The following is a 144,179-nucleotide window of genomic DNA, read 5'->3' as shown; positions in this document are numbered from 1 at the left end:
TTTGAAAGATGAAAATATTTTCTCTTCTGCTTTTCCCTCCACCTTTCCACCTCCCAACAGCTGTCCCCTGTACTTTTACATGTATTTGGTCAAAGTGGATAATAATTGCAATCTATATTATAACCATAATTAAGCCTTTATAGCTTTTCCTAAAAGTTGATTCTAAAGGCAGGAAATCTCGGTGTCATCTTCCTGCTTGGATGCATGTATTGCTTGGAATATATTTCATCCCCCTCCTTGAAGGCCATTGAATTCCTTTTCCAATTTGAATAGTTTCTTTATATCTGGATTAAGAGTATCTTGTGTTGCTTGTCACTTTCCTGGAGTCTTATCTGGTTGCTCCCTAGACCTGCTGAACACTTGATGCTGGGACTTCCCTTGGTTGCTCTCCTTGGTTAGATCCTTTGTTTCTTCTTTTATAAAAGTTTACATCCTCATTTTTTTTTCTAGACTAAAATCCTTAAATAAATTACTCAGAGAAGATATGTGGGAGATAAATATTCTAATGCTTTGCATGTCTGATCATGTGTTTATTTTACCAGCAGATTTTTTTTTTTCTGAGGAAAATTTGCCCTGAGCTAACATCAGTCTTCCTCTTTTCTTGCTTGAGGAAGATTAGCCCCACACTAACATGCATGCCAATCCTCCTCTATTTTGAATGTGGGTCGCAGCTACAGTGTGGCTGATGAATAGTGTAGGTCTGTGCCCAGGATCTGAATCTGTGAATCCAGGCCACCAAAACGGAGCACACTGATCTTTTAACCACTTGGCCATGGGGCCGGCCCCTACCTGCAGATTTGATAATGATGTGGATGGATATAGAATTCTGGACGAATGTAACTTTTCTACATTTTTGAATGCATTGCTCCATTGTGTTCTACCTGTAGTATGTCAGATGGACAGTGAGATGCCAATGCGATCTCATTGCTTTGAACAAAATGTGTGCTTTCTCTCTTTCTGGATGATTTTATTCTTGAGGTATTTAAGTTTCCTATTGCTCTGTCCGGTTATGGGTCTTGGTCCTGCTGTTGGGTGTCGTCCCTTTCAATCTGAAGGCTTGTTTCTTCCTCAGCTGGGGAAATTTTGCTTTTTAAAATTAATTTTAAAGTGACTTCTTCTCAATTTTCTATTTTTTCTTCTGTTTGTTGCATCTCCTAGCTTTATCTTCTGGATCCCTGATTTTTTTTTTTTCACATTTTTCATTTCTTAATTTTGTTTCCATTTTCTTGGAGATTTCCTAAACTTTATATTCCAACTCTTCTATTTATTTTTAATTTTGACCATCATATATTTAATATGTAGTACTATACTTAATAGCCACAAACTAAAAACTACGCAAAAGCCCATCACCAATAGGATTAGTGCCACACAGTGGAATACAGTAGACTTCAATGGAATGAATGCAACTCTATGGATAAATTTCAGAAATATCACGTTGAGTAAAAGCCAGGCACAAAAGAGCACATACAGTATAATTCCAGTTATACGAGGCTAAAAAAAATGAATAAAATTAACCTATGCTGATAGAAGTCAGAATATTAATGACCTTTGCAGGGAGAATAAGGACTAGAGGAGCAGAAAGGTCTCTGGGGGGCATGGTGCTGTTTCCATATGGGGCTGCTAATTACACAAGTGTGTTCAGTTTGTGAAACTCATCAAGCTGTGCACTTTTTTTGTATCCATACTATACATGAATAAAGAGTTTAAAATGTTAGTAGTGAAATGGTAGAGCTAATATTGGCAATATATTTTACACAAAATATTAATTCTTTAATAGTTAAAGAGAGCTCTTCAACATGAAGAAGAAAAAGATAAACATCCTATTTAAAATGTATAATGGACAAGAATTTTAAAAAATTATAAATGAATATATGCAAGTGACTAATAAACATTTTAAAAAGGTTAAAACTCACTGATAAGTAAATAAATGCAAAGTAAGATGGATATGATACATACCTTAAACTGATGAGAGTAAAATGAGGGCACTGCTCCGTGTTGGTCAAGTTTTGGGAACATGAGCACTCTGAAATATTGCAGAGGGAATTAGTCCTCGTAGAGACTCTCTTGTGGATGAATTGGCCATGACTACAAAGAGCCAATAAAAGTGGATACTCCGTGGCCTGCTCTTAAACTCTAGGAGTTTATCTTATGACTTAATTGTGAATGCTCATAAATATTCCATTACATCCATTATTTATCAAAGCTTGATTTATCAGAGTTGAAACTTTTTTAACAACTAAGTCTAACAATGAGAGATGGGCTAATCAATTTGTGTGAAAGTTTTACAACAAAATCTTGTGCAGCCTTTAAAAAGGACACTGTGGATAAATATTTCATTACATTCAAAAATATTCAGAATACATTATTAAGAAAAAGATTCCAAAACTATATATCTGTTTTTTTAAAAATATACTATTTTTGTGTACTTTTTTCCTCCTGAAAAGGAATGGCATGCAACTCATCAAGATATCGGGTTGTATGCCTCAGAAATGGATTATCAGTAATTTTAATTTTCTTAGTTTATCTTATTTTCTGGATTTTCAAATGTTTCTATAATCAATAAAAAGTATTTTTCATTTTTAAAAGATAAAATATCTTGTAGAAATATTGATATTTTGCATTATAACATGAATTATTCAGATTCACAGAACTTTCATTTTTGCCTTTCTGTGACAAAATGTCTTGATCATTTTCATTCATATGGTTTGTAATGCTACTGAGCATATCATTTTAATTTCCATATGCTAGAGAATTGTTTTATTCCATTAAAATTTAAGTAATTATGTTTTTAAAAAGACTGAAAAACAAGTAAAAAAGAAAGTTTTGTTTCATATACAAGGAGAAAGTCAAATTACATAATTCTGGCACAGAATCGATAAGCAGACAGATTAATCTTGTGTGTCTCTGCCATTTAAGCAGGAGCCATAAATACTCCATTCAGTTCCGGAGCTGGGCACAGAGGCCAGATACAACACGGCTAATCATATGCAGGCTCCAGAAGAGCAGGACTGAGCCTGACAGGCTTTGGGGCTCTGCATCTTTCTTTGGATGATTTAGAATTTAATCAATGGCATACGTCAGGTCCTAAAGGGAATGACATTCCTAACTAAAAGCTGAAGATTTAGTTGTATAATCTTGGTAACAGTAGAAAGTGTGATACTGAAAGTTAAGTTTATAATTGCAAGTCTAATTATCTTGAGACTTTTTGAAGCATCTACATTTTGCTTAATTTTCCATTTACATGCAATAAAACTAGTGATGTAAGAGAGCTGAGCTCTTACATGGATGCTTTTAAAAGTGTATTCTACAGGGCATAAAAATCAAGCTGGTCTCTGGGGAGAGGCAAGCGAGTAAGTACAAGACGTAATATTGATAAGGGCACTTTGTGGAAATGTCTACATAATCCAAAATAGCAGTTGATAATGCTAAACTAAATCAACCAACTATATGATGTTTCCCTGAACTGTCTTTTTATTTTTCCCTTCTAATTCTGGTAAGTACAATAATTATGTAAATGTAGTCTAATTCACCCCAACTTTCAAATAGTTAACCTAATATTTAAGTTCAATCTACATTTGTATAGCAGGTATGAATCTCAGTCCATGTAACGTTTTACTTTTTAGATTACTTAAGTTAATTTTTATTTTCATCTCCTATTTTGCCAGCTGACAGAAATTTAATCTTCATCAGCTCAGGGTTTACCCACTCCTTGGCCTGGACTCCCATTAAATTCCAGGGGGCTTACAGAGTGCCAGATCACAGGAGGGGAGGGCATCTGTTAGTGTCTCCTCTATCCAGGTGGCAGCTGCTGGGGCATCCTCATTCCCATCTGGTCTTTAGTCATTGGTCTCTGTAGGTAGCTGCTGAGTCATCCTGTCTCCCAAGTACTACGTCTGGCCAGTTTGCCAGCTACTTCCTTGCCCTTCCTATACTCTACTGGGCTTTAGGAAACCATGGCTCTGGCTAAGGTTGCTACCACTCTGGGATTTACAGATTCATACTGCTCCTGGGGTATGAGAATCTGTCCCCCATATCTCTATATTTTTGCTTGTAGGGACCACCTTGAGTCTAATCTATAAGGCTCCCTCGCAAATTTTTTGAGCATATTAAAAAATATGCTCTGGGCAGATAAACTCTGAGATCAGAAATGCCCTTCTGTGGATGTGCCTTCTGCAGGTGGGTGTAGCACCACCTTAGGCACATGGCTTTGTGAGTAGAATGTGAACTGGATTTCAATCTCCTTATCTCCCAGGTGCCATGATTCAAAATACATTTCTTTTTTTAAATGCCCGATGGCTGGCTCTTCATGCAATACATAGTTCTTTAGAACACGGTTGTTCAGGCAGCTATCAATACACTCAGCAGTACAATCATGAGACCTATATTTCTCAATTACATCCAAAGGCAATTGATATATTTTTGTTAAATGCCTTGCTAAAACCACAATGCATAATGTCTTTGCCATTACCCTAATCTAAAAGCCCAATACTCTATTTTTTAAAGTGAGAGTAGTCTTCCACAAACTTTTGTTAGTTACTCATTATTATTTCTAGTAATCACTGATAGGTTTCATAAGTACAAATAATCTTTTAATAATCTGCTAAAATTTGCCTTAATTACAATATCATGCATACTAATACAATCTTTCTAGAAACAAATTTTCTCTCTTCATTGCTTTCTCTGAAAGTAAACATTTCCCATCCCCTGTGATGTGTAAGTTATTGTGGTAGATATCATCTCATATATAATCAATATGGCATTTCTGAGTGTGTGGGTAGTTGGGAATGGAGTTAGGGAAAGAAAATTATGTATTATCGAATTCTATGATATTTTAAGCATATTTTATTGTATTTATTTTTTCCAACCAGACTCATATGGTTGGTATTACTATTTTTGTTCTCATTTCATGGATAAGAAAATTCATGTCCTGAGAGGTCACACAACCAAAAGACATTGAGCCATCATTTCACAGAAATGTATCTGATTTCAATGTCAATGCTATTTCAATTCATCAATAGTGTTCACATTTTAGTGTATATGATACCAATTTATTAAAAAGCAGATTGTCTATCTGTAGAGATATAGAGGCAGTCAGTCAACTGGGAGCACTAGGATCTGATTTTCTACAAGCAATTCAAGTGATTTTGATGCAGCCAGTCTGTAGATCATAGTCTGAGAATTTGTACTGAAACATGTGACCTCAGAAAGTGACAATTTTGTATGGGACTACCAATGCATATACATTGCCATAAAGGTAAACTGGGCTGATTCTGAAATGCATTTACAAAGTATTCTTGTTGTAGAGCAACAAAGGAAAAGTTTAGTTGAACTTTGGATTTGGAAGACATTTAATCTAGGTATTAAAAATTGGCTTTGATGTAACAGGGGGTGTGATTATGAAACGATCATGAGCATATATGTACAGAGACAGCAGCAGAAAAGTGAGTCTCCACATGACTAGAGATTGTGGTGCAGGGCAGAGGTGTAGGAGATGATGACCTCCGCAGTCAGGCTGTGCTGAGGTCACTCACCCAAAATCCATCTATGAAAAAGATTATACTATTTTAGGTAATGTGAACCATCTATTTTTAAAGGATGTGAGTGATGTAGGTCAGATCTATGTTTTAAAATGATAAAAATGGAGGTGTTAGGAAGAATGAATGAGGCAGGGGTTATACTCTGCTTTAGAAAAAGCTCTGGTTTTAGACCAATAAATGTATAATAAGTGTCTGAGAGAATGGAAAGTGAGTGGAATGAAGGGGACAAATCTCAGAATGTTTTATGTTAAAATTAGCTGGACATGTTGATTAAATGTGGTAGCTAAAGAAAGACTTAAATATTTCTTTCACACTAAATCAAGGTGACTGGGAATGTGGCAGTGCCATGAATTCTGAAGGGAAACATAGAAGAAGGCACAGTTTTGAGTGGGGCCAGTGAGTTCCAGTTTTGATTTACTGCGTTTGAGGTTTTAACACGGTGTCACTGTGGAGCCAGCATTACATGCAGTTGGAAATATAGACTTGGAACAGAGCAGAGAGGCCAAAGCTGACATATGCACTTGGGTGTATTCTGCACGAAGAATTTGTAAAACCATGAGTGTGGTTGATATTAAATTTGGTATATCAACCAAAAAGATTTTTGGGTCCCAAGTTTGGGGAAATATACTTTTAAGAGGTAAGTAAAGAAAAATGAGCCAGTAAAGAATATAGAATAGAGATCTTCAGAAAGTCATGAGAAAAAGCCAAAAGAATACAGTGTCACAAAATTCTAAGAGAAAGAGAGGCAATAGGGAGCAGATAATAAATAGTTCTGAATGTTGCAGGATGGTCAGGATGCATGGAGAAGAGAACCAGTTATCTGATTTGGCAATTAAGAAATCATTCAGCAGCTTTGATAAGGAAAAATTTTAGCAGACAGTGGGCAAGAAATCCTGGTGTCAATGGATTGGTGAGTTGAGGTTAAGTAAGTATAGCCTGCAAACCTAGATGACGTCTTCAAGAATAACAGGCACAAGGATTCCCTTTTCTCCACATCTTCTCCAACACTTGTTAGTTCTTGTCCTTTTAATAATAGCAATTTTGATGGACATGAAGTGATATCTCATTGTGGTTTTGATTTGCATTTCCCTAATGATTAGTGATGCTAAACATCTTTTCATGTGCCTGTATGTATTCTTTGGAAAAATGTTCAGATCCTCTGCCCATTTTTTAATCAAGTTGTTTGTTTTTTTGTTCTTGAGTTGTATGAGTTCTTTATATATTTTGGATATTAACTCCTTATGGGATGTATGATTTGCAAATATCTTCTCCCAATAGATGGGTTGTCTTTTCATCTTGTTGATGGTTTCTTTTGCCATGCAGAAGCTTTTTAGTTTGATGTAGTCCCATTTGTTTATTTTTCCTTTTGTTTATCTTGCCTGAGGAGACATATTCAAAAAGATACTGCTAAGACCGATGTCAAAGAACATACTACCTGTGTTTTCTTCTAGGAGTTTTATGGTTTCAGATCTTACATAAATCACAAGTGTTGCAGAGGACGTAGAGAAAAGGGAACCCTTATACGCTGTTGGTGGGAATGTAAATTGGTGCATCCACTGTGGAAAACAGTATGGAGATTCCTGAAAAAATTAAGAATATAACTACCATAGGATCAAGCTATTCCACTTCTTGGTATTTATCCAAAGAATATGAAAACACTAATCCAAAAAGATATATGCACCCCTATTATTAACAATAGCAAGACATGGAGACAACCTAAGTGCCCAATGGCAGATGAATGGATAAAGATGTGGTATTTTTATATACCATGTATATACCTATATCTATATCTATATCTATATCTATATCTATATCTATATCTATATCTATATCTATATCTATATCTATATCTAATGGAATACTACTCAACCATAAAAAAAGATGAAATCTTGCCATTGGCAGTAACATGGATGGACGTTGAGGGTGTTATGCTAATTGAAATAAGTCAGGTGGAGAAAGATAAATACTGTATGATTTCACTCATGTGGAAGATAAACAAATAAAAAACAAAACAACAAACAAACACATAGGTACAGAGAATAGATTGGTATTTACCAGAGGGGAAGGGGGTGGGGCGAGGGTGAAATGGGTAACAGGGGACATTTGTATGGTGACAGACTTTTGGTGTATACAGAAGTCAAATTATAATGATGGACCCCTGAAATCTATATAATGCTATAAACCAATGTTACCACAATTAAAAAAAAAAAAAAAAAACAGTAGCATGGCTGTGAGGTAAATAGAGATAAGGGATAATAGTTTGAGGAAAACACAAGATAGGGAGAGAAGGTGATTTTTTTTAATGAACTGGGGAAATTTAGTATGTTTATAAACTGAGATGAAAATAATCAGTCAAGAAACAGGGTGAATTAAAGGGGTAGAAGAGGAAGCAGATGATTGGACAAAAAGAAGAAAGAATGAAATTAAGAGCTTAAGTGAAGGGGGAAAAATGGACCTATTTCAATATAAATAATCAGCTGTGGAGTACCTGGTGTCAGGTCTTAGAATATCTCTTTTAATTTTCACAACTTTAAGGTGTGTATTTTTACACCTATTTTACAGATGAAGAAACTGAGCTGATAAAAAATTGGCTTAACTTTACCCAGTAAGAAAATGGCAAGTCATTTTTTTTTTTTGCTTTTACATGTTATCTCCTTCCCTTGTGTCAGAAGGAAAATAATAAATAATTAGGAATTAAAGAACATTTGAGAAAGAGGAAAAGGAATTTGAAGTAACTTCTAGAAATATCGATATTTTGCTTTATGAGATAAATTATTCAGATTCACAGAACTTTCATTTTTGCCTTTCTGTGACAAAGTGTCTTAATCATTTTCATTCATATGGTTTGTAATGCTACTAAGCACATCATTTTAATTTCCATATGCTAGTGAGTTATTTTATTCCATTCAAATTTAAATAATTATGTTTTTAAAAATAGTAGAAAACAAGTAAAAAAGAAAATTTTGCTTCATGTACAGGGAGAGAGTCAAATTATATAATTCTTGCACCGAAGAAATGAGCAGACATTAATTCTGGGTGTCTCTGCCATTTAAGCAGAGACCATAAATACTCCATTCAGTTCCCGAGCTGGGCACAGAGGCCAGACACAACACGACCAATCATATGCAGACTCCAGAAGAGCAGGACTGAGCCTGACAGGCTTCGGGGCTCTGCATCTTTCTTTGGAGTTTTGGCGTAATTACCGCAGGAGTGATGTTATTTCCTTCTCAGTGCATCACTGAGGAGGTTAATCTGGTGGTGCATGTCAGGTTTCTTCACTATAAAGTGACTGCTTTTCCTTTTGTAGTTAATACACATCTTGTAAAGAGAAAATTTGAAGCTATATAAATATCTTGTTTCTCATTAAAATTTCAGTCATTAGTTTTAGCATGTATTGTTAATTTTTGAATGAAACAATATTACTAAGATGTTTGCCAAATGGTGCTTTTCTAATCTTTTATCCTTTCTACTGAAAGAACATTCTCTTCTCCCCATTGATTTATTCATTCCTTTATTTACTTGTGTGAGTATGGATTCATGGTCCTTATTTTATTCTATGGGTTACAATCTGTTACTATCACTATTTATTTTGGTGCTCTGTGTATTTTTGGACTGTGTATTCTGGATTAGAATGCTATCTGTTGCTCAGTAGACTGTACATGTCTGATTAGAATGCTAGCTGTTCCAGGGTCATAGCTTAATCTAACACCCCCCCACATAACATCACACTGTCTGTGCTGAAGTATTTTAAAGTGAATTAGTGACATTGTAACTAACATCAAGGCCCACTCTAGTAGGGAATAAATTAAAGTTGAAATATAGGCCGCCAAGTGAGAACCATAAACTTTGAAAGCCTCAAGCATTTTGAAAATGCTTTGCAGCAGAGGTATCAGTAGGTTTGAAATGACTTCAGGTAAGGCTTATCATTTCAGGTATTACTTACTGAGGCACACAATGTCTTTGACATTTAAAAAAATAAGCACTGAAATTTATATGTTTATTTCTTTTTTTGGTTTGGAAAAAAAAAATTTAGGTTGAATCAGCCTCGGATTAGACACACCGAAATACTCTTTGAAGTTAATCTTTTGCTGATTTCACTTCTGGTGATTTACGGAAAGTACTGGAACTTTCCTGTTATCGTTCCTAAGTCAGTTATTTAAATAATGAAAGAACTGCATGTGTTAATTCAAAGTGATCTTGGGAAAATGAAAAACTTCAATCAGGTCCGTATATAATATGGATGAAAAGTAGATGTTTACTCATTCATTTTTTCTAGTACTTTGCTCATTGTGTGTCTAACTTTTGTAGTTATAAAAATGTTTGCAGTCATCATTATTTCAAAAAATCTTGTTCTAATAAACTGATTTTATAGGAGAACATAAACTCAACATATGGACAAAAATAAAAGCCAATAATAATCTTATATTTTTAGACTTCAGAGGTAATCCACATAAGAATAAGGTCAATTAGGATTTAAATTCAAGGAAGGTATAGCTTTTCTAAGGCAGTCAAAATGCTTTAGAGTACCCTCAAACATGGTAATCTTGATTCTATCTTAATTCTAATTTTTTTCAGTGGTCTAATAATTGCTTTTCAGAGAAAAAGTAAAAACGGAGAAGGGGAAATAATGGCAGTGTGTAACTTCTCAGCGCTTTACAGCTCCTGTCTGTTTATTTTCATAGTTTCATTTTATTCTAGCAACTGTCCCATGAATGAGTGTCATTATCCCTGTGTTTCAAGTGAGGAAATTTAATTTCCAAGATAATTTGCTCATGGGTATTTAAATGAGTTCACTGTATTGGAAATGGGACTGAAGCCTAGGTAATTCTACTTCATATCCTGAGTTTTCCACTTAACCATGCTTTGCTTTGTGAAAATATGAAATGTGATGGAAAGAACACTCAGAAAATGAATTATCATCCTGGCTCTACCATGTTTTGTGAGTGACTTTGAGGAAGTTTTTTCTGAGGTCTCTTCTGGCTCTGAGTCAGTCATCCGGACATTCATTCAGCAGGTCTTCACTGACTGCCAACTCCTGGCTGGGCGCTTTCCTAGCCCTGGTGATCCAGGGTGAACAGCATCACTGTTCTCATGGAGCTTATGTTAATGTGGGGGAAATACAGGCAATAAACAAGTCAACTTGTATACAGACATAAATTCCATTAACATGTATTTAAAAGGAGAAAATTCCAAGATTTGTACTTGGTTAAGATAACCTGAAGAAACTATTGATATGTATAATATTGACCAAAATCTGGATCTTTCAGTCAATCTTACTAGCTAATTTGTTTTAATGTGATTGAGTTAACTTTTTTGATCAGGTTCTGAGTTTTATTTCAATGATAATATAGGCATGCATAATCTGATTTCCACTATATTTTATTTTTCAAAAATGTATTTGTTTAAAGATGCTAAACTATTTCTTTTGCTTTGGGTGTTAATTAATTTGAGCTTATGTAATGTATAGCTGCATTTTAATTTTTTTTAATTTTTTGTTTATTGCAGTAACATTGGTTTATAACATTGTATAAATTTCAGGTGTACATCATTATACTTCTATTTCTGCATAGATTACATCATGTTCACTACCAAAATACTAACTACAACCCATCACCACACACTTGTGCCGAATTATCCCTTTCGCCCTCCTCCCTTCCCCTCTGGTAACCACCAATCCGATCTCTGTCTCTATGTGTTTGTTTGTTGTTGTTATTATCTACTACTTAATGAGGGAAATCATATGGTATTTGATCTTCTCCCTCTGACATATTTCACTTTGCATGATACCCTCAATGTCCATCCATGTTGTCACAAATGGCTGGATTTCATCGTTTCTTATGGCTGAGTAGTATTCTATCGTGTATATATACCACACCTTCTTTATCCATTCATCCCTTGATGGGCACTTAGGTTGCTTCCAAGTCTTGGCTACTGTGAATAACGCTGCAATGAACACAGGGGTGCATGTATCTTTACGCATTGGTGTTTTCAAGTTCTTTGGATAAATACCTAGCAGTGGCATAGCTGGATCATATGGTAGTTCTATCCTTGATTTTTTGAGGAATCTCCATACTGTTTTCCATAGTGGCTGCACCAGTTTGCACTCCCACCAGCAGTGTATGAGAGTTCCCTTCTCTCCACATCTTCTCCAACACATGTTGTTTCCTGTCTTGTTAATTATAGCCATTCTGACAGGCGTGAGGTGATATCTCATTGTAGTTTTGATTTGCATTTCCCTGATACTTAATGATTTTGAACATCTTTTCATGTGTCTGTTGGCCATCTGTATATCTTCTTTGGAGAAATGTCTGTTCAGGTCTTTTGCCCAGTTTTTAATTGGGTTGTTAGTTTTTTTGTTGTTGAGATGCATGAGTTCTTTATATATTTTAGAGATAAAGCCCTTATCCGATGTATGGTTTGCAAATATCTTCTCTCAATTGTTAGGTTGTCTTTTCATTTTGTTGATGGTTTCCTTTGCTGTGCAGAAGCTTTTTAGTTTGATGTAGTCCCATTTGTTTATTTTTTCTGTTGTTTCTCTTGCCTGGTCAGACATGGTGGACAGCTGCATTTTTTAAAAAACAGTTTTACTGAGACATATTTCTAATTGATCCATTTAAAGTGCAAATTCAGTGGGTTTTAGTACGTTCATAGAGTTAGTTGTGCAATCATCATCACAGTCAATTTTAGAACACTTTCAACACTCTGAAAATAAATTCATACCCATTAGTGGTCACTCCCCTTTTCCTTCAACCTCCTCTCCCTAGTGTTTCTGACCATAATGGAATTAAATTAGAAAAAAATATAATCTAAACATCACTGAAATATCTCCAAATATTTGGAAACTAAATTATATACTTATAAATGACTCAGATCAAAAGAGAAATCAAATGAAAAATTAAAATATATGAAAATGCAAACATAACAAATCAAAGAATGTTCTAAAGCAATGCTTATGGGGAAATTAATAGCACTAAACACCTATATTAGAAAAGGAAAAGTTCTCAAATCAATAATCTCAGATTCCATTCTAAGAAATTGGAAAAAAGAGCAAATAAAATCCAAAGTAAGTAGAAGAAAAGATATAATAAGAATCAGAACAGAAATTCACTAAATAGGAAACAAGAAAACAATAAAGGAAAACAATGAAATTAAAAGTTGGTTCTTGGAGGGGCCAGCCCTGTGGTGTAGTGGTTAAATTCACACGCTTTGCTTGGGCGGCCCGGGATTCGAAGGTTGGGATCGCGGGCATGCAGTGATGCACCGCTTATCAAGCAATGCTGTGGCTGTGTCCCATATAAAGTAGAGGAAAGTGGGCACGGATGTTAGCCCAGGGCCAATCTTTTCCAGCAAAAAAGAGGAAGATTCTCAACAGATGTTAACTCAGGGCTAATCTTCCTCACAAAAAAAAAAAAAAGAAAGAAAAAAAAAGTTGGTTCTTTGAGAAAATCAATCAAATTGATAAATTCCCTCTATACAGATCAGGAGTAAAAGAGAGACAACACAAATTACCAATATCAGGAATGATAGAGGTGACAACATCACTACAGATTCTATAGCTTTAAAAGGATGATAAGGAAATATTTTGAACAACTTTTGTCAATAAGTTTGGCAACTCAGATGAAATGAACAAGTTTCTTGAAAAACACAAACTTCCAAAGCTTACCTAAAAAGAAATGCATAGTGTGAATAGCTCTGTATCAATTAAAGAAATTGAATTTGTAATTTAAAAGCTCTTCAGAAAGAAAATATCAGGCCCGGATGCCTTTACTACTGAATTTTGCTAAACATTTAAGGAAAAAATAATAGCAATTCTACTCAAATTCTTCCAGAAAATTGTAAAGAATGGATTGTTTCCCAACTTATTCTATAAAATCGGAATTACTGTGAAACCACAATAAGAAGAAGACATTACAAGGACAGAAAACTACAGATGAATATCCCTCTTAATGTAGATGAAAAAATTCTAAACCAAATTTTAACAAATTGACTCCCGCAATATAGAAAATACATGTTGGTTTAAGATGATCATAGATAATACTATGATCATCTAATGCTAATATGATGAATTTCATTGATTATTTTTGAATGTTAACCAATTTTGCATTATAGAGACAAAACTCATCATATTAGCAAACTGGAAAAAAACCCCACATGTTTATCTTAATCCAACACACGTTTTTGATACAAACTCTCAGCAATCTAGGAATAGAAAGAAACTTGTCTAACCTGATAAGGGACATGTATGAAAAACCTACAATTAACATCATATTTATTGGGGAACAACTAAATACTTTTTCCTTAAGATCAGGAGCAAATTGAATATATATTCTCACTACTTCTGTTTAACATTGAACTAGAATATTCTTGCAAATGCAATAAGGGAAGAAAAATAAATAAATGGCACCCAGATTGGAAAGAAAAAAGTAAAATGTATTTGTAAATGATGTGATTGTCTATGTAGAAAAATCTGATGGAATCTATTAAAAAGCTACTAGAACTGAAAGTTGAATTTAACAAGGTTGCAGAATACAAGATCAATATTAAAAAAGCAATTGTATTTCTATATACTAGCAATGAACAATTTAAAATTAAAATAATATCCTTTACAATAACATCATATTATGATACACTTAGAGATAAATCTGACAAAAGATGTCAATTAAAATTGAAAGCACTGCTGAGAGAAATTAGAGATCTAAATAAATAGATATACCACATCCAAGGATGTAAGACTCAATGGTATTATGATGTCAATTCTCTCCAAATTTATTATAAATTCAACTCAATCCCAATAGATTTTTTTTTGTAGAAATTAACAAATTGATTCTAAAATAATGTGGAAATGCAAAGGACCTAGAATAGCCAAAACAAGTTTGAAAAAGAAAAATAAAGTTGGAAAACTGACACTATCCATTTTCAAAATTTAAAAAGCTACAGTAATCAAGACAGTGTGGCATTGGTGTAAATATAGACAAATAGGTAAATGAACAGAAATGGACCTTTATATTTGGCAGCTGATTCACATCAAAGCTGCAAATCAATTCAGAGGAAAATGATCTTTTCAAAAAATGGTGCTGGAAAAATTTTGATATCTATATGAAAAAAATAACTTCAATTCATTCCACTCATCATATACAATATTTAACTCAAAATGGATGATAGGCCTAAATGTAAGTCTTAAAACTATAAAACTTCTGGAAGAAAAAAATGGGAGGAAAATTTTGTGACCTTGGGTGAGGCATAGATTTTTTTAGATACAATGCTAAAAGTCTGACCTATAAAAAAACAAATTGATAAATTGTACTTTATCAAAATTAAAATTTTCTGCTCTTTGAAAGAAACTGTCAGGGAGTGAAAAAACAAACTAGAGACTGGGAGAATATTTCCAAATCATACATCTGGTAAACGATATATTGTATTCAGAACATGTAAAGAACTCTCAAAACTCAATAAAAAGATAAAAATAAATTTTAAAAATGATCAGAGGATTTAAATGGAAACTTCACCAAAGAAGATATACAAATGCAAATAAGGACGTGAAAAAATGCCCAATATCTTTAGTCATTAGGGAAAAACAAAACAAAACTACAATGAGATGAACCACTATAATAGGTCAACTACTGTTCACCTATTATAACGGCTAAAACTAAAAAGCGTCACTATACTAGGTGTTGGTGAGAATGTGGAGGAACTGGGACCCTCTTATACTGGTACAACTTTGGAAAACCAGTTTAGCAGTTACTTAAAAAGTCAAACATACACTTACCATATGACCTGAGCATTCTATTCCTAAGCATTTACCCAAGAGAAGTGAAAATCTATGATCCTATAAAGACTTGTAATAGAATGTTTATAGTAGCTTTATTAATAATAGCCCCAAACTGGAAACAACCTCCATGTCCATCAACAGGTGAATGGATATATAATTGAGTTATAGCCATATAATGGGATACTACTCAACAGTAAAAAAGCAATAACCTATTGAAACATGTTACAACGTGAATGAAATCAAAATAAATAAGTTGAAAGAAGCTAGATGGAGTACATGCTATATGATTCCATTTATATAAAATCCTAGAGAATATTACCAACTCCAATGACATAAAACAGATCATTGGTTGCTTGTGGAGGAATGGGAGGGCGCGTGGCGGGTATGGAGAATGGGGGATTATAAAAGGCATGAGGAAACTTTGGGATTGATGGATATATTGATTATCTTGATTGTGGGAGTCATCTCACAGGTGTATATACATATGCAAATTTGTCAAATTGAACAAGTTAAATATGTGGAGTTTATTCTACATCAATAATATATCAAGAAAACTGTTAAATTAAAAAAAGAAAAAAGGGAGGAAAATTGAGTGTATTTCATTCTTTACATCTCTAGTTTGAAATACCTAACATTTCAAGTATTCAATTTTATTTCACATGAATTTAGGTTGTTTAATGCCTCGTTACCTGAACATTTAAAGCTACTTAATATTATTTCAGGGTGGATTTCAAAAGCTGAAGGAATAATTTAGTCAAGCCCTTTTACTACAAGTCTTGGCTTACTTTCTGGAAATCTAGCTAAATGATTACTAAAAACTAAAATGACTTAGAATGGCTATCTAAAAAAAATTAAATATATGTTTGATTAAATCCCTTACTTACGTGCCCATTTGCTTTATAAGTACAACAATCACGTATAAAGTATCTGGTAATATTACTGTTCAAGATGGTCTCTTCAAAACAGACTTTCAAAAATAATTTAAAAATAATAATATTAATAAAACCTAAAGATGATTTTTTTTGTTTTCCACATTAACTTCTAACATTAGCTAATTTTAATTCACCAGCAGCAATACACATTAGAAACGAGGTCATTCTTGAGGCATGAAAATAAATATTCCTTAATTCCATGCCAATACCTCCACATAATGCTGCCTAGCTTGAGATTCAAAAAGTTTTAAAGTGAATAGTTAAACATTGCCTGAGCAGGGAGCTGTGTCATTCCAGGTAGTACTACATCTCCTTTCCTGACAATACTAACTTCAAATTCTATTTTCTTCTAAGTTCTATGTAAAAAATTTAGCAAGAGCCCAGCACTTTGTTAACTGTAAAACACATACATCTTTAAACTTATCTTAAAAGATAGACAGATCCTTATGTTCTGGTTATGTTTTCTAACATGGAGGCAACTCAGTCTGTATTACTACATCTTCTATTTATTTTATTTTATTTTGGATGAAAGTATCAAATATTAGCAAACACATATACATTTGTCCCTATTCACATTCATTTTCACTCCTTTGATGCCCTCTGTAACTACTACAGAGTACAAAAGAGGCCACAAAGTAGATGAACATTTGTTAGCAAGAGATATCCCAGCAATCTGCCAGATATAATTAATGATGTCATTTTAATAATCAAATGCAATCTATTCAAAGATATCAAAATGGATATGTGCGGTTGCTGAGCAACAAGGCAGAAGAACCTAGAGCAAATATTCTTAATTGAGGATATGAGTGGTTTGGTCTATAATCTTAGACTAGTCACCTCATCAGCCTCTGGCAAGGTTATGCTTTGGATGGCAATTCCAACTTGTCCAGATGTGTATTTTGTATAATTAAAATATTGGCTTCCATTTCCAGAACAAGATGTCATACAGTCATGTCCACCTGTTTCTCTCCTGTAAATACAACTAAATACCTGGAGATCATTCAATAGATAATGATAAAAGGATTCTGAAGCCTTGAAAGAAGAGCCTGGACTGCTTAGGACCTTGGGACTTGAAGAATGACCACGTGGTGACCTCTCTGCATTTTCCTTTTATCTTCCATTTACCACTGGACTGGATGCTGGAGAGGGCTGCAACCTGGAACCACCAAAAAGCATAGATAAAATAACCAACCAAACAAAACCCAAAACAAACAAGCAAACAAGAAGAGCCTACTCTTCCTGGCCAAAGGACTGAGAGAGGGGAAGTCCAACAGAGATCTAGTGGGAGAGTCTCACCCACAGCTCCACAAAGTAGGCTGCTAGACAGTCTGATCCTATGGAAGCAAAGCAGTACAGACCCAGGCCGTCCTAGTCCCTGTTCTACAACTGGAGCATCAGTGGGTGTTCCAATCTGGTGGTAGTGGTGATAACAGCAGTGAAGCTCTGTGTCTCCTTGCTTTCACCCACTAGCATAAGGAGATCTAAACCCAGAGGCTTCTGCACTCTTCCCCAGAAGGTTGCCCAGCAATAATAGGTGGTCCAGGGATGTGCCTTCTCCACCTGCAAGTGGTACCAGTAAGGACTTAGTGGGAACACTAACAGTGCCAGAAGAAAAAAGCAGACCAGAATAATATGATAAGGGCTCAGAAAACTAAACTGCCATTGGAACAAAAGCCCACAAAAATAGACCAGAATCTACACATTAACCTAAAATGGAAGATCTAAATAGAATCAAAAGTCTCCTAAGAAAATAGCCAAAATGTCTAGGATACAATAAAAAAATCACTTGTCATACCAATGACCAAGAAAACAATCATTTGAATGAGAAAAAAAATTAACTGATAATTATGCTGAGCTGAATCAGATGTTGGCATTATCTGACAAGGATTTTAAAGAGCAGCTGTCATAAAACTGCTTCAATTGTCAATTACATACGCTCTGGACACAAATGAATAAACAAAAAATCTCAGCAAAGAAGTCAAAGTTATAGAAAAGAACAAAAAAGAAATTATAGAATTAAAAATATAATAAAATAAAAATCTTACTAGATGGATTCAGTAGTGGAATGGGAATGACAGAAGATAGAATTAGTAAACTTGAACACAGATCAATAGAATTTACTTAATCTGAACAATGAAGATAAAAGACAGAAAAAAAATGAAGAGAGCCTCAGGAATCTGTGGGATAATAACAAAAGCTAAGATGATATATCACTAGGATCTCAGAAGGAGAGGGGAAAGGATGTGGAACTGAAAAGATATTCAAAGAAACAATGGTTGAAAACTGCCAAATTTGGTGAAAGACATAAACCTATAGAATCAAGAACCTGAAAAAACTTCAATTAGAAGAAGAAGAAATCCACACCAAGAAACAGCATAATTAAACTTCTGAAAACTAAAGACAATGAAAAAAATCTTGAAAATAGCCAGAGAGAAATGACATATTACCTATGTGATAGTAGATTTCTCATCTGAAACTATGGAGGCTATAAGGAAAGAGAAGATTTTTCAAATACTGAAAGAAAAGAACTGTCAACCTTGAATCCTATATCTGGTAAAACAGTCCTTCAAGTAAGAAGAGGAGATAAAGACATTCTCCAATGAAGGCAAACTAAGATAATTTGTTGCTAGCCAATCTACCCTTCAGGAATGGCTAAAAGAATCTCTCCAAATACACAGACAATGATAACAGAAGAAGGCTGGGACCTTCAGAAAGGAAAGAACAATGGAATGGGTAAAAATGGAAGTAAAAAAAATAGAGTTTTGCCTCGTGAGTTTCTTTACTCATATTTTAGGCTTGAAGCAAAAGTAATACCACCCTCCAATGTGGTGCTTACTGTATGTAGTGGAAATGCTTAAGACAATTATATTTAAAATTGGGGAGAGTAAAGGGACTTAAATGGAAGTAAGGTTTCTGTTCTTCTCTCAAAGTGGTAATCATCAACACCAGTAGGCTGTGATAAGTTATGTACGCATATGTTAATACCGAAAGCAATAATTGAGAAAACCGTACAAAGCAATATACTTAAAATATAAATAAATCATAATGCAACTCTGAAAAATGTTCAAGTAATCCACAAGAATACAAGAAAAAAGAAAGAGAAGCATGAAAAACAGAGACAGAGTGAATAAATAAAAAGGACTCAGCCGTATGCTATGTATAAGAAACTCACTTTAAACCTAACATCACTGGTAGGTTGAAAGTAAAACAATGAAAAAAGATACATCATGCAAACATTAATTTAAAAAATTTAATTTTAAAAAAGTAAGAATAATTATATTAATATCAGATAAAGTAGACTTCAGAGCCAAAAAATTACTGTGGACAAAAATTCTATTACTGTGAAGTGGCAATAAGAGGTGAGGGAAACAATAAGCTAACCAAAAAGCTTAAAAGGAAAAGCTGGGAAGTGAGATTTCCATAGGGGAAATTTGAAAAGTTCTGACATATTTTTTTGGATTCTAAAAGGCCACACACATGTATAGGGCTCCGTACATGCTCAGGAAAGACCTGGGGAGTCCCTAAGCTCTCTCACCTGTGGTTGATCTTGATAACTTGTAGGAAGTGAAGGTTAAGTCAGAGGGGTAAACTGCCTAGCTGAGGTGTTGAAAGCATGGCCCATTACATACAGAGGCCCTCAACAAAGACTGGGAGTCTTATCGGTTCTGTACATTTAAGGAAATCTCTGTCTAATAAATAGCCAATTACTAACCTAACCAAAGAGAGACTTTCAGTGGTCACACACAACAAAGAATACAGACTTCACAAAATTAGTTCAGGAAAATGACTAAACAAACAAACAACAACAAATCCTGAGGAGATGAAAGAAGCTGATTTCCAGAATTGTCACATTGTATTTAAAATGATGTTTTCAAAAAAAAAAATTACAAGACATGCAAAGAAAAAAAAAAGTATGACTCATATACAGGGAAAAATAGGTAGTCAAATAAAATTGTCCCTGAGGAAGCCCAGATGTTCAACTTACTAGAAAAGACTTTAAATCAACTGTCAAAGAACTAAAGGAAAGTATGAGAACAATGTCTCCCCAAATAGAGAATTTGAATAGAGAGATAGATGTATATATATCTCTATATAAAAATATACAAAATTAATATATAAATATATATAAAAATATATGTATTTAAAAAGCAAATAGATACTGTAAAGTTGAAAATTATAATAACTGAAATAAAAAATTCATTGGAGAGGCTCAATGGCAGATTTGAGCAGGCAGGTGAAAGACCTGGCAAACTGGAAAATAAAGCAATTGCGATTATCCAGTCTGGGGAACAGAATGATAAATGAATGGAGAAAAATGAACAGAGACCCAAGGACCTGTGGAACACCATCAAGCATACCAAATAAATATAGTGGAAGTCCCAAAAGGACAAGAAAGAGAAAAAGAGGCAGAAAGAATATTAGAATATTATGGTTAACAATTTCCCAAATTTAATGAACAAAATTAATCTGCAAATACAAGAAGCTCCACACACTTCAAGTGGAATAAACTCAAGATGACCCTCACCTCGACACATCATAAATAACCTGTTGAAATCCAAAAACAAAGGCAGAGTCTTGAGAGCAGCAAGAGGAGGAACTCACCACATACAGCAGCTTTATAATCAGAAATCACGGAGGCCAGAAGGCGGTGGAATGACACACTGCAAGTGCTGAAAGTTGTGGTGGTTATATGAAGCTGTAGCTGTGATAAAATTCCAGACAGCTACAGACACTCACACACACGCGCACACACACGTGCATATACAACCAGGGAAATATGAATTAGTTTTATGTTTTATACAAATGTCAATTTCCTGGTTTTGATAGAAGATGTTAAAATTGGGGGAAGGTGGGTGAAGGGTGTATGGGACCTCCCTGTAAATTTCTTTACAATTTTATATTAATCTACACTAATTCTAAAATGAATTTTTAAAAACTATAACCCTTAATCTTATGAGTACCAAGTAAAATATTACTGTTAAACAGATAATTCTCCAATTCCTTAAACAATAGTCATCAAAGCTAATGCCAGCTGGTGTAATTTTACATTTCTCTATACTCTCTGAAAACTTGAGAATGAGAGAGAGAGTGTGTATACCATCAACCTGGTGCCAAGCTACAACTGTCACACTCCTGAAGCTGTCCCAGTGTGACCTTAAGCCAGCCATTGACTTTATATAATCTTGGGAATCTTGAACTACCACATTAACAAAGTGATTTTACACATGACATTAGGCAGCACGTGTTTCAGTTCTTTGAAAATTAAGTGGCATTTTATAAAAAAAGCAAGATAGTAAAAATTTTTCTAATTCAAATTGTTTATACTTACTTTAGAAAATAGCCCAACAATGTATGCAGAAAAAAAGGCTTTCATGAACAAATGCTGTATCTCGATACTGGCTTATTTCATTTTATAAACTGTGTGACATTCAAATCTGTGGCTCCCAGTAATCTTAATTATTTATCTTTTGTTAAAACTTTCCACATGCTCAGTGAGTCCACAGGCTTCCCTTCATCCCTAAAAATTCTTCTCTGCCCTCTGTTAAGTTCTATGTCATTTTCAGCATATGATGTCTAGTTTGGGAATATTCTGGAGCACCGTTTTCACTTTAGTAATATTTAAGTATCATGTTATATTGTGCTTTTGATCTCATTGCCCAGTCTCTCACCCATCAACAACAAGGCAAGTCACAAGAAAAACAGCAGTTTTTGCCTAGTGTCTTGGACAGCATTTAATTTGCACTATCTTGAGAAAAGTTTGATTTACATTGTGACTTGAAAAAATATTTGATTGCATTTGGACATTTCGAGAATAGCTTCATTGATCAGCATGGTCAAACTCTAAGAATGCCATGGACTGTTCTTCTTACATGATTTTCTCCAAAGAACACAAACCCAATACAATAAAATATTCTTTAAATCCTAGGCTAAAAATGTACCCTCAATACTACTCAAATCATATCGAATGTAGAACGAAACAGATTACAGTCAACGATGTTCAATCAGTAAAAAATTAAAATGTTTAGAGAAATCTTTCTAGTGTCTTCTCTCTTGTAGATCAGAAATTCTTTCCCTTCCTTATGTAAACCTGAGCTTTAGACTGTCGGTTGCTCAGAAATCTTGATGAAATGGCTGCTGTGTAAGTAAAATTTAAGAGTTTCAGGATCAGAAACAGGATAAAAAGCCAGAAGTGTTCACTGTTAGAATTTTAATCTAGAAAATCCAATGTAGTCTTGTATTTTCGTGAGGAAAGTCTTTAGAGCAAATGTTTTATTTCATATTTTTTAGAATTTTCCTCTGCTTCTGATTTAATTTGTTCTCCTGATGACTTTAGGATAATCAGCACAATGAGATAGTCATTTTTGGTGAATATACAACCCAGACGTAGGGTAAGATCCAGGAGAGTTAAGAGGTGGTCCTTACAGGAAGTCAATTACAGAGAGGTTTGTGGTTGGAGTCCAGTTTCAGCGAGCACAAGGGTTTGTTTCAGGCTTAAAACAAAGATGGGTTTTTATGCACAGAAACGTCTTGAGAGGAGACTGAATTTTCAGTTGGATGTTCGTAAAATGTGACCCCTTAAGAAAGAAAAGAAAAAGACTTGTGATGGGTTTTTCTCCACCAGGATGACATTTTGTTACAATTTGAGAATGTGATTAGAGTTCCATTCACTGAAGGCATAAACACCAAAGCATCTTTTTAAATGCCGCTGTGAGGGCTTAGTGCCAGGTTCTTTACAAAGTGTATTAAACAATACAGGATTTGCTTTTCATTAGGAGACGTCCCATCATATCTAGTAGTATAATCGAAACATTTTTTCTTTGTGGTTGAATTCAGTAGAGGCCTGACCTATCAGAAAAAATTTAGATATACCACTAGTTATGTTACATCTATAAAGCACATCTTAGTATATTAAATGCCAAATATAAATAGATTTCGAGGGGGCCAGCCCAGTGGCAGTGGTGTAGTGGTTTGTAGTTAAGTTCTCAAGCTCCACTTCAGTGACCCTGGGTTCCCAGGCACCGGTCCCAGGAGCCGACCTATGTGCACCACTTATCAAGCCATGCTGTGGCAGGCGTCCCACATATAAAGTAGAGGAAGATGGGCACGGATGTTAGCCCAGGGCCAATCTTCCTCAGCAAAAAGAGGAGGATTGGCATCAGATGTTAGCTCAGGGCTAATCTTCCTCACAGAAAAGAAAAAAGAGGAGTGGAAAGTACATTGGATACACACTCTTATTTAAAAAATGTGTGCATCAGGTAGGCAGAATTAGTTTAACAATAAGCAGTGATTCGTGGCACACTGTCATCAGTGAGCCATGCATGGCCACATTTAAAATTATATTTATTTATTTTTTGTGAGGAAGATCAGCCCTGAGCTAACATTTGCCAATACTCCTCTTTTTGGCTGAGGAAGACTGGCCCTGGGCTAACATCCATGCCCATCTTCCTCCACTTTTATATGGGACGCAGCCATAGCATGGCTTGACAAGTGGTGCTGTGGTGCGTGCCCGAGATCCGAACCCCAGGCCGCCGCAGTGGAGCGCACGCACTTAACCGCTACGCCACTGGGCTGGCCCCTAAAATTTTATTTTTAATAATATAGTTAACATTCATGAATCTACTACCAAACTGGAGATCTATAAGACTGACAGTAACTTACATTTATTGTGGTGTTCCTCCTCTTGAGTCAACTCAAGTTTACTAAGAGGTTTTATCATAAATTCATGTAAATTTTATCAAATTCCCTGCATCAAATTTCTGTTAGTTTTTCCTTCTATTGAGAAAATCAATGATGACATTTATATATTAAATGCTATACATTATTATGTATTATTATTTATACATTAAATGTTATATATTAAATATTAACCCTTTCTTACATTCTTGGAATAAATCCTACTAGTCATGTGTGATCTGATATATGTATATCTGCTATTTGATATATGTGTTTATATTTATATTAATAAACATATACATATGACCATAGATGAAAAAATCCTAGGGTTTTTTCATCTATGGTCCCACATGAGAAAAACCTATAATTTTCTTTGTTAAGCATTGCATTAAGATTTTACAGGTTTGAGATATATTCACTCTTTTTCCATTGTCTCGAAGAGTTTGTACTAGATTGCAATGATCTGTTTTATGAAAATTTGGTAGAACCCATCTGTCAATCATTTGAGACTATTATTTATTGTGGGATGATTTTAGCAATGGTTTCAATTATGAGTCTTCATTTTTCTATTTTTTTGGACTCAGTTTTGGTAAATTACATTTTTCAGGAATTTGTCCAAGGTAACTAAATTTTAAAATTAATCATTATAAATTTATTGATATTCTTTTATTACATCTTTAATATGTTTTATCTCTAGTAATATCTCCTCCATCCTGTTCAAAATGTTATTTATATATGTTCTTTTTTATCCTTTATCAAACTTATTAGTGGTTTGTGTTTCGTTTATCTTTTTGAGCAACCAACATTTGGCTTTTCGAGCCTTGTTTTGTTTTCTATTTCATTGGTAACTATTCTTATCTTTATTGCTTTTTCTATCTACTCTTTGGTTTCATTTTTTTCTCTTAAACCTTAATATTTATGCTTCGTTTATTAATTATTGGCATTTGTTATTTTACAGTGTAATTATTTGAAGCATTTAATTTTCCTTGAAATACTGTTTTTGCTGTAGCCTCAAATTTTGACATGTATTCCTGTCATGATTATGTAGTTTTCGTTGTGATATCTTCTTTGAAGCAAGAGTTACTTAGAAAGTATGCTCTTTCCTTTTCCAAATATGTGGACTTTTTATATGTATTTTTATTAACTTCTAACTTAGTTATGTTTAGGTCAAATAATGTTGTTATATGGTACCTTTTCCATGATCCTGGCATACCTATTTTTCACTTAGAGAACTGTGTTTTAGTCTTGCACTCTGATTGGCAGATTTGACAATTTCTCCTCATAAGTCTATTAATTTTGGTTTTATAAATTCTGAAAACTGTTTTAGGTATAGTATGCTTATAGTTATTATAATTCCTTAATAAATTGGACCATTCATGTTCACGAAGCAATCTCATGTATAAGATGAATTTTTGCCTTAAAGTTGAATTTGTCTAAAAATTAAACAACGGTACCAGCTTTGTTTTGTATAGTATTTGATTGCTATCTCTTTTCTTCCCATTACTTTTAACTTTTCTGTGTCCTTATGTGTCACTTGATTCTCTTGTAATTGAACTATAGCTGGAATTTTAAAAGCCATCTAACAATCTCTATTTTGTAACTGATAAGTTTAGTCCACTTATATTGATTGTGATTTCAGATACTTTTGGACTTATTTCTACCTTGTTTACTTTTTATTTCAGTTTGTCTCTCTTCTACAAAATTTCTTTTGCCTGTCTTTCTTTGTTTCTGTTACATTTATATCTATATCTGCGTCTAGGAAAACAAGAACATTAGAATCTTCTTGGTATGTTCTTAGATCCCTTAAGCTCCCCTCCACTTCAATAATATTGATATCATCTAGAATTTTTTTGTGTGTGTGTGAGGAAGATTAGCCCTGAGCTAACATCCAATTCCAATCCTTCTCTTTTTGCTGAGGAAGATTGGCCCTGGGCTAATATCTGTGCCCATCTTCCTCTACTTTATATGGGACGCCACCACAGCATGGCTTGACAAGCAGTGCATCAGTGCGTGCCCGGGATCCAAAGCTGCAAACCCTGGGCAGCCAAAGCGGAGCGCGTGCACTTAATTGCTATGCCACCAGGCTGGCCCCAGATATCATCTGGAATTTTACCTCTGGGTATTTGAAATTCTTTCCCTCTCTTCCTTCTTTCCTTCCTTCCTTCCTTCCTCTTCTTCATAGTTATTTCCTTTGTTTGTCTCAGATAGCAACAGATTTTCCAAGCTATTTTTATCACTACTACTACTTTTCCCGAAGTATTGCAACATTTCTTGGATTTTTCTCTCTTCTTATTGGTCCACTTCCTCAGAAACTATTTTCAATGTGATTTTCAAGTGGCATATTTTCAGAGGATTTAAATGTTTGAAAATCTTGTTATTGTACCTTCACATTTGACTGACAATTTGTAGGATGCAAAATTCTGATTTCAAAGATCTCTTAATTTAATAGTCAAAATATTTCTGCATTGTAGTCTTCCACCCCATGTGGCTTTTGAGGGGTCTGATGTTAATCTAGTCCTTGTTCTTTGGTAGTTGTTTTGCTCTTTCACTCTTGGAGTTTTTAGAATTTCCTTTTTGTTTGATATTTGTCTTAGTCTACCCGGGTTGCTATAACAAAATACCACAGACTTGGTGGCTTATAAACAACAGAAATTTATTCCTCACAGTTCTGGAGGCTGGGAAGTCCAAGAGATCAAGGTGCCAATGTGGTCACTTTCTCATGAAGCCCCTCTCCTTGTTCATAGCCAAGACCTTCTCGCGGTGTCCTCACACAGTGGAAGGGGCTAGGGAGCTCACTGGAGCCTCTTTTATAAGGCACTAATCCTATTCCTGAGGGCTCTACCCTCATGACTTTAGTACCTCCCAAAGGCTCCACTTATTAATAGTGTTACCTTTAGGTGTTAGGATTTCAACATATGAATTTTGAGGAGACACAAACTTTCAGACCATAGCAATATTTTAAAATTTTCCTGAAATATTTCTATGTTTTTTTATGCCATCTGTTTGATAATCTATTCATTTATTCAGAAAATATATATTAAACACTTACTCTATCTAATCATTGTTCTAGGCATTTAGACTATAGCTATAAACAAAACAGCCCCATATATTTTGCACTTGTTGAGCTTATATCTTAATTGAGGGGGAAGGGGATGAGAAGCAATGATCTAAACTAAATGTAATAAATAAGTATAGTAATCAATTTTTTACACAGTACTAAGGTTAGAGTGGTTTGAGGTTGATGGAGAGACCAGTTTACAATAAATACAGTGATCAGGGTGGGCTCATTGAATAGGTTACGTTTGAACAAGATTTGGAGGAGGTGAGAGAGTGATCCTTGGGAAAACTGGGCAAGACAGTTCCAGGTAGGGGAACAACCAGTGAAAATCCGTGAGGTCAGGGCATTCTGGATCTAAGAACAGTGGGAACAGTGCCTGGAGCTGAGCAAGGAAGGGGAAAAATAGGGGATATGGCCATAAAATACTAGCAAGGCCAGGACATATAGGGGATTGTAGGTCATTATAAGAATTTGTTTTTCATTTTTTTTGTTTATTTATTTTTTGGTGGGGAACATTCGCCCTGAGCTAACATCTGTTGCCAGTCTTCCTCTTTTTGCTTGAGGAATATTTACCCTGAGCTAATATCTGTGCCAACTTCCTCTATTTTGTATGTGGGTCACTGCTACAGCATGGCTGACGAGTGGTGTAGGTACACACTGGGGGTTCTGAATCCATGAACCTGGGCAACTGAAGTGGAGCATGCCGAACTTAACTGCTAGGCCACAGGGCTGGCCCTAAGAATTTATTTATTTATTTATTTATTTATTTATTTGGTGATGAGACCAGCCCTGTGCTAACATCTGCCAATCCTCCTCTTTTTTTGCTGAGGAAGACTGGCCCTGGGCTAACATCCGTGACCATCTTCCTCCACTTTATATGGGATGCTGCCACAGCATGGCTTGCCAAGTGGTGTGTCGGTGCACACCTGGGATCTGAACCGGCGATCCCTGGGCCGCCGCAGCGGAGCGGGCACACTTAACCGCTTGCGCCACCGGGCCGGCCCAAGAATTTATTTTTTAAATGAAGTCAATCCATACTTTATTCAGGTTTTCTTACCTTTTACCTAATGTCTTTTTTGTGTTCTGGGATCCCACCCAGGATACCACATTACATTTGCTCATCATTTCTGCTTAGGCTCCTCTTGGCTGTGACAGTTTTTCATACTTTCCTTGTTTTTGATAACTTTGACCACTTGGAGGAGTCCAGGTCAGGTATTTTAAAGAATTTTTCTGATGTTTCTCTCATGATTAGATTAGGGTTATATGTTTTTGGGAGGAAGACCGCAGAGGTAAAATGCCATTTTTGTCGTATCACATTAAGGGTACATCCTACCCACGTGCCTTATACTGATGAGGTTAATCTTGATCACCTGGCTAAAGTACTGCTTATCAGTTTTTTCTGTTGTAAAGTTACTCTTTTTCCCTCCCCTTTCCATACTGTACCCCTTGCTAAGAAGTGGCTATGTAGAGCTCACATTTAAGCACTGGAGATTTATGTTCCACCTGATATTGTTATGTCCTACCTGTTCCACCTTCCCCAAGGGCAAGTATCTGCATAAATTGCTTGGAATTCTTCTGCATAGGAAATTTATTTCTTCTTCCATATTTTTTTACTCAAATATTTACATATATTAGTATGGACTCATGGATTTTTTTAATACTTTAGGCTATGATCCCAGACTACTTTACATTTTGTGGTCATGTTGTTCTAACTTTGGCCATTGAGAGCTCTTTCAGATGGCTCCTATGTCCCTTTGACATACCCCCATTATTGTGTTTATTTTAAACCTTTCCTTACTTTCTGGCACTACAAGATGCTCCAAACTTATCGTGTGTGTTTCCTGTCCCAGTTCTAGAATCAGCCACTTCTCCAAAGATCTCTAGTTCCTTTTGTTGGGGAATGGTTTAGAAACCAACATCTGGATGGTAGGTGTGTTGTAAGAATTTTGACTTTTAATTAGAGTAGTCATTACAGGGTTTTGAGAGAAGAGTGATGTGTTGTGATTTACAATCTATCAAGTTTCCTCTGGCTGCTGTGTTAGACCAGACTATAGGAGGGCAAGAGTGGAAGCTACTATGGGGCTCCTACAGTTATCCAGAAACTGTTACAGGGCTAGTTATCCAGGCCAGAGGGCATGGCCTGGGGGAAGGAGATAGCAGTGGAGCTAGTGAGAACTTGTTGGATTGTGACCCCTTCAGTTTAAAGAAAGTTTATCTCCCTCATTTTTTCAAATATTTCTTGCTTTTCTTTGTAAGTTTTTCTCCTTCTAGGACTTTTATTATGTAGATATAAGCATATCTATATCTGTCCTATCATTTTTAACTATTACATTTTCTTTTTTTCTGCCATTTTCTACCATTTTATGGGAAAACTTCTTAGTCCGATCTTCTAATTCACTAGCTCATTTTTTAGCCATGTCCATTCTTTTACTTATCCTATTTTATTTTTTGTGTTTTTTATTTCACCAATTATATTTTACATCCCAAATATTACTACTTATTCAATTTCTACTGCCACCTCATTCCCTAGCCCCATCCTTTTATATTTTTCTTCAGCAATCATCACTATTTAATGTACTATATATTTTTTCTTATTTTTCTCATTTATTGCCTATCTATCACTAGAATATAAGTTCCATGAAGGCTGGGATTTTTGTCTTTTTTTTTTTTTTCACTGTTCTATCTCTTGAACTTATCATAGTGCCTGAAATACAGTAAGAGTTCAATACATAGTTTTTGAATAAGTGAATCAATAGAATAGATGGCTTGGATAATCGTGCATTTGAGAGAGGGGCAACATGACAATTTCACTAGGGGAATCTTATGCTACCTCTAGCTTTTAGAGAAAAAATTTATTTCTTGGGCTAGTCCAGTGACTGTTATTAAACCAGGTGCTGGGCCTTAGGCAAGCCCACCTTTGGAATCTGCCTTTTATATAAAATGCTGATAAAGGAAATATAAAGAGGGTAAGCAGGAAATGTGGTGAGAAGTATAGAGAAAGACTTGATATTCTCAAGTGGTCTGTGTTTGAAGGGCCTAGGGTTATGTAATTGTATCTGTGGCTTGATCATTTTCCAAAATAGAGAGGAACAGAGAGTTATTTAGCCTCTAAACTAGGTGCCATTGAGTGGAGCTGGATGGGAGAGCGCCTCTTTTATTGAGTCTGCCCTCTGTCACTGATTGGTTTTTTTGCCTTTAATAGCTTCCATGTTATTTTTTAAAACAACAACAATTTCGTTTTTCTCTTTGCTTTGGCTGTAACAAGACTTCATTAGCTAAGGGGAAAAAAAACTACTAATGAGGATGAAATGTTTTCTTTTGGAAGACTTCTTGCACGGTACAGTCTCTGTCCTGATTCTCCATCAGAAATCTGTTACAGAGAAGAGAGATTTCTTTAGAATATCTTCACAAAATGTGAGGGCCGCAGAACATCACTTTATTTTTAAGATAGTTTATATTATGTTAACATATCTGTTTCTCTTGCCTACACACACATGAAGGAGCACATAAAGATGAATAAATCTACATCGGTATACATTTAACTTAACAGCAGACTTTTGTAATGCAGTTTACCCAAAAGTTAAAGCAAGGTGTGCGTCTCCTTATGTGTGTGCTTGTGGTTGTTTTTTGCATTATGACTATTTCTTATTGATTGCCAATATGTTTTCCTCTGCCTTTGCAGTCCTAAACATTGATGCCATTTTGGGGTCTAATTACCCAAGTGGTTCCCAATTATATTTTCAATGTGTTTTTTCTAAAATGCCTGCAGCGTATGGCAATGCCCCAATTTTGCTTGTTCAGCTGAGCTACTCGCTCAGCATATCTTCCTTCCACAAGCATGTCACCTTCAATGAAGTCTCGCTTTCTCGACAGAATATTTTTTATTTGCATTTGCATATGTCAGCCAAATCCTGTCCTTCTTTTGCACTTGGCATTTTAATCAAGGTCTCTTTACCATGAGTAACCATAATTTAGGGAATTGGTCAGAAAATGCAAAGAAGAAATTACTAGGAAGACATATTTTAATGTATCATCTAATTAGTTTTCCTTTTTCAACTCTTTCTTATTAAAGCACATAAATAATGTTTTTCAATCTAAAAGTGTTATGTTTTTCGTAGTAATTGAGTCTTCCCAGAAAGTATTTCTTAATTAAGTGATACATTTAAAAATTCTTTTGTTAAGAAATGGTGGTAGTCAGAGAACAGCTGAATTCCCATCTCCCCAAAGGGAGTTACATAGACCCTTAGGTATATATCATAATCACTATTTAAGAATATTGCGGAAAACATTACAGGAACAAGAAAAACATAGCTTTGAGTATAAGTTTAACTTCTAGATTCTGGAAGGTGCTGTTTGTCCCCGTTTTAGGGGTGGGGGAATATGTTATGAATAAGAGTTGGAAATTTTTAGAGGACTCACTCAGAAATTGATATTTTGAGCAAATAAAGTATACGTAAAGGTAGAGAAAAAATCAATAGCAAGATCAATAAACTTGTTTTTATGTATATATGTACATAAAAATGTATCTTTATATCCAACAAATACAGAAGTCATGTTTACTTCAAAAACACATAGACTATTTACAAACATTGACAATAGGCTAGTCCCCTAGAAAGCCCCAATAATTTTCAAAAGATTAATATCATACAGGCTAGATTCTCTAACCAAAATGCAGTCAGACTAAAAGTCAGTAATAAATGGCTAGCTCTAAAAAATCAGATGTGACTAGAAACACATTTTTAAAAAACCACTAAATAACTGTCTGTTAAAGAGGAACACAGTAGGTAAATTACTAAATTTTTAGAACTTAATGACAAGGAAAACATTGTATGTCAAAGTGTGTGAAATATATTTAATGCAGCACTTAGGAAAAAAACAATACATTTCATACATTTTTCAGGTACCAAAAGTGATTGAAAAAAATGAGATAAATGTTCAAGAAGACAGAAAAAGAACAGCAGAGTAAACTCAAGGAAACGAGAATAAGATGAATATAAAACAGCTGTGGATATCAATTTCTATCAACCAGATTGATAAAAAATTCATAAAGTTGGATCACATCAAGTATCAGCGAGGATTTTGGCAAGAGGGACCTTCCTTCCCTGCTGGTGTGATGAAAACTGGTGGAGAGGTTCTGAAGAGCAATTGGGCAGTATCTTAGTGAAGTGAAGTGTGTAGATATCTCGCAATTGCGTTTTTAGTATAAACTGAAAAACTCAAAACTCTGGCAAAGGTGCACACTGTGCAAGAATGTGCAAGAATATTCACTGCAGTGTTGTTTAGGGTAAACAGATGGAACTAGAATGACGTCTATGGCACAATAATCTTCATGTATTTTAAAAATCATATATAAGACAATATTTTCTTTGAGAATAAACATATTTAAATAAATATATAGACAGTGGATTTGCAGTTGTATTAGTTAAGAGATAGGCTAAGCCGCTATAACATAGGGATTCAAATAAGCAGAGACTCAAATTAGGTCAAAGTTTATTTCTGTCTTAAGTAAAAACCCAGAGGTAAGTAATCCCGTGCTGGTGGGATGGCTCTGCCACAGATACCCTGCCCCCCAGTTTCCTCCACGTCCTCCTGGAGGTTAAGTGCATGCACCTTTGCAGAGGTAAGACAGCTAGCAGGGTTTCTCTCTCCTCCAGCAAGACCCTTAAGCGTGTTTATTCTTTTTAAGCCGCTATAAATCTGACTGCCTGGAATGTGTTGTAACAATTGAATGACTGTCAGTAATGACTAACCAAGTGTAACTCCATTCCTCTAGATTTTCTTTCCCATGGAAACCAACATCAAAAAGACACAAACATTTTCAGTCTGCAAAGCTTTGGAGTTTATGAGGCAATTTTATGTACTTAATTCATTTCATTGAAATTGAGAACATGAATGTGGAAGGTTCATAATGCAAACACTAGAAAAAAATCTGCTTAGAGTTTCTAAAATTTAGTATATTTCTTATTTAAAAAGTATCTTGGAATACTACTCATGCTTGGCCAATCAATATACTTCATCCTCCGGCTAAAATGGGTCCTCTTGCCGGTGTTGATGTTTGTCTTCATAGGACAGAACACAACTTGGATAGAATTAAAAATCCACCTCGCTACCATAGACAAACAGAAGAGAGCACAAAACAGAAGAAAGCACAGAAATCCTCCTTCTAATAGAGGCAAAATTCTGTCTAGCTGGTAGCACAATTGCTATTGTGTCACAGTGTAAGTAGTACGATGCTTGGCATCGGGACCGCACTGACTCTGTCAACTCATTAATCAATCAGTCAGTTGACTGATGACTATGTCTCATCAGTGAAGGACACAGCAGTCTGGTGTCATTTCACGTTCTGCCTCTGGCTGGTGTTTAAGCATCTTACCACCGTGTCATAGGACATAAGGAAGCAGGTAAAAAAGAACATATAGAAAATTAATACACTTGAGAAGCAGCTCAAAGAGAAGTGTTTACAAATGTGTGAAACATTTATAAGCCATGGATAATATTTGCCTGTATCACTGCATTTAATGGAATCAGTTTAGGTTATTTAATTCACTTGGTTTTTCCCTCTGAAGGCAATATAAGAATAACTGGCATTGACCCTGATTTTATTTATATTTGTGCCATGATTAATAGCGTAAAACAGTTCACTTTATTTTCTCTGTCAGTATATCTGTGATAAATGGGTTGCCTTGATTGTATGATACGGACCTTGCTCCTCAATTTTCTCAGTCTAATCCTGCCTCTGAACAAAATAGAGATTTATTGGTGACCCTCCAATCAGGCAAATAGAGCAATAAAATAAAGATGGCTGATATAGACAAAAGAAAAACAAAAAACAAACCCACAAACTTTTCTTTGATGCACCTCCTTCCACATATGGAGGAAATTTCCTGATATTTCTTCCTATTGGTGGCTTTGCAGTGAATTTTCCTCTCAATATGACTTCATCATAAAACATGTTTGAATTATTTGTCTTCGCTGAGGACTGAAGTGGGCTGTTTTGCACATCAGAATGGAGAGCAACGCAAAAAGGAGCAGGACTTCTGGCTTTTGTCTTCTGCGGCTTTCTTGACAAGGCAAATTGCTCTAATAATATAAAGGCGCTGGCAACCTGAAGTAGGCTGCTGCACGGGGGCACAGGCCGTGTGGACAGCCACTGGGGCGCAGTTCCCAGGGAGGTGTTGCCAAATCCTTTGAGCCTGCGCACGGGCCAAGAGTGTAGCCCTGAGTGGCAGGATGACCTGAATGGCCAGGCTTCTCTTGTGAAGACTGTCCTTCCACCCAGGCTGAAAAGAGGAAGTGCTCAATTGGGAAAGAATCTAGACACTGTGATTTAGAGAGGTAACCTATGTCTTTCACATAAATGTTGGGTCCGATGCAAGACAGAACGTGGACACCGAGACTTGTTGCTTCTGGTAACATTCTTTGCATTTCCATAAGCAGAAACACCTCCTCCTCCCAACTCCACACAGGCCCGGAGCCCCAGAGGAGAGAAGGGCTTTAACGGCCCTGCACCCAGCCCTGTGCTTATCTTAAAGTGGCACTCTAAGTGCTTATCTAAATGTATCTGTGCCAAATGGAATAATGAGCAAATAAGTACATTTACCTGTTCTTACTGCTGTTGAGAAATGAAGTTTTCTACATGAATGTTTTTTCTAGACATCTGGAAATGTACTCACTGAAGATCCTCAGGTTTTCTTTAATATTTGTTAATGACAGCTTATGACAATGCTTTCTATAATTGCCTTCTAAAACTGAGGAAATGAACAGATCTGGAGCTCTTCCCAGTGTCTCAGTGTGTTATAACCCAGGCTTGGGTGGGGGCGGGCTGGGACAGCTAGAGACCTGAGGTCAGACAGATCCCTGGCAGTAGAAGGAGTGCTGCTGTCAGCAAGCAGTGGGAGAAGGTTGGGCAAGGGGACAGTGGGAGTCAGTGATGAGCCACTGTGAGCAGCCTGCCGGTGACAGATAGAGAAGCCACATCAAGCCGACTTGGCAGGAAGCAGTAGTTTGAAATCCAGGTAGATGAGACAGTGGCAGCAGGGAGTTCTGGCCAGAAAGGATAGCGATTCAACCACAATGAGGGATCAAGTATCCAGGAAAACTGGAGAATGAGGCAGTCTCAGAGGATCTGGAGCCCTGAACACAGCCAGGCCATTCACTAACGTGGAGCATAAGACTAAATCCGCAGGGAAAGGCGAGGATGGAACTGGAAAGTTAGGTGGCTTCTCAAATCCCCATTATGCAAATGTAGCATTAATGAAACCAAACCATCCAGTTTAGAATTTGGAAGGTACTGAAGCTAGAGGTAGTAGTTTAGGAGTTGAAGCAGCAAAGGGTTAGAGTTGATAAGCCAACCACTCCATCCAATCACTCCATGGATGAGCTGTATGAACAGGAACGTCCTTAACTACCGCGGAACAGAGCTATTTCCAGAGGTCCTCCCTCCCTCCCTCCTTCCCTCTTTACCTCTCTCCCTCCCTCCTTCCTCCCTCCATCCCTCCCTCCCTCCTTCCTCTCTCCCTCCCTCCTTCCTTCTTTCCTTTTTCCTTCCTTCTTTCTTTCATCATCTATCTAGCCTCTCTATCAGCTCTATAATCTATAAACTATTAACTATGTTTCACTGCACCCAGAGTTCTATACTTATATTTTTTGAAATTTTGAGCCCATCTTCAGGTTCTGGGGGAGCCTTCCCTTACTTCTCTTATGGTCAGCTGTCACTTATCCCTGAGCAGGTGTGTCTGTTCTGAGCTATTATCCCCTGCTTTCTAATTTGTGTCTCCTAATCTGTCATAGGCAGGAAAACCAGACACCAAGCTCTGCTGACCTGCCACAGGAGACAGTTTGGGAATAGTTCAGTGGCTCTTCACGTATGCCGATACCTCTTCATCTGGAAGACACCGTGATGACATTGTTATTCTTACAACCTTGCAGGAAAATTCTCTTAGGTGCAAAAAGAAATCTCAGAAAGATCATGCCCCAAATCTCCTGTATTATATTTACAGGTGAGTATCTCAGGCTTCTATCCAGATTTCACTAATATTTATAATCTACCTTCCAAAGATGTTCCTTTGATTCAATAGCAAGTCTGTGCCTTGACATAATTCAGAATTGGTGCAGGGAGAAAGCCACAATTACTTTAACCTGAATATTTTTTCAAGAAAATTCCTTCCAATGTGTTTAACATTTAGGCTAATACTGAATTCATTGCATCATTTATTTAACTACAAAAATTTTGCTTGATTAATAGTGAATCTGCAATGAATGTTATTTTGAAGTATGGAATGATAACAGAAAGTTATCTAAAAGGCATAATTTGTTGCTCACATCCTGCAAGTCTTTATGTTCCAGCCAAAAAGAAACAGACAAAAATAACACTGACAATAATGATTAGCAGGAATAGAAATATTGGCATAGGGAAGTATGAAATTAAGCAGTTAAAACTATATAATTAACAGGTTTAAATCTTTCCCATCATGTTGTTTACTTTTCCGTCCTTTCCAGGTTTTCTCACTCCTGTTGCCTACTTTGCTCTTGCTCATTTTCTCCTTCCTTACATTTTTACCTTTATTTTCAGTTTTCTCTGTCTTCTTTCAAATAATGCATTTCCTTTAAAAGTACTTGGTCACTATTTTATCTTGTCCCATTCTACCTCTTTTATATTACATTTTAGTCACTTTTTGATTATATCTTTTCAAAAGCTGCATCAAGGATCAAATAAAACAAAACTCAGCAGCAATTCAAAACTGAAAAATAACGTATTAAAACTGCCAGCCTCGAGGAGATATTTTTATATAAATATGTCTTGCAATCTGACCTCAATGTCAGCCATCTGGGCATTTTGCCTGGCTGAGGGAGGCAGAGATTTGGAGGGTGGCTTTTTTCCTCTGCAGGCATATACTTGTGTTCTTTTAGCCCAGGGGTAGCAATGAGAGAGTGTAGATATGAGACCATTAAGAGTGGGCTGATGAAATTGTTGGAAATTTGGTGATTCTTAAAAATACAGATTTATCTGCAGCCAGCAATTTAACTTCTATATGTGACACTAGTACCTTTAACAATTAACATTCAGTTATAGGTACATTTAAATCCCCAGCATACCAATGCTGGTTTTACTTTTATAACTACCCTTACACTATCAGTCAAACCTAAGATTTCTTTTGCGGATCGTAAAAGATTTTCAGTACAAAACATGTTGAAACCACTAAGTTAATTTGGTTTGGAGAAAAAGTGGTGGGAGGTATTTCAGATGACTAAAATTTGTGTCTGAGATCATTTCCTTCACGTCCTTAACAGAAAGAGCTTACCACCTTGTCTGTCCAAAATAACCATTCAAAAACTATGAGAAATGCTGCCGATGCAGACACCAGCAACAATAGCCCAAACCCTCTCCTACCCATTCTCATTCTCATCCTGGACACTGTGTTGCTTTCCTGTCTTTGTAGCACGTAAAACTCCATGAAAGAAAACACATGATGAAGGTACGATACACGTGCGAAGAAGGCAATGATAATGCTGTTCCCTCCTGCCTAGGCTTAGAGGACTGGATCTGTACAGACTTCTTTCCCAAGCTGACGTTAAAAATACAAATCAAGGGGCAGCAGACCCTGTACTGACTCCGGCACTGAGCAGCTATGTGAACCTTAGCAAAATCTTTCATCTATTAAAGGAGCAGTTTCCTTATTAGTAACATGAGATGACTGTAACAGATAATTGCAAAAGTTCGTTCTAAATGTAACATTCTGTGACTCAGATGCAACAGAGAGAATGGCCAAATTAAAGATAAAGGATTGTTACCTTATTTTTTAAATTTCTAAAATCCTTTTTAAAAGTAAATTAGTACAGTTCCACTTCCTAAATGTTGGCATTAGGAACCCTGTGGCTCTGTCCCCAAGGAAACAACTATAATTAGTAAAAATGATAATAAAACAACCAATTAAAATCTCCAGAAATTGTCCTAAGCACATACAGCAAAAAAAGAAAATTTATCTGAACAAAAATCTACCAAATCTTGATAAGGAGAGTGAGTATCTGTGCACTTGAGCCATGACCCACTCCCTCCTCACTGCCCTGGGTGGATGTGACTGAAAAGATGATGCTCCAGGTATCCCTAGCTCCCAGTCAAGATATACACTATCAACCTGGAGGGGCAGGCCCATGGCATTTCTCAGTCCCTCCATCTCCAAGTTGAAGAGGCAAAATTATGAAAAAAAATGTGGCCAAGAGGTTGGGGCTCCTTTCCTTCATTCCCTCCCCATGCATAGAGTGGAGGCTCTACTCCAGGTGTGGGAGGCTGAGAACACTGCGAGTCTCACTGTCCTCAGCTCAGGTCATTAACAGAGTGGAGGTTCCATGCTGGAAAAGGGAAGTCTAGAAGGCCAGATTCAAAGGACACTATCAAGAAAGGGAAAAGACAACCCAGAATGTGAGAAAATACTTGCCAATAATATTCTGTTAAGGGACTAGTGTCTAAAATATATAAAGAACTCTTACAACTCAATACAAAAAGACAATACAATTTAAAAATGGGCAAAAATTCTGAATAGATATGTCTCCAAAGAAGATACACAAATGGCCAATAAGCACACGAAAAGATTCTCAACATCATCAGCCATTAGAGAAATGCAAATCAAAACCACATAACACAACACACAGATGGTAGCAATTGTTTGTAAGTATGTGGAGAGATTGGAACCCTCCTACGCCTCTGGTGGGAATGTAAGATGGTGCAGCCACTTTGGAAAACAGTCTGACTTCTTCAAAAGTTTAAAAATAGAATTACCATATGACCTAGAAATTCCATTTTTAGATATATATCCAAGATAAATGAAAACATAAAACTTGTATAGAAATGTTCTTAGTAGCATTATTTATAATAGCCAAAAAGTGGAAACAACTCAAGTGTTTATCAACTGATAAATGGATAAACAGACTGTGGTATATTGATACAATGAAATATTATCATCGATGAAAAGAAGTTCATCAATAAAAAGAAATGAAGTTTTGATACGTGCTATGCTACAACATGGCTGAACCTCGAAAACATTATGCTAAGTGAAAGAAGCCCATCACAAAAGACCAAATATAATATATCATTTTTATGGAATGCCCAGAATGGGGAAATCTAGAGACAGAAAGAAGTTTGTGTCTGGCTGAGAGGGCTGGGTTGGGATGAAATGGGGAGTGACTGCTAATTGATACAGGGTTTCTTTTGGGGTGATGAAAATATTCTAAAATTGATTGTTGTGATGGTTCCACGACTCTGTGAATATGCTAAAAACCATTGAATTGTACACGTTAAGTGGTGAATAGATGGTATGTGAATTATAACTTAATAAAACTTTTATAAAAAATGTAAATTAGGGGGCCAGCCCGGCGGAGCAAGTGGTTAAGTGCGTGAGCTCCTCTGCAGTGGCCCGGGGTTCGCCGGTTCAGATCCCGGGCGCGCACTGACGCACTGCTTGCCGGGCCATGCTGCTGCGGCGTCCCATATAAAGTGGAGGAAGATAGACACAGATGTTAGCCCAGGGCCAGTCTTCCTCAGCAAAAAGAGGAGGATTGGCAGATGTTAACTCAGGGCTGATCTTCCTCACACACAAACACAAAAAATGTAAATTAGTACTTTGACTAATGTGCTGTAATTTTATATTTTTCCATTTTGCTATTTTACTTTGTACTTAGTTTATAATATTGTTACCATATTAAATTTTTATTTAGTTGAAATTATCAACAATTTTCTCTTTGGCTTTTGTGTATTTGCATCTTACTTTAAAAAGGAGTTCCTTAAAGCAAGATTGGATTAAAGTTCTCCCATTTTTTGTTCTAGTACTTGCACAAGTTTTTTTGTTGTTAGAAACAACAAAATTAAAATTAAACAACTAAATTAAAATTTTAATTTAGTTTTAATCTATCTGAAATTATTATTATTTTTTAAATCTTTTCTCCCTGATTGATTATCTACTGACTAGTGACACTCATTTAGGACTATTTCTGAAAACTCTCCATCTAATCATGAAACTATAGCATATTCTTCTAATAACTGTAGCTACCAAATGTGTTTTAATAGTTAGTAACTATTGTCATAAATTACCTCATTTGTAACATTTCAAAATTTTTATGGCTTTTCTTGAATGCTTATTTTCAAGAATATTTTCATTGTAAACTTTTTAATCAGTTAATCTAGTTTCAAAAAATGGATATTGAGTATTCTCTTGTTATTTTTATGGGAATCATAAAAAGTGCATAGATTCACAGCTTAGATGTCTTTGAAATATTGACTGTTCATATGCATTCACTATTTATTTAAATTTTCTATGTCTCTTGGAGCTTTCAAGTTATCTTCTTATGGGATTGGCATATTCCTTGTTAAATTTATTCTCAGGTTCTGTGTGTTTTCTTTTGTTTTTGGTGGCTTATAAATGGGATTTCTCCTCATCTTTTCTGTGCAGTTATTTGTAACCAGAAAACCTTGACTTCTGTATATTAATTTAATAACTAGATAATCTGTCTTTTCTATTATTTTAGTTGATCCTCTTGGATTTTCTAGTTTTAAAAATAATAAAAATTTTCTTTCTTCTGTTCAATTTTTATGCTTCTTTTTCTTTTCAGTTCTCTAATTGTATTGGCTGATACTTCCAGAAAAATATTTTTAAAAATACTAATGAAGATGGGAATCTTGTGCTGTACTTTAATGGGAATGCTTTCAGTGTTCATCCAGTGAACATAATATCAACGTGTTTTAAAGACATACATTTTATTTCATTGAGGGACTATCCACCTATATCACAATTTCATTAAGAAATTCAAACAAGAATCATGATAATTGCATTTTATCAAAGTGTTTTTGATATCTAGGGGGCCTGCCATATGTTCTTTTTCTGGCCCTATTTTTATCAGTTGTAGGCGACAGATATCAGTATAGCTAGTTTAAGCAGAAAAGGATTTCACTCTGATATTTCATGGCTTTCAAAATCTTTAAAAGAGCTGGAGTAGCTGGCTTTAGGTTGGGCTTCCAAGTACAGCCCCCAGACTTCAGTATCATACTCGCTGCTCTCGGCTGGAAAGCAGGCACGGCTGCCATTCAAGTGAAGTTGACTCAGGAAGCTCATGCCCACGGTCCACAAAGCTCTACCTTGCTCCGTATCACAAAGCGGATCCTCAACGCCCACCTCTCTTGCCGCTTAACTCAGTTCTGAACTCAACCCTCAAAGTCTGTTTGCGTGTCTGATGGCAGAACCTAAATCACACCCATCTTCCTAGATTCAAGAGAAGGTTTGAGACTTCCAGCCTCTGAAGTACAAGGAAAGCACACACCAAGGGGGCTTGCTTACATGGCTATTGAGAGAGAATCTACAAAACCTGCCGCACTGTTAATTTGGTGAACTATATGAAGAGAGTTTGTAATATTGGAACAGCTTTTCATTTCTAGAATGAATTCAAATTCACATTATCTTCTAATATCCTAGTTAAAACATATAGGCCAGTGTTTTGCATCAACATTATTAAATGTGATTGGTTTGACTTTTTCTTTCTTTGCTACTATTGTCTAGTTTTGTGATCAATGTTATATTGAATTCATAGCATTTAGATGCTTCCCTTTCTCACATGCTCTGGAACATTTTAGATAGTTGGAATTCTTTATTCCTTGAAACTGTGATAGACTCACTTGAGAACTATCTGGTCTCTATCATTTCTACCCAGCAGCTCTGCAATTTCTCTCGTTCAAAAAATGTTAGACAATATGTTGTAGCTTTATTCCTTTTGTGGTCAATTTTAGAAATTATTATTTTCCTAGAAAAGCATCTATTTTTTTCCACATTGTAAAATTTAATTGCATATATTTGAGAAAACTGTTATTATTTTAATTTCCTCTCCATCTGTAATAATTCACCCATATTTATGTCTTTTTTTGTTTTTGCATCTATCCTTTTTTCTCTCAGGTTAGATATGGGCTTAATTATTTTACTGCTTGCTTGTTTTTTCAAAGACATATCTCTGGAATTGATTTATTAGTTTTTCTTTTTTCCCTGAAATTTGTCGTTTTCTGTTTTTATTTTTATTTATTCTTCTGTTTCTTTAGTTTAACTTTTTCTTATTTTTTGTGTTGAATAATTAACTCATTAAGCGACTTTCCTTTCTACTAAAATCAGCATTTAAATCCATAGATTTCTCTTCTATACATTATTTTTTTTCATATTTCTATTTTCCAGATGGTTGGCTATTTCAGTTATTTTATTTCTGAACCAAAATAATAATAATAATAGTAATGTCCAGGTAATAGATATTTTTGGTGTTTTCCTTTTATGATTTCCTATTTGTATTAACTTGTGGTCAGATGATTTTATCTCAGGATTTCATCTTTTTATAATTTGATATTTCTTTTATAGAGTAATATAAAGTCAGATTTTAAAATATTACATAAGCCTGTGAAAGAAAGATGTATTCTTTGTTTTCAGAATATAAAAATTAATATGTCTTTTTGATCCACTTTGTTATATTATCCAGATTTCCTGTTTGCTCTTTTTAAAAAAGCTATTTGATTCTTTAGAGGCTGAGAAAGGTGAGTTAAAAATATCCTGTTATTATTAATCCTTTGTCTATTTCACATTGCATTTCCTGAAGTGTTTGGTTTATACATTGAGATTCTATTTAATCAGATGTACAATAATTCACAATCTTCTTTGTGAATTTTACCATTTATCATTAACGAAGTTGACATTTGTCTCATACAGGGCTTCTGCTTCCATTTCTACCTTCTACAATTTCTACCTTGACCAATATTAGTATTTCAACTCTTTCTTTTCATTGCATTTACTTTTTACATCATTGAAAGTAAAATGGCATTTCATTTTTCAACTCTTTTGAGTTACTTGTTTTAATTTTCTCCCTTTATACACAGGTTACTATTGAGTTTTACTTTTAGATCCAATCCATTTATGTTAATAGACTAATTTATCTCTTTTATACTAATGGATAGGACAGATATGTTAGGTTGGTCTTAATTTTATTGTACTTCCATTCTTCTTGATAAAAGTAAGAGAATAGATGAGACCAGTATATTTCAGTCACATCTTTATTGAACTGCATGAGCTGGGACACTCATTTCATTTCATCTTTTCTCTTCTGTTTTCTTCACTCTGATGCTCTTGATTTCTTTAACTCTCTTTTTTTTTTTTTAATTTTTTGTTTATTGCAGTAACATTGGTTTATAACATTGTAAAAATTTCAGGTGTACATCATTGTACTTCTATTTCTGCATAGATTACATCATGTTCACCACCAAAATACTAATTAAAATCCATCACCACACACATGTACCGAATTATCCCTTTCACCCTCTTCCCTCCCCCCTTCCCCTCTGGTAACCACCAATCCAATCTCTGTCCCTATGTGTTTGTTTATTGTTGTTATTATCTACTACTTAATGAAGGAAATCATGCGGTATTTGACCTTCTCCCTCTGACTTATTTCACTTTGCATTATACCCTCAATGTCCATCCATGTTGTCACAAATGGCTGGATTTCATCATTTCTTATGGCTGAGTAGTATTCCATTGTGTATATATACCACAGCTTCTTTATCCATTCATCCCTTGATGGGCACTTAGGTTGCTTCCAAGTCTTGGCTATTGTGAATAACGCTGCAATGAACACATGGGTGCATGTACCTGTACAAATTGGTGTTTTCAAGTTCTTTGGATAAATACCCAGCAGTGGGATGGCTGGATCATATGGTAGTTCTATCCTTGATTTTTTGAGGAATCTCCATACTGTTTTCCATAGTGGCTGCACCAGTTTGCATTCCCACCAGCAGTGTATGAGAGTTCCCTTCTCTCCACATCCTCTCCAACACATGTTGTTTCCTGTCTTGTTAATTATAGCCATTCTGGTGGGCATGAGGTGATATCTCATTGTAGTTTTGATTTGCATTTCCCTGATAGTTAATGATTTTGAACATCTTTTCATGTGTCTGTTAGCCATCTGTATATCTTCTTTGGAGAAATGTCTGTTCAGGTCCTTTGCCCATTTTTTAATTGGGTTGGTAGTTTTTTTGTTGGTAAGATGCATGAGTTCTTTATATATTTTGGAGATTAAGCCCTTATCAGAAGTATGGTTTGCAAATATCTTCTCCCAATTGTTAGGTTGTCTTTTCGTTTTATTGATGGTTTCCTTTGCTGTGCAGAAGCTTTTTAGTTTGATGTAGTCCCATTTGTTTATTTTTTCTATTGTTTCTCTTGCCCAGTCAGACGTGGTGTTTGAGAAGATGTTGCTAAGACTGATGTTGAAGAGCGTACTGCCTATGTTTTCTTCTAGAAATTTCACAGTTTCAGGTCTTACATTCAAGTCTTTAATCCATTTGGAGTTAATTTTTGTGTATCTGTGAAACTGTGAATGTAAGATCTTTAACTCTCTTAGTATTTGCTTAATACAGGATAAAACTAGCTTTGAATGTTTGTAAATGTTTTCTTTCTTTTTTTCTTTGTTGTTCCTATTTATGCACATTTCATTAAAATTAAAAGACAGAAGTCTGATTTTATTCCTCCATTCTAACTCAGAAATCTGAATCTTATAATTTTTTTATTTAGTTATTTTTGGTGAGGAAGATTAGCCCTGAGCTAACATCAGTTGCCAATCCTCCTCTTTTTGCTGAGGAAGACTGGCCCTGGGCTAACACCTGTGCCCGTCTTCCTCTACCTTATGTGGGACACCACCACAGCATGGACTGATAAGCAGTACGTAGGTCTACACCCGGGATCCCAACCTGTGAACCCCAGGCCGCCGAAGCATACCGCATGAACTTAGCCACTATGCCACTGGACCTTATAGTTTTTAATGATGCATAGCATATCATATTATAGATGTTCTGAATTTAGTTAAAATATGCCTAGTATATAGGTTATTTCTAATTTGTCAATATTATAGGTAAAACTGAGTAGAATATCACTGTATTTTGATGCAATTGTACAAATACTTCTATAGAATGGAAACCTAGAAGTATAATTTTGGGACCAGAGAATATTTACACCAGTATACACTCTACCAACAGTATCTGAGGAAAGTTGTTTCCCCATAGTCTAATCAACACTGAATATTTTCAATATTTTAAGTCATACTTTACCACTCTGGAAGTATAAAAATGATGTTTCGTTTATATCTCTGTTTCCCTTATTGCTAGTGTGTGTGTATGTGTGTGTATTAGTTTTATTGTCTGTTTTTATTTTATTTTTTATCTGAATATTTCTTTTCCTTATTAACTTGTAGAAACAGTTTATATATTCTGGCTATCCCTTCTCTGTCACACATGCTGCGAATAGTTTCTCCTTGTCTGTCACTTGTATTTTAACTTTTTATAGGAGTTCTTGACATACAATTTTAATTGGCATGTAATGGAGCCTGTCAGGTTTTTTTGTTTTGCTTTTTGTGTTTTTTTTTTTTTTGCTTATGATTTTCTTGATAACGTGATTATTGTCAAGAGGCACCAGATGTCCAGGTGGTCAATTAGGACAATGAGGCAAACTGAAAGTAGCAATTCAGCCTTTATTCACTGACTAAGAGAAAAGTGCTGGCTCCCTCAGTGTTCCGTTTTTCCCCACGGAATGGCACCAGGTGAGGGCAGACAGATGGCTGCCAGTGGGTGGAGGAAATGTATTCTTGCTGAGGGAGCCCTGAACTAAGACTTCTGCCATTTTATGCACCTGAGTCCTGGGGGAGGCGGGGGGAGAAGGGCTAGGAGTGCAAAGTGCTGAGTCATAGTGGAGAAAATTGTCTTCAAGGACACTACGCCCCCAATAGGAAGTCTCAGTGTGGGCACCTGAAAAATATCTGATCAGAGACACCTTCCCCCATAACAACCCCCACTAAGGAGGCCTCTGAAAGGAGGCACTTAGGCTAGGAGTGCAGATCTGTGTGTGAGCATGGCCAAGAGGGTGATCGAGGGGCTGAGGAGGTGAGTCCTTGACCTCACTCCCTCCAGAGACAGCAATGCACTGGCTGTGCACCATGTTTGAACTAGGGATTAGTCCATCCGTGAGGACTGCCAGGTAAAGCCTTTGTGATTACCTGTGGTTGGGCCTGAAAGATTGCACAGAGGATTTTGGCTTGGAGCCAGACTCCTCAATTACAAATAAAAATTACTTGTGTTTTTATCTTTGTTTATATCTGGTGTGTATGTGTGTATAAGTGTGTGTAAACAGTTAGCTCTTTACACTTTCTGGAATTAATATTCTTGTGTTAAGTAGAGATCTACCATATATTGTTAAATCAAAGACTTTATCCATTTTAAGATTATTATTTTAACTTACATATCTCTAAGAAAGAAAAAATGCTTCCAATTAAACTATGACCCTCCACTAACTGTAAGATACAGACTGAATTCAGAAATGATAAAATATGAAAAGAAGTGAGTCTTATAATCAATGAAATGTAGTAACTTTACTTATTTTGTTACAAATTTGCTTGTTACTTATTTTGTTACAATTGTCTTTCTAACAATAACTGAATATCTCATGCTTTTCTCACTGGTATGAAATATTTTTTTAAAAATTATATCTCCCCATAAACGTAGGTTGTTCTGGACCCTCAATTCTGTTCTGCTTATCTTTCTATCTATTATTACACTAACAACATAGAATTTTAATTCCATATTTATTTTATTTTTTTTGTACTGGATAATGTTCCTTCGTGTTATTCTTTTTTCAAGATTCTATTGGGCTTTTTTCCATATTTTCCTTTACATATGAAGTTTAAAAGTATTTTGTCAAGGTTTATGAAAAGAGGTATTAGTTATGATTATTATTTCACTGAATTTATAAATAATTTGGGGTAAAATTGACATCATTATAATACCAAGTTTTCCAAAAGATATTTAAATTGTTCCAGTTTTTCACACTTACAGATGATGTGTATTTAAATTTGTGTAAACTAAAATTTTGTATTTAGGTTAAATTTCTGAAAGTGAAATTGTTGAGTCAAAGAATATGTAATTTATATACATACTGCCAAATTTTACTCCAAAAATTGAATTCATTTAATATCCCATCAACAGTGTATGGATGATTTTTTTTCCACACCCTCATTAACACTGAATATAATAAAATTTTAAAATATTTTATACTAACCTGACAGTTATAAAATAATATTTTTATTGTAGTTTTATTTGCATTTCCCTAATTATGTGTGAAACTGAACAGCTTTTATATTCCTATTCTTATAGTAAAATATCCATTTTACCAATTTTGGTATTCGTTACTAATTCTTTTTATTTCCCCAGCTGATCAACATTTTATTAATATGCAGCTTTATTTTCACTTATGTAGGAAAACTCTTATGGTCTCCTGCGTTATTCCACATATCAAATTTGTCATTCTACCCTCGTTTTCATATCCTGGTTGCTATTGTCTTTTTCCTCGTGCAAATTTTAACCTCATTGACCCAGATGGAAAAATTGACTTTTAAAAGTAAATTATGAATACCTTTTCTTTTGGCCAAGTTCGTCTCAACCATGACTACTCAATATTCCTGAGCAGATTGCTGAACTCCCACTTTATAAATACACACAGCTGAAGGCTTGGCCGGGTCACCCAACAATACAGCATGTTCACCTGGAAATAATTTTCTCTTTTCTCATACTCCACAGAACTTTTCCAAAGCACCACTTGTTAGCGTGAACACCAATCCGTTACCCTTCCCATCACAGCATTTGACCTTGAAATCATATAGCTGGGATTTTGTTTCTTCATGCTGTTGGAATCCATTCTAGTCACTTTTCAACTTATCAGTCTTTTCCCCACTATAACAAGGTTTGTTCAGGGCCCTTTTAAGAGTAGTCACTAAAGCTAATGTAGCCTCCAGACTATTTAGACCCTAAAGGCTGAACTGGAAGCCCCTGAGAAGAGGAGGTGTTGATCCATACCACAGCCATCTCAGATTGCTCTGCAACAATTGATGTGTCACTGACCTAGGCCTCACCTACAGTCAACTGGCGGTCCCTGCTGATGGAGTGGAGAAGGATGAGAGAAGGGAGGAGAAAATGGCTTAGTGAGTGCCGTGGAGAGAGCAGCAACATCACAAAGGTGGAACCCTGGCATGCAACAGGGTCATGTGGGAGTCGTGCTTGTATAACCAATGGGTGGCCCCCAGGACACTGCTGTAAATTTTGAGGTAGCCAATTATCTTGGGCCTTACCCCAAAGCAGTCATTGACAGCCAAGACAAAATTGCTCTAGTAGAATAAGTGCGCTAAAATGCATCTCCAGTTTCAGAGAATATCAGCTTCTTAATATCCCTCAACACCAACAGGACTTCAATCTAGAGAAGCTGAGCAGTCCTCTAATCTGTGATGGCTTCATGGATTATGGCCACGACCCGCATTCTCTATTGCTTCTTACCTGAGGGTGCCTTACCCAATTGCAGGCTGTTGTCTTTTCGGTTGAGTTTTACTTCATTCTGTGGAAATATTCAAACAGATTAAGACTTTTATGTAATATTTTCCTTTAATTTGGGATATCTGCCCACCATAGAGTCTAAGGTGAAGCCTATACTTGATGCTATATTAAACTGATTCCTAGTGGACATTCATTCTCTGCAATCCGTATAGACAGCAGAACCCTTGAGATTGTTTTAACATATGTTAAAAATGAATAGAAATGGGAAATAAGAACACATTGATGGGTACTCCAAGAAGGAGATATCTCAGGGCAAGGCATACAATGATGCCAACAAGGAATACCATCTTCCTTACTACATCGCTCCAGCAGCCTACCAAAGTGCCAGAAGAGTTGTGACCCACTATAGAAGGAGTCTACTATTTCAGCAACTGTCAGGGGTGTTCCAAGACACTTGACATGAAGTCTTCATAAAAAACAAACAAAACAACCATGCTTACACTAAAGGAAAAAAACAAATTCAAGAAGCTCACCAACTAGAGGCAAAGCAAGAAGGGGTGGAGGGGGTCCTCAGAAGAAGTGAGGACAGTCTCAAGGGATTTATCACCGTTTCTTACTTTGTCTGTTTGAAGCTCTGCTGGGCAGGGGTCCTGCCCTTTGAAACTGAGGTGGAGGTAGCCTCGCTCCCGGGGGCCTGTGGTGGGAGTGGTAGGCCTGATAATCTCTGAATCACCTTTGGGTCTTTCTTCCTCTTTCTTGAAGGATAGCACACACTTGCAGCCGAATAGCTCTATGGTCCTGTCCTGTGAAATTCAAGAATGGAAGCTTTTTTCATTCTGTCCCGCCTTCTCCATACGCTTTAGTTCAAAGTGGCAATGTCTCCACTGGTATAAGCCCATCTCTATTCCTGACCTCTGCCGAAATGGCTGATTAAGTTCATAAGTTGCACTGATGACCTTTTTTTTTTTTTTTTTTATTGTGATTGCATTAAATTAAAAAAAAAATTTTGTTTATTGCAGTAACATTGGTTTAAAGCATAGTATAAATTTCAGGTGTAAATCATTATACTTCTATTTCTGCATGGATTATATCATGTTCTCATGTTCACCACCCAAATACTAATTACAATCCAACACTACACACACGTGCCTAATTATCCCCTTAGACCTCCTCCCTCCCCCCTTCCCCTCTGGTAACCACCAATCCAATCTCTGTTTGTATGTGTTTGTTTGTTGTTATTATCTACTACTTAATGAGTGAGATCATATGGTATTTGAACTTCTCCCTCTGACTTATTTCACTTTGCATGATACCCTCAATGTCCATCCATGTTGTCACAAATGGCTGGATTTCATTGTTTCTTATGGCTGAGTAGTATTCCATTGTGTATATATACCACATCTTCTTTATCCATTCATCCCTTGATGGGCACTTAGGTTGCTTCCAAGTCTTGGCTATTGTGAATAACGCTGCAATGAACACAGGGGTGCATGTACCTTTACAAATTGGTGTTTTCAAGTTCTTTGGATAAATACCCAGCAGTGGAATAGCTGGATCATATGGTAGTTCTATCCTTGATTTTTTGAGGAATCTCCATACTGTTTTCCATAGTGGCTGCACCAGTTTGCACTCCCACCAGCAGTGTATGAGAGTTCCCTTCTCTCCACATCCTCTCCAACACTTGTTGTTTCCTGTCTTGTTAATTATAGCCATTCTGACGGGCATGAGGTGATATCTCATTGTAGTTTTGATTTGCATTTCCCTGATAGTTAATGATTTTGAACATCTTTTCATGTGCCTGTTGGCCATCTGTATATCTTCTTTGGAGAAATGTCTGTTCAGGTCTTTTGCCCATTTTTTAATTGGGTTGTTAGGTTTTTTGTTGTTGAGATGCATGAGTTCTTTATATATTTTGGAGATTAAGCCCTTATCAGATATATGGTTTGCAAATATCTTCTCCCAATTGTTAGGTTGTCTTTTCGTTTTATTGATGGTTTCCTTTGCTGTGCAGAAGTTTTTAGTTTGATGTGGTCCCATTTGTTTATTTTTTCTGTTGTTTCTCTTGCCCAGTCATCAATGGTGCTTGAAACTATGTTGTTAAGACCGATGTCAAAGAGCGTACTGCATATGTTTTCTTCTAGAAGTTTCATAGTTTCAAGTCTCACATTCAATTCTTTAATCCATTTTGAGTTAATTTTTGTTTATGATGTAAGGTAAGGGTCTACTTTCATTTTTTTGCATGTGGCTGTCCAGTTTTCCCAACACTATTTGTTGAAGAGACTTTCTTTTCTCCACTCTATGTTCTTGGTTCCTTTGTCGAAGATTAGCTGTCCATAGATGTGTGTGTTTATTTCTGGGCTTTTGATTCTAGTCCATTGATCTGTGTGTCGGTTTTTGTGCCAGTACCTTGTTGTTTTGGTCACTATAGCTTTGTAGTAAATTTTGAAATCAGGGAGTGTGATACCTCCAGCTTTGTTCTTTTTTATCAGGATTCCTTTAGCTATTCAGGGTCTTTTGTTGTTCCATATCAATTTTAGGATTCTTAGTTCTATTTCTGTGAAAAATGTTGTTGGAACTTTGATAGGGATTGCATTGAATCTATAGATTGCTTTAGGAAGTATGGACATCTTAACTATGTTAATTCTTCCAATCCAAGAGCACGGAATATCTTTCCATTTCTTTGTGTCTTCTTCAATTTCTTTCAGCAATGTTTTATAGTTTTCGGTGTACAGATCTTTCACCTCTTTGGTTAAGTTTATTCCTAGGTATTTTATTCTTCTTGTTGCAATTGTAAATGGGATTGTATTCTTAATTTCTCTTTCTGCTACTTCCTTGTTAGTGTATAGAAATGCAACTGATTTTTGTATGTTGATTTTGTATCCTGCAACTTTACCGTATTCATTTATTACTTCTAAATGTTTTTGGTGGATTCTTTAGGGTTTTCTATATATAAAATCATGTCATCTGCAAATAGTGACAGTTTCACTTCTTCCTTTCCAATTTAATTGGATCCCTTTTATTTCTTTTTCTTGCCTGATTGCTCTGGCTAGGACTTCCAATACTATGTCAAATAGGAGTGGTGAGAGTGGGCATCCTTGTCTAGTTCCTGTTCTTAGAGGCATAGCTTTCAGTTTTTCACCATTGAGGATGATATTAGCTGTGGGTTTGTCATATATGGCCCCTATCATGTTGAGGTACTTTCCTTCTATACCCATTTTATTCAGAGTTTTTTTTAATCATAAATGCATGCTATATCTTGTCAAGTGCTTTCTCTGCATCTATTGAGATGATCATGTAATTTTTATTCTTCATTTTATTAATGTGGTGTATCACGTTGATTGATTTGAGAATGTTGAACCATTCCTGCATCTCTGGAATAAATCCCACTTGATCATGGTGTATAATCTTTTAAATGTATTGTTGTATATGATTTGCTAATATTTTGTTGTGGATTTTTGCATCGATGTTCATCAGTGATATTGGCCTGTAATTTTCTTTTATTGTGTTGTCCTTGTCTGGTTTTGGTATCAGGGTAATGTTAGCTTCGTACAATGATTTAGGGAGCTTCCCCCCCCTCAATTTTTTGGAAGAGTTTGAGAAGGATAGGTATTAAGTCTTCTTTGAATGTTTGGTAGAATTCACCAGGGAAGCCGTCTGGTCCTGGACTTTTATTTTTGGGGAGGTTTTTGATTACTGTTTCGATCTCCTTCCTGGTGAGTGGTCTATTCAAATTCTCTACTTCTTCTTGATCCAGTTTTGGAAGGTTGTATGATTCTAAGAATTTATCCATTTCTTCCAGGTTGTTGAATTGGTTGGCATATAGCTTTTCATAGTATTCTCTTGTAATCTTTTGTATTTCTGAGGTGTCCGTTGTAATTTCTCTTATTTCATTTCTGATTTTACTTATTTGTGCCTTCTCTCTTTTGATCTTGGTGAGTCTAGCTAAAGGTTTGTCAATTTTGTTGATCTTTTCAAAGAACCAGCTCTTGGTTTTATTAATTTTTTCTATTGTTTTTTAAGTCTCTATTTCATTTATTTCTCTGCTGATTTTTATTATTTCCCTTCTTCTACTGATTTAATGTTTTGTTTGTTCTTCTTTTTCCAGGTCCTTTAGGTGCATTGTTAGATTGTTTATTTGAGATTTTCCTTGTTTGTTGAGATAGACCTGTATTGCTATAAACTTCTCTCTTAGAACCTCTTTTGCTGTATGCCATAAATTCTGGCATGTCGTATTTTCATTTTCATTTGTTTCCAGGTATTTTTTGATTTCTTCTTTGATTTCTTCTTTGACCTAATCGTTGTTCAGTAGCATTTTGTTTAATCTCCATGTATTTGTGGCTTTTCTCATTTACTTCCTATAGTTGATTTCTAGTTTCATACCATTGTGGTCAGAAAAGATTCTTGGTATTATTTCACTCTTCTTAAATTTATGGAGACTCATTTTGTGGCCTAATATGTGATCAGTCCTGGAGAATGTTCCATGTGCATTTGAAAAGAATGTGTATTCTTCCGTTTTTGGATGGAATGTTCTGTATATATCTACGAGGTCCATCTGTTCCAGTGTGTTATTTAAGGCCAATATTTCCTTATTGATCTTCTGTTTGGATGATCTATCCGTTGGTGTAAGTGGAGTGTTAAAGTCCCCTACAATTATTGTGTTACTGTCTATTTCTCTTTTCTTTTTTTTGTGAAGAAGATCAGCCCTGAGATAACATCCATGGTAATCCTCCTCTTTTTGCTGAGGAAGACCGGCTCTGAGCTAACATCTATTGCCAAACCTCCTCCTTTTTCCTTTTTTTTTCCCCAAAGCCCCAGTAGATAGTTGTATGTCATAGTTGCACATCCTTCTAGTTGGTGTATGTGGGATGAACCCTCAGCATGGTCAGAGAAGCAGTGCGTCGGTGTACGCCCGGGATCCAAACCCAGGCCGCCAGTAGCGGAGCGTGTGCTCTTAACCGCTAAGCCATGGGGCCAGCCCATCTAGTTCTCTTTTTATGTCTGTTAATAATTGCTTTGTATATTTAGGTGCTCCTACGTTGGGTGCATAGATATTTACAAGTGTTATATCCTCTTGTTGGATTGTTCCCTTGATCATTATGTAATGCCCTTCTTTGTCTCTTTTTACAGTTTTTGTTTTAAAGTCTATTTTGTCTGATATGAGTACTGCTACCCCAGCTTTCTTTTCATTGACATTTGCATGGAGCATGTTTTTCCATCCCTTCACTTTCAGTTTGTGAGTGTCTTTAGGTCTGAAGTGTGTCTCTTGTATGCAGCATATATATGGGTCTTTTTTTTTTTATCCAGTCAGCCACCCTATGCCTTTTAATTGGAGCATTTAGTCCATTGATGTTTAAAGTAGCTATTGATAACTATGTACTTACTGCCATTTTTTAACTTTTTTTATCTCAGTGTTTTAGTAATCCTTCTCTGTTCCTTTCTTCTTCCCTTGCTTTCTTCCCTTGTAGTTTGATGGCTTTCTTTAGTCTTATGTTTGGGCTACTTTCTCTTTGTTTTTGTGTATTTATTATAGGTTTCTGGTTTGGGATTACCATGGGGTCCATATACAGAATTGATGATCTCTTTAGTTTGACCTCTGTCTGAAAGCTCTACTCTTTAACTCTCCTCCTCCCACATTTTATGTTTTTGATATCATATCTAACCCCTTTTTTTGTGCATTTGTATCACTTACCCTCTTATCTTGGAAATAGATAATTTTTTCTTATTTCTAGTCTTCTCTTTTCCCTTTAGCATTTCTTGTAGTACTGGTTTCTTGGTGACAAACTCCTTTAATTTTTGCTTGTCTGGGAAACTTTCGATCTCTCCTTCCATTTTAAATGATAAGCTTGCCAAGTAGAGTATTCTTGTCTGTAAGTTTTTTCATTTTAGCACTTTAAATATATCATGCAACTCTCTTCTAGCCTGTAAGCTTTCTGCTGAGAAGTCAGCTGACAGCCTTATGGGGTTTCCTTTGTATGTAACTTGTCTTTCTCTTGCAGCTTTTACGATTCTCTCTTTATCTTTAATTCTGGACATTTTAAATAAGATGTATCTTTGTGTGGGCCTCTTGGGTTTATCTTGTTTGGTGCTCTCTGTGCTTCCTGTACCTGGATGTCTGTTTCCTTCCTTAGGTTAGGGAAGTTTTCATCTATTATTTCTTGAAATATATTCTCTGCCCCTTTGTCTCGCTCTTCTCCTTCTGGGACACCTATAACATGGATGTTAGTGTGCTTGATGTTGTCCCAGAGGTCCCTTAGACTGTCCTCATTCTTTTTAATTCTTTTTTCTTTTACCTGTTCAGCTTGGGTAATTTCTTCTAGTCTTTCGTCCAGCTCACAGATCCGTTCTTCCATATCCTCTACTCTGCTTTTCAGTCCCTCTAGTGAATTTTTCATTTCCTGTATTATATTCTTCATTTCTGATTGGTTCTTTTTCATATCTTCCATTTCTTTGTTGACATTCTCACTGAAATCATCCATTCTTCTCCCAAGGTCAGTAAGCATCCTTAACACTGTTTGTTTGAACTCTCTGTTGGGTAGGTTGCTCATTTCTGTTTCACTTAGTTCCTTTTCTGGGGTTTTGTCCTGTTCCCTTACTTGGAATGTATTCCTTTGCCTCCTCATTTTGCCTCTTTCCCTGTGCTTGTGTCTATCTATTAGGTAGGTCAGCTACGTCTCCTGCTCTTGTATAGGTGACCTTATATAAGTGATGCCTTATGAGGCCTGCAGTGTGTTTCCCTCACTTCTGAATGTTCCAGGAGTGACCCCTATGTGGGCTACGTGTGTCCTTCTGTTGTGGTGTGTTTGCTCTCCTTGTTGGTGCCCAGGGAAGCTGAGCTATGCTCCTGACCAGCTGTTGTAGTTCTCAGCTGCTTGTAGTTCTTGTGGGTCCTTCAGTCTCTTTATCGGGTGTGGGGAGCCCCAGCACAGTTGGCTGCAAGGTCTAATAGCATGTTTCTATTGCCGTATTTCTATTAAGTGAGTAGGCCCCCAGTGTGGCAGGTTGTTAGGCTCAGGTGCTTACAATTGCTATAAGCCTCCAGCCTTTAGGTGTCTTATCAGCTCTCTGAGGATTGCAGTTGGGTGGGGCTGGCCTCAGGCATGGGAGCACCCAATTGTTTCAGGCTTTGGAAGGTTGGGGCAAACCCCCTATGTGGGTCTTTGAAAAGCACAAGTCTTCTACAGCTGACAAGCCCCACCGCCCACAGGTCCACACACACAGTCAACACAGTCCTGTCCCATGTGTGCACCCTGACCTGCTAAAGTGTACCTAGTCTCTCCACGGCAGAAGCCCCACACACTCCACCACTGCCCCACACTCTCCACCTGCTCCTTGTGCACGCCCTGCCCCACTGAAGTGGGCCCAATGGCCAGGCTGCAGAGAATCCAGTCACCAATCTATGCAGGCCCACAAGTTGCCTGAGGGCTTGTTGTTGGGTGGGGCCAGTCCCTAGGATGGGCTGCCTGCCTTGGCTGAGCTGGATTAAATTGGTGCACTAGTGGGTGGGGCAGCCCTGGGCTAGCAGGCTCCAGGGAGCACTCCAATGGCCTCTGCCCATGTCTGTGTCAGCACGCCCACACAGGCCAAAGCAATGGCTGCCGCCAATGTCCCAGTCCCAGGAGAGGTCTCACCACTCACTGCGATGCACTCAGAGCCTATCAGGTGAGTCTCTTTTCACCAAAGCACTGTGCATCTTTCTTTCTGGTGATTTTAGGTTGCTTTCTGAAATGGGTGAATTTGTGCGTGGGCCCTTTAAGAGTTGGTTTTAGTTTCTTTGTGACCCAGCTTTTCTGGGGGTACTCCCCAATGTTTTAGTAGCAGGCAAAGTCAGATATAATGCCACTTGTCTCAATTGTTCTGGGTCCACAAAATGCCCACAGTGGGAACAATCCTGGCTCAGGGCCCTGCTCCCCCAGGGAGGCTGCGGACCTTTGGGCTGTTCCCGGGTGGCCGTGAGGCTGTGCAGCTTGTGAAGGTGGCATTTTTTCTCTCCAGAAGGGAGTTTCTGCCTCTTCCACCTCAATTAGGATTGTCATTTGTTGCAAGAGTTCCTCATATCCAGTTTTCAGTTCTCTCTCAGGGGTAATTTTTCCACGAGTAGTTGTAAATTGGCTGTGTCCGCGGGAGGAAGTGAGTTCAGAGTCTGCTTACACTGCCACCTTGACTTCTCTCCTGATGATCTTTTGTATCAAATGGTTGTTCAGCCACACCCTTAGTGTTCTTTTTAGAATAAGCTTTCTTGTTTTTTTTTGCTATATGCATAGGCTGAGAATTTACCACATCTTCAAGTCCTGGTTTCTTTTTGTGTAACAATTCCTTCTTCAATTCATCTCCTTTCCCATTTTACTATAAGCAGAAGAAACCAAGTCACTCCTTCAATACTTTATTTAGAAATCTCCTCAGCTATATACCCAATTTCATCACTTGCAGGTTCTACCTTCCACAAAACACTAGAACACCATGCAGCAAAGTTTTTTGCCACTTTATAACAAGGATCACCTTTCCTCCAGTTTCCAATAACATATTCCTCATTTCCATCTGAGACCTCATCAGAATCACCCTTTCTGTCCATATTTCTAGTACGCACCTCAGAACTCTGCCAGCCTCTACCCATTACCTATACTCCAGTTCCAAAAGCACCTCCACATTTTAATGTATTTGTTACAGCAACACTCTACTCCCAGTACCAAAATTTATCTTAATCAGCTTGGGCTACTATAACAAAATACCATAGACTAGATGGTTTAAACAGTGGAGATTTTTTTTTCACAGTCCTGGAGGAAGTAAGTCTGAGATCAGGGTACCAGCATGATCAGTTTCTGCCGAAAGGCTCTCTTCCTGGCTTGTAGATGGCTGCCCTTTCACTCTCTCCCCATCATGTGAAGCTACAGCAAGAAGGCAGTGTCTGCAAACCAGGAAAAGAGCTATCACCAGAAACCAACCACACTGGCACCCTGACTTGGACTTCCAGCCTCCAGAACTCTGATAAAATAAATTTCCATTGTTTAAGCCACAAAATCTATGGTATTCTGTTATGGCAGCACAAGCAAACAAAAAAGTCTGATAGAAATCTTTGTCCTGATTTAATTTTCACTTGCTGAACTTTCTCAATTACTTAGAATTATTATAAAGGTGGTGATGGTGAAATCTTAGCTTCCTTGCGTGTCCCCAAATGTTTGTCTTATGTCTTGTATAAGAATGAAAAATTGCTAGGGATATAATCCTTGGATCATGGTTCTTTTCTCTGAATATCTGTTTTCCTAGCTTACAAAGAAACTTGATGCTGTTTTGATTTTTTTCTTCTGTATGTAATCTGTTCTCTCTAGTTGTGGGCTTATAAAATTTTCTCTTTATTTCTGTCATTCAGAAAATTCCTTAACTACCTCTTTCTAAATTAATCCTATTTTAAGCTCAGTAAGCCTTTCTATTTGAAAATTTAAGTCTTTCTATTATTCAAGGAAGTATTCTTTCACTATCTATTTGATTATTTCTTCTTGCCTAGCTATGCCTCTTTCTTTCTAGGAAGCCCTGGATCAGTTCCCTGTCTCTTATCTTTCCATTTGTGCCTTCTATTATTTTTGCTCTATATCTTCTTTTGATCTTCCAAAGACATAATTTGGTTTACAGCAGTTTTGAGTTTCATTATTGAAATCCAAACTTTTGAAGCCATATTTTCTATTTCCTAAAACTCTGTTTATTTTGTAGTTCTCTGATTGTTCCATTGCGCTGTGTTGTAAAACCTTAAGAATTTACAGTACAGTTCATTCAAGATTGTCTTCAATTTCTTCAACTAAGTGTGTCCTCAGTGGGAACCACTGCTCTGAACACTTGGCTTGGTCTAACCCTTAAAATTCGTGTGTTCTTATGACCTGTAATCTTTATCTGGCTACTTGTGTCTTTGGGTGAGAGTTCCCTCAAACCTACTCTAGTCATCGTTTCAAGTTCTCCAGGGAACCTGATTTGAAATGGTTAGAGTGACAGTATGTGTTTCTTTGCTGTTTGGCAAGCAACTATGTTGGCTCAACTAAGGCTAGATATTTAGGCTTTCACGTCACGTTCCTTTCTAGCATAAGTGGGAGAGAGACTGCCTTCTCCCAGCTGCACTGAGAAAAGCGGTTGATTCCAACAGTCAATTTCTACTAAAATGTGATTAACTACATCCTATTATTGGAATTCCATCACAACTACCTGTATAGGGAAGGACAAAGTGCTTTGGAGGCCCTACTCACTGATGAGAAATGTTGTGTCCCCTAAACTATATGTAATCCACAATAAAAATTAATAAGCATAAGAGAATCCAACTACGTTGTGATCTTCACATATTTTAAAATATATCATCAAATATGTTCATGTTTTAATTTTCTTATAATCTCTGCTTTACTATTGCCATACGCACTTGCTTTCTGATTAAGAAATAGTCCAACAAAGTACATATTGGGAGCAGGCTGGAGTGGTTCATCTATATGTGTTGAAGGAATCTGCCCAGCATTCCGAGCTGGAACACTCTAGGAGTTGTGAAATCAGAAGTCTTTGCTCAGATGCTATCAGGAAGGAAGACCTCCTCTCAGGCCTCTGGACCTGAGCCCTCCTGTGGGGCAGTAAGCAGAGGCATTCTGATGTTGACATTGCTCTCATTGACTGCCCAGTTTTCTCTGGAATAGAAGCTTCAGGTGTATCTGGAAGGAACAAACTATTATTATTAACAAACTAATATTATTCCTATTATTTTCCAGGAATAGGTTTCACTCAAAATACATATTGAGTTTTCTCTGGATGGAATAGGGAGAGAAAGGGAGTTATAGATGTATGCTTAGGCAGCTGTTTTCCAAAGACTTCTGAAAAAATACTTTCAATATAATTTTTAGAAGATAACATCATTCAATTTCCATAAAATAAGATGAACAAGGTTCATTTCTAATTTGACAATTTGCTGTCCACAGAATGTTTCAACATTACTTGAATTCTTTTCTTTATTGAAAAAAATTTCATCTTAAGAACTAGAGCTGAAATGGCACATAAAATGATGTAGCCTCGAGTGCTTTTTATGAGTGAATGTTCTTCCAGGACTAGATTCAATTAACTACATTAGTTTAATGAGAAGTTCAATTTCCTATCTACCATCTTTGATGTTCAGAATTATATTGAGGTTAAATGTATGAAAACTGGTGATTAGTACAGGAAATTGACTTTACAATGGTTCAAACATTTTGAAATGCTAAATTGTGAGTTTCGTTGGAGACGTGTTGATTGCACAGTTGGTATTTTGGAATGCTAATTACTCTTTCATCAAAATTATCAAAATGGACATATACATGATCTTTTATTCATCCCATCTATGTCTGTTTCTCTCTGACTTACTCAGATTCCTAACGGAGAAGGAAGTATAATCAGCAACACAGGCTCCTTCCCAGCTTGGTTTAAGGACGTAACTTATCCACATCTGTCTCTCTCCACAGTCAGCGAGTTCTGAGTCGGTGCTCTGCACCTCTTTCCCTTACTTTTCTGTTGAACTCAAGGAAGTGACAAATAACATCTCATAAGAAGGATGGGGGTAACTGTTGATGTTAGAACAGGACTCTCATAGATTTTTACCAAGTTTTCTTTCTCTATCTGGAAAATTATTCACATGTTTACGCAGTACAGTCGAGTAACCCAAATATTGAATAATAGTCACAGAGACTATAATAGGTGTAATTTCTTTTACTGCAGAGAAAATTTTACCCATGCTGACTTCGAATAAAGATGTCAATTCCTTTAAGAAATCTGAAGAAGATATATAATATAAATAATATTAAAATAGAAGGAAGACACATTAAATTCATTTCCCACGCACAGAAAGAGGTAAAGGAAATCACATTGAAAACATAAGTTTGGGGAGCACTTTTGATGCCTATCTCTTCTCCCATTTTTGTCTCCTTCCCACGGGAGGAGAGATGTCGTTCTGTACTGGATGAGGTTGGAGAAAAGGACATTCTTCCAGCACAGCCTCAGATCCGGATTCGGCTTTTCTCTGTTATACAGATCACAGGTAAAACCTCCCCCTTTTCTGCTCCTGTCCCTCCGAGGGGTACTCTGGGATGAAACATGGTTGAGTGCCTGAGGTAAGGGGCAGGAACTGTGTCGCTGCTCCGCGCCCCACTGGAGTAGGCTCTGCTTCTCCAACTGTAGGTAAAGCAAGCCAGTTCAGGAAGACGGAAGTCGAAAGCCTGACGTGCTGTTGGCTTAGGGCTTTTGCGTTCAATGCTCCTCCTCCCTGGAATGCTCTTCCCTCAAATATGCTGGAGCCCTTCTGGTCTTTGCTTGGACATCCCCTTCTTAGTGAGGCCTTTCCAGACCACCGTATTCAAAACAGCAATCCCCCTCCTAGCGCTCCTTATACGCATTCCTGGATATGCCATTACCTCGTTACTTCTTCATTGTCTGCCTTTTCCCAACTGGCATTTAAGCTCCAGAAGAATGTAGTTAACTGCTCTATTCCAGTGCTTAGAATAGTTCCTGTATACCTCTATAAGTATTTTTTGAATAAACGAATTAAAGTTCCATTTTGGTCTTTAGATCAAGCTGTATTCTCAAAGTTAGTTTTACCAAAAAATCCTGTACTTTGGAAAATAAAGCTAGTATTCTAGATCATATACAGCTCCTCTCTATATTTCTCAAATTTGTTAGCCCCCTTGATGAGAAGGATTGTGATTCATGAGTGTCCTCGGACCCAGAGAATAATATGTGAAAATCACATGCTGTACCAGCAAAGACTGGTAAGTTTTGTTGGGGAGGAGGTGGGTGGGAAGACTGCATACAGGGATTAGGTAGATTTGCTGTCATTCCGGGCTTTGATAATCATATATACACACACACACACACACACACACATATATACAAATATATATGTGTGTGTATATATATATATATATATATATATATATATATATATGTAAAATCACTTAACTCTGAGGTAACCAACACATATATGGAGATACATATATATCATCTCCATCCATTCATGCATGGTGTATATAACAATTATATGTAACTTAACTCTGAGAGATATAGATATATCTCTGTAGGTAAAGCAAGATATGGATATATCTCAGAGTTAAGGGATTATGAGTTTCCATTTCCATTATATTTTCGAGGAATTTGGTTCAAATCTTTTAAAATGAACATACATGATTTATATACTACACAGGGAATAATAAACTCTATTGAGGAATAATTTTAAAGCAAAGGGAAATTGCTTCCTTTGGTAATAATATGTTCCACTTAGCATGTTGAAGAGAACTTTCTTCCCTCAGTTTGTTTGGTAGCAACCCTGTCTGAACGTTGATACACACAGAACACCTGCCCTTCTAGATATGAAACTGATCCCAATAGTTCCCACATGCACACAGTGAATTTTCTCAGAATAATGCTTTTATCATAATTTACTATTTTCAAGCACAGGATAGCTACTAATGGTAGTATTGACTTCTGAGTAAGGTGACTGGCAGGTTGCAAATATTTGGTCCATTTTAAAAAAGATTTGATTCGAATTAGAATCTAACCGTACTCCGCAAAAGGTTTTATTAGCTCAATAGTCTACAGTGTCAAGCCTTTTGCCCTCGTTTCCAAATAAATTTATTAATTTATTCAAAAGACATTACTGATCACCTACTATGTTTCAGGTACCAGCTTAGGCACCAGCAACATGGTGTTGAGTTCAAACAGACATGGTTCCTGAGGGGTTTTATTGTCTCTGGGGAGCCTGCTCAAATCTCAGGTCACCCTTGTCTCCCACTCATGCTATATTTTCAATCTCCTTTCTTTAGTCTCAAAAGCCGTTATGAAATCTCTGTAACTTTTCATATTTCTCCTGTAGTTTTGTATTCCATAAATCCTGTTTCAGAGCAGGCATGGTAATTTCAGCTGACTGCTAATGACTTTTTCAAAACAGGATGCTTTATAACATAAAGAATATACCTCTTCCCTCCTGAGGGAACCCAGGAGTGGTAAGTGTTATGCTTTATTCCCTATCTGAAATTTCCTCCTCCTCATTCCATTTAATTTCTCTAAATCCTATTTATCCATTAAATTCCCTCTTCTCTCAGATCTCCCCTGTTCAGTCCATCTCAAGCAGACGTGTCTCCCCTCTGGGCCCCTAAAGCACTTACGTTGTGTACCATACCGTCATTTGACACTCACAGTTGGGAAGAAACCATTGTCTACCACTGTTACTTACAGTTGCCTCTGGGTAATGTGCAGTTATGCATGCTATTTTTAAAATGTTCATGAGGAAAACATATCTGGTACTTTTAAAAGTAGAAATAAACTTAGATGGATCTATGTAATTGGGTAAAGAAGTCAAATATATTTAGTTTTAAATCTTTGGAACATGAGCAAAGTCTTTTACTGATTAGAAAAAGACAGTTGTGAAGAAATATGCCAAGCGCAGCCATCATTTTTCACTATTTCTTTTTGTCCCTGATTATATGAGGGGAATGTTGTGAACGGCCACTTTCTTCCTCTTGCAGGACTGGAGCTCGAGAATCGGCAAGAGCAGAGCCTGGTATAAATGGGCAAGACGGTGCTGTAAGAACCCTACGTTCTGGTGGAATTGTAGGCTTACGTGGCCCTGGACGGTGGGGCTGTTCCAAAGGAGGCTTCACGCACCCGGAAGCTGAGTGTCATGTTTTCTCTAAATAAAGTCTGACTGCTGACACCTTTAAGCCCACCCCGTCTCTTCCTCTCTGCCCCGGCTCTGGACAAGCTGGTAAGAAAGCCCACGTGCTCCCTCCTTGGGCACTGGTGATTCAAACCAGGGAAGCTCCTGCCCATGCGCAGGAGCCTTCACCCTGGCGCCACCCCCTCACCACAATACAAGTCCCAGGCCTTTTCCCTTCCCGTGTTCTCTCAAGACTTTTCAGACCTGGGAGGCTGCCCTGCTCTCCCCAGAAAGCCTCATTTGTGTAAGTAATAAACCTTTTCACCCTCTTGGTGTGTGTGATGTCATTGGTCTCAGCGCGAATCAAATTTTGGGTGGGAGGCCATCTGCTTTCAAAGCAGGGTAGCTACAACAGCCTGTGCTTGAATTATAAAATCTTGCCATAGATTGTGTTTGTTTAAAATGATTGACCTTAATTCTTTGTTATTTTTTTATATAGTAAAAATGTGGGTTATTAGCTTACAATGGCTCTTATCTAAATATATGAGGAAACTGAGACACACTGGTCACAGCGTAAAGCCATAACAGTGCTCACCTGGTGACTGATTCTTGAATTGCAATTATAAGCCTTAAAGAAGAAATAAACAGGTTATTCATATATGCTCACCTTAGAGGCTCAAACCGATATAGGGGCTTTAAATGCCCAAACTTAGGGCCCTGTAAATATTAGGACTCGAGCACCTGTCAAAGTGCTTGTTAGTGGCTTGCATCGTTCAGAGTTTACATATAATCTGAACAACCCGGTAACCCTTGAAGGCAGGGGATCCTGTCAATTTAGCTTCTGTATAACCTAGTAATAGTAACATTTCTACTGCTATTACTACTAGTTAACTTATTATTTATTTACTACTGTGTTCCAAGCACATTGATAAGCTCTTTTCGTGTATTATCATGTGTAATTCTCCAAAAGCCCTGTAAGGTAGGTTTGAGAGAGATTACTCATGAGCAGAGGGCGCTGTGTCAGGTCATCTCCAGTCCAGGGTCACACAGCTGGAATGTGAGGCCTGCTCAGCTCCAGAAGCTGCTCTTCGTTAACCTCCTTGTGTGTCTACCCCTGTCTCCTGTGTGTACCCTGCTCTCGGTACAGCTGCAACATACTGGGTACTGGATTACTGTTGTATGGAACCTGCTCACGGAAAATCAAGGCGACGTCAGAAGAAGGGTATTGACTAGGTTATTTGCACACATAGCTTTGAATTCCCACTGTGTTGTGTATCACTTGGTTGTCTGAAAAAAATACCCTTCTAGTGATGCTATATATTTATGTATAAAATTACAGGGTTGGGAGCTGGCCCCGTGGTGTAGTGGTTAAGTGTGCGCGCTCTGCTGCTAGTGGCCCAGGTTCAGGTCCCAGGCGCACACCAAGGCACCAGTTGTCAGGCCATGCTGTGGCAGCGTCCCATATAAAGTGGAGGAAGATAGGCACGGATGTTAGCCCAGGGCCAGTCTTCCTCAGCAAAAAGAGGAGGATTGGCATGGATGTTAGCTCAGGGCTGATCTTCCTCAAAAAAAAAAAAAAAATTACAGTGTTGGATTAGGTCAAGAGTTCTTAGTCTGGGATTCAGAGAACCCTGAAGTTATATGCTAATGTTATTTTCATGTGTGCATATGCACTTTTTTAAGGAAAAGTATTCATAGCATATCTATTTCTCAAAGGATTTCATAAAAAATTGTAAGAATGCTCAACTGGATGGTTAAATTCTCTTGTAGCTCTAAAAATATTATGACTCTATCCAGCTTAAGAATGACATAGAGAGAGTAGAAAGGATCAGGAAATGACAAAGAAAAGGTTAGATTCCGTACTTTTTATTTAAATAATAATATTCCGCTAAAAATTTATTTCTAAAGCTGGTATTTAAAATAAATAAAAACCTGTTGAGCTTTTTTTTTTTTTAACAAAGTCCAAATCTACATCTTTATATGTAAATGGGAAAAATAATAAATCTGTTCTGACCAAGATCCAAACAGAGAGACCTGAGTGGTTTTTGTTATGAATTATAATCCATTTTAAGAGAGAAAAATGGAATCCCACAACCATTCCCTGCTTGAATGAATCAGTAAGTGCCTTTAGTTTGGGAAAAAGATAGTGGAAAATTATCTATGACTTTGCATTAGCTGACCTTGAATATTGTATCCAATTGAGTTTAGCTCAGATATCCAATTGTTAAAAAGTCATTTTCTTTTTTCTTTCAAATAAATAACTGAAAACTCTGAAGCTTCTGATGATTTGAAGCTGTGGAATTTCGAGGGAAATAAAGACCTTATTATCTTTCAATTCCTCATATTTAAAAATAGTGATATTCTGGGGGGTAATAACAGAGTACATGTATCCTGATCGTATAACGAGGTAACCACCATAGTAGGGAAGACGCTATTTAAACTAATCTCCTTGATTGCTTTTCAAAGGTACAGAAAGTTTCAGTGAAAAAGCATCTGCTTCTTTTAAGAATTTTTCCACAGTCAAAATTTTATGGAAGAAAATCTTAGGGATCATAGGTAACAACACAAAATGTCATTGTCTGAATTTATTAATTGTGCATGGCATCATCCATGAAATATACATGTAGTCATGTTTGAAAGAAAAAGAGTTTGTCAAAAGGATTATGATCAGTATTACAGTTTAAAGAAATTAAACCAAATTTTCAAAAAAAGGAAAGGGTGTTCATGTCTGCAATCATCACCTGTTCACTTTAAAACCTCTTGCATTTCAGCTCCCCCATGTCAGCACCCAGTCCTCACTCCTTCTTTCTCTCTCCAAACCAGTTTTTTCTCATTAGTCATCAAATAACCTTGTCACCAATTTTTTTTTTTTGAGGAAGATTGGCCCTGAGCTAACATCTGTTGCCAATCTTCCCCTTTTTTTCTTCTTTTTTCTTCCCAAAGCCCCCAGTATATAGTTGTATATCCTAGTTGTAAGTCCTTCTAGTTCTTCTACGTAGGATGTCACCTAAGTATGGCTTGATGAGCGGTGAGGTCTGCGCCCAGGATCCCAACTGGCAAACTCCAGGCCGCGAAGTAGAGCACTCGAACTCAACTGCTGTGCGACCGGGCCAGCCACTTGTCACCAATTTTAATGGTTATTTCTGAGTGATTGACCTTCATATCTATTCAGAAGACGCTACTGATCTCCAGGTCTTTTTCGTAACTGTATCTTCTATTACCTTGTGTGATTATTTATTTATTTATTTATTTGTGAGGAAGACTGGCTCTGAGCTAACATCCACTGTCAATCCTCCTCTTTTTGCTGAGGAAGACCAGCTCTGAGCTAACATCCATGCCCATCTTCCTCCACTTTGTGTATGCGATGCCACCACAGCATGGCTTGATGAGGGGTGCGTAGGTTTGCGCTCGGGATCCGAACCTGCGACCCTGGGCCGCCGAAGCAGAGTGCTCAAACTTAACCACTACACCACCGGGCCAGCCCCCACTTCTGTGATTATTTTTGACTCTTCTAGTTCTTCTCCACCCTCCTAATCTCTCTTTCCTCTACCCTCTAAACATAGATATTCACTGAGATATTTTCAGTCCCCCTTTCATTCTCTCTAAACTTGCTTCTTGAGTGATCTTATTTGTAAGGGTTAATTCCAAGCAGAACACAATCAATCAGCTCCTATACATTTACTAAAAATCATAAAATATTATAATTGAAAGGAGATGTGGTGGTTATTGAATAAACTGGTCTAAGAGACAGTGAAGCAACTTGCCTAAGATGCACTAGTGAGAAGGGGACATGAGACTCAGATCCAGGTATTCTGATTCTCAATGCAATCCTTGTTCCATTATACCACGAGCCAGGAGGCCACAGCTCAGAGAAGTGTAAGGAAGCCAGACACAGCCATATCAATACACTCTAGGTGAAAGCAATTAGATAGAAAAGAGGTTGCTTTAGGTGTCAAATTGGTCTAAATGATGATTTGCCTTCAGTAATGAATATTCCGTGTCACTCTTTGGTTTGTTTTTCCTTCCGTATTGGCATTTGTCATGGCCCCATTTCTCTTGGTTTCTTGAAATACTCTAGTGGCCTTCCAAAATATTTTTTTTCTTTTTTTCTTTAATTTAAGCTTGTTTGAAAATTTAAGCTACCTTCAACAAAGGAAACTTGCCTAAGATATTTGTGTTTGGAGTTTAGTGAAATACACAACTTACTATCTTCTCACTACTATAACTTCAGTTCCTTTGAGTGGGACTACTAATAAATGTAACCTATCACCCTTCTACTAGGCTGCTGCACAAGTTTCCACTTGCACTTGCTATTACATGACCTGAATTCCCTTTCCCTCAAACTCACATTCCCACTTTCTTTACTAAACAGTCACTTTTTCAGTTAAGCCTTCCCTGACCATCTTTTCTAAAATTTCAGCCCCCAACCCTTCATAATTCCTTCTTTTTAACTTTGCATAGTCCTTACTGCTATCTAACATACTATATATTTTACTTATGTATTTTGCTTATCACCTGTCTCGGCTTTAGGCTGTAAGCTCCCTGTGGGCAGGGTTACTGTCTGTTTTGTTACTCTTCAGTCTGTAGCACTAGGAGAAGTCCTGGATTCTGGCAGTTGCTCGTAACAGATATTACTGTGTTCCACTCAGAAACCTTGTTTACCTCAGTGAGATCAAATGAAGAAAACATGCTTCTAGAGCACGATGAAAGAAACTGAATTTCTTCATCAGAAACATAAATAAGAAGTCAACTTTGGAAGAAAGAACACCTACATAATGTGAAATAAAGTCAACTCCTGTCTTCCACATCAAAAATCCCTCTCCCCCCTGACAGTCTTTGCTCTCAGAATCCTGATTAGCGATTCTGTCCTGAGCTTTCAGTTGTCATTTCCAAACACTGAACACCTGAGATTGCAAGTGTCTGTTTTTCTTAGGAAACAAATGCTTCTGTCAGTGCTGCCAAATTTCAGAAAAATATCAAGGAAACACTGTTTTTCTATTCCTTTTTACGTTTCCTTTTGAAAGAAAATACAAGTAACAAAGAAAGTGTGTGTTGTTTTCAGGATTCATTATCCAGGCATGAAGAAATTCCGATGTCAGGAAGGCGGCACGAATCCTCCCCATTCTTGCTCTCGGAACAGGGCTGGACGACAAGGTCAGCAGGCAGCTTTTCCTCCTATTTCTCATGCATTTTCTGAAGCCTCTTCGGAGAAAATCCAAAAAACGACTCTCCTCATTACAATGTAAAACGTAAAAATTGTCAAAAGATAAGAAGAACCGTTGAGATCGACTCATTCACCTAAATCCAAACCAGAATTTGTAAAGGTAGGTTTTGACCTCAGAAAAGGCAGCAAGTTTCGTGGTGTTCATATGTTTCTGAATCATGTACCTTCTTCTCCTTGTTGTCGTGGAAAAGAGCACAAACTTTGAAGGCAGACAGACTGAGATTTCATCTCAACTTCAGAGTTAAATAGCTGTGTCACCCAGGGCAAAGAATTTTACCTGTTTAATTCTTGCTTTCCTACCCTCTAAAACATGTGCTTAATATATCTCATAGGGCTGTTGTATTAAATGAGATAATTTATATGAAGTATATGATATAAAATAGGCAAATAGATACTTAAAATTACGAATCCCTCTCCTAACATATACACACATCTATTCTTCTTATAACACGTTAATTTATTTCATTTAATTACTAATTTAAAAAATAGGGTGTCAAGGAATTTAAATTTTGGCTATGTTCTAGTCCTGTCCTGTTTGTTTAATGTAGGTATTTTGGCAATTTGCTGACAATAGCAAAAAGCAACTCTGACATTTTTCAAAGGAGTAAGTAAAGCTGCAGAAACTGTGGTTAGAAAACTTGGTTAGAATTCCTGGATTTATTTTCTGTGGCTGAATATTGAGGTTGCACCATGAATTTCTATAACATTGGTGCTTTTCCAAGACATTATTCTCAGCGAGTCAAATTTAATATGCTTGAAAATGTTATTCCTAAGATTACTGCTGGACTTTTTAGGGTAAATTACTTAGTTACCATTTTTCATTTTGGGTGAAAATGTTGTACTTCATTTATTACAGTTTTCCATAGCAAAAGGATTTAAGCTATCTTAAAAGCTGTTCTTAATCTCTGTTCTCTTAATTCTCTGCAAGTGAGAAAATGTAATTTCTGTAAGGCTAAATAACCTGAACATAAGTCTTACATAGCCCTTTTTGGGATTTCTGATTAAAACTGATGACAGGCTAAATTGTAAATAGATGCCTCTTACTTAATGCATTCATTATTTTTATGTACTCTTATATAATCATTTAGATAAATATTTGGCAAATATAAAAATATAATATCTCTTCTACATATTTGCTCATCTGTATAAATCTTTGGTCATGTTACATGACTCCAACTTTGATTACAAATACATAGTATTCTGACTGGCAAAACTGAACAAGTGCTGTGGTGAAGAATGTTTTCTTTCATTTATTAAAGCTCTAAGATGTTTCCTTAACCCTCCTTGAAAGAATTAAGTTTTAGGTGTTAATTAGCATCCTTGTCAAACTGTCAAGCAGTTACCAAAATGGGAATCCAAAGATTATTGAGGCAGAGAGAAAGTAGAATCTTTAAATATTTATTAGTTAGAAGATAAAGATCCAAAGGGCTTGTTTCAGATAGCATTTTATAGCTTTACTTTTTTTTAAGCCAGAAAAGGTCTTAGAGATCTGCTAGTCCCACGCCTCCTGCCCCCCACCGCCATCCCGCACTTTCCCTTCTGTGGGAGCGCATGGGTGGAGCGCAGTGGACACTGCTGCGTGGCGTCCCACGGAGGGGCGCCTGGGATCCCTTGTCTAGCTCTGTGCGCTCGTCCCCCAGCGTCTGCGTGCTTTCCTGCTGATGCCTCTCACCTGTGACCTTTGGAGGATTGCAGTTGAGCCTTCTCACCTGTAGAGGTTCCTGGACGCGCTGGGAGTTCTCAGGACACGCCCCAGCCAAACCCCTACAGTCAATTACAGGTGCAGGAGTACCGAAGCCCGGCTTCTTTGCCTCATGTGTGATCAACTTTGAGGTGTCAGTTACACCCTAGAGCTTCTCATGGTCTCAGGCTGTCTGGAAATTTTCTTGAAAACTGACCTGTGCTTGGTTTGTCGCCCTTCTCTGTTGTGCTCTCCTCGAAGCCTTTCTGATTTCTCCTGGAAGCACATTATATATTCTTTCAATGGAATCCTTGCCTTAGGTTGGCTTCTGGAAGAACTCACCCTGTGACACTTCCTATAGCATTTTATAAAGAAATATATTAGTCCGAAGCAGGTTAAGTGACTAGATCCACTCATGAAATTTGCAAAGTGAGAGAGGGCAGAGGGTGCACATATTTCAGTATTTAACCGGCAGCAAAATCCTTAGAACAGTGATTCTAACCATGGATGCCCGTTAGAATCATATAGGAAGCTTTGTAAAAACACTGATGCAAAATCCACATTCTATACCTGTTAGATAAGAACCTCTAGAGGTGGAGGCAAGGCATTGTATTTTTAAAGTTCCCCAGGTGATTCTAGTATGCGGCCAGGGTTGAAAACCTCTGCCATGGAGGTCGACACTTGGTAATATTTTTAACCTAAGTGGTGAAATAGAAGGATTGGGTAAGGAATAGCGAACAAGCGGAATTTGAATTTGGCAGTGCTAGGATGTTCTGTGTTTATTCTTTCTGATTTGATAGGGAAATAGGAATAGATAAGTTTTTAAAACAAAGTTTACAATTTTAAATGGCATGAATAAATGAGTAAAGCAGACAAGACCACTCTTTTTACAAAACCTTCTTTTATTGTTTGCTGTTAAACACGTAGAAGCAGTCCACGCTTCCGCATATGCTCTTCCTCTCCCTCGCTCCCACTTTATTTTGAAATACATAGCCCTGTCTGCTGGTCTTTCATTTTCCTATTTTTGACAGAATATGGATACCAGAAACATTTCATTTTTTTAAAAAATTCTCATCTATGGAAACATTAGGCCACCAACACTTGCTCAGTCCAGCAGGAGCAACAGGAAGACGGAAATGCCTAAACCATTGAGGACAAGCTGCAATATTGCTCCAGTGGATCATTGCCTTTAGGGAACTCCAGGCCAGCGTCACCGGAAATTTGATTTCTCAAGCTGCCAGAGATCTAGATTGTATGAGAACTCACATATATTTAAATGTTAACACATAATTTGTTAAAATTTAAGAAGCTATGATGACCGACATAGTTTTAGGACAACTGAAATAAATTTGTGCAATGGATTTTTCCTGCGGGTCACAAGTTTTTCACTTCTAGTTTATGGTATATTTGTAAATCTATAAATTTTTTTGAAAAATACTAATTTAATTCAAAATTTTATTTTACATTACATTACCACCTAACGTTCAATGGTCTGTAAATTTTGCTAGCTTTATGTGATTCAATCTTACTCCCCTTCACACTATACATTTATTTATGTATGCTTGTGGACACTTTCTATAATCTATACCCATGGAAGTGAGCATGTGCATATATTATTAGTTTACATAAATTTAAAGATTAAAATTTCCATCACAGTCTTCTAGATGGAAATATACTAATAACGCTTAAGTAGTCAACGTAAGTCCAAACTGAAAGAGCTTTCGATGGGATTTTTTTAACTGCCTCCACATTTCTTAGCTCCTTTTCCCTTCCTATTTCACAAAGCTTCTTTCTAATCAGTAATTTGATCAGCTATTCAATATATATTTACAGAAGTGCTGTGTTTATGTGAGTTTGGGGGTAAGAACATGTAAGAGAAAGGAAAATAAGGATCTAAAAATTTAAACATATGTAGTTCCTATAAGTCAAAATGTAAAACAAGGAGAGAGATTTACGTTTCTGAAACAACTGACCAAAGGAAAAAATATGAAAAATGCTTTCTAGACTTTTTAACATACTCAGTTCCCAGAGAACAGATACACAGTGAGAATCTTTGCAGCTATAGAAGACAAACGAGACAATAGCTTTTCATGTCTGCTTATTTGTCACTGCAATTACATATCACAATATTGGAAATTTGGAGCTCTGTGTAGAAGCAAAGTAAAGATGACAGATTTTTTTTATAAGCCTGTCACATGAATAAACGGTTTATCCTGCAAGAAAAATTTTAATGTCTGAAAAGAAAGAGAATAGGGAAGGTAGGGGAGGGAGGGCTTGTTAAAAGCCAGCTCTTGGTTAATTAGCAATCAGAGGTGGAACAACACACACGAGGGCCTGAACAATCTGGTGTGTCCCTTAATAAATGTCGGAGTGGGCTGAGGACGCAGAGACAGTCACAGCAGGAGGGAAGATCATTATCCTGGGTGTGTTCCAGGCTACCAAGAAGAACCCTGCTGCAGAGAAGCTTACAAAATAGGCGTGACAGCATTCTGAATGCACACCAAATATTAAATAATAATCTAACTTGTGAGATATCACAAAGTGGTGTAGGATTTTACAAAAAGAGATGTGTATATGCTGTGAACTCAAAGGACAAAGAAAGTTCATGAAAGGGGAGTAAGATGAGTTGTACCCAACTCATTTGAGAGATTAGACAATTTCTAGGTTGAACCCTTGGTTCTATCCCCAATTCTATTTTCTTTTAGTGAAGAACCTTGCTTAGGTTAACACTTGAAGTCTTGTTACACACTATCTCAGTGTCTTGCCAAGTAATCTGTAGTCTATTAAGAGTTCTGTTGTTCTCTTTGTATTTAAAATCACAGGACAGGAATCCTGATTCCTTGCTAGTAAACACCTATTTATTTCCTCTTCCTTCACCTTCTTTTTCTCATTAGTTCACCCTCTAATCATCTCCCCAAATTTTCTTACAAAATGATGCTACTTAGGAATGGAGACTTGGTATTTCTAACTGGTCTGGAAGAGCTAATTGATTATTTAATTATGTAACATAATTTTGGAAAATAAGCTTAATTAGAGTCATACTCAAGTTCTTTAACATCAGACATATTTTTAGAAAAATAAATGTAAAATTGTGTCTGTGTAGTATTTGAATGAATATTAGTTTAATTCAAATTTTAAACCAATTCTAACTTACATATTGACCGTTAACTATACTATATGTAAAATATATTGACAATCGATTTACTTTTGCATGTTTAGAGTGTTACATATGTTTGTATAAAACAGTTCATTTTCATTTTTTTAAATGGGAAAAAAAAGAGTAATACCTAATCACTATTTTTTTTTGTTTTTAAAGATTTTATTTATTTTATTTTTTCCCCCCAAAGCCCCAGTAGATAGTTGTATGTCATAGCTGAACATCCTTCTAGTTGCTGTATGTGGGACTCGGCCTCAGGATGGACGGAGAAGTGGTGCCTCGATGCGCACTCGGGATCCGAACCCGGGCCACCAGCATTGCAGCGCGCGCACTTAACCACCAAGCCACAGGGCCGGCCCTAATCACTATTTTTATTGATTTTGGTTCATATGAAAATACGTTAACTGCAGAAGATCTGTAATTGCTATCACCTTCTTCTTTTCTGTGTTCTTGTTTTTCTTGTTCTTCTCATCCTCTTCTTCCTCCTTTTTTCCTTCATCATTTCACTTTGATAACAGATGAGATAACATGGGGTCTACTCCCAACAATAAAGAGGGTATGCATTTGTCTGGGATATTTTCTGTAAAAAAATAATATTTCACATAGAATACTTACTGATGTATGCCATAGGCAATGCAAATATGAAACCACTTGTATTAGAGAAAAAATATGTGCATTTGAAAAATGTGAAATAGATGTACAATGGAATATTATTCAGTCATAAAAAAGAAAGAAATCCTGCCATTTGCGACAACATGGATGAAACTTAAGGGCATTATGCTAAGTGAAATAAGTCAGACAAAGACAAATATTGTATGGTATTACTTATATGTGAACTCTAAAAAATATATAAACAGAGTAGATTGGTGGTTGCCAGGGGCTGGGGGTGGGGGAAATGAGATGTTGGTCAAAGAGTACAAACTTCCAGCTACAAGGTGAATAAGTTCTGAGGATCTAATGTACAGCATGGTGACTATAGTTAGCAAAGCAGCATTGTATACTTGAAAGTTGCTAAGAGAAGAGATATTAAATGTTCTCACTACACAAAAAGAATAGATCTTAAATGTTCTCATCTTATATGTTTTGGTGATGGAGGTGTTAACTAACCTTATTATTGTGGTAATCATTTCACAGTATATACATGTAGCAGATCATCACGTTGTACACCTTAAACACAATGTTATGTGTCAATTACTTCTCAATAAAGCTGGGGAAAAAAAGAAAAAATGTACCTTTTAGTAATACTCATAGTTTACAGGGGAAAAGAAGAGTAAGATGTAGCTGGACTAATTCAAATAAATAAGGAGAGGTAAGAAGGAGTCATAGCAACAGGCTTCTTACTGTGAGCAAGAGAAAAATTCTACAAAGTAGATTCAAAAATCTGCATATGACTAATAAATCAAGTAAAAAATAGAGTAAATAGTGTAGCAGAAACCTAATAACACCCATAAAAACAAAATAGTTTTAGGAGATAAAAAATCATTTTATATAAGATTTAGGCTTTGGCTTATTTGATGAAATTAATCACCAATCATCAGGGAAATATGAAAGTCAAAACCATAGTTAGGGGCCGGCCTGGTGGTGTAGTAGCTAAGTTCGCATGCTCCACTTTGGTGGCCCGGGGGTCACAGGTTCAAATCCTGGCTGCGGACATACACACTGCTCATCAGGCCGTGCTGTGACGGCATCCCACATACAAAATAGAGGAAGACTGGCACAGATGTTAGCTCAGTGACAATCTTCCTCAAGCAAAAAGAGGAAGATTGGCAACAGATGTTAGCTTAGGGCCAATCTTCCTAAAAAAAAAAAAAAAAGCCATAGTTAGATGTTACCTCATACCCATTAGCATGGCCACTATTAAAAAATAGACAACAACAAGTATTGGTGAGGTTGTGGAGAAATTGGAACTCTTGTGCACCATTGGTGGGAATGTAGAATGGTGCAGCCACAATGGAAAACAGTATGGAGATTCCTCAAAAAATTACAAATTTAACTACCATATGATCCAGCAATTCCACTTCTGGGTATTTATCCAAAAAAATTTTTAAATCAAGATCTTGAAGAAATATTAACACCCTCACGATCATTGCAGCATGATTCACAATAGCCAAGATGTAGAAACAACTTAAATGTCCATCTGCAGATGAATGGATAAAGAAAATGTGGTATGTACAATGGACTATTAGTCAGCTTTAAGAAGGAAGGAAATTCTGCCATATGTAGTAACATGGGTAAACTTAGAGGATATTAGATTAAGTGAAATAAGCCAGTCACAAAAAAGACAAATACTAGATGAATATTTATACCCCCACTTATAAGAAGCATCTAAAAAAGTCAAAGTGTTAGAACCAGAAAGTAAAATGGTGGTTGCCAGGGACTTGGGGGAAGGGAAGAAAATGGAATTGTTCAATGGATATAGAGTTTCAGTTTAGCAAGACAAAAAAATTGTAGAGATCTGTTGTACAACAATGTGCATATAGTTAACACTACTTTACATTTAAAAATAGTTAAGGTGATACATTCTATGTTATGTTTATCCCAGTAAAAGGCATTATGAATTATCAAATGGAGGACACACAAACGCATCTCAAAGAAAATAAAAACTAAATGAGAAAATAAAGAAAAATAAAGCATTTAACATAGAATATATTATATGAAGTAAGATAGAATTAAGGTATAACTATTTGTTATATTAAATTTAAAAATGGCATAAACATACCTTTTAAAAGAAAAATATTCTGGATCAAAACCAATATCTATTTACCATATAAAAGGGGTACATCTCCAACAAAATAATTAAGAAAAGATCAAAAGTAAAGAAGAGATGTGCAAAAATATGCTAAGTAAATGCAAGCAAAAATAAATAAGCAATGAAGATATTTATCACAAAGTAAAACTGAAGATTAGAATCTCACAAGTGATCTTCATAATGATGAAAGATAAACTATGGAGATTTCAGTTGAATGTGCATCCAATTTATAACATAGCCTCATGTTTCATAAATCAAAAACTGGATGAAATACATGGCAAAAATCCACAGAAACACAGCAGTTATATGAAACGTTGTCACCTGAGCCCATGAAGATCTAATAGACCATATAAATATGTAGAAGAGCAAATAATCATGAATAATAAAATAGATTATATGTATGCATATGTATATTTATATGTACTTGGATATTTCAAAACAGAAAATTGACCATATTTTAAGTCACAAAAATAAAGACCAAAGATTTGGAATAGGATATCTTATTTTCATCAGCTCATGCATTTTAGTGGCTGCAGATAATTTCATGGAATGGCTCAATCACTATTTATTCAACCATTTTTCAATTGCGGGGCACTCAGTTTGTTTCCAACCACCTTCTTTCTCCTAACCCACTGCCAAGTATCTACAGTGCTGCAGGGAACAGCTCTGTAACTGTATATTAATATGAGTCGTCTTCTATTTTTAAGAGTAAAGATTCCCAGCAGCTGGATCAGAGGACAGGAGTATTTTAAGGAATTTTTTCAGCAGTATTTTTTGGTATTTATCCTGCTTTGTGTTTTCTGAACTTCTTGAAACTATGGTTCAGTGTCCATCATTAATTTTGGAAAATTCTTGGCCCTTTAAATATTTCTTCTGCCCCATTCTCTCTCCTTTCTCCTTGGATCAATTATGCATATGTTATCCTGTTTCATATTGCCCCACAGCTCTATGGTGTTCTGTTCAGCTTTTTGCACTATTTTTTCTCTTTGGGTTTCAGTTTGGGTGATTTCTATTGACCAATCCTCATATTGACTGATTCTTTCCTTGGCTGTTGAAGCTACTGACGACCCAGTTAAAGGTTTTCTTTATCTCTGTTACTACTGTATGTTTGTTTTTTTCCGCCTAGCATTTCCATTTGATTCTTTCTGTTAGATACTACCTCTCCACTGAAATTACTCATGAGGGAAGTTTCTGGAAGTTTCTGGAAGTTTCTGAGACCTGTGTAGATGAAACCTGCAAGAGGGTGTCAACTCCCTCCATGTCTGAGTCAACAGTTGTAAGAATTATGTAGCTAATGATCAATCAAGTAGCTAATGGCCAACCATTTTCCAAAGCGAATGAACCAATTTATTATCACTCTTAAATTTTAGTCTACTTGATTAGTATAAGGTTGTAGATAACTACTATTTAATTATTGTTTCTCTGGCTACTTATGAGATGAGTGTATATTTTTAATCCTTTTTATTAGTTCTGCTAGACATTTTCTGTTAGTATCTTTTACCAATTTTTCTACGGGCTTCTTTTTGTTTTCATTGTGTAAAGGATTTTTTATTTTGAATTAAACTCTTTATTTGAAATAGTCTTCCTCCAAATATTTTGCAGTCTATTATTGGTCTATTGCTTTTGTTTATATCCATTGTGATACAGAAGTTTTTAATTTTGTATAGTCAGTATGTCTATCCAGCGTGTCTGTCTTTATAGCTTCTCTTTGTCTTGTCTTAGTTGGAAGTCTCCCTGAGGTCTAGGCTGCATATATATAATCTCCTAAATTTTCTTTTTAAATTAATTTTTTAAAAACTTTTCTCATTTAAATTTTAATATATTGGAATTGATTTTATAAATTGTATATAATAGGACCTTTATTTTTTTCCAGATAGAGAGCCAGTAGTGGTAGTACCATTTATTACATAAACCATCTTTTGCTGAGTTGAAATAACAAATTTATCATAGATTACATTTGTGTGTGTGTGTGTGTGTGTGTATTTATTTCCATGGATATATTTATTCTTTTTTACCCCATACCAGTAACATACATAAACATTTTAACTTTAAAGTAAATTTATCCAATTAAAAATATTTGGAATTTTAATTAGATATATGTTAAATTTATATATTATTTAAAGTAAAATAATTGTCTTCACAGCCAAGAAAATAAAATATACTTTCTTGTGTTTTTTTTTTGATGAGAGAGTTTGGCCATGACCTACCATCCATTGCCAATCTTCCTCTTTTTTGCTGAGGAAGATTGGCCCTGAACTAACATCTGTGCCCATCTTTCCTCTATTTTAAATATGGGACGCCACCACAGTATGGTTTGATGAGTGGTGCATAGGTCTGTGCCCAGGATCTGAACCTGCGAACCTAACCTGCAAACCGTCCTTGCCAAAGCAGAACACGTGAACTTAACCACTACGCCACTGGGCCAGCCCTGCACTTCATGTTTTAAATCCCTTAATAAGATTTATAATTTTATTAATATGTATCTTTATTCCAATTGTTAAATATACTCAAGCTTTTCTTTTGTTATTGTGAATGAACTTAAAAATTTTTTTGCTTTGACCTGGATATTGTTCCTTTAGAGAAAAGCTAGTTTTCTTACAAATATTCCTTATATCAGACATTTTCCAACATTTTCTTATTCAGTTTAGTAGTTTTGATTTCTGTTGTGTTATTTTTACTAGAAGCTATTGGATTTTTCTAAGTATAATATCAATATATTCTGCAAGCAGCAGAAACAAAATCTACTTCAATAGCTTCAGACTATAAAGAAAATTAATTTTCTCACACAAAAAGAGTCCTGTAGTTAGAGAGGATCTAAAATTGTTAGTTCAGCAACACAAGGACCTGTGTTCTTTCCACCTTTCTGTCATTGCGTCAGCTTCCTCTCAGCTAGCTCCACTCACTGTTATGAGATGGCTGCACAGTCTCACATGTCACACAGTAACATTACTATCAAAGTAATTTACAGAGGCCACACACGGGAGAGACTTTCTCCCTGTATCCCTTGTTAAGATTGAGAACAATACTTTCCCCAAATATGGCCAGCAGATTTCTTCTACTAATTGATGATAATTGTGTCACATGCCTATACCAAAATCTGTAGCTGATCAGGCAAATGGAGACTCCGTGATTGACTTATACCAAAAGGACATAACCATGAGTAACAAGGAAATGGGGGGATACCAAATAAAATTGTGGTTTTGTTAGCAAAAAGGAACGGTGGGAATGGCCATTGGTTAGACAACTAATAGAAATGTCACGTGTTGTCATTAAAAAGAATTAGGTTTATCTATTCTTGGTCAATATGTATGTGAGAATAGTTTTTTATTTGACCTATTAAATTTGCTAGAATATCTAAAAGATGTTGAATAAAAATGGTGATGGTAAACATCCTCAGTTCTTTCTGTTTTCAATGGCTTTAGCATTTAGCCATTTACAATGGGGCTTGCTAGGTTCTTTTTCTTTGTAATATTTAAGAAGTTTTCTTCTATACATACTTTTCCAAAAATAAAAGCTTCTACTTCAACAGAAAACAAGAGCAACAAAACTAGTATAAAGGATAATTAAATCTAAAATAAGAATCCTTGAATGACTATTAAAATAGATAGTTTTCTCTTGCTCCTGATAAGGGGAAGGGACTTAAAATATTTGAATAAATTAAAAGACACACCTGATATTTGGATAATAATTTTTAATGCTGTAAAGATGCAAATTCTTCCCAAATTAATCTAAAGTATCATTCTGATAAAAATAAGAGATTTTTTAAACTTGATATGATTATATTAATGGTCGACTGGAATGGTTACAGGTGGAAGAAAAGGGAGGAAATCTTTTGAAAAGCTGAGTAAAGGAGCAGGATGGAGTTAACACTGCCAAAGAATAAAGCTTAAAATAAAGCTCGAGCCACTAAAGCAGTGTGTTACTGACTCATGATTAGACAGACAGAAAAGTGGAACAGAAATGGGCTTAAAGACACGTGAAAATTTAGAATAACAAAATTGTTGTTGCATGCCAGAGATGTAAAAGTGAATTGATTAACAATGGTAAAATTAATGTGAAAATTTGCAAGGTAGTAGAAAAATATGAGCAGATTACACACAATTCCATATATGTGATACAATTTTGGATAGACGAAAGATGTAAACATTTAAAAAGAAAGATCATAACACACACTGTAAAATGCTCGAGTTTGATTTTTTAATAATATCTTCAGGAAGGGGAGTGATTTCTAAGCATGTCATAAAATCCCAAGTTCACAAAGTCAAGAAACAATTGACAAATTATATTAAATATTTTAAAATTTTGTAATGCAAAAAAAAATCCTTAAAAAGTCAAAAGACAGGGCCAGCCCGGTGGCATAGTGGTTAAGTTTGTGCACTCCACTTCAGTGGCCCAGGGTTCACAGGTTCAGATCCCAGGCACAGACCTGCACACCACTCATCAAGCTATGCTGTGGAGGCATCCCATATCAAAATAGAGGAAGATGGGCACAGATGTTACCTCAGGGCTAATCTTCCTCAGTAAAAAGAGGCAGATTGGTAACGGATGTTAGCTCAGGGCCGATATTCCTCACACATACAAAAAAAAGTCAAAAGACAACTGGAAAATTAGGAAAATTGTTTGTCACTAATTTGACAGGAAAAAAGCATATAATTTTCAAAAAGTTAAGAAAATGACATATACAAATATAAAATGAACATGTCTCAAAGATTTAATTAAGCCATTATTGAAATAACCAAGCTTTTTAGAATTATATTTTGACATTAAGTAACTTTCTTAGTATAAAAAGAACTCTTAAAAATCAAAAAGAAAACAAGACCCAATGGGAAAATATGCAATTGACATAAAAGACAGTTGACAAAATAAGATAACTTAATATCCAAAAAAATTATTTAAAATATTCAACCTCACTCATAATTAAGAAAATGAAGAGGGACAAAGAATACATGTAACAGAGTCACTAAAATTTGAATTTCACTGAAGCTTATAGGGACATTTTATTATCCACATTTTACAAAAAGCTTGGTCAACTCTCTGGATAGCCGACTTTAGGGAAATTTTTTTTTAATTTGTTATCCCCAGTAAATTACCTTAAAAATCTTTGATTCTCTACCTCTCCATTCTGTTTCTTTATATTGAAGATGTCTGCAGAAACAATTTGCTAATATAAGTGTTATTATTTCGGATTTTTAAGCTTTAAAAGGATCCTTGGCACTCTTGTTGTGGTACCCTAAAGAATAATTAAGTATCAACTTCCTTTACCCTTGTTTCCTGTATAAAATAAAATAAATAAAATAAAATAATTCTCAGTAATATCTTATTTTGATTTCCTAAAGATAAAGATTGTTATGTATAAACCCTAGTTTGTGAGAATATTTGTTACACTAATCTATTTTAATTTGTGAGGAATTATGAAACAATAATAAAATTACCATGCTTACCTATATTCTGTTCACAGGACCTGGGAAGTTTCCACTGAACCTCAATTAATCATAAAGTAAAAGGGTTTATTTTACTTTTTTTCTAGTGAAACTAATGCATGTCCATAAACAAAGCAAGACAGAATACAAATTTATTGAAAGTTATGGCTGTTATTATAAGCATCACAGACAAGGGCCTTCCAGCAATATCTTAATGGTGTTTAGACATCTGTTAATAGCAATGTCAAAACTTGGTTATAGATTTTCTAATGATACCAACAGACTAAGAACTTTCTAAAGGAAAGAACTATACTGACCCAAAAGGCAATCTTTCATGTAAGTATTGAAGCTGGGGAAATCTAAAAACTGGAAATTTAAGGAATGTGTTTTATAGTTGAATATAGATCTTTTGTGTCTGCCTCGATCCTCTTCTCTCACCTTTGGAGAAATTCCAAAAGTAGAATTGCAAGAGTAAAAGATATACACACTTAAATGTTTGTATGTAACTGTTTCTTAGCCTAGATTCTCTTGAATGTTAATCATGAGATAGAAGATTGGGTGCAGAAGGTTAATTTGGAAATAGGATCCCAGAAAGTAGGAGTGTAGGGCAGGCTAGTAAAACAAGGATGAAGGGAACCTAAAATAAGACTGTGTCATTGAAAGGCTACCACTTCAGGCACTGGTGCTAGATTCCTGGTACCTTATGAGGAATCTTAGGGAAGGATTCTCAACACTTTCTGCCCATTGCCTCCTTTCTCCATTGGTCAGGGTGGCCCCTCAGGCATTAACTTCCTCTCTCTTGCAGGCTGCTCTGAGAAGGTTCTATTGAAAACCCTCACCAGAGCATCACAGGAACCCCATGTCTCAAAGCGAAAGAGAGGCAGTAAGGCCAGAGGTGAAGGGCTGTTGGTTGTAAATGAAGAAAGCAGGTAGCAGTGTCAGGAGTGAGAGGTGGGGTCGAGAGGAATTTCAAGCGGAGTGGAAGTGTCCAATAAAACGGACAACTTTTGAGAGAAGTCAAGATGGCAGCATAGGCAGACTCTGAACTCACCTCCTCCCGTGGACACAGCCAATTTACAATTACTGGTGGAAAAGTTACCCCTGAGAGAGAACTGAAAACTGGATAAGAGGAACTCATGCAACAAAGGACAATTCTAATTGAGGTGGAAGAGGAAGAAACTCCCTTCTGGAGAGAAAAAAGGCCGCCTTCATGAGCCGCCAGCTTCACAGCCGCTGGGAGCAGGCCACAGGTCCGCAGCCCTCCTTGGAAGAGTGGGACCTGAGCCGGGGAGTGCCCCCACTGTGGGGATTCTGTGGACCCAGCACAATGGAGACAAGTGGCATAATATCTGACTTTGCCTGCTAATAAAACATTGGGGAATGCCCCCATAAAAGCTGGTTCACAAAGAAATCAAAACCGGCTCTTAAAGGGCCCATGCGCAAACTCACCTGTTTCAGAAAGCAACTAAAATCACCAGAAAGAAAGGTGCACAGTGCTTTGGTGAAAAGAGACTCACTGGATAGGCTCTGAGTGCATCATAATGAGAGGTGAGACCTCTCCAGGGACTGGGACATTGGCGGCGGCCATTGCTGTGGCCTGGTGTGGGTGTGCTGACACAGAAGCCATTGGAGTTCTCCCTGGGGCCTGCTAACCCAGGTCTGCCCCACCCACTAGAGCACCGATTTGATCCAGCTCAGCCAGGGCAGGCAGCCCACCCTAGAGACTGGCCCCACCCAATAAGCCCTCAGGCAACTTGTGGTGCTGCATATGTTGGTGACTGGATTCTCTGCAGCCTGGCGATTGGGCCCACTTCAGTGGGGCAGGGCATGCACAAGGAGTAGGTGGAGAGTGTGGGGCAGTGGTGGAGTGTGTGGGGCTCCCGCCGTGGAGAGTCTGGGTCCACACACAGGGCAGGACTGTGTTGACAGTGTGTGGATCTATGGGAAGCGGGGCTTGTCAGCTGGAAAAGACTTGTGCTTCTCAAAGACCCACATAGGGGGTTTGCCTCACCTTCCAAAGCCTGAAACAATTGGGTGCTCCTGTGCCTGAGGCCAGCCCCACTCAGCTGCAATCCTCAGAGAGCAGACAACAGACCTAAAGGCTGGAGGATTATAGCATTTGTAAGCCCCTGAGCCTAACAACCTGCCACACTGGGGGCCTACTCACTTAAAAGAAATATTGAGACACAAATGTGGTATTAGAACTTGCAGCCAACTGTGTTGAGGCTCCCCACACCTGATAAAGAGACTGAAGGGCACACAACAACTACAAGCAGCTGAGAATTACAACAGCTGGCCAGGAGCATAACTCAGACACCCTGGGCGCCTACAGGGAGAGCAAACACGCCACAACAGAAGGAAACACATACCCCACATAGGGGTCACTCCTGGAACATTCAGAACTGAGGGAAGCACACTGCGGGCCTCATAAGGCATCACTTATATAAGGTCACCTATCCAAGAGCAAGAGATGTAGCTGACCTACCTAATACATAGACACAAGCACAGGGAAAAAGGCAAAATGATGAGGCAAAGGAATACATTCCAAGTAAGGGAACAAAACAAAACCCCAGAAAAGGAACTAAGTGAAACAGAAATGAGCAACCTACCCGACAGAGAGTTCAAACAAAGAATGTTAATGATGCTCACTGATCTGGGGAGAAGAATAGATGAACTCAGTGAGAATGTCAACAAAGAAATGGAAGATATAAAAAAGAACCAATCAGAAATGAAGAATACAAAACTGGAAATGAAAAATTCATTAGAGGGACTCAAAAGCAGAGTAGAGGATACAGAAGAACGGATCTGTGAGCTGGACGAAAGACTAGAAGAAATCACCAAAGCTGAACAGGTAAAAGAAAAAAAGAATTAAAAAGAGTTAGGACAGTCTAAGGGACCTGTGGGACAACATCAAGCGCACTAACATCCACGATATAGATGTCCCAGAAGGAGAAGAGTGAGACAAAGGGGCAGAGAATCTATTTGAAGAAATAATAGATGAAAACTTCCCTAACCTAAGGAAGGAAACAAACATCCAGGTACAGGAATCACAGAGAGCACCAAACAAGATAAACCCAAAGAGGCCCACACCAAGACACATCATAATCAAAATGTCCAGAATTAAAGATAAAGAGAGAATCCTAAAAGCTGCAAGAGAAAGACAAGTTACAGACAAAGGAAACCCCATAAGGCTATCAGCTGACTTCTCAGCAGAAACCTTACAGGCTAGAAGAGAGTTGCATGATATATTTAAAGTACTAAAAGGAAAAAACTTACACCCAAGATTACTCTACCTGGCAAGGTTATCATTCAAAATGGAAGGAGAGATCAAAAGTTTCCCAGACAAGCAAAAATTAAAGGAGTTTGTCACCAAGAAAGCAGTGCTACAAGGAATGTTAAAGGGACTGATTTAAGCGGAAAAGAGAAGACAACAAATAGGAAAAATTATCTATTTCCATGATAAGATGATAATGGATACAAAGGCACAAAAGAGAGGTTAGATATGATATCAAAAACATAAAATGAGGAAGGAGGAGAGTTAAAGAGTAGAGCTTTCAGACAGAGTTCAAACTAAAGAGATCGTCAATTCTGTAAAGAAGGAGAAAGGAACAGAGAAAGACTACTAAAACACTGACCAACAAAAAATTAAAAAATGGCAGTAAGTACATACTTATCAATAGCTACTTTAAACGTCAATGGACTAAATGCTCCAATTAAAAGGCATAGGGTGGCTGATTGGATAAAACAATAAGACCCACATATATGCTGCATACAAGAGACACACTTCAGACCTAAAGACACTCACAAACTGAAAGTGAAGTGGTGGAAAAAGATACTCCATGCAAATGGCAATGAAAAGAAAGCTGGGGTAGCAGTACTCACATCAGACAAAATAGACTTTAAAACAGAAACTGTAAGAAGAGACAAGGGCATTACATAATGATCAAGGGAACAATCCAACAAGAGGATATAACACTTGTAAACATCTACGCACCCAATGTACGTGCACCTAAATATATAAAGCAATTATTAACAGACATAAAAACAGAAATAGACAGTAACACAATAATAGTAGGGGACTTTAACACTCCACTTACACCAACGGATAGATCATCCAAGCAGAAGATCAACAAGGAAACATTGGCCTTAAATGACACACTTGAACAGATGGACCTAGTAGATATATACAGAACATTCCATCCAAAAACCAAAGAATACACGTTCTTTTCAAATGCACATGGAACATTCTCCAGGATTGATCACATATTAGGCCACAAAACAAGTCTCCATAAATTTAAGAAGATTGAAATAATACCAAGCAACTTTTCTGACCACAATGGTATCAAACTAGAAATCAACTATAGGAAGAAAATCAGAAAAGCCACAAACACATGGAGATTAAACAAAATGCTACTGAACAACGATTGGGTCAATGAAGAAATCAAAGGAGAAATCAAAAAATACCTGGAGACAAATGAAAATGAAAATACAATATGCCAGAATTTATGGGATACAGCAAAAACAGTTCTAAGAGGGAAGTTTATAGCAATACAGGTCTATCTCAACAAATAAGAAAAATCTCAAATAAACAATTTAACAATGTACCTAAAGGAACTACAAAAAGAAAAACAAACAGAGCCGAAAATGAGTAGAAGAAGGGAAATAATAAAAATCAGAGCCAAAATAAATGAAATAGAGACTATAAAAACAATAGAAAAAATTAATAAAACCAAGAGCTGGTTCTTTGAAAAGATCAACAAAATTGACAACCCTTTAGCTAGACTCACCAAGAAAAAAAGTGACCAGGCTCAAATAAGTAAAATCAGAAATGAAAGAGGAGAAATTACAACAGACACCTCAGAAATACAAAAGATCATGAGACTACTATTAAAAGCTATATGCCAACCAAGTCGACAATCTGGAAGAAATGGATAAATTCTTAGAATCACACAACCTTCCAAAACTGGATCAAGAAGAAATACAGAATTTGAATAGACCAATCACCAGGAAGGAGATCGAAACAGTAATCAAAAACCTCCCCAAAAATAAAAGTCCAGGACCAGACGGCTTCCCTGGTGAATTCTACCAAATATTCAAAGAAGACTTAATACCTATCCTTCTTAAACTCTTCCAAAAAATTGAGGAGGGGGGAAGGTCCCTAACTCATTCTACAAAGCTGATATTACCCTGATACCAAAACCAGACAAGGACAACACAAAAAAAGAAAATTACAGGCCAATATCACTGATGAACATTGATGCAAATATCATCAAAAAAATACTAGCAAACCGCATACAAGAATACATTGAAAAGATTACACACAATGATGAAGTGGAATTTATTCCAGGTATGCAGGGATGGTTCAACATTCGCAAATCAATCAACATGATACACCACATTAATAAAATGAAGAATAAAAATCACATGATCATCTCAATAGATGCAGAGAAAGCATTTGACAAGATATAGCATCCATTTATGATAAAAACTCTGAATAAAATGGGTATAGAAGGAAAGTACCTCAACGTAATAGGGGCCATATATGACAAACCCACAGCTAATATCATCCTCAATGGTGATAAAATGAAAGCTATCCCTCTAAGAACAGGAACCAGACAAGGATGCCACTCCCACCACTCCTATTTAACATAGAACTGGAAGTCCTAGCCAGAGCAATCAGGCAAGAAAAAGAAATAAAAGGAATCCAAATTCTAAAGGAAGAAGTGAAACTGTCACTATTTGCAGATGAAATGATTTTATATGTAGAAAACCCTAAAGAATCCACCAAAAAACTTTTAGAAGTAATAAATGAATATGGTCAAGTTGCAGGATACAAAATCAACATACAAAAATCAGTTGCATTTCTATACACTAACAGCAAAGTAGCAGAAAGAGAAATTAAGAATACAATCCCATTTACAATTGCAACAAAAAGAATAAAAAACCTAGGAATAAACTTAACCAGAGGTGAAAGATCTGTACACCAAAAACTATAAAACATTGCTGAAAGTAATTGAAGAAGACACAAAGAAATGGAAAGATATTCCATGCTCTTGGATTGGAAGAATTAACATAGTTAAGATGTCCATACTTCCCAAAGCAATCTATAGATTCAATGCAATCCCTTTCAAAGTTCCAACAACATTTTTCACAGAAATAGAACAAAGAATCCTAAAATTTATGTGGAACAACAAAAGACCCTGAATAGCTAAAAGAACCTTAAGAAAAAAGAACAAAGCTGAATGTATCACACTCCCTGATTTCTAAATATACTACACAGCTATAGTGACCAAAACAACATGGTACTGGCACAAAAACAGCAGATGCACAGATCAATGGACAAGAATCAAAAGCCCAGAAATAAACCCACACATCTATGGACAGCTAATCTTTGACAAAGGAACCAAGAACATACAATGGAGAAAGGAAAGTCTCTTCAACAAATGGTGTTGGGAAAACTGGACAGCCACATGCAAAAAAATGAAAGTAGACCATTGCCTTACACCATAAACAAAAATTAACTGAAAGTGGATTAAAGACTTGAATGTAAGACCTGAAACTATGAAACTTCTAGAAGAAAACATAGGCAGTACGCTCTTCGACATCAGTCTTAGCAACATCTTTTCAAGTACCATGGCTGACCGGGCAAGAGAAACAATAGAAAAAATAAACAAATGGGACTACATCAAACTAAAAAGCTTCTGAACAGCAAAGGAAACCATCAACAAAATGAAAAGACACCCTAACAATTGGGAGAAGATATTTGCAAACCATACATCTGATAAGGGCTTAATCTCCAAAATATATAAAGAACTCATGCATCTGAACAACAAAAAAACTACGAACCCAGTTAAAAAATGGGCAAAAGACCTGAACAGACATTTCTCCAAAGAAGATATACAGATGGCCAACAGGCACATGAAAAGATGTTCAAAATCATTAACTACCAGTGAAATGCAAATCAAAACTACAATGAGACATCACCTCATGCCCATCAGAATGGCTATAATTAACAAGACAGGAAACAACAAGTGTTGGAGAGGATGTGGAGAGAAGGGAACCCTCATACACTGCTGGTTGGAGTGCAAACTGGTGCAGCCACTATGGAAAACAGTATGGAGAGTCCTCAAAAAATTAAGGATAGAACTACCATATGATCCAGCTATTCCACTGCTGGGTATTTATCCAAAGAACTTGAAAACACCAATGCATAAAGATACATGCACCCCTGTGTTCGTTGCAGCGTTATTCACAATAGCCACAACTTGAAAGCAACCTAAGTGCCCATCAAGGGACGAATGGATAAAGAAGATGTGGTATATATACACAATGGAATACTACTCAGCCATAACAAATGATGAAATCCAGCCATTTGTGACAACATGGATGGACACTGAGGGTATTATGCAAAATGAAATAAGTCTGAGGGAGAAGGTCAAATACCGTATTAAGTAGTAGATAATAACAACAACAAACAAACACATAGAGACAGAGATTGGATTGGTGGTTACCAGAGGGGAAGGGGGGAGGAAGAATGGTGAAAGGGCTAATTCAGCACATGTGTGTGGTGATGGGTTGTAATTAGTATTTGGGTGGTGAACATGATGTAATCTATGCAGAAATAGAAGTATAATGATGTACACCTGAAATTTATACAATGTTATAAACCAATGTTACTGCAATGAACGAAAAATTTTAAAAAATTAAAATAAAATAAAATAAAAACTGACAACTTTGACTTCAGAAAAGTTGTTTTAATTTGGACTTCTACCTGCAGAGTATACTGCTGTCTGTACACATACACATGCAAACTGAATAACAGTACTCCTGTTAATCTTAGGATGATTACACTATATAGACCTCATTGTCCTAATTAATATGAGATTTTTTTTAGTGTTAGCAGTCCTTTACCACTTAAATGAACTTTACTACAAATAGTAAATATGGCTAGAGAGGCCATACATACTATTTGTTAACTGTACGTTTGTTTGTTTATGTTAATTTAGTGTTAACGTTAATTTAGTGTTAATAAGGTGGCAGACAAACTCTAAACAGCTGTCTATTTTTGCTGTCAGTCCATTATAGGGAATTGTCAGTGAGCTCCATTTTCAAGTGAATCTGATTCTTAAGAGAGTTTTGTCAAAAAGAAAACAGAATGAGTTAGGATAATGTATTCTCAGCTTATATTGAAATCCTTTATTTCAATATAAAATTCAACGAATATCTATGGAAATGTCTCTTATGTGTGAGGAATATGTTTTAAAAATATTTATATTGCAGCATTGTTTATAAAAGAAAAACACTGAAAATAGCCTCACTGACTATTAAAAAGAGATTGGCTAAAACAATTATGTGTACTACTATGCAGCCATTAAACATAATGATGTATATCTAATTTTATTGAAATGACAAAATGTCAATAATATATTGTGAAATTTAAAAAAATCTGTGTATAATATTATTTTATTATGTCCTAATTTTTGTAGAAAAACAAAAGTATGTGTGTATATGTCAACATAGCTGAAATTCTGGAGAGATATAGTCTAACATGGAAGTGAAAATTATCTCCAAGGTATAGGATTCTAAGAAATTTTCACTTTCTACCTTTTAATTTTCTATATCTCCTAAAGATTTTATCAAAGAGTTGTTTTTTATTTTATAACTTGAAGAAGTTTATTTTTGCTTAAAAATACATTACTGTTTCTCTGTGGTTCCTGTTTTAATATTGGCTGATACAATGGGCAATTTTGATGTCAGTGAGAGAAAAGAATATTGAATGCAAATTTAAAGTATCCAATTAAAAAGAATGTTTTCAAGTTCAAGGCCCCACCCAACTGCAGAGTATAGCTTCTAGGCCCACCCAACCAAGAAACCTGGCCAGAGAACCCAGGCAGCTGAAGAACCCATCCTACAGCCTCATTTGTGCAGAGAGCCAAACCAGCAGCCCTGCCCAACTATTGAGCATAGCCTCCAGCCACACCCGATCAGGGAGACTAAACAGTGACCCCAGTCAGCTTTGGAGCACTGCCTACAGTAATGTCTGGCCATGGAGCCCAGGCTATGGGCCTACTCAAATTCTGAGTAAAGCCACAGAGAAAACCAGCCAGTGACCCCACCCACTTGCAGAGCATAGTCTGTGGTTCCACCTGAACAGGAAGCCTGGACAGCAACCTTGCCTGACCATGGAGCAGTCTCCAGTTCCACCCAAAGGTGAGGTACAGCTGGAGGCCCTACCTGACCAGAGAACCTAGCCAGTAACCTTGCCCAACAGTGAAGTACAGCCAGTGGCCTGCTTGATTATGAAACCTAGCTTTTGGCCCCACTCAACTTCAGGGCACAGCCTGTGGATCTGCTTGAACACAGAGCACAGCCTGCAGTTCCAAACTACTGCAAAACTTTGCTTATGGCCCTACCTGAACATGGAGTCTAGCTAGCAGCACCATCCAATTGGGGAGCACAGCCTGAGGCCTCACCCAACCAGAAACGATTGTGGAAGACAGCCTGCAGCACTACCCAATTGCAGAGTTTAGCTATTGGCATTGCCTACCATGGAACACAGCCTGAAGCCCTGCCCAACCAGAGGAGATTGCAAAGCCCAGCTAGTGGCCCTGCCTGACCACAAAGTGCAGCTAGAAGCCCCACCTGACCAGGGAGCTCAGCCAGCTGCCTTGCTTGAATGCAGAGCCCAGCCAGCAGAATCACACCCCACCCCACCTCAGGGCATGATCAATGGCCTTGCTCAACTAGAGACCCCAACAGCAAGCCCTGCCTGCCTATAGTTGCTATGAGCTAACCCATTTAGAATCCCAAGCTGAGCTGATTGGTGAAGGTCTTCCCTGCCAAAGCAAACCTGTAAAATCTGGAAGAGGAGACTGCTTCCTCAATTGAACATATACAAACACGAGCATCATAAAGAATCAGATACACATGACACCACCAAAGGAAACTAATAATCTCCAATAATTGACACTAAAGAAATGGAGATCTATGAACTGTCTGACAAAGAATTCAGAATAATCCTCTTAAAATTGTTCACTAAACTACAAGACACACAGACAACTAAATGAAATTATGAAAATAATGCTGAACAAAATGAGAAGTTCAACAAAGAAATAGAAGCCATCAAAAAACACTACACAGAAATCCTAGAACTGAAGAATACTACTGAACTGAAAAACTCCACAGAGAGCTTCAACATCAGACTCAATCAAGCAGAAGAAAGAATTAGTGAACTTAAAAACAGATCATTTGAAATTAGCCAGTCAGAGAGAGTGGGATAATATATACAAAATATTGAAAGAAAAAAGCTGTCAACCAAAAATACTATACCTGGCAAAGCTATCCTTCAGAAAGGAAAAAGACTTTCTGAAGGAGAGATAAAGACTCCCAAACAAGTAAAACCACCAGACATGCCTTACAAGAAATACTATAGGGCATTCTTCAAGCTAAAATGATAGGATGCTAATTAACTTCATAAAAACATATGAATGTGTAAAACTCACTGGTAAAGGCAAATATATAGTGAAAATCAGATTGTCTAATATGGTAATGTTGATACATAAATCACTTTCAACTTTAGTTTAAAAGTTAAAAAACGAACATATTAAAAATTACTAACTATAAGAATTTGTTATTGGATACACAATAAAAAAAAGTTGTTAAGTTGTAACATCAATAACTTAAAATGTGAAGAAGAGAGAAGTACAAATATAGAGTTTCTGTATGCTATCAAAGTTAAGTTGTTATCAGGATAAATGGGATTTTATAACTATAAGATATTCTACATAAGTCTCACGGTAATCACAAAAGAAAAACCTGTAGTAGAGACACTAAAGATTATGATAAAGGAATCAAAGCATACAGCCATAAAAATTCATCAAAACACAAAGGAAGACAGTAAGAGAGGAACAAAGGAACAAAGAAACTACAAAACAATCAGAAAACAATTAATGAAATGACAATAGTAAGTCCTTACCTATCAATAATTACTTTAACATAAATGGATTAAATTTTCCAATCAAAAGGCATAAATAGAAGGCTGAATGGATGAAAAAACAAGATCCAACAATATGCTATCTACAAGAGACTCCTTTTAGCTTTAAGTATACATATAGGCTGAAAGTGAAGGGATGGAAAAAGCAAGTGGTAACCAAGAGAAGAGACGTACAGCTAAATTAATATCAGACAAAACAGACTTTTAGCAAAATATAGTCACAAGAGACAAGAACATTGTATCATGATAAAGGGTCAATTCATCAAGAAGAAATAATTATAAATATTTTGCACCCAACATCAAAGCACCTAAATATATAAAGTATATATAAAGTAAATACTAACAGAAATAAAAGTAAAAATAATCAGCAATACAAAAATAGTTGGAGAATTTAATACCCCACTCTGATCAATGGATAGATCATCCAGACAAAAAAATCAATAAGGAAAATGAATTTGAACAATTTGAACAAATGGACCTAACAGACATATTCAGAACATTTCATCCAACAGCAGCAGAATACACATTCTTCTCAAGTATGCATAAAACATTCTCCAGGTTAGACTATATGTTAGGCCACAAAACAAGTCTCAATAAAATTAAGATTGAAATCATATTCAGTGATTTCAAAAGAAAGCATCTTTTTAAACCTTGATGGTATGAAACTAGAAATCAATTACAAGAGGAAAACTGGAAAATTCACAAACGTTTAAAGATTAAGCAACATACTACTGAATAATCAATGTGTCAAAGAAGATATCTAAATAGAAATAAAAACTATCTTGCTATATTGAGACAAATGAAAATGGAAATACAACGTACTAAAACTTGTGTGATGCAGCAAAAGCAGTTCTAAGAGAGAATTTTATAAATGCCTACATTAAGAAAAAATAAAGATCTCAAATAAAAAACCTAACTCTAAACCTCAAAGTAAATAGGTGCAAGGAAATAACAAAGATCAAAGCAGATAAATGAAATTGAGACTAATAACATAGCAGAAAGATCAATGTCTAAGAATTGGATTTTGAAAAGATAAACAAAATAGACAATCCTTTAGCTAGACTTACCATGAAAAAAAGAGAAAAGATTCAAATAAATAAAATTAGACATGAAAGAGGAGACATTACAACTGATACACACAAATACAAAGAATCATAAGAGACTACTATGAACACTTATATGCTAACAAATTGGGCAACCTAGAAGAAATGGATAAATTCCTAGAAACAACCTAAAAAGACTGAAACACGAAGAAAAAGAAAATCCAAACAGATTAATAACAAGTAAGGAGATTGAATCAAAAACCTCCCAACAAAGAAAAATCCAGCACCAGATGATTTCATGGATGAATTCTACCAAACATTTGAAGAAGAATTAATGCCAATCCTCAAACTTTCTAAAAAATTGAAGAGAAGGGAACACTCCTAAACTTATTTTCCAAGGCCAGCATTAAACTGATAACCAAAACCAAATAAGGGCACTACAAGAGAAGAAACCTACAGACCAATATCCCTGATGAATACAGACACAAAAATTCTCCAAAAAATATTAGCAAACTGAATTCAACAGCACATTAAAAGGATCATACACCATGATCAAGTAGAATTTATCCTTGGGATCACGGATCGTTCAACATACACAAGTCAATAACTGTGACACACCACATTAAAATAGAATTAAAGATAAAAATCAATCAATCATATCAATAGATGCAGAAAAAGCATTTGACAAAATTCAACATCCTTTCATGATAAAAACTCTCAACAAATTTGGTATAGAAGGAACGTACCTTAACATAATAAGGCCATATATGACAAGCCCACAGCTAACATCATACTCAATAGTGAAAGGTTGAAAGCATTTCCTTTAAGATCAGGAATAAGATACAGGTGTTTGTTCTCACCACTCTTATTCAACACAGCGTTGGAAGTCATAGACAGAGCAATTAGCCAAGAAAAATAAATAAAAGTCATCCAAACCAGAAAAAAAGAAGTAAAAATGTCTCTGCAGATAACATGATCTTATATATAGAAAATCCTCAAGACTACATCAAAAAACTGTTGCAACTAATAAACTCAGTAAAGTTTCAGGATACAAAATCAACATACAAAAATAAGTTACATTTCTATACACTAAACACAAACTCTCTGAAAAATAAATAAACAAAACAATTCCATTTATAAAAGCATGGAAAAGAATAAAGTACTTTAGGAGTAAATTTTACCAAGTAGGTGAAAGATCTATATACACTGAAAACTATAAGACATTGATGAAAGAAATAGAAGACACAAATAAATGGAAAGATATTCTGTGCTCATGGATTGGAAGAATTAATATTGTTAAAATATCCATACTACCCAAAGCCATCTATGGATTCAATGCAATCCCTATCAAAATTCCAATGGCATTTTTCACAGAAAAATTATCACTTATCCATCCTTCAGGATTCACTTTAATCATTGTCTTCTCTAATACATCGCAGTGTGCTTCCATTGTCATAGAGAAATGAGATGAATTAAAAGACAGCTGAAATGGCAAGTGATAAGTACTTAGAGGAACATACATGAGGAATATTAGGGGATCTGATGCTTGACCACTGTGTTGAAGAATGGTTGATTAGAAATTATCCAGTCATATGAAACTTGAGGAATAATAGATGTTTACAGCAGAAGAAGCAGAATGTAAAAAAGCCTAGAGGTTTGAGAAAACATGGAAGTTTGGGGAAACAGCAAATAGGTATCGTATACCATAATACAATAAGAAATGAAGGCCAGCCTTTAAGATTTAGGAATATTTCAGGAGAAAAATTGTATAAGAGGAAACCAACAAGCCAGAAATGAAAAGTACATCCTTGACACTTCCCTCTTTTACTTCCGTATCATCAGTTGTGCTGATATTTACCTCCTATATATCTCTCTTATCAGTACACTCTTTTTCATCTCTACCGTCAACACCCTAGTCCAAGTGTTTTAGTTTGCTCGGGCTGCAAAACAAAACCCCTTAGACTGAATGGCTTAAACAACAGAAATTTATTTTCTCACAGTTCTGGAGGCTGAAAAGTTCAGTCAAGTTTTGGACAGAGTTTGATTTTCTTAGGCCTCTCTTCTTGGCTTTCAGACAGCCACCTTCTACTGTGTCTTCATATGGTGGAAAGAGATAGATATTTCGTGTCTCTTCCTCTTTTATAAGGACACTGGTTCTATTAGATCAGGGCTCCACTCTTATGACCTCATTTAACCCTAATCACCTCCGTAAGGGCTGTGTTTCCAATACGGTCACATGGAGGTTAGAGTGTCAACATATGAATTTGGGGAGAATATAATTCAGTCCATGGCGCCAAGCTATCATTATTTCTTGTCTGAACTACTAAATTAACCTTCTAACTGATTTGTCCATGTCCTCCCTTGTCCCCAACCAAATTGTTGTCATTATAACTGAAATCTTTTTAAAACATGTATCACTCTTCTGCCGGTGATAACTAAATAGCTTCCAGTTAGTTTTCAGATAAAGACAATTTTTAAACTTTGCCTATAATGCCCTGTATGGTTTCGTCCCTATGTACTGCTCCAGCCGCTCCACTGTGCCCAACTGTGCTCTCTGCCTCTAGCCGTACTGGACTTGAACATCCATGATCCCTCCCACCAAGTGGCCTCTGGACATATTATTTTCTTTGTGGGGAATGTTCTGCTTCCCACAGCTTTCTTTGCCTAGTGAATTCTACTATTTCTTCAGATCTTAGAAAAAAGTATTGAAACCTAATTAAGCTAAGAATCCTGAGTGAGGGGATCATGCTAATTTTGTTTGCATTTATTCACAGTGTCTGTTAGAGAAGCTGGTGTATAGATGGTGCTTAATAAAGTCCTTGAATACATTAATGAATTAGTGACATAAAATAGATCCCAGAGGATTTGTTTTAGAAGACTCCATAGCTAAACAAGGCCATACCACTTTCTCCAAGTTCCTTTATGGTGGAATTCCTCAAATTATGATTCATTAAATACTAATGTTCTGATAAATGTTAATAGACATATTACAAAATAGAGTTCTTTGGTCTCTAGAAATGCTGGGTTAAATGAGATTTTTTTACTGCAAGACTCCTTAGATCCTTTAATAGCTTACTATACAATGTGAATCTTCTAGAGGAGATCGTACTATTTAATGTAACTTCTTGACCACAAAACTCTTGTTACGAAACACCCCTTAACTCATGATGACACTAGTGTTCCAAATGCATACTTTGGCACACAGCCTTAGAGAATTTGGCTGTACTTACACTAAGGTAATTAAAACAAATGCCAAATAATAGATATCAGAATCATTAATCTTTATTTATATTAAAATATCCTTCTATGAGATGCTTTATTACACAAGGTAGCTTTTGTTTTCTCTTTTTATTGGCTTCTGAATTTGAAAATAAATTACACAGTCTATAAAATACCAAGGTAATGGAAGCCAGAGCGTTGTCCTTTCTTCCTAAATACATTCATTTAGCAAATGTTAATTGAGAATTTTTTGTGTAAAAGGCTTGTCTCTGTGGGAGATATACATTAGTATTAGGTATGGCCTCTGTACACAAGAAGTCTATAATATAAAAGGAGATATGACAGTGTCTACAATAATTGCAACACAATAAGCATATAATAAGTACCATATCAGTGGAACAAAATTCCACAGGAATTCATTGGAAACACAGATCACATCTTCCTTTGAGACACAAGCAAAGAATACCTAATAAATAGATAAAAAATAGTAAGTGAAGTGAGAGCCTCAGCTTAATAGTCTTAATATTAATATCTTCAATAAACAATAAGGCAAGCCTACCTGAAGTTCTAGAGGGTGTAGGAAAGTTAGACAAGAGAATTTGAGAGGATGAGAGAAGATTTGGAATTTGAGTTGTAGGGAATGGACTAATTTATCATCTAGAAGTGAATAATAAGATTGTCAAGTAGCTTTGAGAACCCAATTGAAAATAGTCAGCACAAATTTATGGTAGATCGGTCAGCATTGTTCTATGATTAGCAAAGTCAAATGCGAGAAATGCTTTTCTTAACTATCCGTGGCAGACACTGTGGAAAATTTAACTCTTTATTTGAGCAAAAAGTCTCTTTTGAACTACAATAGGCCATTAATCTTCATTGTTAATTCCTCAGGTCATTGAACTTTTAGAAGCCTGACGTCAATACCAAAGAACTGGGCACTTCAGTCTGTGTTTCTGCCTTTTGAGTGTTGAAATACAAAATAACGGAGGACTCAGACTTTATCTCATGCTCGAGGTGCTGTTGGTCTTCTATAAATATGTAATGAGAGAGGGTAATGTTCTGTACAGTTGTATTTCACTCAGAAAACAGTGTGTTATGTTCCAAGTGGTTACACGTGATTTATAATTGTTGGTAAGATGGCTCTGTAAGCAAACTGTGTTATGGCTTATTTTCACTTATCACATTCAATAAATCACTATAAAAACAGGCCACAGCATACATGAAGTGCTGCAAAACAGCACTTGAAAATTCGTTTGCCTTAGTATCGTGTTATGGAGGGCTTCAATTTATCAGGAAAGTAAACGGACTTTTTTCTCTAAAGATCAAGTATACATCCCCAACATTTTTTGGCCTGTTTCCACTAAAGGGATAACAAAGCTGGAATTGTAGTGTATTATTTTATACTTTTATATCCTCTGTCATTGTTAGAGATTTCCAATTCTGTCACCACATAAGCTCTGAGTGCATAGTGTAACTCCAGGATATCCTCAAAAATGAGTGTCTTCAATAAGAAATTTCACATTTTCTTAGTATTACAGTTTGTCATTTCCCTTCCATTCACCCTCTGTGTATAAGCAGGAAGAAAGAGAAGGAAGAAAATGTTAAGAGGGAGAGAAAGAATGCTTTCGTTCTTGCATCTTGACCTGAACAAATGAGCCACGCTCTGTAGGAAGGTGATCATTATCTAACGGGGATTAAGATGCTTTTCTCTTATCGGAGATGACTAGTGTAAGAGTCAAGAAACAGTCCTTACTTTGCTTAAGCAGCCTTCAAGCACAGGAACTGGTAGATGCACCACTGACCCTGGTCAGTGCATAGGTGGTCTTTGCATCATGATGCAAAGAACAGAGAGCGAGTGCTTAAACTCACTAAGCCCTGGCCACAGTTCCTAGGGGTGTGGCAGCTGATGTTGCATCATCTTACTCCGATTACACCCTGAGACCCAATGCTGCTTCTCTATCTCTCCACGGACAGAAAACTTGGTGACTTACACAGCCACACCATTGTCCAGAAAGAGCCATTAACACTACTTGAATCATCAGCTCATTAATCTTTTGAAGGAGACAGTCTAGACCATGAGATTATCACCTTGGCAGATAGGAATGAATGCCTACAAAACCTACAACATCTAGACTCTTTTTCTTCTCTCCTAGTTCAACCTTCATGACCTCTACATGTTCTCTAGATTCCATCTCTGCTCCTCTCCTCAAACATCTTGGCTACCTTGAGTGTCCCCTCTCAGTTCTGCATTACCAATATTCACCCTCCTCTGAATTACTCTCTTCAGCACACCAACATGGTCTAGTATCTCCCATATTTTTTAAAAAAATCCTGGCCTCACATCTTTTTGAGCTACCAACTTTTCACATCCTTCTAACGTAGCCAAACTTTTGTCTATAATGCGTTGCTTTCAAGGTCACAGAGTAGAGACATATTTCTTGTGTTTTGGTTTGCCTTGGTGCATGGTCCTCGTTACCCTCTCTGTTTCCTTTTTAGGTGGCTTGCAGAGAATTGGCTTAGCAACACTGGGCAAGCTCATCAAAAGATCACGTCGTTTCTCTCCAGCTTTAAGAACCAGCATGTACATTGCCATGCAAACCTCATTTATCTTTACCAGCTCCTCATTTACTTATGCCACTATTGTGGACATTTCTCATTATCCTCTTTGCCAGATTAGCCTCCTTCAAATGACCTCTAATTTCTCCTTATAGTTCGATCTCTCTGTTCAGTCCTCAGATCTCATCCAGTCCAATGGCTTTACCCATGTTTTTAATCTCTAACCTATGCCTTTTTATAAAGCTGACTACTCATTAAGCCTCAGTCATCACACGGTGTTGTGGTGAGGGTTAAATTGTAAACCTCAATTACTTTGGCCAAGACAAAAATGGTGCCATGATAATTAATAAAGCGGGAACACTAATACTTGGTAATCAATCATATATTGTATACTGTTTTAAAGTAGGTCTTTTAAAAGATAAATTCAGAACCTAAAATATCATCAGAAACATTAAATTTTATGTAGGTAATTCCTGTAAGTTACAACTCCATAGCTTTGATTATTTTGGCCTTCCTTGTTTAAAATTTGTAGCACCATTTGTAGTTTAAACTTTTTAATATAATTAATCTGACTCGATAAATTGTACTAAGTTTTATTTTCAGTCATAACCTGAACAGATTTAGATCAGGCATTCTGCCAAGTTTTATAATTATTTGTTACATAATTTTATCCAGTGCTTGGAAATTTTATTGATAGTATGCCCAAAGAGGAGCAGTCCCTTAACAAAATGAACATGTAGTTATTTAAACAAATGACTGTTTGACAGCATAATTCTTTCATGTTGGATGGATGGAAACACTCATCATCTTTTTGTGTAAGGAAAGCAATATTTATTTCTAGCAGGCCATTTTAATTGCACTATTTTTTGATGTTATGTCAGCACACTTCTCATGTTGAAATAAGCCTGGTATAGTCATCCAGCACACCCTGTTGCACACAGGCAGGAAGGAATATAAATAATCTTAAGAATTCCTCATTCCTTTACCTTGTCTATCTTTCTTTACTTAAAAATTGATTTATTTATTCCATGTCTGTCTTTCTTAAAGATCTTCAGGAAATTTTTATGACTTAATTTTAGTTAAAAGGCTACTGTTTATGATCTATTTGACTAATTTTATGCAATAGGCAAGTTCCTCAAAATCATTTGTAAATTGATTCATTTAAAAAATAAGGTTTAATATTTATATGAGATTTATTTTTCAATAAAGCTATTCACAATTTTTTATTTGAAAGATTATTTTTTGTATCTATATTTCTGAAAATTGGGCAGACATATTCTATATTCTGTGGTTGTTAAACAGATTTTAACTCTGATTAGGTTCCTAACTGACTTGCAGTGAACATTTGGTGTAAGTGAAAAATAAACATTTTTGGCTTAAGCCACTGATATTTTGGGAATTGTTAGTTACCACACCATGACTTAGTCTATCCCAACTATGTCCCAAGGCATATTTGGGGGATTTGATTGTGGGCCCTTTTAAAAATTTCTCTGAATTAAAAACACTAGGACTTGCTTCTAACCAACAGAATGTGTCCAAGATGACTTGATGTACATGATTACGTTACATAAGACTGTAATATCTGCCTTGCTAAGATCCTTTATCCTTTGCTGGCTTTGAAGAAACAAGTTGCCATGTTGTCAGATGCCATATGAACAGGACCACACAGCAAGGAGCTAAGGACAGCTTTAGGCCGACAGCCAGCAGGAAACCGAGGCCATCAGTCTGGGAGCCTGCAAGAAAGTAAATGCTGCCAATAACTTTAAGAGCTTGAAAGTAGATCCTTTCCCAGATGACCCCAGATGAGAACCCAGTCCTGTCTGACCCTTTGATTGCAGGCTTGCAGGGGACCCAACTAAACCATGCCTGGATTCCTGACCCACATATACTGTGAAATAATAAATATGTGCTGTTTTTAGCTGCAAAGTTCATGGCAACATGGTTATGCAGAAATACATAACTAATACAATTGGGGATCTGGTTCTGTGATATTTTCCTAATTCAACAACAATGAGAGATTTCACTGGTTTTGTTGTAGCAACTTCAAAGAATAACGAATTTAATGGAGGCAGTTATGAAATAACATGTTCTGAAGGCTCAATGTAATTTCAATAGCTTTGTGAGCCTCGTGTAGTGTTTGCTATCATAGATGATAGATAGTAGAAGATTGGATGTTTTGATCTTTTGAATACTTAAGACATGTTTGTTGAAGAATACTTTGGACCATTTCGTGATTTCTGTCCAGGTTTATTGTATGGCTATGAGTATTTAGGAAGTATGAACTTTTCTGTACGTATGTTATTCTTCAATAAAATGTAGAAAAGTATAGTTATGTTGGTTTGAAGTATAATCAAATAATCTGTGTATTTATTTTTTTATTCTAACGTCTAGAATGAATATAAAACAAATAGAATCAATAAGGCAACTTTTGACACCACAATTAATAATATAAAGGATTTATAAAGGCTGGCATCTTTGAGAAGTAAAGCAACATCAGAAAGCAATAAGTTAAAATTATAGATGATAGATAGATAGATAGATCTAAAATAGCGTATATTTTCCCCTTGTTTTCTCTTCTCACAGTAGAGTTAGGGATGTTCGGTTTTACAGTCCTAATTAACTTTATCTTCAAGTTCATACCTGTTGTTCCTGTCTAGTCTCTTGATTTCTTGCTGTTTTAATCTAACTAAGGTACTTTAAAAAAAGTTCTCACTATTATTCTCCATAAATCTGTGCATATGAGTAATCTTTCACTGGTTAATTCTACCATATATAATATCTTTTCATTCACCTAGCTTTCTGAATATGGAATGCTGCTAGAGAATCACTGAATCACTTTTTACTGCAGAAATTGGATCATGATTTCATGTTTAGCAAAGGCTTGCTGTTCTGCTCGGTCTGACGTATGGGCCAATATATCTCCCCACAGTTCACAGCAGAAGACTAACTGCATTGTGCATTATTGTGGGATACTGGGAAAAATGCACATGACTCTACATCTGTAAATCACTGGTCTGAAGTCTTTATCTCCAGATCTCTGAGGCATATTATCAATCTCAGCTGAACCATAGAACTGTTATTGTGTCACTGCCCTGGGTGAAAGTAATTGATAACACGGTTGGCAGGTTTGTGGCGGGGGGAAAAGCTATGTAATTTCCAAGCCTTTGAATTCATGGCTGTGAAGAGTGGAACAAAGTATATTTACCAAGATTGGCGAGTTTTCTATTGAAGATGGAGAACATGAGGCAGGTACCTTGGGATCCTTGAATATGCTCTCTGTATATTTTTGCTCTTGGCGATTATTCCCAAAAGGTTCTGACTTTCCTCTCCCCAACCCCACCACTATCCTTATACTACACAGAGTGATTAGAGACCACTGCTTGCCTGTCCTTTAAGACTCAACTTGCGTTTCAACCTTTTCACACACTTTCTTGGATTTCATTGTCTTCTCTTTATTAATTTTTAAAGTACTCATCTCAATCATGTGACTTGGAATGTAATAACTTCTGCTCATCTACTAGTCTCATCCTTTTCCAGTAGTTTAATCTCAAGATAATTTACATTTTTAAACGGGATGGATTTTGTGTGCACTTAATCATTTATTCTCATTAAACATATTTATTGAGTGCTTTAGTGTGCACCAGGCCCAAATTAGTTTCTTCCTTCCTTCCTTCCTTCCTCCCTTCCTTCCTTCCTTCCTTCCTTCTTTTCCTTCTGTCTCTCTTTCTTTCTCTCTCTCTCTCCTCTCTCCTTTCCTTCCTTCCTTCCACGCTTTCTTTCCTTTTCTATTAATATTTACTGAATGCATACTATATGCATGAGGCACAATGATAGTATATATAGAACAGTACATATATTGGGCATACCCACCTAAGGAGTTCTAGCATAAGAAAGGAGACCATACTGAATTCCATTTCCACAAACATGCTTAGGCTCCCTAGGAGAAATGGTGAAGGAGATTGTGATTGAAAACAGGCTGTCAACCCTATATCAAATGTCCTGTAGTGAGGGGAGAGCACAACAGTGCTCAGCTTTGTGTGTTTTCTGGGGAGAGGTGGAGCTCTGGGAACTCAATGAACTACTAAATTAGGAAAATAATCCAAATATACATGCTGTGCTGGAGTATGTCCATCCATAGTGCTGGAGTGGACAGAACAGTATGGCATCACTTATATGAATTCTAACCCAGAACTTAAAAAAAAATTGCTCTACATTTCTCAATAGGAAAGATTTTAAAACTGAAAGAGTAATACAATCTCTTGAGGAGTAAATTATCCATGTTTTTTTGTAAAGAGTAGCTCAGCCTAGCATAAAGATCTGAAAACACTTGAAGGAAAATTGCTCCTCCTAAGTCATGGGAGTGCAGTGAGAACTGAGCACCAAGAACGCTCAGAAGAATGGAGAACCAGTGGGGGCATCAGTGAAGAAGGCATGGACTTGAGGTCAATACCACTAAAACTTCTACCCAAGACTAAATTACCTCCAAGAGTAGGCCCATGTACTTGAACTCCTTAGAAATGAGATAAGTGAAAGAAAGGGAGATAGCTAACATTTTTGGATACCCACTCTCTGACAAGTATCTGTTAAGCTCTTGCATGTGTTACGTTACTTATTTGTTTAAAAAGCATCTCAAGTAGGCACTATCTCCATTTTATAGATACAGAAATAGAGGTCATACAGCATTGCCCAAGGCCACACAGTCTTTAGGAAAAATACCAAGATCCTTGCTCTAGTATCTAGTACATTGGGATCTCCAGCATCTGGCTCCTGCCTACCTCTCCACCTTTATCTTCTTTTATTCTTGCCCCATGTTGTAAGCTTCCTCAACACCATTCTAAAAGGATGTTTCCTATCTCCCTACCTTTGCTTACGTTGTTTCCCATTAGAGGGACACCTGCCTTGCCCCATCATCCTTCTTCACTGTGCTAAAACCTTCTAGAGTTACCTCCTCCATAAATCTTTACTATTAGATTGGATTAGTTGCCTCTGAGCTTGTGTGACACCTATAAATATTTCCAACACAGCCTTTATCCCCGCTGAATTGGAGTACCACACCAATCTGAGAGCAAGAACTGTTTTATTCTTCTATATAATAAGTGCTTGACATGAACTGGAGTGATAAAATCAGTATTCAAATCAACGGCTCTGTGATTCTAAAGTTTGGAAGATAAGACATGTTCACAATAATTATGACACAATGCAGTTAGTGAAAATCTCCATCAAAGAAGTAAAGACAAAATGTTACGGGAATTCATAAGTTTGGATTCTTCATATGTTATGGTTCTCTAGACTAGAAGGAATTTGACCTGTCTTCCCAGTACCCTTTTTTTCCATAACCAAGTATTTCTTATCCTAAATTGAAGAATTTGCTTGTCATTAACACTGCCTGGACACAGAAAGAATTCATAAGAGCTAGCCAATACCAGTTTTTTTAATTGAAACACATTTCTTAAGTTAGTGGTGGAGTCAATAGAATTCACGTTTTCTTACACAAAATTTGTTCTTTGTTACTAGAAGCACAAAAATAGTTTTACGTTTCTTAATTGCATTTTTATATTGACATTTTGACTAAATGTCTGATACGCATGAGCAGGAAATCATAGACCAAAGCTTTAGAGAGTCATTGTCATTACAGAAACGTGGAGATTCCTATCTGCTTAGAATAGCTAAATTTAGGTAATATCTGCCAAGAAGTCGATGAGGTGGGGCAGAAGGGATGGTTAGCCAGGTGACTTCTAGAACAACCTTTCAAGATTATTGAAAGGGTTTATGAAATCATTAAACGAATGTGAAGTAAAGTAATAAGTTGTAAATGTCAAACAGTTCTTTTTATTTCTGTTTATCCCCTGAGAAACTTCAGGGATTGAAACAAGGGTTACAGAAATTTAGCTCCTTCCTAGATACTTCCAACAGAGAAAAATAATAACCAATATTTTGTAGGAAAAGAAGTCGAAGAGAAGAGTTTAATATAATGTACCCAGCACTCACTGAGGTTATGGTATATGCCAACGCATAAAAAACAGGCTTTATGTGAGTAAATATTTTAAACGAGATTTTTGTAAGCATGTGTGGTAGGCCAAGTAATGTGCCCCCCCAATGATGTCTACACCCTAATCCCCAGAACCTGTGAATATGTTACCTTACATAACAAAAGGGATTTTACAGATGGAATTAAGGTTGCTGATTAGCTGACCTTAAAAAGGAGTGAGTCCAGTGTAATCACATGGACTCTTTTTTTATCCCCCCCCAAAGCCCGAGTAGATAGCTGTATGTCATAGCTGCACATCCTTCTAGTTGCTGTATGTGGAATGCGGCCTCAGCATGGCCGGAGAAGGGGTGCGTCGGTGCGCACCCAGGATCTGAACCCGGGCCGCCAGCGGTGGAGCACACGCACTTAACGGCTAAGCTACAGGGCCAGCCCAATCACATGGACTCTTAAGTGGAAGAGCGAGACAGAAGATTCAGCAAGAGATGTGACAAGGGAAGAAGACGCAGCAGGGGTTTGAAGCATAAGAACTCGGCCACAGTTGCTGGCTTTGAAGATGGAAGAAGGGGGCAATGAGTCAAGGAATTCAAGTGGCCTCTAAATAGCCACCAATGAAATGCGGATGTCAGTCCTATAATGACAAAGAATTGAATTTTGCCAACAACTTGAATTAGCAAGAGAATGGATTCTCTCTAGAGATTCCAGATAGGAATGAAACCCTGCCAACAGCTTGATGAGGCCCCTGTCAGACTTCTGAGCTACACAACTGGAAGGTCATGAATGTGGGTTTTTTTTAAACTGACAAGTTTCTGGAAATTTGTTTTGGCAGCAATAGAAAACTAGTAGAGCATGGAATTTATTATATCAACATTAAGTATTTGTAATTCATGACACAATACACTCATGAAGAGTATCACAATTTTAGTTTTCTGATTTAAGAAAGATGGCTCAAAATATTAAGTGAAGGTACAGAAATTTTCTCCCTATGCCCAGGAGAATGCAGCCTCTGAAGGATCACAGAGCCATGGAAATTGCATGAGTGCTGACAACCATTTCAAAGCTGGGAAATGGTTCTCTCCACTCAGGACCCCATCTGGCCACAGAGAGTCTTCTGTGCTGTGCTGATGAAAGCCAGGACTCTAGGTGTTAGCAGAAGAAAATGCAAGAAGAGGAACAATGGTGCCTTCCTGGGAGGGTGCAGTGTAATTTGAAATAGAGATTTCATAAGTGCACCACTTACCAAATCAAAGAGAGGTTGCTCAGATACCCACCTTTCAGGCGTTTGTATGTGTGGTCTCCAAGAGCTGCTGAGAGTATTTGGCAAAAAATGGCACTTGGGCTGCTGTTCCCCACACCTTCCACTTAGCCTTAGGCCTTCTTTCACCCTGGCGTGGCTGCTCTTGTTGCCTTACTCATTTTGAGATATCACTTGTTCCCCCATCATGCCATCTCCGTTCTGACCCATTCACTGGGAAGACCCAAGACAGCTCTAGACTTTGTGGGTATATTGGGGTCTGCCTGGCGCATACCTAAGCAGACGTTAGCTGGAAGATTTGTGTTACAGTCTGGGTTCACGTCTGCTATCTGGGCAGTTACCAGGATGGCAAGTGCTAGACATTCTTTCTGTGTTTCAGTGTCAACATGTATGCAGCATTTGCCATCCGGGACTGTGCTGTCTGTACTTCATCCCTAAGACAATTCTCCAAAAAGAAGCAACAGCAGAAAAGCATAGATACCAAGTCTTGAACAATAAGCCTCTGCTTTACATAAACAGCTAAGTTGCAGAAATAGTAACCTAAGATATAACTGTAGAAATTTCACATGACCATACATAAACAAAAAGGAATTCTTTTTATGGTTGCTGGTATTATTACTTTCGTTTAAAGGGATTCTTCACTGCAATATGATGATACTGCGTCAAAAAAAGAATCATTCTGCTGTAACTTGAAAGCCACTGTGTATTTGTGATATTTCTAAGAGTTTAGGTTCTCTTACAAGTCTATTTTAGTACTTTAGTTCCACCGCGATACTGGGTACTTTAAAAGGATTCTATATCACAATACGATGGTAAGCACATGAAATTTTGCACTAAAATAAAAAAGGTTAACGGTGGTTGAAATGTAAGTATGAATCTTATAAAACTAGGGCTAAAAAATTATTTTGCATGTGACAATGTCCCTCATTAATATCAATTTATAGACCAACTCCAAAGGATTGGAGTTCTAAAAAGCATCCAGTACCCCCTTCTTGTGCAAACCAGTTAGAAGCATTTTATAGAACTGTCTGCTCTGCAAGTCTCTACTCTGCTTATTCAGCCTCCCACAAAGGCCCAAAGCAGGACGCAGGCCCACTGATCTCTCCCTTGTTCTCCCTTCCACCGGGGAGTTTACCTCAGGTCTTCCAGGGAACGCCTGCTCTCTAAAGGGCCTGAGCTCAGTGTTCAGTTATGTCAGAAAACTTTATGATCTTGCTATTAGTTCAGAGGCGGTGCCTCTCTCTCGCCCTGAGTTGTGCAGGCATGTTAAGCCTCTCTACTCACCGTGATTTTTGGCCACATGCAAGATGCCCTCCTGCACCCTCGGACACCTGAGCTAATCTTTTTAGAGAAGGTACATGCACTATGCCAGAAAAGAATACAGCATCGTTGAGGACTGAAGCACTGAGATGATTGGGAATATGAAAACTCAGTCTGACTAAGAAAGCAAAAATGAGAACGAAGAAGCCATATTCAGGGATTTTTAATAGGACTCCGAGGAAATTTTCAAGTATGAAATTTTTATGGGTCCTTGGTTGAGTATGCTCAGAAAAAAATAAAAACAGAAAAAAAAAGATACACAAACTGTACTAAAAATGTGATCTTATGCAACTATTTATGTGAATTCCTAGACAAAGAATGATAAAGATAGGCAACACTGATTTGTCCTATTTAATTAATTTGGTAAGTTTGGAATTGATTTGGCCTCCTAATTAATTTGGCCCATGGTTTCTAATCATAAAATAAAATAATTCTTATTATTATGTTTCAATTAATTGGAAAAATATAATCATTGATATTATGAATAGAGCTAGCTCTATGTAAAACACTTGGATATAATATATTTAAATTAAAAAAATCAGTTTATAACCAAAATCCTTATCATAAATTCAAAAAGAAAATGATTGATAAAATTAGGATATCATCCCGTAAAATTACACAGGTTAGTCCATCCCACAAACTGGAAAACAACTCAGATTAAATTGAGTTAACCAACCGCTGCAGAGGAGAATCCTAGCTCTAGAAGCGTGCAGGTTCACCAGCTGTGGTAAGGATTTGTGCCTTCCTTGGCCATTGTTTAGGAAGCCCATCATGGATTGCCAAAGAAGATGCTCTGTGTGAGGAAAGTTATTCCTCAGAAGTTCTAAGGGCCTTTGTCACTTCAAACAAGGGCCCCTGATATAAGCACCTGGAGTGCCATATGTGATTAGGCTATAATGATTGTTTGGTCCAATTTTATATTATTATATAATTTTGGATAAATGAAAGAATACGTGTTACATACATGTAAGTAACTTCTCCACTATCCCATCCTCCTATATTCCCCCCACTCCAACCAGAAGGTAACCAGTATCTTGATGTTTGTGTTTATTGCTTTCTTTCTATTTGTTGAATTGTTTTATCACACATGTATGCATCTCTTAACAAGATATTGTTTAGTTTTGCTTGTGTTTTAGCTTTGTAAAAATGGTATCATACTACATGTGTAGTTTTTATGACTCTCTTTCTATTCAGAAGTATGTTTCTAAGATCCATCTATATTATTGCATGTGGCTCTAGTTCATTCTTTTTCATTGCTGTGCAATATTCAACTGTGTGACTATATCACAATTTATCATCCATTCTCCTATTCACTGGTGTTGTTTTCAATATTTTTCTATAATGAATAATGAAACTAAGACTTTGTTTTTTTTTTAATATTTGTCTTTTGATACACATTTGCAGGAATTTCCCTAGAGTATATATCGAGGAGTTAAATTGATGGGTTACAGGGACAGGCCCGGTGGTGAAGCGGTTAAGTTTACACGCTCTGCTTCAGCAGCCTGGGGTTCGCAAGTTCGGATCCCAGGCATGCACTGACACACCACTTGTCAAGCCCTGCTGTGGCAGTGTCCCATATAAGGTAGAGGAAGATGGGCATGGATGTTAGCCCAGGGCCAATCTTCCTCAGAAAAAAAGAGGAGAATTGGCATCTGATATTAGTTCAAGGCTAATCTTTCTCACAAAAATAAATAGATAAATAAATCGATGGGTTACAGGATATGTGACTATTCATTACAAGATAAGGTTAAGTTGTTTTCCAAAGTGGTTGTATCATTTTACATTCCCACCTCAGTGTATATGAGTCCCTGTTCATCTACAAACTCTCCAAAGCTCAGGATTGTCAAAGTAATTTTTTTCTGGTCTATTACACATAAATCATTTTGGTATTAATTTACATTTCCCTGATTATTAAAGTTGAATATATTTTCATATATTTATTGATCATTTGGGCTTTTGCTTATGTGAAATGCCCATTAGTGTCTTTTACTGATTGTTTGATTGTTTTTTTTTGTCTTTTTTTAAAAGTTATTTGAACATTTTCTTTATATATTCTGGTTTATGAATCATTAGCCAGTTATATGTATTATAAATACCTGACTCCAGGTGCAGCTTATAACTTATTTTTCTTTTCTTTTTTCGAGAGGAGAAGGAATATCTTTTATTGATGTTCTTAATTTTAATATAAGCACATTTATTAAAATTTCAATGGGCAGTACTTTTTGTAATCCCTTGGAAAAAAATCCTTTCTTATACGGAGGAAACAACAAGGGGCTTTTATTCTTATATTTTCTTCTAAAAGGCTTCAAGTTTCACTTTTTATATTTAAGCCTTTAATCTATCTACAACTAATTTTTATATTTGTTGTGAGGTTGAGATTCAATTTCTTTTTCCGTCTGGTTAACTCTTCCTCTCAGCACAGTTTATTGAATATCCTCTCCTTTCCCTGCAGTGCATCTTGTGTCACATACAGAATCCATATATACGTGGGCCTTTTCCTGGGCTCTCTTCTTGGTCTAGAAGAACTTCTGATCTGTGTAAGGCTGTACTTCATTTGTAGTCTTCACCTGAGCATAGCTATGTCTGTCTTCTAACTCCACATTCTTGACTATCTTCTTCAGGGTTTAACTTGTAAGAATAGTGGTGTTTTCCATACTTTTTTTAAATAAAGAGAAAAAAGCTCACCTGGACTGTTATTCTCCTGCTGCACTATTTTGGTTTCTATATCCTCTTGCACACTCTCCCACAAATGTTGACAATTCAGCAAGTACATCTTCTTCTCATGAAAACATGCTCCATTAACACCTGTGAAAACTAAAGCCAGAACACAATGTATATGTTCCTTGCTTAGCACTGCTGATGAATGAACGCCTCATGCTTCTTAGGTAGGAGGAACTTTAGACCTCTCTTTGGATTTAGGCAAAAAGAACATATCTTATATACCACTGTTTGTAGGAGATTGTCCACCATTCTTTAGGAACTCTTCATTGTGTGACAATTTTCTATCTTCTAAGATAAATATTTCCGTGGATGTGGCAGCTGGAATTAAAAAGTGGGTTGTGCAGATTTAATTGGTTTTCTAAAACAGCTTAACTATTGACTAACAAGGACTTCCCAGCTTAAATATTGACTAACAAGAACCTCTAGTCTCTGGCAAAACTGTAAGGTTACAGTTTAGCCAAGGAATGTGGTCTGACAAAGATTTTTCATTGAAATGATTGCATAACATTTACCTTCTTAACTTGTTTGCAATGCCCCTTTGAAAACTGTAGAAAAAAATCACTGTGTGTATCTAACATAAACAAAACATTTATAAACAAACATTGGAACTAAATACTAGATTCAGGTGTGAACTGGTAGAAGAACGTGTTATGATTGGCAACGTCCTTGGTTCTCTGGGACTGTGTGACTTTATGAGTGCTAATACTGCCCTGTTTCTAAATAAGGTAGGAAAGTTTTCTTGGACAAAACTAAGCATGATTCAAGATATGAGTCCATAAAGAGCATTTGAAACTGAAAACCCACAAGTGAGACTTTGTCTAAACAGGTCTATAAACTGGAACCAACGTATCTTCTCTGGCTTATTGCCTGTCATTCCTCTGCGCTCACTGGAGTTCAAGATGGACCTCGAGAGCTTCCTCTCTACCACATCACGTTGTTTACTCTGTCATGCATTTCAACTTACTTTTGGAATTGTGTTCAATGATTACATGTTACTTGACTATATAATTATCACTTTTACTTCAAGTTTCTGATGTCGGGAACTCCTCAAGTTATGCAAGATGTGACCCCAAACTGCACTATCTTTTCTGTGGGTCTTCCAATCGTTGTACGCTGAATGTTGTGATCCATATACATGAGTCTGATATGTTTGCTTCACCAACCCCTCAGTGCACTCAGTACATTAAAAAAAAACTTTATTTCTGCTAAAATGATTTTTAATCTTATAAATGGATAGATCATTTAATGAATAAGTGCAAAATTAAAATTCTATAAAGTAGAATTTCACTTAGATAACTAGAGGGCTAAATATCTCTAAAGATCAGAAGGAAATCTAATTAAAATAAAGAACTAGCTTTGGAAAAGATGGAAAGGTTGCCGGCCTTTCAGCCTCACTTAGTAAACACTGCATGATTCATCCATTCATTATGAAAATTTACAGATATTAAATATGACACTGCCACTAAAGTTTATGTTTAAGGAAATCAGAAAAAATGTGCAAAACTAGTAGCATAAGTATTAAATAAAAAGCATGATATGCAATTATGTATATGTGAATAGACTATTTTAAGTCATGTTGAGAAAAACACCCTGTGCATAGAAAAATAACTGAAAGAAGATAACCAAAACTCATGAGTGATTCGCATGGTTGGTGTGTTTATATTCACTATTATTCATTTTACTTTCATCTTCTAAATTTTCTTTAATCTATAATATATATTATAGATTATATAATATATACTAAAATATATAAATATTATAGTATTTATAGTATACACTGTAATAAATGTGTATAATTGTATATCTATATTTATATCTTAATATAGTCAAATAAAATATCTGGTCAGTGTAAGTGAAAGTGTTCCTGAACTATCCTGAATTATCTGCTGTAACTTTTCTGTGTTATTATTATTCAGAAGGATATTATTATTATTTATTAAATGTTAACAAAAATTATGATTACACAGAATTCGTTTAGATTACTCCAGGCTGCACAAAAGAGATAATTTGATGAGTCTGATATAGAGTAAAAATTTTATTAATACTTATAAAATGTACAATATTAATTTGGATCTTGGTTAAAAATTTATGAAACTGTTCAAAAATATCCAGAAAAGATGTTTAAATGAGTACCAAAAAAAACCCAATTTAATTGTCAATATAACACATTAAATTGAACAATGTAACTGTTAATGTAGAATCAAGCCTGAGGTGCTTTAGGTAAATTAAGTAAGAAATTGTGAAATATTCAAAAGCAGGCAAAATATAAATACATATGCAAAAATTCTTAAAGGGTAAAATTCACCTGTTGCATAGAAAAAGTTATATATTTTACCAAAATAAATTTTTCAAATACTTCCTTAGGTAAATGAAACATTAAATGGATTTGTGTTTGATTAAATGGCTTTAATTGTATTGACCTAAAGCCTAATTTGAGCAAGATCTTAAAGGGTTGATTGAGTTTTAAGTAGGAGATTAGTGGAGAAAGCATTCAATATAAAAGAAGCGTGGTTTGTGTTGAGGGGGTTGGGGCATTGCCAACAGGCTGGAGTCTCTAGTATGTGTGGAGTAGTTCATGGGAGGAAATGGAAGTAAGGCCCAAATGGTGAAGAGCTGGAAACACCACTTTGTACATCTCCAAAATGAATGTCCTACCATGGAGAGTAAAGTGTGCAGTATTCATCCATTTATGCAATATAGATCTTACAATCTGGTGGGGAAGACACACATTTGTTATTGAGCACATACTAGATATTAGGCATTTTCTACTGTGAACAGTGAGAAAAACAAAAAAAAAGGTACCTGTCTTCATAGACCTTATATTCTATATTAAAGACATATAATTTCATTTATGATGAAAGTTTTGGGGGAAGGGCAGTGAAGAGAGAGTAGGATTTAATTTATCAGACAGACCAGGAAGTGGGGCAACGATGAAGTCCTCTATTATTTTAGGATTGGCTAAGGGACTAAAATAAAGTGAGAGATAAATAGATAGACAGGTAATCTTATTGACTTGATTTTAAATGTCACTGATATCATTGAATGGTTAAATAAGTTCCTTTGGACAGCGTGTATTTCTGCAAATAACACGGACCCAGGGAAAGAAGCTGAAACATTGTTGTAATAAATTGCAAAGTAAATTCTTATTGTGGGAAGAGGGATGGACTTCCCAGTGTTTCCTGCATCACATTTTTTAGGTTTAGCTGTAAAATTGATCATTAGAAGCAATTATTTTAGGAGATAAAACTAGTTAGTAGTTATCTCCAGACTGAGTTAGGTTTCAATTCATTCAAAAAATTGACATTTTTCCCCTCCCTCTTCTTCTCCCTGGGTTGATGTGGCTCAATAGCTCAGTGGAGAGGGACTGTCCCCCTCTCAGTCTGGTCACTGCTGTGACTGGCCCCACCTGAGAGTTGCATCATTCTATTATGGGACATGGATACATTTTCTGGTTTCAGGTGGAAGGAAGATTCAAAAATAGAAATGAAATTCAGTTTTAGGAGCTAGAAAATATTATGTTTTTGAGTATGTGATTTTATGGATATAAATTTATATCCACTAGACTAAGTACTAAAATCATTAAGGGAGGGGAAGAGTTTGCTGAAAATCAGCAGATAGTAATAATCACGGGAATAAAATAGTATAAATGGATTTCCATGTTCTTCACAAGAAGTAAGCTGTTGGGAAGTTTGCAGGAAAGATGGAAAGTTCACTTAATTTGGGGATATTCATTTTCAACTTTTAAGACTGAAACGACTCCAAGTATTTAGTAGGTGTTTGAAGTTGTGAGGACAAAACACATTGAGTTGACAGTAAGTAAAGGAGGATATTGTAAAGACACATGGGGAAGAGGACAGGAACCTCAACTTGCACGTTGCCAGACCATAGCTTACCCTAACCAGACCCACCGTGCTCAGCTCCAACTAGGCTTTGAACTGATTTTGCTTGCTCACCGTCTGGTCACTCTCACATAGTTGCAATGTGAAGTCCTTTTTGTGATGCCTAGACAGTATTGTATAATCTCTGGACAGTATATGAATAGGCCATGCGTGATGTGGTAAGAAACTGGACCCAGAACTAAGAAGCTAGGTGATGTTATTTGCTAAAGGCAATGTTTGCTGTTTACGCATAAGTATGCTAAAGTTTCAGGGTAATGTAGTTAGGGTATAAAAGATTTGGTAAAACCTAATTTGGGCTCCCCACATCAGAACAGGACCTCACCTGAGACAGGTTGAATATCATCACTTCCAAGCCAAGCACAGCTCCCATGAGGAATTGAGGAGGCTACAGAAGCCAAGTTCACAGAATATCATCCAGCTTCATATCTCCTGGTGAGATCTGCTCAGGATTTATCCTTTGTGTTTGCAGCAGTAAACTGTAACCTCTGTAAGTTGTATGTGTCAAAATGCTCATTTCCACCAAGCCTCCATCTCAGTGCTCTGTGGGACTTTGACAAAATGTCACAGAAACTGGCCAACATTGACAATTTAAACAACCCTTAGGGACTTCCTCAGCAGCTTGCTCCCTCATCTGGTGGCCCACCATTAAATGGAGCTCTGTCTGTATTTTCACTGGTCTGTTATCTGTTTATGTCATGCATTTTACTGCCTTGTGGATTACAGTACTGCAGATTACTTGTTTTCAAAATGTTTATATAGGTCTCTTCTTTCTCAGATTCTACATTTCAATAATTCTTACACTTAAGCTCCATTTGAACAAATTGTGTCTTTTCCTTTGGAAATGTGAATACCAAATACACAGAGAGAGGTAGTGCTCTTCAGTGAGGGGCAGAAGGCAGTCAGCAAACACCATGAAGTCTTGTCATGGCTTTCATCCCACTCATCCTGCTGTGATATAGGTGGCCCAGTCAGAAGCTTCAAATGAAGTCTTCAAATTTTCACTCCATTTTCCACGCTGGTGTCCTCTCAGCTACCTTACAGCCTCTCTGGTAGAGAAGGTTCATTGCTTTCCAGTGACACTTAGGCTTCAGGGCTCAGGAGATTCAGAGTCTGGACATCAGGCTCTCTCCAACTAAGACATTACCGTACTTTGCCATTCTTGATCAATTGTTAACACCTGATCATGACATGAGAAATTTTTCCTTAAGCTGCTGGCCTCAGATTTCTGGACAGAAAATGGGGATTGGTTCCAAATTTAGCCGAGAATTAAGATAATTCTAGGTCATTCCCACCAGCATTCCCAACGTCCCTGCATCCCAGAGACACACCCAAGAGCAGTGGGGGAATTCACAGGCACTCCCACCAATGTGGAAATATCCTCCTTCAACTCTTTACCTTCTCCCATCTTGGGAAACCTTGCAGGAATGTGGGATTCCCTTATGAGAGGACTATTACCATCTCTGCTTGGTGCTATCTTCTCCTGGATCTTTCCATCTTACACCTGATGAGGAGACTTGTCAACTTACATCTATTTGGGAGCAATAGTGACCTCCTGCCTTTCAGCCCAAATGAGAAGTGACAAAATCTTGCCCTGGTCCTCTAGCCAAGTCCCTGCCCTCTTTATTATCTATCTTTCTTTCGTTGCCCATTGGAAAAAAAAGTAATGCATATTCAGTGTCTTGTCTTCCTTACCATTCTTACCTTCTGCTGTCAAAGTTGTCATCTGATGCTCACTGTGGTCAGGTCACTCCTTTATCCTAAAAACATGATTGACTTCCCCGTGCCCACAGAATAGTGCTTAGTATCATTATTTAAAAATTCAAAATCCTAACTGATCTGACCCCAATTTACCTTCCCACCTCTATTTTCTAACACGCTATTTAATTTCTATCCTCTTGGCAAATTTGAATTTCTTAATATTTTTCATATATGTTATTTTTGCATCCATTCCGACATGCCCTATTAAATGCCAGAAATGTGTTTAAGTTACCACTTTCACATGTTCAAATTCTAATGAATTTTCAGGGTTCAACTGAAGTTCTTCCTGAAATTGCCAGCACACACATGCACACACACAGACACACACACACACAGAATCTCTTCTATCCAAACTGCCACAATCCTTTCCTCATACATCTGTTGGGCACTTATTCTCCATCTCTTATAATACTTAAGACCAAGTCAACTCCTGTACTAGACTACGTTTTTAAGTTTCTTAAATTCGAACAAGTTTTCACTAATCTTTGTATCCCCAGGAAAATAAGTAATAATGTCTAAAGTGCAAAAGTCAATACACGTTTGTGATAAAAGTGATTAATTCTATATTTGAATTCTTTCCTTGAAAGATTATTTTGGTGTTGCATTGCAAGGAGAAAATTTTGGCGAGGTTTTATTTTACCTGAACCAATTGTATCATATCATTAGGTGTGTTTGTGTATGCATGCACAGACACATACACACACATCATTGCAGAACATGTCAATGACTGATTTGGGGTTTAAATAGGAATAAGCTAGTCAACCATGTTCTACTCTTTGGAAACTTTACTTTAGGGAGTAATAGGAAGAAAGAAAAGGCTATTTTGTATTTTCAGCTAATTTGCTTCACCTTTTAGGAAAAAAAAGAGAAAACTTCAACTTACTATCTCCATCAATCTTTTCTGCCCAGCCTCACCATGTGCAGCTTTCATTTAATTTCATTATCCAGCAAGCTGGCAATTTCAAGCATTTTCAATCAGCCCATCAGTATGATATGGAAGAAGCAATGCATGCCATTTTTAGGGCATCTCCTTTCCAATATGGTTTTGGCTTATTAAAGTAATTTATTCATTTGTGAAATTGTAATAAACCAGACTTTTACACTCTTTACTAGAATTGGCCGATGGAGCTTAAAAAAATAAGTTGAGCAAGGTGAAAATGAAATTTAGTATTATGCATGCTATTTTAAGTCCTTAAACTGAATGTATAATGTGAACCCCATGATTTGCAGAATTAAGAAGGGAAAGAAAGTCCTGGTATGGAAAAGGAATAAAGTCTACAAAGGAAGGAGTGGTTAGATTAAGCCATAAAGGAAAATTAAGAGAGGGGGAAATAATAGAATTGGTTTGGTCTTTGTCAGTAAAATAACTAAAAAGGTGACATAATAATCAAGACGGAGACAGTGAAAAAAGAAAGCGAGTCGATGAACAACGTCAATGAAAGAACACTATTGGAAAAAAAAGAAAAAGGCAATATTTTATGGACTTCATAAAGACCCAGAAAAAATATTGAAGATTTGGAACTCTGGGGTTTCATTTTTTAATTTTTATTTTTTTAAAGAAGTGTTAGAATTACTGTTCACCTAGAAATATAGTTTTATCACCAAAGAAGTGAACGTAATTGACCTAAGATTTTTTTTTTAAAGATTTTATTTATTTATTTTTTTCCCCTTAAAGCCCCAGTAGATAGTTGTACATCATAGCTGCACATCCTTCTAGTTGCTGTATGTGGGACGCGGCCTCAGCATGGCCGGAGAAGCGGTGTGTCAGTGCGCGCCCGGGATCCGAACCAGGGCCACCAGCAGCGGAGTGCGAGCACTTAACCGCTAAGCCATGGGGCCGGCCCTGACCTAAGATTTTTAAGAAGATCTTTTTACCAGCTGTAAGCCCTGTAGAGTTTATATCATAAAACAATGGCAAGAAAAACAGAAGCTGAATCAGTCCTACAAATTAAGTTTCTCTTTTAAGGCTATTAAAAATAACCTTTTTGTTTTTCTTTTGTAACCGTTGTTTGCCCCACAGCACTCTATCATATTTAGATTCAAAATACAGGAATTTTTTTTTTTTTGTGAGGAAGATCAGTCCTGAGCTAACATCTGCCAATCCTCCTCTTTTTGCTGAGGAAGACTGGCCCTGGGCTAACATCTGTGCCCATCTTCCTCTACTTTATATGGGACACCACCACAGCGTGGCCTGGCAAGCAGTGTGTTGGTGTGCCCTGGGATCCGAACCTGGGCCGCCAGCAGTGGAATGCACTCACTTAACCGCTACGCCGGGGGTCGGCCCCCTACAGAAACATTTTTTAAGGACTGTTCATAAGGCTTAATAATCATCTACTTCATTTACTATTTATCTTTGTGAGACTTACTGAATTTTTCTCTCCATTGTTTCTTTTGATAGCGAGAAGTCTCACTAGGAAGGTCACTTTACCATATTGAACAGATGGATAAAAATAACTGAGCCTCATTGAATGCTTTACCTACCGGCTAACCTAGCAAAATAGACTTAATATTTCTAGAGAGCTGAAGGGGTATCATGTCATTTCATTACTTTTGTTCTGAAAACTAAACTTTTCAAATATTTAAAGGAAGAAGTCAAAGTAGGCATTAAAAAAAAGGGATTGAAAGAAGAGGAGTCATGTTCTCTGCCATCCTGTGAGGCCATCAATGAAGATCTCTTTGATTTCTTGGGTTCTAATGTACCTAATACTATTTTATGTCATCAAATCATGTTTCAGTGATTTTAGTATGATTGTGACATACAGGATTTAGAAATGTAAACTAGATGAACTAACAAGGAATTAGGCCACCGATTTAATAAATTACTACAAGGAATTCATATAACTCCTCTGGGTCAAAATTTCCTAGGATAATTATTTCTGTTTTTGGCAGGAAAATAAAAAGCACAGGTCTTGAAAGTAAGACATGAAAACATAAAACTCCTAGAAGAAAATATAGGCAGTACACTCTTTGACATCAATCTGAGAAGGATCTTTTCAAATACCATGTCTACTCAGGCAATGGAAACAAAAGAAAAAATAAACAAATGGGATTACATCAGAATAAAGAACTTCCGCAAGGCAAAGGAAACCGGGAACAAAATGAAAAGACAGTCCACCAACTGGGAGAAAATATTTGCAAATCGTATATCCAACTAAGGGTTAATCTCCAAAATATATAAAGAACTCATACAACTCAACAACAAAAGACAAACAACCTGATCAAAGAATGGGCAGAGGGGATATGAACAGACATTTTTCCAAAGAAGATATGCAGATGGCCAACAGGCACATGAAAAGATGTTCAACGTCACTAATTATTAGGGAAATGCAAATCAAAACTACAATGAGATATCACCTTACACCTGTTGGAATGGTGATAATTACCAAGACAAAAAGTAAATGTTGGAGAGGATGTGGAGAAAAGGGACCCTCATACACTGCTGGTGGGAGTGCAAACAAGCGCAGCCACTATGGAAAACAGTATGGAGAGTTCTAAAAAAAATAAAAATAGAAATATCATATAACTCTGCTATCCCACTACTTGGTATTTATCCAAAGAACTTAAAATCAACAATCCAAAGAGACTTATGCACCCCTGTGTTCATTGTAGCATCATTCACAATAGTCAAGACGTGGAAGCAACCCAAGTGCCCAACAACGGATGAATGGGTAAAGAAGATGTGGTATATATACACAATGGAATACTACTCAGCCATAAAAACGACAAAAATCGTCCCATTTGCAGCAAGGTGGATGGACCTTGAGGGTACTATGTTAAGCTAAATAAGCCAGATTGAGAAAGACAAACACTGCATGATTTCACTTGTGTGTGGAAGATAAACAAACACACAGACAAAGAGAACAGATTAGTGGTTACCAGAGGGGAAGGGGGTTGGGGGATGGGCATACGGGGTAAAGGGGCACATATGTATGATGACTGACAAATAATAATGTACAACTGAAATTTCACAATGTTATAAACTATTAAGAGCTCAATAAAATTAAAAAAAAGCACAGGATATTTTTGGATATGCCTTTTCATTAGTCAGAAGTCTCTTCTGAAAGTTAGACTTGTCTTGCAAAGTTATTCCTGGAGCAGATTGACTCAGAGGGCAGCATGACTTACAGTACTATTCCTCTGAATAAACAGTTCTGACTTATGAGTAATACTGAGGTCATGATTTGTAAGCACTTATGGCTTTCCTTGAACCCAACACGTTTGACAAAATATACTTTAGGAAGAATTCAAATTTACATGTTATATTAAAAGGACTTATTAAACAGGTTATAAACTTCTTACGTATTTATTAATATTAATGTTTCACACTGAATTTTGAAGAAACTTAAGAAATTAACAAATTTCTCAGTGGTAACAGTCATAGGGGCAAAACTCAGTAGTCTAGACAAGGCTTCTGGACTTGTGAGATCTTGGTTTAGTCACTTCCTCTGGGGATCAGTTTCCTGTGTTGCAAAATGAAGAAGCTGAAGTACATGATGCATAAGGTCTCTCACAGATCTCTACAACTAAAATTCAAGTTGTTTTATCTATAAATTTAAAAATTTGAATAAACTTTTTATTTTAAAATAGATTTAGATTTACAGGACAGTTGTGAAGAGAGCATACACAATCATCCCTGTTATTAACACCTTTCTTACATTAGTACAGTACATTTGTCACAATTAATGAACCAACTGATACATCATCATTAACTAAAGCCTATACTTTAGTTAGATTTCCTCAACTTTAACTAGTGGTCTTTTTGTATTCCAAGATCCTGTCCAGGATACCATGTTTTATCTAGTCATCACACCTCCTTAGTTTTCTCTTGGCTGTGACAGTTTCCCAGACTTTCCTTGCTTTTGATGACATTGACAGCTTTGAGGAGGCCTGGTCAGGTATTTTGTGGAATTTTCTTCTACGGGATTTGTCTGGTGTTTCTCTTGTGGTTCCGTTTTGGTTCTAGGTTTTTGGGAGGAAGACCACAGAGGAAAAGTGCCGTTCTCACCACATCGTATCAAGGGTACATGCTATCAGCATGATTGATTGCTGTTGATGTTGACCTGGATGACCTGAGGCATTGCTTCTCAGGTTTCTATACTGTAAAGTTACTCTTTTTGTCTGCCTTCTTATATTCTACTCTTTGGAAGGAAGTCGTTGTGAGTGTTCCAGACTTCAGGAGTGGGGAGTTATGCTCCACCTTCTTAAGCGCGGAGTGTCTATAATAATTATTTGTAATTCTGTTGCGAGGGAGATTTGTCTCTTCTCACTCATTTACTTATTTAATCAATTATTTATATCAGTATGGACTCAGTGATATTTATTTTGTAGTTTAGATTATAATACAGTATTACTTATTTATTGCTCAAATTGTTCCAGCTTTGGTCATTGGGAGTTCTTTCAGTTGGCTGCTGTGTCCCTTTGATATACCCCCATCACTGTGGGATTTTTTTTTTCTTTGAATAATTCTTTCCTTTCTGGCACTATAAGATGCTCCAAGTTCATCTTATATATTTTCTCTCCCAGTCCTAGAATCAACCATTTCTCCAAGGAGCCCTGTGTCCTTTTATTAGAGAATGGTATTAGAAACCAAAATCTGGGGACAAGGTATGCTTATTGCTACCAGGATATCATTGCTTCTAGGCACTTTCAGCTAACAAAAAACAAATATATATGTGTGTACTAACATTTATATATCTTTGAGCATTTATATTTATATATCCTTCTGTGTCTACATTAAGCTAAAACATGAGTTCATGCTAACGTCTCTGACTGTAGTTGATTACTACATGGATCCTTCAAGACTTCTCCCCCTGCTTGTCTAAAACCTCCCGTTCCAACAGCAAAAAAACCTGGCTCGCACCGCCTGTCATCTGTTTACCTTTCAATTCCAGTACACGTGTCTAGTGGTGTCGGATTTGTTAACCCATATCCCTGTAGGAAACAACTCTATCAACTAGAGTACAGTTCTTATGTGCAGTTCCTTTTGCCTTCAGCCTTACAGATTCATTTATTTCCAAAGTTACTTAGGTCAACAACTTTTTCCCCCACTTTCTTCGGTAAGATTGTTTCGTGTATTTGTAATATAGTTAGATTATTATTTTTTTTTGTCACAGCCTTCTATGCTGGGATCTTCTGACTTGTAAATGATTTTTAAAAATCTGCAGACATTAAGGTTTACTCATTCTGCTGAAAGTACTATGAGTTTTGACAAATACAGAGTGTCATGTATCCACCATAACATTATTATGTAGAATAGTTTCACCATCCTAAAATAATCCTCTGTGCTTTATTTTTTCAACACCCTCACCCTCAACTCAAGTCCCTGGCACCACTGATCTGTTTGCTATCTCTGTAGTTTTGTCTTTTCCAGAATGTCATATAAATGGAACCAAAAAGTCTATAGCATTTTCAGACTAGTTTCTTTCGCTTAACAATACGCATTTGAAGTTCATATATGTCTTTTTGTGACTTAATAGCTCAATCCTTTTTATTACAGAACAGGATTCCATTGTATGTATGATATGTCATAGTTTGTTTATCCATTAACCTATTAAAGGACATCATGTTTGTTTCCAGTTTTTGACAATTAGGAATAAAGCTGTTAGAAACATTTGTGTGCAGGGTTTTGTGTGGACATAAGTTTTCAAATCAGTTGGGTAAATACTTGGGAGTGTGATTTCTGGATCATATGGTAAGAGCATGTTTAGCTTTGTAAGAAAATGCCAAACTATCTTCCAAAGTGGCCGTACCATTTTGTATTCCCATAAGCAATGAATGTGAGTTCCTGTTGCTCTGCATCCTGGCCAGCAGTTGGTATTGTTAGGTTTTTGTTTGTTTGTTTTTGGATTTTAGACATTCTAATAGGTGTGTAATGGTATTTGATGTATTTCATTATTATTTTAATGTGCATTTCCCTATTGTCAAATGATGTTTAGCATTTTCCCACATGCTTATTAGCCATCTGTATATTTTCTTTGGTAAGGTCTCTGTTCAGATCTTTTGCCCATTTTTTAATTGAGTTGTTTGTTTCTTGTCATTGAGGTGATAGTCTGTGCATATTTCGGGAACAAGTCCTACTTCAGAGAGTTTTATCACTAATGAATGTTGGATTTTGCCAAATAGTTTTTCTGCATCAATTAATATGATCATATGATTTTTTTTCTAAAGCCAGTTGATATAGTGTATTATTTTGATTGGTTTTTCAAGCATTGAACTACACTTGCGTATCTGGGACAAATCCCACTAGGGCATGCTGTGTAATTCTTTTTTTATACTATTGGATTCAATTTGCTAATAAATTGTTGGGGATTTTATGTTTATGCTTATAAGAGATATTAGTTTGTAGTTTTTTTGCAATGTGTTAATCTGGATTTTGGTATATAGTAATGTTGACCTCCTAGAATGACTTAGGAAATGTTTCCTCTGCATGCACTTTGTGGAAGAGATTGTGGAGAATTTCTATTATTTCTTCTTTAAATGTTTGGTAGAAATCACTAGTGAACCCATCTGGGCCTGGTGCTTTATTTTATTTTACTTTTTATTGAGGTATAATTGAGGCATAAAAGTTGTATGTATTTAAGATGTACGACCTGATGTTTTGATATATGCATATATTGTGAAATAACTACCACAATCAAGCTAATGAACATATCCATAACCTCACATACTTACCATTTTTTTTGTGTGTGGTGAGAACACTTAAGATCTACTCTCTTAGCAAGTTTCAAGAATGCAATACATTATTATTAACTATGGTCACCATGCTGTACATTAGACTTCCAGAAGCTATTCATCCTGTGTAACTGAAAGTTTTGTGCACTTTGACCAATATCTCCCCGTTTCCCCCACCCCCGGGGCCTCTGACAACCACCATTCTACTCTCTGCTTCTATGAGTTTGACTTGTTTAGAGTCTACGTATAAGAGAGATCATCTAGTGCTTTATTTTTGGCAGGTTATTAATTATTGACTTAGTTTCTTTAATAGATATTCTTCTTGTGCGAGTTTTGACAGTTTTGTGCCTTCCAAGGAATTGGTCCATTTCATTTAAGTTATCAAATCTGTAGGCATAAGGTTTCTCATAACGTTCCTTTATTATCCTTCTAACGTCTTTTTATTAGCCTTTTTATGGGATAAGTAGAGATGATCCCTCTTTCATTTCTGGTATTGGTAAATTATGTATTTTCTCTTTCTTGGTTATACTGGCTAGAGTTTTATGAATCTTTTAAAGAACGAGCTTTTCTGTTGTTGTTGATTTTTGCTACTGTTTTCCTTTTTTCAATTTTTTTTTAATTTCTGCTCTTCTTTCTCTATTTTCCTAATGTGGAAGGTTCAGTTATTGATTTAAGATCTTTCTTCTTTTCTAATATACACATTTAATGTTATAATTTCCCTTACGTACTGCTTTTGCTGCATCCCACAAACTTTGATAAGGTATATTCTCATTTGCTTTAAGTTCAAAATATTTTAAAACTTCTCTTAAACTTTCTTCTTTGATCCATGAATTATTTATAAAAGTACTGCTTAATTTCCAAATACTTGGGGGATTTTCCTGCTATCTTCCTCTTATTGATTTCCAGCTTAATTTCATTTTGTTCTGATAACATACTAAGTATGATTTCTATTCTTTAAAATTTTTTTTGTACGTTTTATGACCTAGAATGTAATCTATCTTAGTGAATATGCCATTTGAGCTTGGCAAGAATGAGTATTCTGCTGTTGGAATGGAGTATTCTATAAATGTGCATTAGATCAATTTGATTCATAGTACTGTTCACATCATTTATATTCTTACTGATTTTTTGCCTACTTTATCTATCAATAACTGAGAGAGGTGTGTTGAAGTCTCCAACTATGATAGTGGCCTTGTTTGCTTTTTCTTTAAGTTCCATCAGATTTTGTCTCATTTATTTTGATTCTCTTTTGTTAGATGCATACCTGATTAGGTTTGTTATGTCTTCTTAGAGAATTGACCCATTTATCATTATGCAGTGCCACTCTTTATGCCTGATAATCTTCTTATTCTGAAGTCTGCTTTGTCTGAAGTTAGTATAACTACTTCAGCTTTCTTTTGATTAGTGTTAGCATATCTGTCCCTATATCTTTCATTTTTATCCTAATGAGCCTTTATATTTAAAGTGAGATTTATGTAGCCAGCATATAGTTGGGTCTTATTTTTGTAACCACTCGAAGAATCTCTTTTTTTTTTTTTTTATATTCTAAATTTTTTTTTTATTGATGTTTTAATGGTTTCTAACATTGTGATATTTTGGGTTGTACATTTTTGTTTGTCCATCACCACATATATGACTCCCTTCACCCCTTGTGCCCACCCCCCACCCCCACTACCCTGGTAACCACAGTCCTGTTTTCTCTGTCCATGTGTTGGTTTATATTCCACATATGAGTGAGATCATACAGTGTTTGTCTTTCTCTTTCTGGCTTATTTCACTTAACATAATATGCTCAAGGCCCATCCATGTTGTTGAAAATGGGACGATTTTGTCTTTTTTTATGGCTGAGTAGTATTCCATTGTATATATATACCACATTTTCTTAATCCAGTCGTCAGTCGAGGGACACTTAGGTTGCTTCCACTTCTTGGCTATAGTGAATAATGCTGCAATGAACATAGGGGTGCATAAGCCTCTTTGGATTGTTGATTTCAGGTGCGTTGGATAGATTCCCAGTAGTGGGATGGCTGGATCATAGGGCATCTCTATTTTTAATTCTTTGAGGAATCTCCATACCGTTTTCCATAGAGGCTGCACCAATTTGCATTCCCACCAGCTGTGTATGAGGGTTCCTGTTTCTCCACATCCTCTCCAACATTTGTTGTTTTTTGTCTTGGTGATTATAGCCATTCTAACAGGCGTGAGGTGGTATCTTAGTGTTGTTTTGATTTGCATTTCCCTGATGATTAGTGATGTTGAGCATCTTTTCATGTGCCTATTGGCCATCTGTATATCTTCCTTGGAGAAGTGTCTCTTCATTTCCTCTGCCCATTTTTTGATCGGGTTGTTTTTTTTTTGTTGTTCAATTGTGTGAGTTCTTTATATATTATGGAGATCAACCCCTTGTCAGATGTATGTTTTGCAAATATTCTCTCCCAGCTGGTTGGTTGTTTGTTCATCTTGATTCTGGTTTCATTTGTCTTATAAAAGCTCTTTAATCTGATAAAGTCCCACTTGTTTATTTTTTCTTTAGTTTCCCTAGTCTGGGTAGGCATGTCATCCGAAAAGATTCCTTTAAAACCAGTGTCAAATAGTGTGTTGCCTATATTTTCTTCTATGAGTTTTATAGTTTCAGGTCTCACCTTCAGGTCTTTGATCCATTTTGAGTTAATTTTTGTGAATGGCGATAGCACATGGTCCACTTTCATTCTTTTGCATGTGGCTGTCCAGTTTTCCCAACACCATTTATTGAAGAGACTTTCCTTTCTCCATTGCATGTTCTTAGCACCTTTGTCGAAAATTAGCTGTCCGTATATGTGTGGTTTTATTTCTGGGCTTTCAATTCTGTTCCATTGATCTGTGTGTCTGTTTTTGTACCAGTACCATGCTGTTTTGATTACTATTGCTTTGTAGTATGTTTTGAAGTCAGGAATTGTGATGCCTCCTGCTTTGTTCTTTCTCTTTAGGATTTCTTTAGCTATTCGGGGTCTTTTGTTGCCCCATATAAATTTTAGTATTCTTTTTTCTATTTCTGTGAAGAATGTCCTTGGGATTCTGATTGGGATTGCATTGAATCTGTAGATTGCTTTAGGTAATATAGACATTTTAACTATGTTTATTCTTCCAATCCACGTGCATGGGATATCTTTCCATTTCTTTATGTCATCATGGATTTCCCTCAATAATGTCTTGTAGTTCTCATTGTATAGGTCCTTCACCTCCTTGGTAAGATTTATTCCTAGGTATTTTATTCTTTTGATGCAATTGTAAATGGTATTATCTTTTTGAGCTCTCTTTCTGTTAGTTCATTATTAGCATATAGAAATGCAACTGATTTTTGTAGATTGATTTTGTACCCTGCAACTTTGCTGTAGTTGTTGATTGTTTCTAACAGTTTTCCAACAGATTCTTTAGGGTTTTCTATATATACAATCATGTCATCTGCAAATAGTGAGAGTTTCACTTCTTCGTTACCTATTTGGATTCCTTTTATTCCTTTTTCTTGCCTAATTGCTCTGGCCAAAACCTCCAGTACTATGTTGAACAGGAGTGGTGAGAGTGGGCAGCCCTGCCTCGTTCCTGTTCTCAGAGGAATGGCTTTCAGTCTTTTCCCGTTGAGTATGATGTTAGCTGTGGGTTTGTCATATATGGCCTTTATTATGTTGAGGTACTTTCCTTCTATTCCCATTTTATTGAGAGTTTTTACAATAAATGGATGTTGTATCTTGTCAAATGCCTTCTCTGCGTCTATTGAGATGATCATGTGGTTTTTATTCTTTGTTTTGTTGATGTGATGTATCACGTTGATTGATTTGAGGATGTTGAACCATCCCTGCGTCTCTGGTATAAATCCCACTTGATCATGGTGTATGATCTTTTTAATGTATTGTTGTATTCGGTTTGCCAATATTTTGTTGAGGATTTTTGCATCAATGTTCATCAGCGATATTGGCCTGTAATTTTCTTTCTTTGTATTGTCTTTGTCTGGTTTTGGTATCAGGGTGATGTTGGCCTCATAGAATGATTTAGGAAGTGTTCCATCTTCCTCTATTTTTTGGAATAGTTTGAGGAGGATGGGTATTAAATCTTCTTTGAATGTTTGGTAAAATTCACTGGAGAAGCCATCTGGTCCTGGACTTTTATTTTTTGGGAGGTTTTTGATTACTATTTCAATCTCTTTACTTGTTATTGGTCTATTCAGATTCTCCATTTCTTCTTGGTTCAATTTTGGGAGGTTGTATAAGTCTAAGAATTTATCCATTTCTTCTAGATTGTCCAATTTGTTGGCTTATAATTTCTCATAGTATTCTCTTATAATCCTCTGTATTTCCATGGTATCCATTGTAATTTCTCCTCTTTCGTTTCTAATTTTATTTACTTGAGCCTTTTCTCTTTTTTTCTTAGTAAGCCTGGCTAAGGGTTTGTCAATTTTGTTTATCTTCTCGAAGAACCAACTCTTTGTTTCATTAATCCTTTCTACTGTTTTTTGGTCTCATTATCATTTTTTTCTGCTCTGATTTTTCTTATTTCTCTCCTTCTGCTGGCTTTGGGCTTTGTTTTTTCTTCTTTTTCTAGTTCTGTTAGGTGTAATTTAAGGTTGCCTATTAGGGCTTTTTCTTGTTTGTTAAGGTGGGCTTGTATCGCTATGAGTTTCCCTCTCAGGACCGCTTTTGCTGCATCCCATATGGTTTGATATGGCATGTTATCATTTTCGTTTGTTTCCAGATAGTTTTTGATTTCTCCTTTAATTTCATCAATGATCCATTGGTTGCTCAGTAGCATGTTGTTTAATCTCCACATTTTTGTCACTTTCCCAGTTTTTTTTTCATGGTTCATTTCCAGTTTCATAGCCTTATGGTCTGAAAAGATGCTTGTTATGATTTCAATCTTCTTAAATTTATTGAGGCTTGCTTTGTTTCCCAACATATGGTCTATCCTAGAGAATGTTCCATGCGCACTTGAGAAGAATGTGTAGTCAGCTGTTTTTGGATGGAGTGCTCTGTATATGTCTACTAGGTCCATCTTGTCCAGTTTTTCATTTAAGTCTAATATTTCTTTATTAACTTTTTGTCTGGATGATCTATCCATTGCTGTAAGTGGGGTGTTAAGATCCCCTACTATTATTCTGTTGTTGTTGATTTCTCCTTTTAGGTTTGTTAATAGTTGCTTTATGTACATTGGTGCTCCTATGTTGGGTGCATATATATTTATAAGTGATATGTCTTCTTGATGGAGTGTCCCTTTTATCATTATATATTTCCCTTCTTTGTCTTTCTTAACCTGTTTTATCTTGAAGTCTACTTTGTCTGATATGAGTATGGCAACACCTGCTTTCTTTTGTTTGCCATTAGCTTGGAGTATTGTCTTCCATCCTTTCACTCTGAGCCTGTGCTTGTCTTTAGTGCTAAGATGTGTTTCCTGAAGGCAGCATATTGTTGGGTCTTGCTTTTTAATCCATCCTACCACTCTGTATCTTTTGATTGGAGAGTTCAATCCATTTACATTTAGGGTAATTATTGATATATGAGGGCTTAATGTTGCTGTTTTGTCACTTATTTTCTGGTTCTTTTGCATTTCCTTTGTTTCTTGTCCCATTTGTTTTGGACTGCCAATTCAGTTTGGTTGTTTTGTCTTATGATTCTTCTAGTTTTCTCTTTGTTTATCATATGTGGTTTTGCTTTGATTATTTGTTTAGTGGTTACCTTGAGGTTTGGGCAAAAATCTTGTGTATGAGATAGTCCATTATCTGATAGCCTCCTATTTCCTTATACTAAGTCAATTCAGTCACTTTCCTCTTCCCCTTCTAAGTTGCTCTTGTTATACCTTATTCTATCTTGTGTTGTGGCTGTGTGTTTACAGTGATGAGGTTAAATTTATTTTTGGTGAATTTCTTCCTTTGATCTTTGAGTTTAGTATTTAAGTGGTTTCTAACCTATTCCGGTAAAGATCTACTATTTCTCTGATTTTGTCTACCTACTTTTCTCCTTCCTCCAAGCTTTGTGTTCCCTTTCTCTTCTTTTTTTCAGACCTGAGGGCCTTCTTGAGTATTTCTTGTAGTGGGGGTCCCGTGGCCATGAACTCCCTTAGCTTTTGTTTATCTGGAAGAGTTACTATTTCTCCATCATATTTGAAGGATATTTTTGCTGGATAGAGTATTCTTGGCTGAAAGTTTTTGTCTTTCAGTATTTTGAATATATCATTCCAGTCTCTTCTAGCCTGAAAAGTTTCTGTTGAGAAATCCTCTGAGAGCCTGATGGGAGTTCCTTTGTACGTTATTTTTTGTTTTTGTCTAGCTGCCCTTAATATTGTTTCTTTGTCGTTGACCCTGGCTAGCCTTACCACTAGGTGTCGTGGTGAAGGCCTTTGTTAATGTATATAGGTGTCCTGTTGGCTTCGCTTACTGGTATTTCCTGCTCCTTCCCCAGATTTGGGAAATTTTCAGCTATTATTTCCTTGAATAGGCTCTCTGTTCCTCTTTCCCTCTCCTCTCCCTCAGGAATACCTATAATTCTTACGTTACATTTTCTAATAGAGTCAGATATTTCTCGGAGTCTTTCTTCATTTCTTTTTAGTCTTAGTTCTCTCTCTTCTTCCATCTGGAGTATATCTGTATTCCTATCCTCTAAAGTACTAATTCTTTCCTCCATATTGTCAGCTCTGTTTTTTAAAGATTCCAGATTCTCCTTTATCTCCTCCATTGTGTTCTTCATCTCCATCAGCACTGATTGGTTTTTCTTTATGATTTCAATCTCTTTTGTGAAGAAACTCCTAATCTCATTGAATTGTTTGTCTGTGTTGTCTCGTATTTCGTTGAGTGTTTTTATGATAGCTATTTTGAAATCTCTGTCATTTAGTTTATGGATTTCTGTGTCTTCGGGGTTGATTTCTGGGTGCTTGTCATTTTGTTTCTGGTCTGGTGATTTCATATATTTTTGCATTGTGGTTCCTGTGTTGGTTTTGATTTTCCTCATCCTGGAAGTCTCTGGTTGCAATTTCCACCTGTCGCCACTGTCTGGTGGTAAAGGGCTGTGTAGTCTAAGCCCCCTGCGCTCTGCCCCAGTTTTTCTGCTGCGATCCGCAGTTTTGTTTTTTTTTTCCCGATGCGATCCACGGGTCCAGTCGTTTGATCAGGACTGCCTCGGATCACTAGGTCTGGTTTGGTCGAGCTGCAGACTCTGGGTTGCGGGGAGGGGGGAGCTCTCTCTTTTGCCCTCTGGGTCCCTGACGTGGGGGGCTTCTCGTTTGCCCCTCTTTATCCGCTCTCTGGGGTGCTCAGATGTTGATGGTAGCCCTGTGGCTCCTCTGAGTCCTCTGCACGGGAGTTTCCCACTGGCTGAGAGAGTCCGAAGAGCCACGGTTTCCCCGCCGAGGGCCGCCCCTCCCCCCTCTCTGGGAGCCGCGCAGACCGGGATCGCTGATCTGATGGGGAGGGAGCAGAGTTCTCCTTACCTCTCCCCACTTCCTCCGGGGGCCCAGCACGTTCCGCTCTCAGATGTGCGGCAGTGTGGATCCCTCCGCTCTAGGTTTTCAGTGTCTGGGATTCTGTTGTTGGTCTGTGGCTGTTGCTTTTGTTGTATCTTGTGGGGGAAGAGTTCACGGGAAAGCTCACTCCGCCATGATGCTGAAGTCACTCTTCGAAGAATCTCTTTTAATTGGTTTACATAAACCACTCCACATTTAAAATGAGTATGGATACAGTTGAATTAATATCTACCATGTTTGTAACTGTTTTTTATTCATGGAGTTTATTCTTTGTTTCCTTTTTCCCCTCTTTTTCTGCCTTGCTTGGTATTAGTTGAACAATTTTACATGATTCCATTTTATCTCTTCTCTTAGTATATCAATATACTCCTTAAAAAAATTTTTAGTGTTTGCCCTAGAATTTAAAACAGTCATTTTTATATAATCTAAATTCACTTTCAAATAACATGGTACCACTTACTGTGTAGTGCAGGTAACTTACAACACAGTATTCCCAATTCCTTCCTCTCATCCCTTGTGACAATGCTGTCATTCATTTTACTTATCCATATGCTATAATCACCTAATACATTTCTACTATTATTGCTACAAACAATTATCTTTCAGATTAATTAAAAGTAATAAAATGAAAAAATTTATTTTACCTTAATTTACCCCTTCTCTGTTGCTCTTCCTTTCTTTAAGTGGATTTGTGTATATTTTTTTGCTTGAAGAACTTAAAAACATTTTTTTTAGAGTGGTATTAGGGTCACAGCAAAATTGAATGGAAAGTACAGAGATTTCCCATATATCCTCTATCTCCCCCACTATCAAAATCTCACAGTAGAGTGGTATATTTGTTACAATCGATGAACCTACATTGGCACATGATTACCACCGAAAGTCTATAGTTTACATTAAGATTCCCTCTTGGTGTTGTACATTCTGTGAGTTTTGACAAATGTCCAACCCACCATTATAGTATACAGAATAGTTTCACTGCCCTATAAACCCTCTGTGCTGTCTCTGCCTATTCAACTCTCTCTCTCCACTAATCCCTGGCAAACACTGATCTGTTTACTATCTCCATAGTTTTGCTTTTTCCAAAAAGTCATATAGCTGAAATCATATAGTAGGCAGCTTTTTCAGACTGGCTTCTTTTACTTAATAATATGCATTTTTAAAAAAAATTTTTTGATTATTGCAGTAACATTGGTTTATAACATTGCATAAATTTCAGGTGTACATCATTATACTTCTATTTCTGCATAGATTACATCATGTTCACCACCAAAATACTAATTACAACCCATCACCACACACATGTGCTGAATTATCCCTTTCGCCCTCCTCCCTCCCCCCTTCCCCTCTGGTAACCACCAATCCAATCTCTGTCCCTATGCTGCGTTTGTTTATTGTTGTTATTATCTACTACTTAATGAAGGAAATCATACGGTATTTGACCTTCTCCCTCTGACTTATTTCACTTTGCATTATACCCTCAATGTCCATCCATGTTGTCACAAATGGCTGGATTTCATCGTTTCTTATGGCTGAGTAGTAGTCCATTGTGTATATATACCACATCTTCTTTATCCATTCGTCCCTTGCTGGGCACTTAGGTTGCTTCCAAGTCTTGGCTATTGTGAATAACGCTGTAATGAACACACGGGTGCATGTACCTTTACAAATTGGTATTTTCAAGTTCTTTGGATAAATACCCAATGATGCTCTTTCTTTACATAAATCCAAGTTTCTGACCTATATTACTTTCCTTCTCTCTGAAGAATTTCTTTTAATATTCCTTCAAGGCAGGGTCTATTGGCAACAAATTCTCTCAATTTTTGCTTGTCTGAGAAAGCGTTTATTTCAGCTTCATTTTTGAAGGATAATTATACAAGGTACAGAATTCTGGGTTGCTTGGGTTTTTTTCTCTCAACATTTTAATATTTCACTCAACTCTTCTCTTGCCTGTGTGGTTACTGAGCAGCAGTTACATGTAATTCTTACCTTTGCTCCTCTATAGGTAAGGGTTTTTTTTTTTTCCTCTAGCTTTTTAAGATTTTTTTCTATATCTTTGATTCTCCGTAGTTTGAATATGATATGCTTACTTGTAGTTTTTTGTTTGTGTGTTTGATTGATATTTATTCTGCTTCGTGTTTTCTGAGCTTTCTGCACCTATGATTTGATGTCTGACAATTTGGGGAAATTCTCAGCCATTATTGCTTCAAATATTTCTTCTCTCTTTCTTCTCCTTCTGGTATTCCCATCACGCATATGTTACACCTTTTATATTTGTCCCGCAGTTCTTGGATAGTCTGTTACATTTTTTTTTTCAGTTTTTTAATCTTTGCTTTTCTGTTTTGGATGTTCCTGTTGACCTCAAAATCAGAGATTCTTTCCTCAGCCATGTCCAGTCTACTAATAAGCCCCTCAAATGCATTCTTCATTTCTGTTACAGTGTTTTCAATCTCTAGGATGTTATTTTTGTTCTTTCTTAGAACTTCCACCTCTCTACTTATATTGCCCATCTGTCCTTGCGTGCAATTTTATCCATTAGAGTCCATAGCATATTAATTGTAGTTGTTTTATATTCCTGGTCTGATAGTTCCAACATCCCAGCCATAGCTGAGTCTGATTCTGATGCTTGCTCGGTCTCTTCAAACTTTATTTTTTGCCTTTTAGTTTGCCTTGTAATTTTTTCTTGATAGTCAGGTATAATATACTGAGTAAAAGAAAAAGCAGCAAATAGGCCTTTAGTAATGTGGTAGTAAAGTATGAGGGGAGGTTCTATACTCCGATATTTAGATCTCAGTCTTAGCCTATGCTTTTGAGCTGTGAACTTCCCAATGACACCTCAGTCTCCCCACCCCTCTGTGGGATAGGTTGGCTGGAAGGAGTGGAGTTGAATATTTCCCTTCTGCCAGGTCAGTTTGGCTTTGATAAAACTCCAACAGTTTAAGCTCTTGCAAAATAGTTTCTCTTGAGTGCAGGCCTTGTTAAGAAGAACCAAATTCCCTAGCATATTTCATAAAATTGAAAGAGAGAGACAGGCAATGACAGAGACAGAGAGATGGTTTGATTATCACAGTAGTATTCCTGTCATCTAAACAAGAACTGTTTTTTCAATAATCCTCTTTTGAAATCACTGTGGAATGATGCCACTTTTTGGAATTCTGAAAACTAAAAAATTGATAAGCTTGAATCCAGTGATAACAGACTTGGCCATCTTGAAGAAGAGTGTATTCTAAATAAAGTCCTAGTTTGTAAGGCATCATAGCAAATAGTATAAGAGGTGTAATTGCTAATCAACTTTAAATGCACTAAGCTTATTTACTCCCAATAAAATAAAAGCCCCAGATATCAAAAATTTCAAATAAATACTTCAAGGAATTCTGATGATGTATATGCAGTTATAGGATGATTATATGAGTAAATCTTTTCTTTTTGTATAACAAATTATTCCATTTACATTGAATAAAATGAACTCATGGTTTGACATTTCAGCAACCTGCATGATGTCACCTCTATACCATTAAGATTTTCATATTATATACTACTGGGGAATTTTCAAAATCATGGTAAGTGTTATACTGTGTAAGTCTATCTGGTTGTATTGTAATTTTTATGATGCTCTGCTGGTCTTTTCAGGAGTCTGGAATGATTTCTGATTTCAGAAAGCAGCATAAGTTTTCTCTGGGTACCATGCTAATATATTTCAGATACTTATTTTAATATTATAGTGATTGCATGTTCTATTTATATATACATTTTCAGCTCGCCTGACTTTCTTACTTTATCAAACCAGAATTTAAAGAAAACTTTGACCCTTGCATTAAGATCCCAGTAAAAACAGTTAAATAGTATTGATGAAAAGCATTTAAAAAGAGAGCTTGTATAATCTAAGTCTACAAAAAAATAGAGATTGTATAGTATTGAAAGCAGAATAGGAGCTGGTTTTAGAAATATTTTCTTTTAAGAGAGAAGCCACTATACAACCTATACTAATGTGTTCACAAACATATGGTCTCCTGACTGGCAGCACAGGCATTACCTGTGAACCAATTAGAAAAGCAAATTCTCAGACCTAATAAATCATGTATTTTAGCAAATCCTCCAGGGGATTCTGATTCTCTTAAAATTTGAAAACTCTCTTAAATTATAGGGATCCAAAAGGAAACAATTGCCAAGAACTCAAACTCAAAGAACAAAGGCGTATAGTGTTATGTCATGCTGTTTCTCAACCTTCTGAATCCTCTCTTTCTCTCCTCATAGCTTCACTCTTCTCTGTTATTTCAATAATATACATGTCTTCTTCTATCAGATGAGGTCACTGCTAAAAGTTGAGCACAACTAATTTAAGCACTCAGCTTGAATTCTTACCAGAAAAGGTTATGTTTAATTGGAGAGCAGATTAGTAATTAGCATTCAATTGCTTTAAAAAAAAATGTTTCAACTCAGCTCTGATTAAATCATTCCAAACAGAATTTTACAGTTGATAGAGAGGGAAAAAGGGAAAATGATTTATGTATTTCTGTGTAGTTTGAGATACATTAAAATGTAAACTTTATTGCATGCTGTTAAATATGGCTTCAAATGTGTACTTACTTTAGCTTTTACTCTTACAATTACTGTTAAAAGGAGAAAATAACTAGACAGAGTTGCTTCTAGCATTTCTCCTATGGGAAGAAAGAAATGGAAAATTTAAAAAGTAAATAAACATATAAAGGAGTTTAAAGGGAAAAAAAGAGGATAAAGAACATAGGGAGGAAAGCATTATGAAAGAGGGGTGGAAATACTTTCAATGGAGTTGGAGAAATCTATCAGGTAGAGCAATAAGAAAAAATAAGGCTGTATTTGTGAGAATAAGTCACTTGTCAAATAAAGGGCTTGGACTCAGGAGAGCTGATCTAATCCTACTTCTACCATTGATTAAAAGAGCTTGTTCAAATCTCTTGCTATGTCTGTGCTTCCATTTGTCTCATTGAGGAAAAGGGATCCTAATACCTGTCTACATCTTGTGCGTGGGAAAGTACAATGGTAAATAATGATAGCTAAGTATGGCTTTCTTTTTCTTAAGCTGGGGATGGAATTGAAGGGCTAGCCTGACTTCTGTTTCTCATATCTTATTGGACTTTGTAAACAGAAAATGACATGTTAGAAAATAAAAGTACTTTGGACTTCAAGAGACACTAGATATTATCTAGACCATTTTTCCCAACTTAAGAATTCAGTGCAATTTTAATGCTCAAGAAGTTAGTTTAAACTCAAATGCTAATTAAGGACAGAAACTAGGCTCAAACCTAGGTCTTTAATACTACTCTTTTTTTGGTGGATGTTTTTCTGAGACTGCAAGAATAAGCACCCACATATACTTAGATATAAATCTTTTTCTTATTAAGGTTATGAATAACATTATGGTAACAAAAGATGAAAAGCAACAGCAATATCTCTGAAAATGCATTTTGATTTTCCTAGAATTCACCAAAAAATCAACTCAAAAATGTTATATTTTACTATGCTGCCTTGCTTAAACAATGCAGGGCATCATCCAAGCAGAATGTTGTCCTGAAAGTGTCTGTATCATAAAGCTTTGAAAATGGAATGCAGTTCAACTCAACTCAATTGAGAAAAGATATCTTGGGTGCTTACTATCTTCTTCCAAGAATAACTCTATATTCTTGGTAAATAAAAATGGATATGCTATGCCCTTTATCCATAAGAAGCCGTCTCATAAGGAAAATATACATATATACAACTAATTAAAATACAAGTCAAACTATGATTAGTGCTAGAATTAAAACTCATGATTATACATATAAATTATATATGTATATACATTTATGATTCATATTTAAAGTTTAACATATTTCCAAGCCCAAAAGTGCTTCCATAAGAAGTAGTAATGGAAATTTCATGTCCAGACTTAGCAACAATGCAATTTACATATCATTAATGCAGAGTATAATCAAGTAATAAAATTCTGGGTCATTCTCATTTGTGATATTTTGACAAATGTTTCCTCAAACCTGAGCAAGGTCTGTATGATAGGTCCTAGACTCGTTCCACAGGCTCATTACCCAAGCTGCTCAAAGATTTCAGGTAAAGTAGGAGATCTTGCTGAAGACTGGGATAAACATATGGAATGGGTAAATTCTGCATAAGCTTGGGAAACATAGAGGGAATCATTCTTATATAGTGAAGTAGACTTCTGGCAGCCTCTCCACTTTTTAAAGAAAATGTCAACTTTTATCTAGTTCAATAAGACAACCATGATCTCATAGATAAAACCATAGATAAGAACAGCAGCTGTACCTGGATGCGGTGCAGTTTCCTTATTTAATTGTCTTTTTTTGGTCATGACTGAAAGATAGTCACACATTCTCCCAGCATGACTGCTACTGGAAATATTTTTTTTTAATTCTGTTATGTAAGATAAATCTAAATGTCTGCTTCTCTATCCATCACATGCTGGTGTTGTTTCTAGCTACCACGACAAAACTGACATATCTGTAAGAAACTCTGGATTCCTTCCATATATGGTAGTTACAGAAAGGACATTCCATTCTCATTGCTTTGTACATGGAGAATGCATTTTTAGAATTTTTTCAAAGTATGCCAAGAAACTGTACTATTTGGCCTGAGGAAACTAAATGGCATGCATCTGCCAACTCCTGCTACTGTTCTGAGGTCATTGCTAAGCATTTTATAAAGTGCTTGTACCAAGAGCTTTTCCACAGTGGTGATTATTAGGCTTTTCCTGAGAAGTAGATTTAATACAGGTACTTCTCCATTTGATTCCAAATAAATTACATCTAGAAATATAAACCAGTATATTCTTTTCACCCAGTATATATATTTTATTTGTTTTAGGTATTGCATAAACATAGGATTCAAACAGACCTTGAAAAATCATCTAGCTTATCACCCTAACTTCATTCAATAGAATATCCAGAAAAATGTTTGAGATATGTAACAACCAGCATGACCACTGCCCCACACAATTGTCTATAGTTGCTACGTTAGGGATGATTTAGGGCTCTGGGGTAGAAACCAAGTAACCAAGGTAATAGTCATCAGAGGGGTCAGGGAGCCAATTTTTATCAACCTAAATAGTCGATATAGTTCAATAGTGTTCCATATTTTATCAGCTGGTACATACTTGCTGAATATCAGTCCTGGTAATATTCAAACTAAGCATGGAGAGTCTTCCTCTTTCCTGTGACCCTAATACACATCCTTAATTGATCACGGCACCATTTCCTGCTAAGTCCAAGCAAGGTCTCAGATGCTAACTCAAATCTTCCTCAGGGCCTCACTACCAAGCAAAGCAAGTTGTCTATTTTGAGGAAAAACTCTTCATCTGTGATCTGAAAGAATTGTAAAGAAATGAGAATTCAAAACTTTCTTTAAATGCCAGCCATTCTTCATGGTCAATGTTATCAAGGAAATTTTTCTCACATCTTACATATAACATTCATATTCCCTCCTCAAGGAGAAGCCTTATTCAATTCCATGGGCTCACATTGATATTCTAACACATCTTTTTCTAAGTCTTATAATATTTTCTCTGAATCACACAAGTTAGCACTTGGTTACACAGTAAGTTGTATTATCTTCTAATTGTTTTGTGTTTGGAAGCCTCACTCCTTTTAGTGAGGTGAGCTATTGTTTGAGTCATATTTTATATTTATTTTGGATTTACCACTGCATTGTTTAAGATATATAGTCAATATTATTTCTATTTCTATTGCATATATTTACCATAGATATATCTGTATATTATATATTTTGCTTATATTTGCTATTATTTATATATCTATTGTTACTTTAACAAATTATCACAAACTCAGTGGCTTAAAGCAATACAAATACATTATTTACAGTTACGTCGGTCTGAAGTCCAACATGGATCTCACTGGCCAAAATCAAGGTGTCAGCAGGGCTGATTCCTTTTTGAAAACTATAGAGGAGATCAGTTTCCTTGCTTTTTCTAGCTTCTAGAGCCACCTGCATTCCTTGGCTCCTGGTCCCCTTCCTCCATCTTCAAAGTCATCAACAATACGTCAAGCCCCTCTGATGCTGTACCTCTCTGAGTTAGTAGAACACATACTGTTAGACTGGGCTCAGCCAGTTAATCCAAAATAATCTCCCATCTCAAGGTCTTTATCTTTAATCATATCTGCAAAGTTCCTTTTGCTATATAAGGTAACATAGCCACAGGGTTTGGGAATTAGAGCATGGACATCTTCAGGGAGACATTATTTCACTTACCACAAAAACTAATTAATTTATTCAGCCAAGTTCCTCTTGTTCTATCCTCAGGGAAAATGAATAGCTGGTCAATAAATTAGATGTAACTGAAAACTATTGAATTACTTTATAGATAAAGGTAAAAGGCATCATTCCTTCTAGTCAGTAATAGTCTTTATTTTCCTCATTTAAATGTATTCTAGGTCAATTATAAACCAAAGTTAGTAATCTGGTTGAGTGCTGAGATCCCTGGATATTAAAAGCACCCGTTTCTTTTCCCTATTTGTCCTGCCCTTCACATGACTAATGCCGTAGTAAAAACCTTTAATGGACTTAGGTTGGCAGGTGTTTTTCGTGCCTTGCTAGTGTTGGGAAAGTTGTCATGGTTACATAAGGCTCTTCTCCATTCTTAGGCTCACCCCATAGGCATCATGTGATTGGCTGCATCAGTGTGCAAAGGGCTCATGAAGAGGACACAGAATATTAACATGTGAAGAGCCCAGAAATTTGACCAGATTGAACTTTGGAGAACTATATTCTGGTTCAATTTTGTCATTCCAGTTTATTAATTTTAATCCCTGCTGCATTGCTTACTATCTTTGTCACTTAACCTTTCTTTGTTTTAATTTTCTCATCTATAAAACAATTAAGTGAAGTAACACAATGTTGAGCATTCAGGAAATGTTCTCTCTTTTTCTTTCTCTTTCTCATTTTAAAATATTTTTAGTAGAAATGACTAACTTTGGCATATCTTACTAATTAGCATATTTCGTACCACTCATTTACTACCTTATTACTCAATTTTTATGGACTCAACCTTTTCTTGCTCTCTTCTCATAACCAACTCTGTCAATGAATGGACAGCATGTTATTCATGAAGGCAAACTGTTTAGAAATTACCATAAACATTACCTTTTAAAAAAAGTTTTTATATGCTTTATTAAACAGAGACCATGTCTAATTTATCTTTTTTTCTCATATACATCTAATAATTGCTGTATATACAGTAGGTATTTGTCCGATGAACACATAGCACATGTGTGCTTCAAATCACTGCACACATTTGATTTCCATATTTCTTGTGAACTCAAGTTTTAATAGTTTTATTTATAGATGATGAATCTGCCTTTCTCAGAAGTGGTTTAAAGAACTTAATGTAAAGACATTCTCTTCAGATCATCCAGGAAATTCAGTCAATATTTACGCGATCTCTACTTTTAAATATTTATCTTGCATTCTTAATTTAAATAGCTTCTGTTGCTTTTCAAGGAAGAATGCAACTAAAATTACAAATTTTTTCATAATTTTCCTGGGTATATTCAGAGGGCTGTGATTTCTTTCCTTGGAAACAGATTGGTAAGATACTGGCAGGGCTGTAGATGTGGTCTAGGCTTATAGGATAGAACCCACATGGATAGTCCGTAAAGGAGAATGAGGTGGTTTCCTCTGGGCTCGTGAACTCATGCATTCTCATTCCAAAAACTTATTACCACCAGCTCCATTGCAAGGCATTGAGATAAGACGGCATCACCTTCGCTCACTCCACCTGTTTCTAAATTCTCTTCTTATTTATTTTCTATTTGCTAGTCATTTCTATTACATAACCATGTGTAATGATAAGAGAAGTAACAGTAGAAGTAGAAAATCTATAAGATGATTTGCCCTGGTCATTGATCCTCATTTTAATGATCCTGATTTCAAACTTACTTGATCTTCCTGCTATAAATTATTCTCTTTAATTCACAGCATAAATCTACTCACTCTTATTAACAATAGGCAGCAGTGGGGCTGGCTGGGTGGTGCAGTGGTTAAGTTTGCATGCTCCAATTCCGTGGCCCAGGGTTCATGGTTTCAGATCCCAGGCGTGGACCTACGCACCACTCATCAAGCCATGCTGTGGCGGCATTCTGCATACAAAATAGAGGAAGATGGGCACAGACGTTAGCTCAGAGCCAATTTTCCTCAAGCAAAGAAAAAAAAAAAAGAGGAAGATTGGCAACATATGTTAGCTCAGGGCCAAACTTCCTTACCATAAAAAAAAAAAAAAATAGGCAGCAGATAAATCACCCTGCCATTTAAAAAAAAAAAAGTTTCATTTTGATTCCATAGGGACTATGTTTGTGTGAGAATGCTAGGGTTGCTCTAAACATGTTGAGTTATATAGATTTAGCCAATGAATGTGAAAAGTAGCCAAGGATGTGAACAAAACCAGGCCAGTGAGGAGTGGGTATTGGTAAATTTGTGTAAAATTTCATATGAAAACTAGATTTTTGAGGTGATTTGTAATATTTTTTAAATAATTTTTAAATAATTCTTTAAACATACTTTTGAATTTTTATTAAATACAAAAGCCATGTACAAAATAACATACACTAATGTGTATGCATAGGAAAGAAATAACTCTCAATCAGAAGAGCCAGACTGGGAAGTCTTTGTGCCTCTCGTTCTTGGATTTGGGGGTAATATACACAGTGAATAACGCTGCAATGAACACAGGGTGCATGTATCTTTACGCATTGGTGTTTTCAAGTTCTTTGGATAAATACCCAGCAATGGAACAGCTGGATCATATGGTGGTTCTATGCTTGATTTTTTGAGGAATCGCCATACTGTTTTCCATAGTGGCTGCACCAGTTTGCACTCCCACCAGCAGTGTATGAGAGTTCCCTTCTCTCCACATCCTCTCCAACACTTGTTGTTTCCTGTCTTGTTAATTATAGCCATTCTGATGCGCGTGAGGTGATATCTCATTGTAGTTTTGATTTGCATTTCCCTGATAGTTAATGATTTTGAACATCTTTTCATGTGCCTGTTGGCCATCTGTATATCTTCTTTGGAGAAATGTCTGTTCAGGTCTTTTGCCCATTTTTTAATTGGGTTGTTAGTATTTTGGTTGTTGAGATGCATCAGCTCTTTATATATTGTGGAGATTGACCCCTTATCAGATGTATGGTTTGCAAATATCTTCTCCCAATTGTTAGGTGTCTTTTTGTTTTGTTGATGGTTTCCTTTGCTGTGCAGAAGCTTTTTAGTTTGATGTAGTCCCATTTGTTTATTTTTTCTATTGTTTCTCTTGCCTGGTCAGAGATGGGGCTTGAAAATATGTTGCTAAGACCAATGTCGAAGAGCATACTGTGTATGTTTTCTTCTAGAAGTTTAATAGTTTCAGGTCTTACATTCAAGTCTTTAATCCATTTGGAGTTAATTTTTGTGTATGGTGTGATGTAATGGTGTACTTTCATTTTTTTGCATGTGGCTGTCCAGTTTTCCCAACACCATTTGTTGAAGAGACTTTCTTTTCTCCATTGTATGTTCTTGGCTCCTTTGTTGAAGATTAGCTGTCCATAGATGTGTGGGTTTATTTCTGGGCTTTCGATTCTAGTCCATTGATCCGTGTGTCTGTTTTTGTGCCAGTACCATGCTGTTTTGGTTACTATAGCTTTGTAGTATATTTTGAAGTCAGGGAGTGTGATACCTCCAGCTTTGTTCTTTTTTCTCAGGATTCCTTTAGCTATTCAGGGTCTTTTGTTGTTCCAAATAAATTTTAGGATTCTTTGTTCTATTTCTGTGAAAAGTGTTGTTGGAACTTTGATAGGGATTGCATTGAAACTCTAGATTGCTTTAGGAAGTATGGACATCTTAACTATGTTAATTCTTCCAATCCAAGAGCACAGAATATCTTTCCATTTCTTTGTGTCTTCTTCAATTTCTTTCAGCGATATTTTATAGTTTTCGGTGTACAGATCTTTCACCTCTTTGGTTAAGTTTATTCCTAGGTATTTTATTCTTTTTGCTGCAATTGTAAATGGGATTGTATTCTTAATTTCTGTTTCTGCTACTTCGTTGTTAGTGTATAGAAATGCAACTGATTTTTGTATGTTGATTTTGTATCCTGCAACTTTACCATATTCGTTTATTACTTCTAAAAGTTTTCTGGTGGATTCTTTAGGGTTTTCTATATATAAAATCATGTCATCTGCAAATAGTGACAGTTTCACTTCTTCCTTTCCAATTTAATTGGATCTCTTTTATTTCTTTTTCTTGCCTGATTGCTCTGGCTAGGACTTCCAATACTATGTCAAATAGGAGTGGTGAGAGTGGGCATCCTTGTCTGGTTCCTGTTCTTAGAGAGAGAGCTTTCAGTTTTTCACCATTGAGGATGATATTAGCTGTGGGTTTGTCATATATGGCCTTTATTACGTTGAGGTACTTTCCTTCTATACCCATTTTATTCAGAGTTTCTAACATAAATGCATGTTATATCTTGTCAAATGCTTTCTCTGCATCTATTGAGATGATCATGTGATTTTTATTCTTCATTTTATTAATGTGGTGTATCATGTTGATTGATTTGCAAATGTTGAACCATCCCTGCATACCCGGCATAAATCCCACTTGATCATGGTGTATAATCTTTTTAATGTATTGTTATATGCGATTTGCTAGTATTTTGTTGAGGATTTTTGCATTGATGTTCATCAGTGATATTGGCCTGTAATTTTCTTTTTTTGTGTTGTCTTTGTCTGGTTTTGGTATCAGGGTAATGTCAGCTTCGTACAATGTATTCTTATACCACGTTTCACACTGGATAAGAAATGTGTATTCTCTTTCTGTGAAGCCAGTTAACATAGGTGTTTTGTGGTGTACTGGACTTCTGGTCATCACTATGCAAACAAAACGCACAGATGTCACCGCCTCTGGTGTCATGCTGTGATGCAAGGACTAGGCATGTGCAAGAAAATTTGGTTTTGTAATCATGTCTGTCTTATGTTTTCCACATTAAGACAGCCAAAGTTCTTCTTGGTTAAAACCCACATGTCAAGAGGGTTTTGGAG

This window comes from Ceratotherium simum, chromosome 12 (assembly GCF_057802395.1).
Source record: "Ceratotherium simum simum isolate JZ-2026a chromosome 12, ASM5780239v1, whole genome shotgun sequence".
Lineage (NCBI taxonomy): Eukaryota > Metazoa > Chordata > Mammalia > Perissodactyla > Rhinocerotidae > Ceratotherium > Ceratotherium simum.
This window is presented reverse-complemented; position numbering follows the sequence as displayed.